This window comes from Pantherophis guttatus, chromosome 5 (genome assembly GCF_059756535.1).
Source record: "Pantherophis guttatus breed Tessera chromosome 5, ASM5975653v1, whole genome shotgun sequence".
NCBI classification, from domain to species: domain Eukaryota; kingdom Metazoa; phylum Chordata; class Lepidosauria; order Squamata; family Colubridae; genus Pantherophis; species Pantherophis guttatus.
Window position 1 is genome coordinate 68,623,742 of NC_142067.1, and position 144,179 is coordinate 68,767,920.

At 40.2% G+C, this 144,179-nt stretch overlaps 2 protein-coding genes across 8 annotated transcripts; both read right to left on the reverse strand.

Annotated features, from left to right (window-relative positions):
- Nucleotides 1-12,886: 12,886 nt before the first annotated feature.
- GK (glycerol kinase) lies at nucleotides 12,887-120,382 on the reverse strand. Of its 7 annotated transcripts, none has more exons than XR_015728238.1 (21): nucleotides 119,894-120,382; nucleotides 105,555-105,628; nucleotides 92,525-92,631; nucleotides 92,015-92,092; nucleotides 77,464-77,543; nucleotides 76,984-77,121; nucleotides 72,526-72,635; nucleotides 70,981-71,047; nucleotides 64,990-65,007; nucleotides 63,107-63,142; nucleotides 49,345-49,412; nucleotides 48,360-48,402; nucleotides 47,529-47,609; nucleotides 38,734-38,812; nucleotides 38,048-38,144; nucleotides 27,340-27,424; nucleotides 26,917-27,037; nucleotides 23,484-23,627; nucleotides 23,076-23,156; nucleotides 18,213-18,363; nucleotides 12,887-15,099 (listed from the first exon to the last, which is right to left on the reverse strand). XR_015728238.1 is itself a non-coding variant. In XM_034423783.2 (21 exons), exons 1-21 carry the CDS (start codon nucleotides 119,975-119,977, stop codon nucleotides 15,086-15,088), a joined length of 1,692 nt encoding a protein of 563 aa, XP_034279674.1. In that variant the 5' UTR covers nucleotides 119,978-120,382; the 3' UTR covers nucleotides 12,887-15,085. The 7 variants fall into 7 exon arrangements, 5 of the variants coding, with proteins under 5 accessions (XP_034279674.1, XP_034279675.1, XP_034279680.1 ...); XM_034423783.2 differs by having other exon boundaries at nucleotides 18,213-18,299; XR_015728239.1 differs by lacking the exon at nucleotides 64,990-65,007.
- A 4,583-nt stretch (nucleotides 120,383-124,965) lies between these two features.
- On the reverse strand, nucleotides 124,966-125,739 carry LOC148113441 (uncharacterized). The gene has a single exon (XM_087871556.1). It carries the CDS (start codon nucleotides 125,737-125,739, stop codon nucleotides 124,966-124,968), a length of 774 nt encoding a protein of 257 aa, XP_087727682.1.
- Between the last annotated feature and the right edge of the window lie 18,440 nt (nucleotides 125,740-144,179).

Sequence of the window (144,179 nt, forward strand, 5' to 3'; positions counted from 1 at the left end):
TAATCCAGTCTAATTCAGACTGGAAATATAACAAAGGAAAATATTTTCCCCCACTCTTTGCTTTGTTCTATTTTCCCCATTGGAAAAGGCTATTTGCAACACACAAAGAGGGGATACTTTCCTAAGAGCTCACAATTCAAGAATACCAGCGTTAACTTGGATTGCCAACAAAGTCCTGTCTGACAAAATGGAACACAACATTGCTTTCTCCTTTGAGCCCAAGTCTCAATGGATCCAGGATTCACTGCATGAACTGGGGCATCTCTAACCAAGTTGCCTTTCCCTCCCTCCCTCCCTCCCTTCCTTCTCATTCCCATCTCCTTCCTTCCTCTGTGCTCAGGAAGGGGTGAGAGGAGAGGGAGACACTGCCAGTGCTGCCAGTGGCCGTGCTGCCGCTGGTTGTGGATTTCCCATGCAGGGGCGGTCCTGGTGAAAGGGAAGCCTTGCAGGCTGTGAGGCCAGATCGTTGAGTGGGGCATGGAGGCTTGGATGTGGGTCTGATCTGTTCTACAAACTGGTAGTGGACATCTGGGCCAGAATGTGGCCCATCTGGGTCAGCCTTAGATCTGACTCGCAGGGCCACCCAGGAGCCAGCAAGAGGCCGCCTCCTGGGCATGCACTTAGTATGCATGCTGCAGCTGACATCCTAGGTGAAAGGGTGGTCAGAATGCGGTCAGCCTCCAGGGTGCCCCTGTGGATCTAAGGCTGACCATGTTCCAGCCCAGATGTCCATCACCAGGTTGTAGAATAGATGAGACCGCACCCGCACCCGAGCCTCCATACCCCACTCACTGATCTGGCCTTGCAGCCTACAAGGCTTCCCTTTCACCAGGACCATCCCTGTCCCCATGTGGGAAAGCCATGGCCACCAGTGGCATGGCCATTGGCGCTGCAATCTCTCCACTGGCCTGCGGGACTGTCCTGGAAACAGCAATGGACTGGCCTGTGGCGCCTTGGCCTGGCACAGGGCGGTCAGGCACTATCTACAACCTGGTGGTGGCCATCTGGGACTGAACACGTCAGCCTTAGATCTGACCTGTGGGGCTACCCTGGAGCCAGCAAGGGGCCACCCCTGTCACTTCGGCCCTGTCCCCTGGGTGTGTGCACAGAAGGCAGCGAGCACTGGCTCCTGGGTAAAAGGGAAGTGCTCAAAATGCAGTCAGCCTGCTGGGCAAGATAGTCCTCAGGGACGCCAGGCCGCGTACGCTCGCTGCCTCCTGTGCACACACCCAGGGGGTGGGGGTGGGGGTGGTCCCTTGCTGGCTTCAGGGCAGCCCTGCAGATCTAAGGTGACCATGTTCCAGCACAGATGGCCGCAACCAAGTTGTAGATCAGCACCCAACCAACCTGGGCCAGGCCGAGGTGCTGCAGGCCAGTCCTTGGCTGTTTCCAGGGTGGTCCTGCAGGCCACATCTAACCACATCACAGGCCGGATCTGGCCCACAGGACTTTTAGTCTGAGTTAGACTATAGCAATTACTTTCAAACTACTTCAAACTATCTTGTGAATTATATTTGAAAAACAAAATATATTGTACAATATATTTGAAAAAGAACATACTGTAAATATGAAGTAGCAAAGTGTATGAGGTGTAGGTAGGACACAGAATGGCTCATGATGGTCCAACTGTATGGTATAGATGACCTCTACTCTGACACCATTTAGAAAACTAGCTTAATTGCAGCTATTCCAGCAATGTTTGGCCTTTTGGAGTTCCAGAATTTCCTTCCCTTCAACAGTTTTTTAAAGCACCTCCAGCTTGTAAATCATTTGTTCCCAAGAATCATGATGTGTTTTCCTGGTAGTTCAAGGTGGATTATTGGGGAAAGATTTATTAATATGATTAAGACAATATATTATAAACAAACTGCAAAGGTGATGGTAAATGGAGATATGACTGAAAAGTTAGCATTAAGAAAGGTACAAGACAAGGATGCCCCTTGTCTCCTCTATTATTTATATTAAATAGAAATATTAGACAAGACACAGAGATAAAAGGCATGGAGATAAAAAAGAAAAAGTATAAACTACAGGAGTTTGCAGACGATTTAGTTTTTATCTTGGAAGATCCACAAGAAACAGGGCCTAAACTAATAAAAAAAAATAGAAGAATATGGTGATTATTTTCAGGTCTGAAAATAAATAAAGAGAAAACTAAGATTTTAATGAAAAATCTTATAAACAGAAAAAAGAGTTAATGAAGAGAATAGATATTCAGATTACTAAAAAAGTAAAATACTTAGGGATACAGCTGACAGCAAGATGTGTAACAATTAAGGAAGATAATTATTATAAATTGTTGCAACAAATTAAAACAGATCTGGAAAAATGGAAAACTCTGCAACTATCTTTGATAGGAATTATAGCTACAATCAAAATGAATATATTGCCGAGATTATTGTACTTATTTCAAACAATTCCAATAAAATTGGAAAAAAATACTTTGAGGAACTTAACAAAACAATATTAAAATATATTTGGCAAGGGAAAAAAGCAAGAATTATCTTTAAAATGTTTCAAGATTCAAGAAGTAGAGGAGGTTTTGGATTACCAAATCAGGAATTGTATTACCAGGCCGCAGTATTAACATGGATGAAAGAATGGATTGTATTGAGGCATACAAGATTATTGACTTTGGAAGGACATGACTTGCAACTGGCATGCTTTTTTGTGGTATGGGAAAAATAAGATACATGGTTACTTTCAAAGACATTATATAAGAAATGCATTAATGTTAGTATGGGAGAAAATTAAAGAGCAACATTATTTGAGGATAGCAGTTTGGCTCTCAACAATGGAAGTATTGATTCATTTAAATGTTATTAACATGGGAAATATCATTAGATATAAAGATATTTCAACAATAGAAGCATTGACACATCCAAATATGATTAATATGGATAATATTATAAGATACAAAGACATTTTAACAGAGAAGGGAGAACTAAAACAGAAACAAGATTTAGAAAAACAAGAGATTGAGACTGATTGGTACACATGGCTGCAGATACAATCAAGATATGATAAAGATTTGAAACAATATGGTTTTAATTTCGGGGAATCAGAGTTGGATCAGATAATGACTGGAAAGGATGAAAAAATGATTAAAAGATTGTATAATTACTTGTTGCAAATCAGATTAGAAGATGAAGAAGTAAAAGAGACAATGATAACATGGGTAAAAAACTTTGGTTGTACAATAGAATTAGAAAAATGGCAACAACTATGGGAAAGAAATTACAAATTGACAATGGCAACTGCATATAAGAAAATTTATATAAAATGTTTTATAGATGACATATGCCACCAGAAAGCCTAGCAAAAATGTTTAAGGATAAATCAGCCAAATGTTGGAAATGCTCACATTTGCCGGGATCATATTATCACATATTATCATATGTGGTGGTCATGTACATAAGCTAAAACTATTGGTTTAGAATACAGACATGGTTTAGAGGAAATGTTACATAAACGTATAGAATTAAAACCAGATTTTTTTGGGGGGGGGTATTTTGCCAGAGAAATATAGCAAAGAAGACATGTATCTAATCATACATATAATAACAGCAGCAAGAATTGTATTTGCGCAAAATTGGAAGACAGAGAAAATCCCGTCAGAAGGTGAAGTAATAAAAAATATTTTAGACTGTGCGGAAATGAATAGATTAACTCTAAGAATAAAAGATAAAGAGGAATCGGTGTATTTCAAGACATGGGAAAGATTCTATGAATGATTAGAAAAGAAATATGAACAAAAGATAATAGATAAATAAATTAGATAAGAGAAAGATAAATGAGGGAGAAGACAAAAAGAAATAGAAACTCAGATGACACCAGAGTAAAGGGAAATGGGGGATGGGGGGGAGAAAAGAATGTTATAATATAAATGTACAATTATGATGCTAGAAGTGATAGACTGAGTAAAATTGAAAAGAAATTGAAAAGAAAGTATATATTAATAGAAAATTGGGGATGCTCGGTTACCAAATAGGGGAAATATTGGACAACAAAGGAGAAAGAAAGGAGAGAGAAGTAGAAGGTAAGATAGAAGAGGAGAGGGAGAGAGAGGAATGGAAGAAAGGGGAAAGGAGAGAAAGAAAGGATAGGGGGAAAGAGGGGAGGAAAGGAAGGGGAAATACGGAAGAGGAAGGAGAGAAGGAAGAAAGTAGGAGAGGAGAGGAGGTAGGGAAGGGAAAAAAAGAAGGAGAAGGTTTGTTGTAAAATGAGGGAAAAGAAAGGATAGAAGAGCAACCCCTGAATGTAATCAAAATGCCTTATCTTTATGCTTTCTTTAGAAAAAATATGTATATGTATGATCAATTATGAATAATAGAATGTACATTTACAATATGTGTATAAGAAATAAAACTAAAAACTTTTTTTTAAAAAATGGAAGTACTGATTCACCCAAATTTTATTAACATGGGAAATATCATTAGATATAAAGATACAGTTGCAAGAAAAAGTATGTGAACCCCTTGGGATTACGTGGAGTTTTGCATGAATTGGTCATAAAATGTGCTCTGAACTTCATCTAAGTCACAACAATAGAAAAACACAGTCTGCTTAAAATAATACTACACAAACATTAGATGTTGCCATGGTTTAATTGAACATAACATGTAAACATTCACAGTGCAGGGAGGAAAAAGTATGTGAGCCCCTAGCCTAATGACTTCTCCAAGAGCTAATTGGAGCCAGGAGTGAGCCGACCTTGACTCCAATCAGTGTGATGATATTGGATGTGTTGCTGACAGCTGTCCTGCTCTTTAAAAACACACACCTGTTTTGGGTTTACTGGTTTCAAGAAGCACTGTCTGATGTGAACCATGCCTCGCAGAAAAGAGCTCTCAGAAGACCTACGATCAAGAATTGTTGACTTGCATGAAGCTGGAAGGAGATACTTACAAAAGTATCTCCAAAAGCCTTGATGTTCATGTGTCCACGGTAAGACAGACTGTCTACAAATGGAGAAAGGTTAGCACTGTTGCTACTCTCCCTAGGAGTGGTCGTCCTGTAAAAATGACTGCAAGAGCACAGCGCAGAATGCTTCATGAGGTAAAGAAGAATCCTAGAGTGTCAGCTAAAGACCTACAGAAATCTCTGGCACATGCTAACATTTTTGTTGACACATCTACAATAAGGAAAACATTAAACAAGAATGGAGTACATGGGAGGACACCACGGAGGAAGCCATTGCTGTCCAAAAAAAATATTGCAGCACGTTTGAAGTTTGCAAAAGAGCACCTGGATGTTCCACAGCGCTACTGGCAAAATATACTGTGGACAGATGAAACCAAAATTGAGTTGTTTGGGAAGAACACACCACACTATGTGTGGAGAAAAAAAGGCACAGCACACCAACATCAAAACCTCATCCCCACTGTAAAACATGGCGGAGGGAGTATCATGGTTTGGGGCTGCTTTGCTGCCTCAGGGCCTGGACGGATTGTTGTCATTGATGGGAAAATGAATTCTAGAGTTTATCAAGACATTTTGCAGGAAAACGTACGACCATCTGTCCGCCAACTGAAGCTCCGCAGAGGATGGGTGATGCAACAGGACAATGACCCAAAGCATACAAGTAATTCAACAAAAAATGGCTTCAACAGCACAGAATACGCCTTCTGGAGTGGCCCAGTCAGAGTCCTGACCTCAACCCTATTGAAATGCTGTGGCATGACCTTAAGAGAGCGATTCACACCAGACATCCCAAGAATATTGCTATACTGAAACAGTTTTGTGAAGAGGAGTGGTCCAAAATTACTCCAGATCGTTGTGCAGGTCTGATCTGCAACTACAGGAAACGTTTGGTTGAGGTTATTGCTGCCAAAGGAGGGTCAACCAGTTATTAAGTCCAAAGGTTCACATACTTTTTCCTCCCTGCACTGTGAATGTTTACATGTTATGTTCAATTAAACCATGGCAACATCTAATGTTTGTGTAGTATTATTTTAAGCAGACTGTGTTTTTCTATTGTTGTGACTTAGATGAAGTTCAGAGCACATTTTATGACCAATTCATGCAAAACTCCACGTAATCCCAAGGGGTTCACATACTTTTTCTTGCAACTGTATTTTGAATGAAAAGGGAACTCAAAACTAAACAAGAACTGAGTGATCAAGGGATCAATATGGCATGGTATTCATAAGTGCAGATACATTCTAGGTATGGGAAAGATGCTCAATTATATGGTTTCTATAAAGAATTAACAGAATTAGATAAGATATTAACAGGAACAGAAGAAAGATAGATAAAGAAATTATACAGTTATTTATGGGGCATAAAACTGGAAGATGAACAAGTGAAGGAGACAATGATATCATGGGCAAAAAAATTTGGTCATACAATAGAATTAGATAAATGGCAGAATCTGTGGGGTAGGAATTACAAATTAACGATATCAACTGCATATAAAGAAAATCTGTATAAGATGTTTTATAGATGGCACTTTGCACCACTGAGGTTGGCAAAGATATTTAAAGATAAATCAACCAAATGTTGGAAGTGCCACAAGATACTTGGGTCTTCTTATCATATGTGGTGGACATGTGTAGAAGCAGAAAAATACTGGACAAAAATACATACATGGCTGGAAAAGATGATAAAACAGCACATTGATTTAAAACCAGAAATATTTTTATTGGGGATTTTACCTGAAATTTATAGTAAAGAGAACACATATTTAATTATCCATGTATTAACTGCAGCTTTTAACTGTGCACGGCAGGAGAGAAAGTTAAACACCTTTCATATGTGCTGTCTCTGACGAATTCTTGGCATCACTTGGCAGGACAAAGTTCCAAATAGCGCAGTCTTGGAACGTGCTGGAATTTCTAGCAGGTATACACTATTGAAACAGTGACGTCTACGCTGGCTGGGGCATGTCGTGAGAATGGCTGATGGTCGGATTCCGAAAGATCTCCTGTATGGAGAATTAGTGCAGAGAAAGCGCCTCAGAGGGAGATCACAGCTGCGATATAAGAATATCTGCAAGAGGGACCTAAAGACCCTGGGAATGGACATTAACAACTGGGAAACCTTGACCTCCGATCATTCAGCTTGAAGGCTAAAGACACAGCATGGCCTTCTCCAATTCGAAGAGACACTTGTTCGGCAGGCTGAGGCAAATAGGCAGTCCTGGAACCAGCGAAATCTGGGGGCTGGACAGGGGACAGAATGTATCTGCCCTCAGTGTGGAAGGGATTGCCACTCTCGAATTGGCCTTTTTAGTCACACTAGATGCTGATTTAGGACCTCTTTCCAGAGCACGACATCATAGTCTCTTGAGACTGAAGGATACCATCTGCAACTGCAGCTAGAATCGTATTTGAGAATGTGATTAGGAAAATATTACATTGTGCAGAAATGAACAGATTAACGCTTGTAATTAAGGGGAAAGAACAAACTGAATACTTTATGATATGGGAATCATTTTATCAATGGTTAGAGAATAAAAATGGAAGTTGGAAATAAAAGGAGATTAAAGGAAAGTAGAAAATATGTTGAGATGTAAACAATATAATTGTTATAATTATTAGGATTTTTATGCTTAATATTATATTCTTATTAGAAGATATGTTAAGAGGGAAAAATGAATAAGTTTACTATGTTGAATTATTCAATATACTACAATTGTAAGATCAGAGAATTAATATCAACATAATGAATGATGTCGTAAATTTTGATGGTTATTGCAGATGGTTATTTGTACCCAGACAGTTAAAGGGAAGATGGAATGTTTATATTTTTTAAAAATTAAAACTTTATTTAAAAAAAAGGTGGATTATTGTAATTGATAGATTAAAACTCCAAATCTTTGGTATATGCAAATAATATTACAAAGATACAACATTCTGAGATCTTTCTGGACTTGATTACATCCATAAATCATTTCATACTCCTGAAAACTACCAGACTATTTTCAGAATGTCTGTGCAGCATGGGATAGATGAAGAATGGAACATTACAGAATCTTGAAATATATTCTGCCTCTAAAGGGCCCGAGTCTCCGGCTGATGTTGTGTAATGCCAGGTCCGTAGTAAATAAAGCCCCCCTCATTTGTGATCTTATTCAGGAGTGGGGAGCGGACCTGGCAGGTATTACGGAGACCTGGTTGGGCCATGAGGGGGGGTTCCCCTCGTGGAGATGTGCCCATCAGGCTTCCGTGCATTTCATCAGCCGAGAGCTCAGGGCAGGGGTGGGGGGGTGGCGGTTATTATAAGAGAGGGTCTTGATCCAAGGGAGACCACTGTGCCTCAGATAGCCGGATGTGAGTCCCTTTTCGTGAAGTGGGGTCGTGGGGTGCAGATGGGTCTGTTGATCACGTACCTGGCTCCCTGCCACGTGGCGACGACCCTGCCCGAACTCCTCAATGTTATAGCTGAGGTGGCGGCTGATACCCCCAGACTTGTGGTCATGGGGGATTTCAACTTGCCATCCATTGGTGAAACTTCTGAGGTAGCTCGGGAGTTCATGGCTTCCATGATGGCCATGGACCTGACCCAAGTAATTCATGGCCCTACTCACATGGGGGGACACACTCTGGACTTAGTTTTTGTCTCTGGTCAGTGGTTGAGTGGCCTTGATATAGGGGATATAGTCATCGAACCCTTGTCATGGTCTGACCACTCGCTCCTTCGACTTGACTTTCTGACCGCCGCACCCCGTCGCAGGGAGGCGGAGCCGACCAGGTGGTTCCGCCCCAGGCGCCTGATAGATCCTGATAGGTTTCAGATGGAGCTTGGGCCATTTCCTGAAACTCTAGCTCACGACTCGGCTGATGACCTGGTGGCCCCCTGGGATAGTGCTGCTGCCGGGGCTTTGGACCGGGTCGTGCCTTTGCGGCTTCTGACCCAGCACCGAACTCACTTAGCTCCTTGGTTCTCCGAGGAGCTGAGAGAGATGAAGCGCCGGAAAAGACGCCTAGAGAGCGGTTGGAGGGCCAGCCGTTCCGAATCCGACTTGACACTGGTAAGGTCTCATATTAAGACCTACCTAGTGGCGATAAAAGCGGCGAAATCTAGCTATTTTGCCGCTCTTATCACGTCATTAGATAACCGCCCAGCCGCCCTGTTCAGGGTGACCCGCTCCCTTCTCCATCTGGGAGCGCAGGAGGACCCCTTGCAGGGCCGAGCTGAGGATTTTGTACAGTATCTGGATGATAAAATAACTCAGATTCGGGAAGACTTGGCCGCTGACTGGGTTAGTTCAGAAGAGATGACTGAGGCAGGCCTTGAGAATGTTATCTGGAAGGAGTTCGATCCTGTGGCTCCCGAGGACATGGACAGGATCTTGGGACGGCTGAACGCCACCACATGTTTATTGGACCCATGTCCCTCCTGGTTGGTGCTGGCTTCCCGGGAGGTTACACGAGGCTGGCTCCAGGGAATTATCAACGCTTCTTTGAGTGAGGGTGTCCTGCCAGCTGCCTTGAAAGAGGTGGTGGTGAGGCCTCTCCTCAAGAAGCCATCCCTGGATCCGGCTGTTTTGGCTAACTATCGTCCAGTCTCCAACCTTCGCTTTATTGCGAAGGTTGTTGAGAGTGTGGTGGCGCAACAGCTTCCACAGTACCTGGATGAAACTGTCTATTTGGATCCGCTCCAGTCCAGCTTCAGACCTGGGTACAGCACGGAAACGGCATTGGTCGCATTGGTGGATGATCTCTGGAGGGCTCGGGATAGGGGTTATTCCTCTATCCTGGTCCTGTTAGACCTCTCAGCGGCTTTTGATACCATCGACCATGGTATCATGTTGCGCCGGCTGGAGGGACTGGGAGTGGGGGGCACCGTTTTGCGGTGGTTCTCCTCCTATCTCTCTGATCGGTCGCAATCCGTGTTGACAAGGGGGCAGCGGTCGACCCCAAGGCGCCTTGATTGTGGGGTGCCACAAGGGTCGGTCCTCTCGCCCCTCCTGTTCAACATTTATGTGAAGCCGCTGGGTTAGATCATCCATGGTTTTGGGGTGGAGTTCCATCAGTACGCTGATGATACTCAGCTGTACATCTCCACCCCAGACCATCCCAACGATGCCTTGGAAGTGATGTCCCAGTGCCTGGAGGCCGTGCAGGTCTGGATGGGGAGAAACAGGCTTCGACTCAACCCTTCCAAGACCGAGTGGCTGTGGCTGCCGGTGTCCCGGTATAGCCAGCTGACGCCATCGCTGGTTATTGGGGGCGAATCACGGAAAGAGCGCGCAACTTGGGCGTCCTCCTGGATGCACGGCTGTCTTTAGAAGGGCATATGACGGCCGTGGCCAGGGGGGCTTTTTATCAGGTTCGCCTGATACGCCAGTTGCGCCCCTTTCTGGATCGGGACTCCCTACGCACAGTCACTCAAGCACTCATCACCTCTCGTCTGGACTATTGTAACGCTCTCTACATGGGGCTCCCCTTGGGGTAAACCCGGAGGCTCCAACTGGTGCAGAATGCGGTCGCGCGGGGGATTATGGGAGCGACTGGGCGCTCCCATGTGGCTCCTCTCCTGCACGAGCTGCATTGGCTTCCGGTGGACTTCCGGGTGCGCTTCAAGGTGTTGATGATCACCTTTAAAGCGCTCCATGGCTTAGGGCCAGGGTACTTACGGGACCGCCTTCTGCCACCAATAGCCTCCCACCGGCCAGTTCGCTCCCACAGAGAGGGCCTCCTCAGGGTGCCGTCGGCTAGACAATGCCGGCTGGCGACCCCCAGGAGGAGAGCCTTCTCTGTGGTGGCACCTACCCTTTGGAACAATCTTCCCCCAGAGATACGAGTGATCTCCGACCTCCGGACTTTTCGTCGGGCCATAAAAACTCATCTCTTTCAGTTCGGTCTCTCTTGATTTTATGATTTTATGGTTGGTTTTAAATTTTGATATGGATTTTAAATTGATAAATTTTAAACTATGGGCCAAATTTAATTATTTTAAATCTATTTTTAATCGTACTTTATGTATAAATGTTTTTATTTTGGCTGTTCACCGCCCTGAGTCCGAAAGGAGAAGGGCGGTATAGAAATTCGAATAATAAAGAAAGAAAGAAAGAAAGAAAGAAAGAAAGAAAGAAAGAAAGAAAGAAAGAAAGAAAGAAAGGTTTGCACACACCTATTAAAAGTTATTCAAGCCTGCAAGCTGAGCATCTTTTCTTTTTGCATATTACAATTGAAATATTAACACTTCTTAATATTATAAACAGCAACTGGGTTGAAGTAAGTGGAATACTAAAAGCAATACTATCCAAAAATATGTGAATTATGCTTTTTCCAAACTTTCCAAGATGATGTGAATTAATATTGACAGAATCCTTTAAATGCCCTGGCATTTGAGAAACTGTCGAAAGAAGAGTTCCCAATACCAGGAATCACAAATACAAAAAATATATAATTTTTAAAAAATGACAGTATAAAAAAAGCCAATATGGTTCCACAATAAAGCATTGTGAATTTTGGAAACCACACGCACATATATGAATTGAAAAGAGGGCACATCATCAAGAAAGGATATGAATAAATAGCCTGGAATTGTAGAGAGGATATTAAAAAAGCAGTGTGCCCTGCAGAACATCCTCCAAGGAAATAAGATTGGCCCCAAATATGTTTTCCAAGGCTCAGAAGACATGCTTGTGTTGATTGCCTTGTGAGTTGTATTGTCTGTTGGAGCTTGTGAATTAGTTCCATTAAAATATATTGAATTGTATTTGTACTGATGGTTTTTTGTTTTATCATGGCTGCCAATTGTCTATTTTGTATTTTTGTTGAGTTATTGGTTAACTGCTCAGGGCCACTAGTTGGAGTTGGCCAGCCATATAAATTGAATGAATGAAACAAGTAAATAATGAATAAATTGGCCTTTTTGTTATAATCACGTCATGATTTAATTATACTTTTAAAGTATTTTAAAATAAAAAAAGCATATTTTATACCATTATATTCTTTTAATTTTCTTAACTGAGCTAGTTTTTAATTAAAATGTTGGACGTTTCATCTCAATTGCCTTAAAACTTATTTGATAATCTGATAAAGATATGCACCATTACACGCTTTTAAGTGCTGGGATTCATAAATTATTGACATATACTTTGGGCAGATGCTCTCTCTCTCTCTGAAAATATTGTAAAAAAGCAAAGGTAGAATATCTTGCATAGAACTGAAATTGACATGAGAAGCAAGTGAATGCTTAACTAGACTGCTACCTAGTGTACAAATGCCGACATTACTTTGATCTATGGTACTTGCTTGATTCCCAAGTAATATATTAATGATGTATTCAAAAAGTACAGTAGGTACAGTGTAGGTCCTAGGTAAAACAGCAAATAGGAATAGAGTTTATTCGTGTATATAAATACTACAATTTGGTATAAACATGTGGAGTAATAAGTCTGGATCCTGATATTGGATATCCATGGTCTAACCTTTTAGTTTGGTTTACTTAAAAATGACTTTAGTCTTTCCATTCTTCAACTAGAAAAAATGTGCATTGGAGTGTACTTCTGTAGAAGTACACACAAACTTGTTTCAAAAATGTTATCCATTAATAATCTAATGCATGCCTATTGTTAATTCCAGTGGAGTTCAGTTTCAGTGATCTACCATTGGTTGGCTGGTATTCAGTTTGACTTTAAAATGTAAACTTTATTTTAAGGCCCAAAAAATATATTCAAGATTGTGATTCTTAAAGTTGATATTACATTATTTATCACAACAAGCTTCAGTAAAAAATTTCAAGAAGTGAAGATTTCATTAGCATTTTATTTATGAGTTCCATCACGAGCATAATTGAGAACAAGATTAAAGACATTTTAAATCACATATATTTCTAAAAGTGCAATATTGACAATTTTTCTATTTCACATTTTCAGTGTATCGATTTAATAATTCAAATTAAATAGAAAAAAAATTCCATTCACAAAAAGTGAGCAGTTCCAACAATTAATTTAATTTTGTTTTATAGAAAAGTGGTAGTACATTGTGCAAAATTCCAACTATAATTATAATCTTATCAATTTAATTTAATATCCTATATACTTCCATGAATCATATCTGAAGCTGCCAATCCCAATACAGTATACAAAGCAGGAAACCTAAGCAGGGAGCATAATAAAATAAGCCATTTTTCAGTAACTTCAAGGTCTATAAAATAGAACTTTAAAAAATTATATTTTCAGCCACAGTATAATGGTATAATTCCTATGTAAGATATTGTGAACAAGTATGGCTATAAACCCATCTTTTATCATTTATTTATCATTTATCATTTATTCTTTCCTCTGAACTCTAAATTTATTGGGGGGGGGAGAGGAAAGTCTTTTACATTGTCAGAAGCAGGGAAAATGTTGGCTTGCCAAATATGGCTTAAAATATATAAAGCCTATCTAGAAGTACAGTTAGGGAATTGACATTTGGAAGCTTACATTCATTTATGGTGACATATACCAATAAATTGTGATAAAGAAAGAACAAGTAGTCTCAGATTCAGTTTATGAAAAAGCTGAAGTACTGATTATCAAGACTAGTTTTCAGTTACTGTAAAATGTTCAACAATTGCTATAAGTATTCTACTTTTCAAATCAAGGCAAAAATCATTTTTACAATTATGAAAAAGCATTAGTTTAACATTATTTGAATTTTCAATTCTTATTTCCTTACTGATGACATATACATTCTATAAAAATGTAGGAAATGAGACCCAGAAACCGTTTTACCATGCACATATTCTTTAGCTGCCAGTGTGTTTACATTAAAATATTGCTACTTTCAATATGTTTACACACTGTATTTTGAATCAGGTGAGTTTTATAAAAAAAACTTTTATTCTTTTATAACTTTTAATTATACTCATATATTTTTTTATGCAGGGAAGAAGCTATGTTAATCTCCACAGACATTTTATCATTATACTAGAATAGTTTTGAAGTATCTCCAAATAGTAGCAGCCTAGATTCACAGTATTTTCAACTCCATCTCATTCCAGTAGTAGGCAAAGCAAATCCTGAGTCCTATCCTAGAGAAGTCTTAACTATGAAAAGAAGGATAGTGTGCATTGAAGATAAATTTCAAGCAACATGGAACTTTCTATGGGCTGTTTGACAAAATTTTACCAGATATTTCCTCAGTTTGAAAGAAAAGAGGGGAACAATCTGGGAACCACCAATGTCTGATTTTGTTTTAATTCTTAATAAAAGTATGAATATTATAAAGTATTGTTCTGACATACATTAGTGTTAAACTTTGGGACCTCTAAAAGTTATTTTATTCTTTAGATATATAAAATATTATATCCAGAAATCATGATTGCCACTGCTTATAATGTATCCCACTGAGAAGCAAATTTTGGTCCAGACTTTTAAGTAAAATGAAAGATTGCAAAATGTTTGTGGTTTTCAACTACAGCCCACAAATATTATAATTATTTACTAGAATAAGTGTTATCTGAACTTTTAAAGCTCATATTTAATCTTCATATTCTCCATACACTTGGCAATTTGATTTATAGTACAGTATTTCAAACATGTCGCTTTCTTGCTATACATACGCAGTATATTTTAAATATTAATTTTAATTTTAAATAAGTTTTCTGAAGTCTACCAGTTTTACTTAGTAGCTTAGAATCCTTAATATAACCAATGATAACCAATGCATATGAAAAGGAGGAATAACTAACTGTTCTTTCCTTGTTACAAAATATATTATTGAATTTTCAATTCTCAGTGAGGTTATCTAATCAGTGGATAAGAAAGATGATTTTGGAAAGTATTGCTATGAGTAATTTCTAAAAAGAAATCACCACAACTTTATGTAAGTGTATAAAATGAAGTTCTTGAAGTGTACCATTTGGATTTTTTTTTAAAAAAGTTAACTTTTTTTATTTCATGTTTCATTTCAAAGTGGACAAAACAAGTGATGGCAGTTACAGAAGTTAACCAAGAGTTTTTTCCACTTTACTTTTAAAGCAGATCAGTAGTAGCAACTATAATTTGCTCATTCCTGATTAAATCTTTTTCCTAAATAGTTATTTTGACAATGAACTGTGTCAAAATAATGCCATTAAAATTGTTAAGAAAGCACCACATTCTTTTGAGATGTTAAAGTCTCCTGAAATCCATTAAAATGCCTCATTTGAATTTACCTGAAAGGGAAAAAAAGGATCAGTAATCAAATAATTTTTGTTAAGAGAATAAATATAACACAATGCTTATAATATCTTCTGGGGAAATCATTAACTGAAACTAAATCACCTATCAAATTCTAACAGTGCCAACCTGAGGCATGGATTATATTATCTAACCTATAGAAGCATGAAATTGCATTGTAGAAAACATATGCAATGGCAATTGCTTTATTGAGTAACAATAGCACTAGAGGATTTTAAAGTGCTTCTCTAATTGCCTTTTTCTCCATTCCCCATTTCAGTGTAACAAGTTCTCTGTCTACTGGAATAGGAACAGAAGAGGAAAAACTTTATAAATATATAAGGTTAAGTGCTGAAATGATATATATTTTTTTTACTAACAGAACAGTTTGCATCTCAACTCTATAAAGCACCATTCATTCAAAAATGGTTTACAGCTTCACAAAACACCATTGCATGTGACTTAAAAGCAAAAAATAAAAAAATAAACTAGTTTTCTATCCAGAGGCTATATCTACCCAGAAAATATGTCTAAATATATATGTCCAGAGAACATATGTTCACTAAATAACATTACACCTGCTCTAAATTTAACACAATGCTTAAATGTTTGTGAATTCTTTTGAATTTTCAACATTTCTGCAGAAATATGACTTAAAATATGAACTTCTTTCACAGAATCCTAAAATTTGATAAAAAGAACACAATGAAAACAAATGAATAAAATACACTGTACTTGATCATTGATTTATTGGGGGAAATTATTCAGAACTTAGGTCATACTTATATAGAAATACTTAAATTCAAAAGGTTTCACAAACTTTTGAGCACCACTGTATTTTCATACAGTATATGAACTGCAAAGGAGCATATGTAGCAGCAGTATTCAAGAAAGCTGCATACAAAACTGCTTTCAAAATTTAAGCAAGAGACATCAAGTCAGAAATTGGTTTTTTTACAATATTTTTTTAAAAGAATAAATGTTAAAAATGGAGTAATTTCAATGTCAAATGTTATTTATGCATTCAATCCAAAATAACATGGAATTATATATGCTTATCAAAGGAAGCTGTCCTTCGATAAGAATAAAATACTCTGAATTTCCCACTTTATAGTAGAAAGACTTCTATATTCAGCAGATCACCTCTGTGGCTCATAAAACATTTCTTTTTCTACATTCAAATGTTCTATTCAAAATGTAATTCAGTTGCAGTCTTACATTACTACATCAAGCTATGGTCTCAGCAGAACTTTCCTGAAACCAAGAAGTCTAGTTCTGAATAAGAGTTTCCAGAAAACTCCGTCTTGAATATTATGCCACCTTGAATATTATGATGAAAAAGTGTAAAATAATAATGTAATTATATGCAGAAAGTGACTCCTCCTGTAAGTTACTGTAGAATCATACAGGGGCTTCCAGAGAAGCAGCTTGTAAAAGATTCTTATTATGAGATTTTGGGGATGCAACATTTGAGGAGGGAGAGCATGACACAGCAAGCTCAAATTTAGGAAGCATCTTACTGGTAGATTTTTATATAGAGACCTGCTTTGGAGCATATATAATGTTTCACACATTCCTTCCTTTTGTATACAGGTAATCCTGACTTTCAACAGTTCATTTAGTGGCCATTCAAAGTTACATCATCACTGAAAAATATGATTTATGACCGTTTTGACCTTTGCAGCATTCCCATGATCATGTGATCAAAATTCAGATGCTTGGCAACTGGTTCATACTTATGACCATTGCTGTGTCCCAAGGTCATGTGATCTCCTTTTGCAACCTTCTGACAAGCAAAGTTAATGGGGAAGCCAGATTCACTTAACAACCATGTTATAACTTATCAACTGCAGTGATTCACTTAACAACTATGGCAAGAAAGGTCGTAAAATGGGACACAACTAAATAACAATGTCTCACTTAACACTTAGAAATTTTGGACTCAATTGTGGTCATAAGAAGAGGATTACCTATATTCATTAAATAAGTACTATACCTTACATGATATGTATCTAGTATTTTTGGAGTTTAAACAAGTTTTAAAAATTCATATTTAAATCTGAATTGTGCTAATTAATAAATATAGCATTTTATAATCCAGTTAAAGTCTAGTATAAGTAACCATCTCATTATTTAAGTCTTTTACATAATTCTTTCTCCAACTTTGAATTGTCTTTCATATGTGTATTTTATATGAATGATTTCTGCCTAAAAAAAAAGAATCTGTAGTAGATGACTGATCTACAAATTAACTATTTTTTAAGTTTATTAAAGAATGAAAATAAAATTCTCTTTTATATGTAACAACCCATTTGTACAGAGCTGGAGGAAAAAGTTCATTACTTCTGGTAAATATCACCGGAATAAATGCTTCTTGAAATTCCTCTGCCAATAGTATTTGTATTATCTGTCCATGTACAAGATTAATTTATATTTTCTCTATATGTTTTAAGCTATGAAGAGAACCTTCATTTTGCTAAGCATAGTTTTCAATTGTGACTAAGTCAATTTAGCTATTCACATTTCTCAACAGTTGAATAGGAAAAGGAACTCAAATATTAACTATCATTTTTTAAAATAGAAAAATTATGAAACTTATTATTTTTAAATCAAAATAAACAATGTTTTAGGGAGGCTAATTTTGCTTTAAGTTATGAGTTTGTGGTATCTAAAGGAAACTAATTTGAAAGGGATAACAATCAATTCATATGTAAGATTTTACAATATATTTTTCTAATCTAGAAAATTTTAAAAAATTTACTTATTAAATCACAAATTCTGATTATTATTTTTTGCAGATATGTGTTTTTTTTCAGCAGTTATAAAACCTCAAAAAAGAAATAACTAGGATGTGTACCTCAAGATTTATTCAGGCACCCTTCCCCACTTTTTAAAATTGATTTGAAATAATAGAAAAAAATAATGGCAGATTTTAAAATATTTTCTGCATTTCCTATATGAACTTTTAAATTAAAATGGTTAAGAGCCAGTATCATTAAATATTTCTTCATATACAACAATACTAAACACTTTTTTCAAACTGAAAGTATTTAAATCATCTAGCAGTGATTATCTTGTAAAAACAAGACATTTCAAAATATAAACTAACCTGAGATATATTTTGCTCCGATTAATATTAACAGGCTACTCATTATAAAAAAGCCCAAAGGCAGACTACAGAAGATACTAGTTTCACCTGATGTCATCCAGAAGAGAGGTTCCAGTCAAACAAATCAAGAGAGAGATACGTGTAAATTGCACTATTTAAGAATTACATGAAGAAAATTAGAAGAGAGAGAAATTTTGCAAAATGCTACAGATAGTTCAGCATGTAATAATTAGAAATAGGACAAACACTGATGCTTAGATATATTTCAGTCTTGCGTCCAGTGTCAATATTTAAGATTATTTAGGCAGAAACAATTAGCTACTAATAAAGTAGATAGTACAGAATTTCAAATAAAGCTGATATTAAGGGTTACAAATATTGCAAGGAGAAAGAATGCACCATGGAAGGTAGAAGAGTGAATTAATGTGTGTCCGATTATACACATACAAACTATTTCAAACTATCTTTGTTTTTCAAAAATATTGACTGTGTATGAAGTATCATGCAATGTGGGTATTGCATATCTCTTAAGTCCAATCATGCATTGTGCCTGCTCCATCATACACATTATACTATCAGCAAGTGAAATATACATGTACCAACTGTCTCCAGACTTGAATTGAAAGCATAAAATTGCTATTGTTAATTATAAATGTATAATTATATACATTTGTACATTATACAATTATAAATCATAAATTTAGTAGAGTACTAAAGCCATTTATGACAGTCATACCAAAAAGAAAGCTCTATAGATTGCAAAGCTGCAATGTTATATCATTTACCAAAGACCAAGGTTCACTGAATTCATTACCAGTCATTTCTGAGCAGCTGTATATAGTGTTCTGCAGCAAGCAGCACAATACTTTCAAGTAGCAACAAGCATTTAAACTGCCCTCCCTCAGGAAAATGTACTGCATCTAATTAAAAGGTTCTCACGTTTTTACATATTAATTCTCTTTACAGTAATTTTACAGAAATTGTAAATAAGGCTTCTCTCCTTTTCATCTTTCTGACCCGACTTATAGTCATGCTTGCTGAATTTAAAAACTTATTTTTTCATAAACAGAACATTTTTAAGCTAAACATAAATTTTGTTTGAAACAAAAAAATATAATTGCATTTCTTGTGCTCTTCATACAGAATATGTGATATTATTCACAAATTTGTTCCTGCCTGGATTGCATTTCCAGTGTTTGACTAAGCACAATGTTGTTAGAGCTCTGATAAACCATTGCTAAGATAAGTATTAATTGTATTGTATTTTACTGATTATCATGTAATGTCTAAGTAAAATTGCCAAGACAATTATTATTGGGTGCTATTAATGTCACCATTATAAAAAATAGCATTTTTACTTGACATTATATCATTGCATGCAAAAGAGGAATTCCAGTAGTTTCTTGAAACCAGTGAAGCTGTAATTTTGGCTCAGTCAACAAGTCAACTAGATAACAATCAGGACTTATAAAACTAAACATTGTATATCATTGTCCTTTAGTAACCTGCCCATATCTTTCCAACAACACAGAAACTACTATTTTGTATAAAGAAAAATATTGTTATGGACTTTTTGTTCTATTATTGGACTTTCTAACTTATATTGCTCAATCTATTATTAAAAAACAATAAATTCTTCCTCTCCCTTTTTTTCTTTCTGCAGTTATTAGAACTTTTTTAAAAAGCCATAAGTGTCTAATAAGATCTTGATTTTTTTTTTATTTGATTTATATGCCGCCCTTCTCCGGAGACTCAGGACGGCTTACAATGTGTTAAACAATAGCCTTCATACGTTTGTATATTTATACAAAGTCAGCTTATTGCCCCCACAATCTGGGTCCTCATTTCACCTACCTTAGAAAGGATGGAAGGCTGAGTCAACCTTGAGCCTGGTGAGATTTGAACTTACAGTAATTGCAGACAGCTGGTGTTAATCACAATGCTTTTTGTCTGCTGAGCCACCAGGTCCTTGTTCTTCTACCCGAAACCAGAATCTATTGCTGCATCCAAGAACCTTTGGTCTACAGTTGCAAGAAAAAGTATGTGAACCCCTTGGGATTACGTGGAGTTTTGCATGAATTGGTCATAAAATGTGCTCTGAACTTCATCTAAGTCACAACAATAGAAAAACACAGTCTGCTTAAAATAATACTACACAAACATTAGATGTTGCCATGGTTTAATTGAACATAACATGTAAACATTCACAGTGCAGGGAGGAAAAAGTATGTGAACCTTTGGACTTAATAACTGGTTGACCCTCCTTTGGCAGCAATAACCTCAACCAAACGTTTCCTGTAGTTGCAGATCAGACCTGCACAACGATCTGGAGTAATTTTGGACCACTCCTCTTCACAAAACTGTTTCAGTATAGCAATATTCTTGGGATGTCTGGTGTGAATCGCTCTCTTAAGGTCATGCCACAGCATTTCAATAGGGTTGAGGTCAGGACTCTGACTGGGCCACTCCAGAAGGCGTATTCTGTGCTGTTGAAGCCATTTTTTGTTGAATTACTTGTATGCTTTGGGTCATTGTCCTGTTGCATCACCCATCCTCTGCGGAGCTTCAGTTGGCGGACAGATGGTCGTACGTTTTCCTGCAAAATGTCTTGATAAACTCTAGAATTCATTTTCCCATCAATGACAACAATCCGTCCAGGCCCTGAGGCAGCAAAGCAGCCCCAAACCATGATGCTCCCTCCGCCATGTTTTACAGTGGGGATGAGGTTTGATGTTGGTGTGCTGTGCCTTTTTTTCTCCACACATAGTGTGGTGTGTTCTTCCCAAACAACTCAATTTTGGTTTCATCTGTCCACAGTATATTTTGCCAGTAGCGCTGTGGAACATCCAGGTGCTCTTTTGCAAACTTCAAACGTGCTGCAATATTTTTTTTGGACAGCAATGGCTTCCTCCTTGGTGTCCTCCCATGTACTCCATTCTTGTTTAATGTTTTCCTTATTGTAGATGTGTCAACAAAAATGTTAGCATGTGCCAGAGATTTCTGTAGGTCTTTAGCTGACACTCTAGGATTCTTCTTTACCACATGAAGCATTCTGCGCTGTGCTCTTGCAGTCATTTTTACAGGACGACCACTCCTAGGGAGAGTAGTAACAGTGCTAACCTTTCTCCATTTGTAGACAGTCTGTCTTACCGTGGACACATGAACATCAAGGCTTTTGGAGATGCTTTTGTAACCCCTTCCAGCTTCATGCAAGTCAACAATTCTTGATTGTAGGTCTTCTGAGAGCTCTTTTCTGCGAGGCATGGTTCACATCAGACAGTGCTTCTTGAAACCAGTAAACCCAAAACAGGTGTGTGTTTTTAAAGAACAGGACAGCTGTCAGCAACACATCCAATATCATCACACTGATTGGAGTCAAGGTTGGCTCACTCCTGGCTCCAATTAGCTCTTGGAGAAGTCATTAGGCTAGGGGCTCACATACTTTTTCCTCCCTGCACTGTGAATGTTTACATGTTATGTTCAATTAAACCATGGCAACATCTAATGTTTGTGTGGTATTATTTTCAGCAGACTGTGTTTTTCTATTGTTGTGACTTAGATGAAGTTCAGAGCACATTTTATGACCGATTCATGCAAAACTCCACGTAATCCCAAGGGGTTCATATACTTTTTCTTGCAACTGTAACTGATGCATCTTCATCCTCCTGGTTGGAGGAGTTAATATTTTACAGTTATTTTCAATTTTTTGAATTACAGTGAATTTACACTTTAAACTTTCTGACTGTACTTAATTATATTGAAAAATAATCTTAATCAAATCAAACCTACAGAGCTACAGTTTAAACATGCTTAGAAGGACAATAGTCTAACTGAATTTATTAGAATATATTTCTAAATAGAAATACTTAGGTTCTCACTGAAAATCACAAAATAGCATTAATGAATTAAAATAAATATATTTGATATGAGTTCAGATATATTCTTAATTGCACTTTAATAAAATGTAGCTATCAAGGCAAATAAATTTTGTTACCTTGTTTTTTTCTATTTTTAGTATGACAGCTGTCAATAATGAGGGATTGAATATTTATTTAGCTAGTTCATGTAGTACATAAAACAATTTACATTCAGAATTAATCTTTATGGATAATAGATTCCATGGATTAATTTAAAAATCAATAAATGCTTCATTTTCATGTGAAAATGAAGGCTTATACAATCTGTATTTCAGTCGTTTGAGACAAAACTGAAATAGCTTTTTATTACAACTTTTGTCTGGAGGCACTTTCAAAACTTCAAAAATTGCTTAAGAATACAATTTTTAAGCATTCTTAAGCAAGATTGATATGCAATTGTCTTAAGCGCTTGATGTAATTTATAAAGCCTTTCAACTGTTTCTGTTTACTGGTTAGATCTGTATTTTGTTTTCAGACCAATCACTGTGATTGGCTTTGAGAAGAAAACTAAGGTCAGGATAAATCAAATTCATGTGACTATATGAATTTATATATTTAGTATGATTAATTTCTGTATTTACAAACAATTTACAAACTGTTTTGTAACTTTAAAATTAAATTAAAACTTAAAACCTGGTGGCAGGATTTGAGTATACTTCTAGATGTACTCAAGACTTTATAAATTTTCATACAACTCAGTGACAAGTTGTAAATGCCAGTAGAAATGTATTCCTCAAATAATTTGAGAGTATATTTCTATCTTGCTACTATTATCTGCTTGTGCATCTTAGCATAAATAATTCAAAAGTAAGTCTACACATTGTTCCATATTTTCAATTTCTAGGCACTTACTAAAACATGGTTGGATTATAACTACTACCACTATCAATACTGTCTACGGAAAAGCAATTTGACTTTTACAAGTAATGCATGAATAATAACTCACTGTTTCCTTGAGGTTCTGACATTTCCCAACCCATTGATTTCTTAACAGCTTTCTTCCATCTGGTATAACGATATTCACTTTCTGAAACCATAAGCAACATCTTTATCAAAAATTCAAACAATTATATTTATTTAATGTACAAGCACTTTATAATATATGGAAAAGTCTTCTAAAATGCATAGGAATTTCATTAACTGTCTGAAAACTTCAAAATTTAAGTATAAATATGGAAAGTTTCAACCTCCCCCCCCCAATATAATTTTCCTAAGATAGTTCACCATTCACAGAGGTAGCACAACTATCCTGATAGAACAAACTATGCCAATTTTATAACAGTATGAATAAACTAGATTTGCATAGGCTGAGCAAGCTTAGAAAGCAGAGATCAGAACTTAAAACCCTTCTTACCCTCTGGATTGATCTGTGGCTCAAAACGTTCACATGTTACTGCTGTGAAATCATCAGGATGTAGGCTCCACACTCCCACCCCTTCTGCAGCTCCAGCTGCCATTGCTGCTCCAAGTGCTGTTGTTTCAGGCATGGATGGCTTTACTAATAAGACAGGAAATAAAGGTAGCATTTTTACCTAGTCCTTGATAGAACAAAACGTATATAGACAAAATGTGAACATTTTAAGTATTGAAACAAGTATTTATTTTTTTCCACTGTCATAGCCTTCTTTATTTTACTTTTCATTCAACTGACTGAAAAGTATTAATAGACAATGAATTAAGGACAAATATGCTTTTACGAGTAAGGATTATTTAATGAAAACCAGTTCACTAATCAGCTGGAAAAAGGGAACTACTGTAATAACCAATGCAAACGTATCTTAGTTGCTATCACAAAGAAACATCACCCTATATATTCAAAATGAGCTGTAGATTATTCCTTTAAACAAGTAATTAAAAAAGGCAGTATTCTTTGACAAAAAAAACCCAAAATAAAAAACCTGACTATTTACATAGTCAGAGGCAAAATTTTTCAAATTTTAACTGCTGCCAAATGTGGTTAATTACTTCCACCATGTATTTTATCCATTACTGCTTTTGTGTTGTGAATCCATATACAGAAGGCACCAAACCAAAACTGCATTACAGTGAAACTGCATCTGACATATTGACAGGTGTTCTTGCAGGTATATCTATGTTTGTATAGGAATCATTAAAAGTTCATTTAGTTAATATTAAGTGCATATCTTGTCTTTCCTCAAAAGAATAAAGTGATGCAAAAGCGGTTTCCCTACTATTTTATTTTCATAAACCAAACTATCTAATGGATTGGTAAGGATACTCGCTGCCCATTTAATTTTGCAATTCAATAGAATTTGAGTTTCTTAAATCATATTTCAAGCTAATATAAGCCCTACTCCAAAAATAAGCCTTAGTGAAGATCGTCATCAGCCCAGGGGGGAGGCGTGGCCAGCATTGGAGGCAATGAGAGTGTGGGGGCTGTGTCTGGCAGCAGCCACAGCCTGTGTAGTACAGTTGAGTTGATTGATTACCTGTCCAAGCAGCAGGTGGAAGCAGAGGTGGGGAGGAAGGATGCACCACATGGGCTGCAGGAAAGCCGAGAGTCGGTGGGCCGGAGCAAGCGGCCAGCCGTGAGATGCTTGTCTTCATGCGGTGGCACCAGTAGCAAATGGAGGCAAATGGAGGCCTCTCATCTGTGGAGTGCCACAGGGATCGGTCCTCTCACCCCTTCTGTTCAACATTTATGTAAAGCCACTGGGTGAGATCATCCGTGGCTTCAGGGTGGAGTTCCATCAGTACGCTGATGACACCCAGCTGTACATCTCCACCCCAGGCCACCCCAACGATGCCCTTGAAGTGATGTCCCAGTGCCTGGAGGCTGTGCGGATCTGGATGGGGAGGAACAGGCTCAAGCTCAACCCTTCCAAGACTGAGTGGCTGTGGCTCCCGGCATCCCGATATAGTCAGTTGATTCCATCACTGACTATTGGGGGCGAGTCTTTGGCCCCCACAGAAAGGGCTCGCAATCTGGGAGTCCTCCTGGATATGCAGCTGTCCTTGGAGGAACATCTGACAGCTGTAGGGGGGGACCTTTTGTCAGGTTCGCCTGATCTGCCAGTTGCGGCCCTTTCTTGATCGGGATTCCCTGTGCACAGTCACTCATGCCCTCGTCACCTCTCGCCTTGACTACTGCAACGCTCTCTACATGGGGCTCCCCTTGAAGAGCACCCGGAGGCTCCAACTGGTCCAGAATGCAGCAGCGCGGGTAGTGACGGGAGCAGCATGGTGCTCCCATGCAACACCGCTCCTGCGCGAGCTGCACTGGCTCCCAGTGGTCTTCCGGGTGCGCTTCAAGGTGCTGGTTATCACCTTTAAAGCGCTCCATGGCATCGGGCCTAGCTATCTTCGAGACCGCCTGCTGCTACCAACGACCTCCCATCGTCCCGTGGGCTCCCACAGAGAGGGCCTCCTCAGGGTGCCATCAGCCAATCAATGTAGGCTGGTGACCCCCAGGGGGAGGGCCTTCTCTGTGGGGGCACCTACCCTCTGGAATCAGTTGCCCCCAGAGATAAGGAGAATCCAAGACCTTAGTGCCTTCCGCCGTGCCCTTAAAACCCACTTTTTCCAGCAAGCCGGGCTGGCTTAAGAAGAAATTTTAAATGTTTTAATTGGTTTGTATTTTTAATTTTGGGCCAAATTTATATATATTTTAATTGTTTTTTAATATTTGTATTTTATGTTTTTTAATTCTGGCTGTACACCGCCCTGAGTCCTCAGGGAGAAGGGTGGTATATAAATTAAAAAAAAAAAAAAGGTGCAGGGGGGAAGGCAGCCGATCCTGATGCTCTCCACGGGCCACAGGCAAGCCAAGAGATGCAAAGACGAGCCTTCCACGGCTCGCCCACTATCTCTCGGCTTATCTGTGGCCTGTACAGCGCATCCAGATTGCGTGCCTCCCTCCCCATGCTTCTGTCTCTGTCTGCTGCCAGTGTTGCAGCGGGAAGATGAGCCTCCCATGGCCGGCCGTCTGCTGCTTGGACAGGTAATCAACTCACCTCTGCTGCACAGGCTGCGCAGCCCCAGAGTGTGCTGACCAAGGGCCCAGTGGGCTGCAGCTGCTGCCAGATGTCGGCCCCTACACGCTCACCACCTTTTGTGCATGGGAGGTGAGGCACCCAGCAGGGCTGATCGCCCTGAAATCATGTTTCCCAAAAATAAGTCCTAGTGCTTATTTTGGACCCAAAAGAATATAAGACTGGGTCTTATTTTCAGGGAAACGTGGTATATGACATGCCTATATCCTTCCTTCCCTCCTATGACAGTATTGCTCAAATGCTCTTTCTTAAATTTTTAGAAGGTTTTCTAGAACTCAGTCAGCAGTAAACTTCCTTACCCCCTAATCCCATTGCAGCATTTTTAAGGAAGATGCAAGCAGAGAATTGTCTTTCCATGACTACACTTTCAGTGACAGGAAGAGCAATATAAATATTCTTTAAATAAACAAGACAAGATGATGTTTTCAATATTTTTTTTATCCAAATAGAAATGATGAAATAATTATTCCTAAAAGAGGGTTCCTTTTATATGTAGTTACTGAATAACTATTTAACTAAATAACAATTACTCAAAATAAAGCAGGAAGACTAAATTGGCAAAAAGAAAACAAAAATTATGAACTGCAGTTTCCTTATATCCTTTACAAAGAAGGATCTAAAAAGCCTACACTGGCAAGGTTGAAAATCTTGGTATATATGTAATTCCAGAAATATATTTTAATGTAAATAAATTGATTTTTTTTTTTTTCAAAAGTCATAGTGGGTCTTATACATAGCAATCCAAAATAAAATGCAAGGAGACTTTTATCTTACCTACTGGAATACAAAGAATATCAGCTTGGAGTTGCATAAGGATCTTGTTGTTGGTCATTCCTCCATCAACTTGTAACTGACTAAGCGGTATCCCACAGTCTTTATTCATTGCATCCAATATCTAAAACAAAAAAAATCTATTAATTTTTCCAATAAAAACTGAAATATTTTATAAATTACATAGCGAAAAATAATTAGTTGAAATATTTGGCTTTGTGGCATTATAAAAAATAAACAAACAAAACATAAAGGAGGAGAAAAATTTAGTTGAAAGTTTTATTTTAGATTTTGAACAAATTTATCATAAGGTGAAATTAGCTACAATTTAAACACATTTAGACATGGCTGCCTATAGAAATAAAAACTACAGCAACATAAAAAAAAACTAACTCAAAAATCCTAATAATACAGTATAATCTATACCTCCCGTGTTTGAAAGCAGACGGCTTCTAGTGCAGCAAAGGCAATATGGTTTTTATTTGTAAACTGAGTAAGGCCGCAGATGATTCTACAAAAGAAGGCAAACAATACTACAGTTAGGAATAAAAGTAGTATTAAAATAAAATATACTGTCTCACTATGATCATGCAAGTACCTGCCTGGAAGGGTATATTGGCAATATCTATAGCAGGGGTGTGTCAAAGATGACATATGTGTAGCCATTTTTTATTTTCTATTCTTTTCTTAGTTTTTAGGTTCGCTAGTAAAGGAATTCAGACTCGCCACTCTCTAACTGTTGAAAGGGTGGTAATAGAGATAAAGGGGGAATTTTATGTCTAGATGGCATTCTTTCCTGTAGGAACAGAGAAGATGCCTGCAGCTGGAGGAAGGTGGTGTTTGGAGACAACAGACTGATGGCCTGAGAAAATGATTGGAGATTGTGACTCAGGGGAGAAGCTTGACAGGGTGTCAAACTCATGTTGTTACAGCAGCATCACATGACGCATCGGGACTTTTTCCCCTTCACTAAAGCGGGCATGGCCAGCACGTGATGCACCTGGCCCAGGGGGCCGTGAGTCTGACAGCCCCGATCTATAGAATCCAACTAAGGATCAACAGTATGGCATTACATATGCCTAAGGATGGATCTAAACCAACCAGATCAATGGAATGAGATGTTAAAATTGGATATAACCCGCCCCCCCAGGTTTGGGCATTTAATTTTTGTTCATACGTGCTGCTGCTTCTGAGATAATTTTCAGCAAATTCCCTGATCTGTTGCGAGACTTTTAATCGTTTGGGGATTTTTAAATTGATTAATTTTAGTATTGCATTGTTGTATTGTTTTTATCTTGTGAGCTGCCCCGAGTCCTACGGGAGAAGGGCGGCATATAAATTTTGAAAAAAAATAAAATAATAATTTGTACTGTGGCCTTGTCAAGGAAAGTGATATTTGGGGAAAGAATGCAATAAATCATAGTCAGGTTAGCACCCTTAATTCAGAAAAAACATTCACACTTTAAAATTATTTTTGCCCTGAGACATCCGGCGGTGACGTCAGCATGCTTGGAGCGAGAGAACGGGGCTCCATTCTTGTAGCTCCAATATTCTCAGCCAGGAAGCCGAATTAGGCACTATTAATCTCAGAGAGATTGATAGAAAAAAGAGGAATTTTCAAGGACCTCGGGGGGAAAAGCAATTGTCCCGAAGGTTCAGGAGAAACATCTTAATTCCGGTGGGGAACAAAACAGCCATTTTGGCTGGCCCGAAGTGTTGACAGCGGAGGAGTAGGAACCGAAAATTGAATCAACAGATCGCAATGGTACGAGAAGAGTCTTTAAAAAAAAAGTGAGGTACAACTATATCATGGAAGGGAAGAGCAGAGAGATCGAGGCTCCAAAATCAGCGGCAGATTTGCAGCAGATAAACGTGGCAACGAAAAGGGAGAGGAGCGGAAGAAGGAACTTTTGATAGGTAGTGACTGCGCGAAAGGCGAGAGAGCGGGTGAGAGGAGGAAGAAAACTCCAACAGATATATTTTGAGGCTTGAGAGAGGTGTTGACTATAAAATAAACAGATTTTCTAGAAGACAGTGCATTGGACTAGGACTGAGATTGACGGAAGGCTTTAAAGATTGGAAAAGAGATAACAAGTGGCGGAACTGGAGTGGTGATCGGAGAAGTGGTTCTAACGGAAATATAGATGGAGCAGAGTTGGAAAATAATGAAAATAACGAAGGTATCAGCCCCTCTGGAACCACATGTGCTTCGCCAGGCAAAATACCACATACGCACAAGGAAATAAAACCAGAACCCAGTTTAATCGTAGCTTACTCGGCAGTTTACAGTAGGTGCTGAAGCCGTATATAGAGCAAAGTCAGAGACGTCTGCATATTCTGCTCGTGGGGTTTTATAGGGTGTATGTAAGAGCGTTTTTCAATCAGCATGTATCCTTCACAGCTGCCTAGCATTGAATCTGCTGCTTGTTTCCTTTATTGCAGCCGCGCGAGCTTATGATGTCATCCTCAGTGCCAAATCTGCTGCTCGGGTTGTTTTCATCGGACGCGGATTTATGACGTCATACTCAGCTCATAGATTGGATCCCTAACCGCCGGATCACTAACCCCCCTTTCCGTATACCGTCCGCCACCTGATATCACCATGTAGGATAATTCTAGTCGCAACACACCCCCTCCACCATGCTCTGTTGTTGTCAATTCGTTCCGTTCATTTGTTGCCAGTCCAGTCCCCTCGCTATGGGTCCAGTCCCCTTGCTATGGGTTTTCTGCTGGCGTGGTGGCGCTGTGTCGAGGGGTACTTGACACTTGTAACTTTTTATCTAAAATTGTTGAAATTGGATATTTGGACATTTTTGGAGAGTGGCAGTAAAAACTATATTTGAAGAGAGTCGAAGTGGAGGCTAAGTGGCAGACAAAGGAGGAAAAAAAAGGACTGAACAGAGGACCGAGTAGAGAATGATTCAAGAGTGAGAGAGGACTGTATGGAAGAAGAACATCAAAATATATATACATAGACAAGTGATTAATGATATTTGACTATTCTAATTAGAATTAATTATTAGTAATTGTTGATTATTAATTGGTAATTAGTGGTTAATGATTGAGATAAGATGGATTATTGATGCTGAATATTAACCTTAAGTAACTGCTAATGATATCTATCTTCATATTTGATTACATACATAGAACCAACTATACTGTTAACAAATTAATGCATTTTTAGAGTTTTTTTAAAAAATTCCCCTCATTTTCCTTCTCTTTCATAAACATATATACTGTATGTGTTAAAATTTATAGAGTCCTAAATAAGTACATAGAGGGACATAGAATATATATAGTAAAATATATAGCCTTGTAGAATGATAAATGTATTTATCCAGCTATAGTCATAATATTATAAATATATATTGACATTTAAGGAATTGCACTATTTAGGTTAAATTTAAAAACTATTTAAGTGACTCTTATAGGTAACAAATTTAAGGATATTAAAAATAAATCATTGCATGAAAATTTGGAAGAACTTGCAGCAAATAGTAAAAATGACAAGCACAGGCACAACGACGATAACCAAAATAAATAAAAAAACAACTTCAAATCAGGCATCTCTTACAGCGTCCCCAGCACAGCAAAGGTTGATAGAAAGCATGCTGGGAGCAGATAAAAAAAAGACAGGCTCCATTTCCAGTATACAAAATATTCAATCAGTGTTGGCAATGATCCAGGAGGCAATGAACAAGACACAAGAATCCATTGTGAATAATCACAAGGAAACAAAAAGAAATCATGAGGACCTTAAATCTGAAGTGGGAGAAATAAAAGACAATATTAAAAAAATGGACGATAAAATAGAAAAAATCCAATAGAACATCTCTAGGAATGAGCAAAGGATCCAAAAAGTAGAATCAAAAATGGAACAAACAGATAAGAAAATAGAGACATTGGAGGCTTGGACTCTGATTGGGTAGATTCGGATGGGGTGACGGAGGTGGGTCTTGAGAATGTTATCTGGGGGGGGGGAGTTTGACCTTGTGACTCCCGAGGACACGTTTACTGGATGCTGCCACATGTTTATTGGACCCGTGTCCCTCCTGGTTGGTGCTGGCCTCCTGGGAGGTTACACGAGGCTGGCTCCAGGGGATTATTAATGCTTCTTTGAGTGAGGGTCTCTTCCCCCCCTCTTTAAAAGAGGCGGTGGTGAGGCCTCTCCTCAAGAAGCCTTCCCTGGACCCGGCTTATTAGCAAATGATCATCCAGTCTCCAACCTTAGCTTCGTTGCAAAGGTTGTTGAGAGTGTGATGGCGCGACAACTTCCCCAATACCTGGATGAAGCCGATTATCTAGATCCGTTCCAGCTGGGCTTCAGGCCTGGGTACAGTACAGAAACAGCATTGGTCGCATTGGTTGATGATCTCTGGAGGGCTCGGGACAGGGGTTGTTCCTCTGTCCTGGTCCTATTACATCTCTCAGTGGCTTTTGATACCATTGATCATGGTATCATGCTGAGACGATTGGAGGGGCTGGGACTGGGGGGCACCGTGTTACGGTGGTTCTCCTCCTTCCTCTCCGATCGTACGCAGTTTGTGTTGGCAGGGGGACAGAGGTTGACTTCAAGGCGCCTTGTTTGTGGGGTGCCACAAGGATCAGTCCTCTCACCCCTTTTGTTCAACATTTATGTAAAGCCGCTGGGCGAGATCATCCGTGGTTTCGGGGTGAGGTTTCATCAGTATGCTGATGATACTCAGCTGTACATCTCCACCCCTGACCACCCCAATGATGCCCTTGATGTGATGTCCCAATGTCTGGAGGCTGTGCAGATCTGAATGGGGAGGAACAAGCTCAGACTCAACCCCTCCAAGACCGAGTGGCTGTGGTTTCTGGAGTCCCGGTATAGTCAACTGGCTCCATCGCTGATTATTGGGGGTGAGATCTTGTCCCCCTCAGAGATGGTTCGCAACTTGGGTGTTCTCCTGGATGCACAGCTGTCCTTGGAAGATCATATGACGCCCGTGGCCAGGGGAGCTTTTTATCAGGTTCTCCTGATACACCAGTTGCGTCCCTTTCTGGACCGGGATGCCCTGTGCACGGTCACTCATGCCCTCGTCATGTCCCGTCTGGACTACTGTAACACTCTCTACATGGGGCTCCCCTTGAAGAGAGCTTGGAGGCTCCAGCTGGTCCAGAATGCGGCCACGCGGGTGGTTATGGGGGCGACTCGGCGCACCCACGTAACACCCCTTCTGCGTGAGCTGCACTGGCTCCTGGTGGTCTTCCGAGTGCGATTTAAGGTGTTGGTCACCACCTTTAAAGCGCTCCATGGCTTAGTACCGGAGTATATATGAGACCGCCTGCTGCCAGCAACAGCCTCCCACCGGCCAATATGCTCCCACAGAGAGGGGCTCCTCAGGGTGCCGTCGGCCAGACAATGCCGACTGGCAACACCCAGAGGGAGAGCCTTCTCTGTGGAGGCGCCAGCCCTCTGGAATGAGCTGCCCCTTGAGATTCATCTCATCCCCGACCTGCGTACCTTTCGCCGTGCTTTGAAGACCCTCTTGTTCCAACAAGCCGGCCTGGCCTAATACAAATTTTAGAATGGGTCTATGTGTGTTTTAATCTATGGGCCAAATTTTTATATATTCAATTTTAAATTGTTTTAAATTTTGTAAATTTATATGTGTTTTAATATGGCTGTACACCGCCCTGAGTCCTTCGGGAGAAGAGTGGTATAGAAATCTAATAAACATAACATAACATAACATAACATAACATAACATAACATAACATAACATAACAAAAACAGTTGTTAACCAGTAGGGAACTAGAAGAATCGATTGTGCATCTGGAAATGGAGAAGGCATCATTTAATCTTAGGTTCCAGAATATTACGGAAAATAAGGATGAAGACCTAGGAGATAATGGCGGAAATCCTGGCAGAAACAACACAAAGAAATAAGGAGGATATATGAAGGGACATTGATGAGGTCTATAGAGTGCACACAAAATATGCACATAGGCACAAATTGCCAAAGAAAGTGCATGTTAGATTTACTAAAAAAACAATAAAGGAAGAAATCTATAAAAAAATGAGAGATGAGGCAATATTGTATAAAGGAAAGGAGATAATAACACTCAAACAAATTCCAAGACGAGTAAGAGACCAGAGGAAAAAAATCACAATTTTCTCATATCACAATTAAACAAATATAAAGTCATGTTTCGATGGCTGATACTGGAGGGCATCCTAATCTCTTGGCAAGAGAAGAAATTTAAGATAGATACCTTGGAAAAGGCCCAGGAATTTTTTGAACATCATTTTGCCTTGGAGGAAGATCAAGAAAGCAGGGAGGAATCAGAGAGTAAAAGCCAGGAAAAATATGTTACGGAAGAAACTGAAGGTGAACAAGAGGAAAAGAGAAGATTGGAAAGAGAACGAATAGAGAGAGAGGGAGCGAGGGAAAAAACACAAATAGTAATAAGAAATACAAGAAGACTAAGGACAACAAACAAATAAGAACGAAGATGGAGGAAGAAATAAAAATGATTTCAGTAAACATAAACGGTTTAAATGCACCAGCCAAAAGAATGCAAACATTTACAAAGTTACAAAGATTGGAGATGGATATCATAAATTTACAGGAAGTACACATTAAGAAACAACACAGAAAGATGCTAGAGAACCCAAGGCTAGGAAATCTATATACTTCATTAGCAGAACAAAAAAAGCGAGGAATAGCAGTTTATATCAAAAAACATTTGAAAACAAAACAAATATACACAGATGAGGATGGAAGGATCTTAATGACTGAAATACAGACAGAACAAAAAACAATATTATTGATTTCAACTTATGCACCAAATAATAACCAAAATGAATTCTATAAAAAGATACATGACAAAGTAAAAGAATTAGAATACGAAAACATCTGCATAATAGGTGACTTCAACTCAATTACGGACATGAAAAAAGACTACCAGAGTAATAAGAACAAGAAAACCAAGAAAAAGACACTTCCAGATACGTTTAAAGAGACGATACAGGAACTATGTCTTCATGATACATGGAGGGAGATAAATAAAGAGAAAAAACAATACACATTCTATTCTAGTCCACACTAATCATGGTCTAGAATAGACATGGCATGTATGACGACAGAGCTTAGATAAGATGTAGAACAAGTGGAAATAATGACATATATGTGGGCAGATCATAATCCAGTAAAAGTAATATCTTTTCTAAGGTAGGTTAAATGAGGACCCAGATTGTGGGGGCAATAAGCTGACTTTGTATAAATATACAAAAGTATGAAGGCTATTGCTTAACGCATTGTAAGCCGCCCTGAGTCTCTGGAGAAGGGCGGCATATAAATCAAATTAAAAAAAAAATATGGAAAGGACAACGGACAAGAAAAAGATGGATGATGAATAAAGAAATATTAAAAGACAAAGAATACATTCAGATGATTGAAAAAGAAATGAACATATTCTTCAGGATAAACACAAAAGAGGAAACTTCTCTTCAAAATGTATGGGACATGACAAAAGCATACATAAGAGGTCTAACAACTGCATATATGGCGAAGAAAAATAAAAACAAACAACAAGAACGAGACAACCTGTTAAAAGAGTTTAAAGAATGTGAATCTGACCTATAGAAGGATCCTCAAAATAAAATGACCAAAGGAAAAATAAATTTGATAAAAGATAAAATTAGAGATAGCACGGAAAATTAAGTCAGTAAAACAAAACCATTTTGAATGTGCGAATAAAATGGGACGCTGGTTGGCATATAAATTGAAAAAAGAAAAAGAGACAAGAACGATACACCAATTACAAGATGAGAAAGGAGAGATGCATTATAGAAAGGAGGAAAAAATATATAGCAAATTGTTTTTTTTCAAAAGCTGTATGAGCAAGAGGAGATATTCGAAGAAGACATTAAACAATATTTAAATAAATCAGATTAAATAAATCAGATTTAAAGGAAATAGAAGGGAAATATTGAATAGGCCAATTAGTATGATTGAATTAATAGAGGCAAGGAAAAAACAGAAAAATAATAAAACTCCAGGTCCAGATGGCATCCCAGCAGAATTTTATAAGTGTTGTCAACAACCACTAGATGAAATTATACTCGAAACATTTAATGATGCACTTTTGAAGGCCAAAATACCCAATTCTTGGATGGAAGCCATTATCACCCTTATTCCAAAAGAGGAGACAGACCAATCACAAATCAAAAATTAGAGACCAATATCGTTACTAAATGTAGATTACAAATTATTCACATTGATTATTGCGGAAAGACTAAAAAAAGTAATAAACGAATATATCCATTCTGATCAGAACGCCTTTCTGCCAAAAAGACAAATAAAAAATAATATAAGAATAATAATTGATGTATTGGAATACTATGAAGCAAATCCAGATAAACAAATGGCAGTAATATTCTTGGATACACAAAAAGCCTTCGACAATTTAAATTGGAAATTTCTTACTTTACAATTGAAAAATATGAAATTTGGCGATAAATTTGTAAATATGATAAAGAAAATATACTCATCTCAAACAGCAAAAATAACAATAAACAGAAACATGACTGAACAATTTATAATAACAAAAGGAGTGAGACAGGGATGCCCTTTAATCCCTTTATTGTTCATACTATCTTTAGAGATACTGTTAAATGAAATTAGAAGAGACAAGGAAATAAAAGGACTGAAAGTTAAAAAAGAGGAATATAAACTTCAAGCCTTCACCAACGACTTGGTCTTCATAATAGAGCAGCCAATATCGACAGGACCCAAATTGTTATCACGAATAGAAGAATATGGGAAAGCAGCAGGACTTAAAATTAACAGGCAAAAAACAAAGGCATTAACGAAGAATCTCACAAAACAAAAAGAGAAAGAACTAGAAGACAGAATGGGTATACAAATGACAAAAAAGTAAAATATTTAGGAATATGGCTAACAAATAAAAGATCATCGATTAGAGAAGACAACTACAACAAATTAGCAAGACAGATAAAGAAAGATCTAGAAATCTGGAGCAAACTAGAGTTATCATCTTGGGAAGATAGCCTCAATCAAAATGAATGTGCTACCAAGAATGTTATTTTTATTCCAAGTGATTCCGATAAAATTGGGGAAGAATTTTTTTAAAGATTTTAACAAACTTACAGCGAATTACATTTGGCAGGGGAAGAAAGCAAGGATCAAAATAAAAGATTTACAAGATATGAGAGAGAGAGGAGGATTAGCACTCCCAGACTGGGAAACATATTACAAAGCAACTTCATTGATATGGATTAAAGATTGGATGGAACTAAAAAACAAAAGAATATTGTCATTAGAGGGGTATGATCTACAAAGAGGATGGCATGCTTTCTTGTGGGAGGGAAAAAGTAGACAGCACGGATATTTTCAAAGACATTTGATCAGGGAAGCATTGCTACAGACATGGCAGGGGATAAAAAAGAAACATTATGACAAAATTCCGGAATGGCTATCTACTATGGAGGCACAAATCTACCCAAATGCTCTAGATATTGGCAAAATGAAAACTTACAAAGATTTGCTGAATAATCAAGAGGAATTAAGAACAAGACAGGAATTGAAAGAATTGGGTACAGACATTGACTGGTGGCCCTATATGCAATAAAATCTAGATACAGGACAGATTTGGCACAATTTGGATTTCAAAAGAGAACATATGAATTAGATAAAATTCTTCAGGGAACAGAGGATAAATTGATAAAAAAAACCTATAATTATTTATTAAGATACAAATTGGAAGAAGAGGTAGTTAAAGAAAATATGATAATTTGGGCAAAAAATTTTGGGTACAATATTGAATTAGATAAATGGGAGAAATTATGCAATATAAACTACAAACTAACAATGTCTGTACCCTATAAAGAAAATATGCATAAAATGTTTTATAGGTGGAATCTCCCACCTGCCAGATTGGCAAAGATGTTTCCAAATACTTCCCCGTTTTGCTGGAAATGTAAACATCAAAAAGGAACTTATTATCACATGTGGTGGTCTTGCCAGAAGGCAAAACAATTTTGGCAAACAATTAAAATACAAATAGAAGAAATTATAAATCAACAAATAGAAATGAGGCCAGAAACTTTCTTACTGGGAATAATTACTGGGCCATATGAAAAAGAAATAAAATACTTAATTATTCACATATTGACTGCAGCACGAATAGTTTTCGCCCAAAACTGGAAAAACAATGACATACCATCAGAAGCCAGGGTGATTAGAAAAATTATGGAGTGTGTGGAAATGGATAGCTCACAAAGGAGATACAAGAAAAAGATGAAACAAAATACTACTTAGACTGGGAGAAATGGTATAAATGGTTGGAGGAGAAAGGGGGGGAAAAGGGGTGGGCAAAAGAAAACTAAACAATGGTTTAATTAGGTGGAGAAATATGGGAACAAATGGAAGATATAAATTGTGGAAAGGAAACTAGGTACCTGTTTATGTTAAATGTAAATAAAATATTTAGATTAAGAGAATATATATATATATATGATATACAAGAAATATATGTATAAAAGATAGATTAAAATAAGAAAAAGAAAATGTATAAATATAGATTACTGATGTGAAGTTGTTAAAAAGAAGAAGATGTAAATATCTGTTTTTGTTTGGGGTTTTTTTTTGTTTGCTTGTTTGAAAAAAATGTTCAATAAAAATTATTTTTTTAAAAATATATTTTTGCCCTACTGTTTGTATGATTTTGGTAGATCTGCATTTGAACAATATATTGTCATCTATAGTTTGGAACAAAGGTCAGCAAGAAAATAACTGCCGTAAGGAGTTTTGCCATTCCTCAAATAAATGTGGACAAGAAGGTATTCTCGGAAATAAAGATGCTTTTGAAGCATCTTTATTTATGTCAGTTAGAACTACTAGGTTGGCTTCTTTTACATCTGGTTTAATATAAATATTTTTTAAAGGAAAACTGGGCACAGGGCTGGGGAATATCAAATGAAGTGAATATAGATATCAGCAATGATACTTTCCTTTGGCATAAAGCAGAATACTGTATACACTCAGTCTTTCATAAGGATCTTGTTGTTGGTCATTCATAAGTCCTGTTTTATTAGCAGAACACAAGAAAAATACTATTTAACATTCAATCAGATAATATTTACCCTCTTGCACTGGGTTCCCAGTATGGTGCATATAATCCTGAAAATGCAGGAACAAAATAGCAGCCGTAAGATGTGCCTACTTCAGCAGCAAGTTTCTCTAAAATCAATACAAAATAGAAAACTTATCTCTGCAAAGAAATAGTCATTTGAAAGCTAAGAATTGCAAAACAAAATGTAAGTAATTTCTAGAATAAATGACTGTTGAGGGCATTAATCTATATAACAAACATAGAGCCAGGAAGCAGAAGTATAAATTTTATATATGGTATAATCTTCAACAAGTTGGTACTTTCTGGATATGCTGAACTACAATATACCTCTCAGAGATCATTTATATCCACAAATAAAAGCTTATGGTATGATTTGAATAGAAATAAATCCTACTGAGCTTTCTTTTTTTTCAGGAAAATGGTGTAGAATTGCAGTTTTAATTAATTATAATAATTGAAACTCTGTATGATTATTATTCCTATTCCTACTAGTAATATTCACCATATAAATATTTCAGTATTACATTTTCAGAAGGGTCCCTAAGCCTAAAAATTAGGTACCTAGGGTTAAAAATGGCATAGACCTTGAGTGCACAAATAAAATTCTTATCTAAGTGAACATGTTTGAATGAAACACAGAACCCCTGAGTCCTTGTATACTTACAGATTTACAATAAATTAGAAAGTTATACTCACCTACTTCTTCTGAAGATTTTGCAATACCAAGATTGTCCCTCAACCAACGAACAACAGCTCCTGCAATAGCAACAGAGCCCTAAAACAAAAAGGCAAACTAAAAATGTTTCATTTATTACTTCATGATTGTTCTTACTATATAGCATCCAAATATGTATTAAAATTGATGTCTATTTATTTATTTTATTAAATGTATATGCAGCGAGAGAAGAGAAAGTAAAAGCCTTTTTTTTTTTTTGATTGAGAAAAGAAAAGTTGGGGAATTTTTTAAAAAATAAGAAATTGGGACTAATGAATTAATGAAATTATGAAGACTGAATCCCATTCTATTGAAATGTGGAATAGTGGTAATTGACAAGAGGAAACTTTGAATATTTTACTGAAGAGTTTAAAGGCTTGAAAGTATTGTGCTCTATTGAAAGCTAGTCTCCAGTGCCATCTGGTGGCAGAAGGGAAAAAGATTTTGACTTGAAAGAAATTTTGACTACAGCTGACCTTGACATTTGGCTGAGTGATAAATAAAACAGATGTGCAAGCGAGAAGACTGGGTTTTGAACTTTCCTTTTGGCTTTTAATCTTTTATTATTATTACCTTTTTTGGGGGGGGGTGATTAGCTTTCTTATTTACTCACTTGTGAATGCTTTGAAGTACTTTGTTTTTGAGTTTTGCTGGTGGATAAGTGAAAGGCATTCTATTTCGTGTTTTGTATTTTCTATTTCTTTTATGGGATTTTTTTTGTCTAATATGCCTTTTTGTTATTTGACCAAAAACAACTAGATTGACAAGAATTTGGATTAAGACTGGAAGAGTCAGAAGAAAAATTTTTCCTTTTGGCCGTTTGGATTTTTATCTTTTATTTTTTAATTTTTGATATTAATTTTTTCTTTTTCTTTCTCTGGGGGGTATTTGGAATTTTGATTTTTGAGGGAGGTGGTTGATTGGAATTTTTGTTCTTTAATTTTTATACCTTATTTTTATTTTTGCTAATCCAACCATCAGGGAGGATTAGACACTTGGATTATAAATATATCATAAATGGATTATAAATTTATTTCAAAAAAAAAGTGGAAATAAAGAAATGTACACGTTATCACAGATGTAGATGTAATCACATCTACATCCACACATATGTAATCTCAGATGCAGATGTAATCACATCTACATCCAACAGCAAGTCCCTCATCGACAGAAATACAGAAAACCTCGGAGATGATGGTGTTAAAAAATTTCATGCAATCGCTTCATGATGATTTGAAACAGGAGTTAAAAGAAATGAAAGCTATGATTGGGAAAAATGAAGAGAGAATCCAGAAAGTAGAAGAAAAAGCAGAAATGACAGAAAAGAAAGTTGAGGAATTAGAAGAAAAACTTGTATCAACTGACAAATTGCAAGAAAAAACAATTATCCTGTTGGAGATGGAGCGTTCTGATTTTTATTTAAGATTCCAAAATATAGAGAAAGAAAAAGGAGAAAATTTACCCGAGGTGATTGCTGACATATTGACAGAAGTTTTGGAACAACCCAAGGAAAAGATCTTAAATGAGATTGACAAAGCTTTTAGAGTATACACAAGATATGCAATGAGAAATAAATTACCAAGAGAAGTACATGTAAGATTTACAAAGAAGGCAGTGAAAACAGAGATACTGCAAGCAGCAAGAGATACAGCACTGAAACATAAAGACAAAGATATTGTGGTATTGAGGCAAATACCCAGAAGAGTTAGAGATCTGAGGAGAGAATATCAATTCCTAACAAAATTTTTAATATCTAAAGGAGTGAGTTTTAGATGGTTAATACCTGAAAGAATTTTGGTGACATGGCAAGAACAAAGACATAGGCTTGACACTATTGGAAAAGCAAAACTATTTTATGAATGATTCTGTGGACCACTAGAAGAGGACTTGGGAGCAATAGGAGAGACAAAGCCAAAAGATGAAGAGAAAGAGAAAGAAGAGTAGAAAAAACATTAAGAGAAGGAGCAAGAGCAAAGGATCCAATGGAACAAAGAGAGACAAGGGCGATGAAGTCAAAAACTAGCCACAAGTAAAACATGGAAGAAAAAATAAAAGCAATATCAATAAATGTAAATGGATTGAATGCGGCGATAAAAAGAAACAGAACTTTGAATAAATTAAAAACTTTGAAGATGGATATTATATGTTTACAAGAAGTACATATTAGAAAGCAACATATAAAATTACTAGAATACCCAAAATTAGGAGTCTTATTTACCTCATTGATACAACAAAGCAAAAGAGGAGTAGCTTTATATATTAAAGAAAAATTAGAACCTAAATTACTTTTTGAAGACAAAGAAGGCAGGATTCTGATGGTGGAAATAAGAATGAATAATAAACAAATACTCTTGATAGTGGTATATGCACCAAATGAAAAACAAGAAGAATTTTATGGGAGATTACACAGGAAAATTTTAGAATTGGACTATTTATTTTTATTTATTTTTATTTTATCTCAAATGTATATACCGCACCTTCTCCTGAGGACTCAGGGCGGTGTACAGCCAGATAAAAACATACAATATAAACATTAAAAAACAATTAAAAGGATATATATTCATTTGGCCCCAATTTAAGATAACAAACCAATTAAAAATTAAAAAATATTAAAAAAAATATGTTAAGCCAGCCCGGCTTGCTGAAAAAAGAAAGTTTTAAGGGCACGGCGGAAGGCACCGAGATCTTGGATCCTCCTTATCTCAGGGGGCAGCTGATTCCAGAGGGTAGGTGCCCCCACAGAGAAGGCCCTCCCCCTGGGGGTCGCCAGCCTACATTGTTTGGCTGATGGCACCCCGAGGAGGCCCTCTCTGTGGGAGCGCACAGGTCAGTGGGAGGTCGTCGGTAGCAGCAGGCGGTCTCAAAGATAACTAGGTTCTATGCCATGGAGCGCTTTAAAGGTGGTAACCAACACCTTGAAGCGCACCCGGAAGACCACTGGGAGTCAGTGCAGCTCACATAGGAGTGGTGTTATGTGGGAGTGCCAAGCGGCTCCCGTAATTACCCGCGCGGCTGCATTCTGGACCAGTTGGAGCCTCCGGGTGCTCCTCAAGGAGAGCCCCATGTAGAGAGCGTTGCAGTAGTCCAGGCGCGAGGTGACGAGGGCATGAGTGACTGTGCACAGGGAATCCTATGAATACCTATGTATAATGAGTGATTTTAATGCAGTAATAGATGTGGATCTGGACTATAAAACAAGGAAGACAAATAAAAAGTCTAGAAAAATATTGCTGAAATCCTTTTTCACAATGATAGAAGAATTGAGTATTCAAGATATTTGGAGACAAAAACATTTAAAAGAAAAACAATATTACTTTTTATTCAAATAGACATTTATCGTGGTTAAGGATAGATATGATATGGATGTCAACAGAACTTATAAATAATATACCAGAAGTAAATATTGGTTCAAACATTTGGGCGGATCATAACTCAATGAAAATAATATGAAAAGAACAAAAGAGAAAGACCAAGATGGACTCTGAATGCAACAATATTAAATAAAAAGGACTTTCAACAGTTTATGGAAAAAGAATTAAGAGTTTTTCTTTAAAATAAATAAAAATGGAGATACATCACTCCAGAATGTATGGGATATGATGAAAGCCTATATTAGGTGGCTGGCAATAACATACTTGGAGAAAAAGAATAAAAGGAAGAGACAAAAGCAGAAAAAATTGGAAGAGGACTATAAAAGTTTAGAGAAAGAACTCCAAAAAGATATTCAAAACAAAAAAATTAAGAAGCGACTGGAACTGAAAAAGCATGAAATAAATTTAAATGAACAAGAATATTGTCTATCCAATTGATATGACAAAATGGGAAGAAATCTGGCTTAAACATATGAAATTCCTGTGGGCAACATCATACAAAGAAAATGTGTACAAGATGCTGTATAGATGATCCCTTCCACCTGCTCGTCTTTCTAAAATGTATTCCAATCTCTCACCAAACTGTTGGAAGTGTGGGGAGATTGGCACCTATTTCCACATGTGGTGGATCTGTTCCAGGACGACTGAATTCTGGAAAATTATACAGGCATGGATCATGGAAATCACAGGTTATAACCTAATTCTGAAACCAGAGTACTATCTAATGAACATTAGGCCAGACAACATAGGCACAAATATATGGTGTCTGTGTGTATTTATCACCACGTCAGCAAGAATATGTTTCGCCCAACATTGGAAGGGGAAAGACCTGCCGGCTGAAGATTTGATTTTGGAGAAAATTTTGGATTATGCGGAAGCCGATAGACTGACTAAAGCATTGAGAGATCAAAAGAACTCCGTATATTTCCAATGTTGAGACAAATGGTACGTTTGGTTGAACAACAGATGTCCAAAAAGTCAAGTATAACCAGGATTATGTTTAATATATGTTAAATCTGACTGAAGCCTACATACCGTAGAAAGTGTAAATATCATGTAAAGTTCCTGTCGCGATCATTTGTTTGACTATTTCTTTTTTTTTTGATGTATTGTTTTAAATAAATAAAAAAAATTTTTTAAAAAAGCGACTGGAACTGAAAAAGCATGAAATAAATTTAAATGAACAAGAATTTTTAGCAAATAAATTAAGAGCATCTAAACAGAATTTCTTTGAAAATGCAAACAAACTAGGAAGATGGTTAGCATATAAAATAAAAAAGAGAAGGAGAAGAAAACAATAAAACATTTACAAGATGAAGAGGGGAAATTACATTACAGAAACGAAGAAAAGAAGATAATAATTCAAAAATACTATTATTATAAATATTATTTATTATCAAGAGAAAGTTTCGGAGGAAGAGATAATAAAATATCTAAAAAACTCAGATTTACCTAAAATAATTGAACAATACAAGGGAATGTTAGAAGAAAGAATAACAATGATGGAACTAACAGAAGCAATTAAAAGACAAAAAAATGGGAAAGCACCAGGACCGGATGATCTACCAGTGGAACTATACAAAACATTATAAGAAGTGATGAATAATGTAATGCTGGAACTATTTAATGAACTTCTAATGAAGGCAAGAATGCCAGACTCACGGAGGGAGGCCTATGTAACACTTATACCTAAAGAAGATGCTGATTTACAATTGATAAAAAATTATAGACCGATTTCGTTATTAAATGTGGATTATAAGATTTTTGCTTTTATTTATTCATATGGACCAAAATGGTTTTTTACCTAAGAGACAAATCAGAGACAATATGAGGATAATTTTAAATACGTTGGAATATTATGAGACACACTCAGAAAAACAAATGGCGATGATGTTTTTAGATGCCCAAAAAGCTTTTGACAACATAAACTGGCAATTCATGATAGAACAATTGCAGAAAATGTTTTTGGGGGAGAGATTTGTAAATACCATAAAAACAATCTATGATAGACAATCCGCTAAAATAATGATAAATGGAGAAATGACAGAAAATATTACTATTATGAAGGATACAAGACAAGGATGTCCCTTATCCCCGTTGTTTATTTTGACCTTAGAAGTTCTAAATAGAAATATTTTTATTTATTTATTTTATTTATTTGTTTTAATTTGTATACCGCCCTTCTCCAGCAGGACTCAGGGCACTGAACAGCCAAAATAAAACAGAACATACAAAATTTAAAAACAGTTTAAAAATAATTAAATATTTTTGGCCGCAATTTAAAACAACCCAATTAAAATCATTTAAATTTAACCAAAACAGTGGGATCAAGCCAGCCCGGCTAGGTGAAATAAATAAGTTTTCAGGGCCCGACGAAAAGTCCGGAGGTCTGGTATTGTACGTATCTCTGGGGGGAGGTTGTTCCAGAGGGCGGGTGCCGCCACAGAGAAGGCTCTCCCCCTGGGGGTCGCCAGCCGACACTGTCTGGCGGACGGCACCCTGAGGAGGCCCTCTCTATGCGAGCGTACTGGCCGGTGGGAGGCTATTGGTGGCAGAACGCGGTCTCGTAAATACCCCGGCCCTAAGCCATGGAGCGCTTTAAAGGTGGTCATATTAGGCGAAATAGGGATGAAAATTAAAAAAGAAGAGTACAAATTGCAAGCCTTTGCTGATGATTTAGTATTTATCTTAGAAGAACCTCAAACAACAGGCCCATAACTATTAGAATAAATAGAGAGTTATGGGAAGGTCTTTGACTTAAAAATAAACAAAGAAAAAATGAAAATTTTGGTGAAAAATACTACAGAAAAACAAAAATGAAAGATAAAAGAGAAATTAGATATACAAGTTGTGAAAAAAGTTAAATATTTGGGAGTATACTTAATGTCAAGATGTACAATAATAAAAAAGGATAATTACTATAAACTAAAAGAACAAACTGAGAAAGACTTGGAGAAATGGAAAAATCCTCAATTGTCATTTATGGAAAGGGTTGCAATAATGAAGATGAACATATTACCAAGACTATTATTTTTATTCCAGACAGTTCCGATAAAAATTGAAAAGACTTATTTCCAACATCTTAATAAGATAACAAGAAAATTTATATGGCAAGGGAAAAAGCAAGAATAAGTATAACATTGTTACAGGACACGAGACTACGTGGAGGATTTAGACTGCCAAATTGGGAATTATATTACCAGGCAGCAGCATTGATTTGGATGAAGGAATGGGTTAAATTAAGAAATATAAGACTACTAACATTGGAAGGTCACGATTTACAATTGGGATGGCATGCATTCCTATGGTATGGTAGAAGATACACACGTACTTTCATAGACATTATATTTATTTATTTATTTATTGGTTCGATTTATATGCCGCCCTTCTCGGGAGACTCAGGGCGGCTTACAATGTGTTAAGCAATAGCCTTCATACTTTCGTATATACCTGCCTAGTAGGGCTTTCGGCCCTCCCAAGCGGTGTTCTTTTTTATACAAAGTTAGCTTATTGCCCCCACAATCCGGGTCCTCATTTTACCTACCTCGAAAGGATGGAAGGCTGAGTCAACCTTGAGCCTGGTGAGATTTGAACTTGCAGTAATTGTAGGCAGCTGGTGCTACTTAACAGCACTTTAGTCTGCTGCACCACCAAGGCTCTTATATAAGGAACACATTGTTCCTTATATAAAGTTAGAGATGAATACTATGTGAAAATACCAATATGGTTATCAACAATGGAAGCTTTAATACACCTAAATATTTTTAATTTTAGAAATATTGTTAGATACAAGGAGTTATTAACAGATAAGGGGGAGTTGAAGGGGAAACGAGAATAGGAAGAACAAGGGAATGAGATGGATTGGTATACATACAAGCAAATACAAACAAGATATGAAAAAGATGTTAAACAATATGGTTTTTACTTAGAAAAGACAGGATAGGATACTATCCTGACAAGAACAGAGGATAAATTAATTTTAAAAAATTATATTTTTTTACTTGGCATTGAGCTAGAGGAAGAACAAGTAAAAGAAACAATGATAGCTTGGGCAAAGAATTTTGGACACTCAATTAATTAATTAATTAATTAATTAATTAATTTTGTCGCATTTCTATGCTGCCCAACTTCCAAGGGACCTTGGGTGGCTTACAACAAAGAATAAAACAATGCGAACAATCCCATAAAAAATGTTAAAAAGAAAAACATTAAAACATTAAAAACTTTAAAAACGTTAAAACACATGCACTCCAATTCATGGCCAGGTCTCGCAAGATCATTATAACAAGATCAATGGCCCCAGGCCTGCTGGGAGAGCCAGGTCTTCACCGCTTTGCGGAAGGCCAATAGGGTGGGGGCAGTCCGGACCCCAGGAGGTAATTGGTTTCAGAGAGCTGGGGCAGCCACAGAGAAGGCCCTCCCCCATGGGCCCGTCAGCCGACATTGTTTAGCTGATGGGACCTGGAGGAGACCGACTCTGTGGGATCTTACCGGTCGCTAGGAGCTATGTGGTAGAAGGCGATCTCGAAGATAGCCTGGCCCTGAGCCATTTAGACAAATGGCAACAGTTATGGGAAAGGAATTACAAACTAACAATGTCCACTGCATATAAAGAGAATCAATATAAAATGTTTTACAGATGGCATATGCCCTCTGAGAAACTGGCAAAAATGTTTAAAATAAATCAGCTAAATGTTGGAAATGTCACCAGTTACCAGGATCTTATTATCATATGTGGTGGACATGTCCAGAAGCTAAAAACTATTGGAATAAAATTAAGACATGGTTGGAAGAAATGATACAACAACGTATTGATTTGAAACCAGAGCTGTTCCTATTGGGTATCCTTCCAGAGAAAACTAGAAATAAGAAAATACTAATTTGATTATACATGTAATAACAGCTGCAAGGATTGTTTTTGCACAAAATTGGAAAGTAGAGAAAATACCTCTGGAAGGAGAAGTGATTAAAAAAATTCTAGATTGTGCTGAAATGAATAGATTAACTTTGATGATTAAAGAAAGAGAGGATTCAGAATATTTTAAGATATGGGATCATTTTACCATTGGTTAGAAAAGAGATATAGATAAGTAACTTAATAGCTGTGTAAAAAATGGTATAATTAGAATATTGTATTTTTGGAGAAAGGTGAAAATGAAGACAGAAGAAACAACAAAAAAAGATGAAGTCATGGAGAAAACCCCGAGATGTCGCACGGAAGAGATGACTGATGTATTAAAAATGTTTATGTACAAAATAAAAAACTTTTTCAAAAAAAATGATGCTGACATCAAACATACTATAGCAACATGAATTATAGTGTTTACCTATAAATAAGTAGTGGCTGCGTGGCACCCACTGTAAACTGAAATACTAAAATGCCTGCAATGAACAATTTGACTTACTTCTAATGCATAACATACAGCCTTGTCTCTGCCCAATTTGTAAGCCACAGTGGTTAAGAGGCCATGCTCAGAGAGTGCGGGCTGAGAAAAACAGAAAAAGGAAATATTACTTATTACTTATTCTTGCTTTATAGAAAAAGTCACTGTATAATAGTCATGTACTATTTTAAAATTGCCAAAATACTAAAATAATTATTTTTCAGTTGTCTTAAACACTGGCTAATGTATTAGTTTTCTAATATGGGTATCACTTTAATGGTTTCATACCAGGGGTGAAATCCAGCAGGTTCTGGCAGGTTCTGGAGAACCAGTAGTGGAAATTTTGAGCAGCTCAGAGAACTGGCAAATACCACCTCTGGCTGGCCCCAGAGTGGGGTGGGAATGGAGATTTTGCAATATCCTTCCCCCAGGAGTGGGGAGGGAATGGGGATTTTGCAGTATCCTTCCCCTGGAGTGGGATGGAAATGGAGATTTTGCAGTATCCTTCCCTTGCCATGCCCACCAAGCCACACCACACCCACCAAGCCACGCCCACAGAACTGGAAGTAAAAAAATTTGGATTTCACCACTGTTTCATACTAATCAATTTCTCAAAAATATTATGAAGCTAAAGCCTGAACCAGGAGTCCTATTGCAATGTGATTCCGACTTGCCTTTTGTGAGATGAATGACTACATGAATTTGAAATTATTTAAAAATTATATAGAAGACATTAAAGACAAAGGAAACATACCTGAACTATGTTTTTTTAAAAAATATACAATTAAGTCTATTGTGCATTAAGGTCTATTTATTTGAAAAACAGCAAATTGTTTCACTCATAGCACCAACCTTCTGGCCCGTATTACAGAGTAAGAAGCAGCCTGTTCCATACCTACAGTGGAAAAAAAAACCCAAATTATTAAGTACATCTGAAAAACAGAATGTAATTCTTCAGCTAAATTGCTGAAGAAGAACCTGCAGCAGATACATATAAAAAAAACTTGGAATAAAAAAATCACTCTAAAGCTATTCATCCACATTTCCTATTCCTATACTCCCTATACAGGAGGGATTGTGCACATTAGGCAAATGAGTATTTTGACCCTATCATCATTTTTATGTGGCTTAAGGAGATCAAAACCCTATATCAAAGTGTGCATAATTATCAGGCAGCTTCTTTTCCTCAAGCAAAATGGAGATTTAACTGACAAAAAAGAGATTTAACTGAACTCTGAAAAGTCAAAAATTATAAAAAGTCTTTCAGAGGGATATAGCACTCTTGAAATTGCTAAGATATTGGGGCATGATCACAGAACCATTAAACGTTTTGTTGCAAAGTCAACAGGGTCGCAAGAAACGTGTTGAGCCAAAAAAGATGCATATTAACTGCTAAAGATTTGAGAAGAATCAAATGTGAGGCTACCAAGAACTCATTATCCTCCAGTGCTATCATATTCCAGAACTGCAACCTACCTGGAGTGCCCAGAAGTACAAGGTGTTCAGTGCTCAGAGACATGGCCAAGGTAAGGAGGACCACCATTGAACAAGACGCATAACTTGAAATGGCAAGACTGGACCAACAGTGTAATTTTGGTTGTTAAAAGACTGATGTCCATTTTTTACATGCGCAATAAATGCATCAGCACTTTTATTCCTATGGATATTTTATTAAAAATCCAAAATTTTGTTCCCCTGAAACTAATTCAACAAAAGGAAAAAAAAAAAAGCTTTATCACATCTCTAAGAGGTACTGGATTGTTTTAAATCAGCTAAAATTGTATTGATTTTCCTTCCTGTAATAAGTCTATAATACAATATTTCATATTAATCTTACGTATTTTTTGCTTGGCCATCCTTGAAGCACATTTGTCCTACTAATGCAGCAGACTGATCACCTAAACACTGGAAAAACAAATAATTCCATAATATTTAACCAAAAATGTTTATGCATTTATTTATTTAAGTAATCAATTTAGATTCTTTTTAGAGGAATAATTTTGGCTGTTTTTCTTTACATATAGTCAAGAAACATTTACAACTTTTTCAAGAGGCAACTGGACTTTCTGGTTTTTCTTTGAAGACATTTCGCTTCTCATCCAAGAAGCTTCTTCAGCTCTGACTAGAAGGTGGGGAATGAAAGGATTTATACTCCTTGCAGACAGATGGTCATTTGCATTCTTTAAGCAAGTCGTTAAGATCACCTAGGACAACGGTTCTCAACCTGGGGGTCGCGACCCCTTTGGGGGTCGAACGGCCATTTCACAGGGGTCGCCAAAGCCTTCTCTCGCCCCACCCATGCCTTCACTCACCCTCACCCTCTGCCTCTGTTGGATCGCCGGTCATCGGTCGCTTACCCCGCCCACTCCCAATCTATTGCTGCCTCCGGAGTCCCAGCTGATGGCTAGAGGGAAAAAAACTTTAAATTCTTGCCGCGGGGCTTCAAAGAGCTGCCCTACAGCTGATCAGTATTAAAAGAAAACAAATGAATAGACCGGTGCCTGCACACCCTTGTCACCTCACGCCTGGATTATTGTAATGCTCTCTACATGGGGCTCCCCTTGAGAAGCACCCGAAGGCTCCAACTGGTCCAGAATGCGGCTGCGCGGGTGGTAATGGGAGCAATGTGGCGCTCTCATGTAACCCCCTCCTGCGCAAGCTGCACTGGCTCCCAGTGGTCTTCCGGGTGTGCTTCAAGGTTTTGGTTACTATCTTTAGAGCGCTCCATGGCTCAGGACCAGGGTACTTACGAGACCGCCTCCTGCCACCAATAGCCTCTCACCGACCAGTTCGCTCCCATAGAGAGGGACTCCTCAGGGTGCCGTCGGCCAAACAATGTCGACTGACGGCCCCCAGGGGGAGAGCCTTTTCTGTGGGGGCACCTACCATCTGGAACGGGCTTCCCCCGGAGTTACGAAACATCCAAGACTTACGCATATTCCGCCGTGCCCTGAAAACATTTCTATTCCAACAAGCTGGTCTGGCCTAACTCTCCCTTTTTAATTGGCTTTTAAACTGGCTTTTAAATTGGGTTTTAAACCTCTTTAGATAAATTTGGATGTTTTTTAATCTTTGAGCCTAAATTACTTAATCTGTTTCTAAATAGTTTTTAACTTCTATATGTATTTGTATTTATTATGGCTGTTCACCGCCCTGAGACCTTCGGGAATAGGGCGGTATACAAATATGAAAAATAAAATAAAAAATAATAAAATAAAAATAGAAAAAACAGCCCCTTTCAGCTTCAGCATAGGTTAATTACCATAAGTTGATTTGATCAGCCTCCAGACTCTCAGCTGATTTGCTCTCAGCTGTTTTGTGGAGGGCTCTGTTGCTAGCAAAGAGGTAAATTCCTGGAGCAGATTTTTTTTCCCCTAGCTATGCTGAAAAAGCAAAATTGAAAGTAAAGCAGGGTCTTTGCTGCAATGTGACAAAATGAGGCAGAGAGATTTCTTTTTCTTTTTCCTCACCAAAAAAGGTAGGTGCAAAACTGCAAACAATGGGAAATTTAGGGCAAAAGAGGAGGTTCAAAATTTTAAAACACAAAAGAAAAAAAGCTCTATTTAACTAGGGAATTGTAATAATTGAGATACTATTAATTGTATATTGTGTTGAAAGCAGAAATGGTTAAGTTGTGGTTTGGAGGAATATATGGGGGAAATTATTTGGTTTATTATTATTGGTAAATATAATTAATTGATTTGTAAGAAATTGGATTGCATGGAAATAATTGGAATATTCATGTTCATATTAATATACAAAAAAGATAGTTATATAACTAATTGATTTATATTAAAATGTTGAATTTGTATTAAACAACTGTATTACATAATTACATAATTAACCAATGTGAGGATGGATATAAAAATAGATGACAATGCTAAGGGGTATAATATAGAAGGGAAAAATTGAATTTGATTTAGAGATGAGGATGAAGGGTAATATTGGTTTTTTAAAAAAATAGATGAGGAATAAATATGGCAAAAAGGAAATATAGAAATTGTAAATTTAATTGAAATGACTAAACACTGTGTTGGAAGAAATATCCTTCTGGATTCTGCTCCAAGTGGGGAAAAAGACACTGGAAACATGGAGACTGCTTGGAAAGATGGTTTAATGGTGGACAGGATCACATGGCTTGAGTTCCTGAACAGAAAAGGGGCAGATACAGTAAATCCTCGGGTTTTTATGCTCTCTCTGGCTTTGCATTTCTTGGGGCCCCGAAAGAGTATCCTGATTGGTTGTCAGACTCCCAGGGGGTGGGGGTCTTAGCTAGCCCTGCTGGTTGATGGTCACATGTGCTTCCCAGGTCACATGCTTCCCAGGTCACATGTGGTGAGTTTCGGTTGCTAGATGGAGCCCATTGTGTTAGTTTCTGTTGCTATTGTGTTGCAAATGTCCTTTGACAAAAGTCAATCCTTTGTCATTGGGGGGCAGGAAGGTGGGAGCTGCTTTGTCTGTAAAATATGCTTCTCCATTTCTCATCCAGGGAAATATAATATTCTGCCTTTTTAATATTTCCCAAAATATTTCATTCTTCTAGGAAAGGGGTGGGTGCTAACCTCCTACAACTGTTTAAATTTGTGAACCGGCCAAATACTCTGTTCAAAGAAAATACGTTGTATGTTTGTATGTGTGTTTCTAATTATTGCTATTTATTCCTATTTGTTCTCTTTTATTCTTTAAAGTTTAACAATTCATTCTTTATCTTAATATCTGTATATTTGTTTGGGGTTGGCTTTCTTCCCTTTCATCTTTTTTTATTGTACAGCAATCTTTCTCCTCAAACCTACCACCTCTGTCTTTTCTTTCCTTCTTACTTTCTCTTCCCCCCTCTTCTTCTTCTCCCTACTTCCTCTTCCTTTCTCCTTCTCCTCCTCTTCCTCCCTCTCTTACCCTCACTCCTACTCTAATTTCCCTTCCCTTCCTTCATCCCTCTCTATTGCTGTATCCTTTTATGCATATGGACTACTTAGAGGGCTGAAAAAGTTATTTTTGACTGGTCCTCGCACTTTTGACCAGTCCTCGAACTTACGACTGTCCTCACAATTTAAGTTTTTGCCCTATCTTGTCACCATGGTGAAGAGAAGTTGTTGTGAAATGAGTGACACGGTTGTTAAGAATGCTATAATGGGCATAAATGATGACCAATCATAACTGCGAAGACCGGTCAAAAGTGCGAGGACCTGTCAGAAATCACTTTTTTCAGCCCTCTGGGTAGTCCTTTTGTGCACAGGGACTACTCAGAGGGCTGAAAAAATTATTTTTGACTGGTCCTCACACTTTTGACCAGTGTTCGAATTTACGACTGTCCTCACATTTTACGTTTTTTGCCCTATCTTATCACCATGTTGAAGAGAAGCAGTTGTGAAATGAGTGACATGGTTGTTAAGAATGCTGCACAGGCATAAATGTGAGGATGGTCATAAGTGTGAGGACCAGTCAAAAGTCCGAGGACCTGTTAGAAATGACTTTTTTCAGCCCTCCGAGTAGTCCCTATACACATAGCCATGGCCACCTGGTCACATGACCAGCTAGCCACGCCCACCCACTCACATGACCTCCAAGCCACGCACACAAAATAAGCCACGCACACAGAACCGGTAGTAAAAAAATTTAGAACCCACCCCTGGTTGGGGGTCACCACAACATGAGGAACTGTATTAAAGGGTCGCAGCATTAGGAAGGTTGAGAACCACTGACTTAGGAGAAGGGAAACTCTGATTACAAACCTCCGCTGCGTTGTGGCTATATCTACTACTGGAAAAGGCTTCAGGAGTCAACCTCGAGGCAAAATCTGGAGCCGGAGTCCCGGAAGCAGTTTGTGACTGAGTTACGTTCTGGTAACTCCTGCAACACAGCTGGAACTAATTGTATTGGCTTTGCCATTTCATTGGATTATTTCAGCAAAGTGGAGATGGGGGATCTGCTGCTTGGGTAACAGTCTATCCTCTATATTAATCTATCCAGGCCTCGTGCTCTGGAGAGGACACTCCAGCTTTGCATACAGCATTGAAACAACATGGGAAGTGACAGTTACCGGTTATAAGTCTTTGTTTGATTGGCGTAGAGCGTGACACCGGGGGCCATTTTCTTTAAAGGGAGAGATCATTGTACCTCATTGGGCAGCTATCGCCCGCCTTAAGCTGGGCAGCCCCCAGCCAGTAAGGTGCTGCCCCGCCAAGGTCTGTTAACCTCACAGGGTGCGTGGGGTTTAGGGTCAAAGCCGACAAGCAGATCGATAACTTTGCACCATGCAACAAACATAAGAGAACTTTAGCCCTAAAGTTGGGCACCTGGAATGTTCGGACAATGAGCCCTGGCCTTTCTGACGATTTACAAGAGATAGATGATGTACATAAGACAGCTGCCATTGACATGGAGTTGAGCAGACTGCAGATGGACATTATTGCCCTTCAAGAGACAACACTGTTAGACTTGAGATCTGTTAAGGAGAGAAACTTCTCGTTCTTCTGGCAGGGGAAACCATCAAATGAGTCTAGGGAATATGAGGTTGGCTTCACGGTCAGAAACACCCTACTAGGACCCATTACTCCACCTACTGCAGGAAGTGAAAGAATTCTGTCCTTGCAGCTCCACTCATCAGCAGGGCTGGTTACTCTTATTAGCGCATATGCTCCAACATTATCATCTTCAGTAGAATCCAAAGACAAATTCTATGATGATCTGGCTGCTACTATCAAGAAAATCCCTGAGAAAGACCCATTGTTTATCCTTGGCAATTTTAATGCCAGAGTTAAAGCTGATTATAGTTCTTGGCCCACTTGTTTAGGTCAGTTCGGCATCAGGAAGATGAACGAAAATGGCCAACACCTGCTGGAGTTTTGCTGCTACTATGGTTTTTGCGTTATCAAAACATACTTTAAAACAAAGCCTCAACACAGTCTCTTGGAGACATCCAAAATCGAAGCATTGGCACCAGCTCGACTTGATCCTTACCAGGCACTCCAACCTCCCCAATATTACAATCACATGCAGCTATCAAGGTGCTGATTGCGATACAGACCACTCCTTGGTGTGCAGCAGAATAAAACTGAAAACAAAGAGATTGCATCACTCAAAGAAGGAAGGAAGACCACGACCTGCAAGGAATTTGCACAAGCACTCAATGAAACTCTCCCAAGCCCGGCTGAAGTAAATGCATCTGAATGATGGGAATATTTCAAGAATGCTGTTTATAACACCACCTTGTCAGTATTTGGTAAAGAGATCAGAAAGACAGCAGATTGGTTTGAAGCCCATTCGGAGGAGTTGATGCCAGCCATCGAGGAAAAAAGGAGAGCTCTAATTGCATATAAAGCCTGCTCCAGTGAGCGCAACCTACAGATTCTGCAAGCTGCTCGTAGCAAAGTCCAACAGACCGCCAGGAGATGTGCTAACAATTATTGGCTGCAGCTTTGCTCTCAGATCCAGATAGCAGCTGACACAGGCAACATCAAGGGGATGTATGATGGCATCAAGCAGGCCTTAGATCAAACACAGAAGAAATCTGCCCCTCTGAAGCCTGTTACAGATGAGGTTATCCAGGACCAAGCACAGCAGATGGCACGCTGGGTGCAGCACTACTCTGAGTTATATTCCACAGAAAATGTGGTAACTGAAGAAGCATTAAATAACATTTAGTTCTTTAGAAGAACTAAATGCAGCCCTGGACTCCCTTGCCTCTGGCAAGGCACCCGGGAAAGATAACATCCCTGCCGAAGTTCTGAAGTGCTGCAAAGAGAACATCTCCACTGAACTGCATGAAATCTTCTGTCTTTGTTGGAGGGAAGGTGGAGTACCACAGGACATGAAGGATGCAAATATCGTCATACTGTACAAGAACAAAGGTGACAGGGGTGACTGTAACAACTACCGTGGTATCTCTCTTCTTAGTGTTGTAGGGAAGCTACTTGCCCGTGTCATACTGAAGAGGCTCCAGGTCCTTGCAGAGAGTCTATCCAGAATCACAGTGTGGATTTTGAGCCAACTGGTCCATGGCTTAACATCAGATTCCTTTGATATTCAAAGTGGAGTGAAGCATGGCTGTGTCCTCGCACCAACTTTATTCAGGATCTTTTTTGCTGTCATGCTAAAACATGCTTTTGCAACCGTAACAGAGGGTATTTACCTCTGGACCAGATCAGACGGAAAACTCTTTAATCTCTCTAAATTGAGAACAAAGTCTAAAGTCCAGGGGTGAAATGCTCCCGGTTCAGACCGGATCACCCGATCCGGTAGCAATGGAGGCGGGTGGTTCGGAGAACCGGTAGCAAAAATCCCCGCCCCCCCCCATGCCCAGCTGAGCCACACAATCATCAGAGGCTTTTTCTTTTAATTTTTACAACCTCTTTGGCTGAAAAAATGCTTTTAAAAGTAAAAAAAAAAGCCGCTGATGATCGCGCGGCGAAGAGGTTGCAAAAAAATGCTTTCAAAAGGCTCTGACGATCCCAGCTGAATTGCCTGATCGGCAGAGGCTTTTTTTTTTTTTTTAAAATGCCTCTGACGATCCAAGCTGAGTTGCCTAATCGGCAGGTTTTTTTTTTCTTTTAAAAACCTCTGATGATCCAAGCTAAGTTGCCTGATTGGCAGAGGCTTTTAAAAGAAAAAAAGCCTCTCCCGATCAGGCAACTCAGCTGGGATCGTCAGAGCCTTTTGAAAGCATTGTTTTGCAACCTCTTCGCCGAAGAGGTTGTAGAAAAAATGGTTTTAAAAGAAAAAAAATTGACCACGCCCACCCAGTCACATTAACTCCCCCCACCAAGCCACGCCCACAGAACCGGTAGTAACAAATTTTAGATTTCACCACTGTTAAAGTCCAGCTGAAATGCTTACGGCATTTCCTCTTCGCTGATGATGCTGCCGTCACTCCTCACTCTGCTGAAGACCTTCAACAACTTATGGGCAGTTTTAGCAAGGCCTGCCAAGACTTTGGACTAACAATTAGCCTGTAAAAAACACAAGTCATGGGTCAGGACGTGGATTCACCTTCCTGTATTACAAGCTTCTGGAGGTTCTGAAGGCCCTGGCTGAATCCCCGCCTCTGGCATATCTTCTCCAGCCTCCTCATTGTCCGACTCGAGTGCCAGCTGCACAGGCTGCTGGTGCAGCACCACACCAGCCTCCTCACTGTCGGAATCAGCTACTAGCTGCACAGACCGCTGACAGCCACAACACTGCACAAGAACTGGAGGTCATTCATGACTTTGTGTACCTTGGCTCAACTATCTCTGACACTCTCTCTTTAAATACTGAGCTGAATAAACATATTGGTAAAGCGGCCACCACATTTTCCAGACTTACAAAGAGAGTATGGCTTAATAAGAAGCTGATGGAACATACAAAGATCCAGGTCTATAGAGGCTGCGTCCTGAGCACACTCTTGTACTGCAGTGAGTCTTGGACCCTTTATGCACAGCAGGAGAGAAAGTTGAACACCTTTCATATGCGCTGTCTCCTTAGCATCACTTGGCAGGACAAAGTTACAAATAGCGCAGTCTTGGAACGTGCTGGAATTTCTAGCATGTATACACTATTGAAACAGCGACGTCTACGCTGGCTTGGGCATGTCATGAGAATGGCTGATGGTTGGATTCCGAAACATCTCCTGTATGGAGAATTAGTGTAGGGAAAGTGCCTCAGAGGGAGACAACAGCTGCAATATAAGGATATCTGCAAGAAAATTTTAAGATATGGAATAAATTTTACTATTAGTTAGAAAAGAGATATAAATTTTAAAAGAGATTGAGGAAAAAATAATTGTTGTAATTAGAATACTATACTAATGGAAAACCTTTGTAATGGACTCGGTGAGAATGAAGATGAAAGAGATACAGAAGATAAGAAATCTTTGAAGATAACACCAAAATGTTACATGGAAGAAATGAATGATGTACTAAATATTTGTTTGTCTTAAAAAATAAAAAAAACTTTATTTAAAAAAAAAAGGATATCTGCAAGGGGGACCTAAAGGCCCTGGGAATCGACATTAACAACTGGGAAACCTTAACCTCCGATCATTCAGCTTGGAGGCTAAAGACGCAGCACGGCCTTCTCCAATTCAAAGAGACACTTGTTCAGCAGGCTGAGGCAAAAAGGCAGTCCCGGAACCAGCGAAATCTGGGGGCTGGGCAGGGGACAGAATGTATCTGCCCTCAATGTGGAAGGAATTGCCACTCTCAAATTGGCCTTTTTGTCACATTAGATGCAGTTTTAGGACCTCTTTACAGAGCACGATACCATAATCTTTTGAGACTGAAGGATGCCAATGATGAAGGCCACCTGGAGGTTTATCTGTCTCATCAGCATCACCTGAGTGTTGCAAATGGATGTGGAGCCTTCTTGGAACTGTCGTAGAACTGTGTTGTAGACTGGACATAGATTATGTCATATCCCTCCCCCTCTGTTGAGAGAGGCTGTTCAATTTTGACCCCTCTTTTTAAACCAGTGGACCAGGGGGAGGCGAAACGTCTTCAAAAAAAACCCCAGAATGTCCAGTTGCCTCTTGAAAAAGCACCTTTGGGACAACCATGACCTAGATAATTAGAAACTTGATAGACAAACGTTTAGAACATTATATTTTGTCAACTTGCAAACATAATTGTTTGTGGACATCCAATTTATATGACAAGATTTTGCATTATATTCTTAAGGAGTATAATTCCTTAAATTAGCTTTATAAATTTGTGAATATTTCTTATAAGAATCAAATAGTATGCATATAGATAATGAAACAGGACCCACAACTTCTAAACTGATAATAAAGGCCAGAAGATGACAAGGTAGAGAGCTTGTCGAAACGTTGCCAAATCTTTAAAGTGTTGGTTAGGATTTTAGCCAGAGTTTTAAAAGACCTTACAAAGTGTTTTGTTGGGATTTTGGAGGATTTTGAGCTGAGATCTTAGCCAGGATTTTAAGCATTTTAACTAACAGACTTTTAAATGATGCGGGAAAACACCCGAGATTTTAACATTATACACACACACACACACACACACACACACACACACACACACACACACATACACATATATGCAAAAAATTAAAATCTCAGGTGTTTTCCCGCGTCATTGTAAATAAGTTGGTTAAAATATTTAAAATCCTGGTTAAAATCCCACCTTAAAATCTTCTAAAAATCCTTACAGAGCACTCTGCAAGGTCCTTTAAAACCTCAGCTAAAATCCTACCAGTGACTTTAAAAGTTTTTCTTATAGCAACGTTTCGACAGGCTCACAACCCTGTCATCTTCAGGCTCTGTTTCATTTAGAAGCTATGGGTTCTCTGTTGCGAGGTCGGAGCTGTCGCTTATCTATATTTGCTGCTGCTGACGTATGCTGGCTAGCCTGCAACTCTGTGTCCTGATTGGAGGACAGCAGTTTTTCTTCCTGTTTCCTCCTCCTACCTGCGTGTTACAGGCCCAGCTTTCTCAGATTCTCTATTATTATCTGTCTGCTGCAGTGGGGAAAGGATTCTGGTAGGCATCACAGTACCCTTGATTGTTAGTTGAGATCTCAGCCTGTCTTCTGGCTCAATCCTCTCTCTCTTCTTATTGCTAGCCACCCTCTGCAGAGCGGGAAGAATTCTGGCAGGCCTTGCAACACCACTGGTTGCTTGTTGGAATCTCTGCCTCTCTTCTGATGTTAACACTCGAGTTTCTCTCAGTGCAGGTCCCCAAATACTTGATAACCTAGAGGCGTCGTCTCGTCTGTTCATATTCTGCGGCCTCTTTTCAATTTCGATAGCCTCTCTGATTATTCTTTTGTTGAGATGTTCCTCTTTTGCCACTGTTCTGGTTTTATTAAAATCAATATTGTGTCCCGTGGCTTTCATGTGTTGTACCAAATAAGAAGTTTGCTCTTCTTTCCTCACTGCATTTTTATGTTCTTCTAAATGCACACTTATTCATCTATTTGTCTGTCCAATATAAGATGACTGACAGGAGGCACATGGCACTTCGTATATCTCCTGGTTTTCCAACTCAATTTTATCCTTAGGGTTTCTCACCATCATCAATATTTTTCTATCTGTACGGAACAGAGTTTTTATTTTTTGTTTCCGTAATATCTTACTAATTTTATTGGTGGTCCCTTTTATATAGGGCAGGTTGGCAGTTCCCATATTCTGTTCTTCTTCTTGGGTCTGTCGTACTGTCCCTTGCTGGATTATAGTTCTAATTCTATTTTCGTGGAACCCATTTTCCATTAATACTTCTGTGAGGGTCTTAAGCTCTATTTGTACATGTGCCTCATCCAAGCAGCTAGGATGAGGAAGCAGGAAGAAAAACTGCTGTCCTCCAATCAGGACACAGAGTTGCAGGCTAGCCAGCATACGTCAGCAGCAGCAAATATAGATAAGCGACAGCTCCAACCTCGCAACAGATAACCCATAGCTTCTAAATGAAACAGAGCCTGAAGATGACATGGTTGTGAGCCTGTCGAAACGTGCTATAAGAAAAACTTTTAAAGTCACTGGTAGGATTTTAGCTGAGGTTTTAAAGGACCTTGCAGAGTGCTCTGTAAGGATTTTTAGAAGATTTTAAGGTGGGATTTTAACCAGGATTTTAAATATTTTAACCAACTTATTTACAATGACGCGGGAAAACACCCGAGATTTTAATTTTTTGCATATGCACACCTGCGAAAACTTAAGAAGACAAATACACACATATATATAAAAACACACACACACACACACACACACACACACACACACACACACATATATATAAATATAAAATCTCAAATTTATATTTTGCATGTTAGGCAGTTGAATTAACATTATGAGCCATGAGCCATGAACCTTCTTAACATGCAGGAAGCCCAAGTTTGAATCCGAGAAAGGGTATGGCTAGCTGATGAAAGCTAAAAAGCTTGAAATAGATCTATACTAGTCTGCCTTTATTTCTTTATCAGCAAAATATAAATTTGATATAAAATGGTTTGTCATTAATGCGACTGCTTGAGGGCTGCTGGATTGGAGCTGAAAGGCAAAAGGGAGCAGAATGCCCCCTCCCACATGTTGGGCTAGACCAGGTGTCACGACAGAAAAACACTTTATATATATACAGTATATATATATGTGTGTGTGTGTGTGTGTGTGTGTGTGTGTGTGTGTATACGTATATATATATGTATATACACATACATACATACATATATACACATACATACATATATGTATATGTATATGTATATATATATATATTTCTCTTTAGCCAGGTTCTTCCTACGTAAACCAAGATTTTTATGCAGCCCTAGTTCAGTGAAATCCCAATCCACTAGTTTCTAGGCTTTTTTTCTTCAGGCAGCAGCAAGCACCCTGCTGCCCATTGGGAGACTAAGAAAAAAAGCCTAGAAACTAGTGGATTGGGATTTCACTGAACTAGGGCTGCATAAAAATCTTGGTTTACGTAGGAAGAACCTGGCTAAAGAGAAATACACATAAAGGCCTACGAAAAGAAAAGAAAACATATATATATATATATATATATATATATATATATATATATATATATGTATATGTATATGTATATGTATATGTATATGTATATGTATATGTATATGTATATGTATATGTATATGTATATGTATATGTATATGTATATATGTATATATGTAGGTCTTTCGTTATTCGGGGTTTTCCCGCGTAAAATTGGAAGTGTCTTGGCGACGTTTCGACGAAGTCTCATTCGTCATCTTCAGGCTGGTGTTTTCGGCTTCCTGCTTCTAGGAGCAATGTGTGATCACAGCTGTTTCTTCCTTTTAACTGCTAGTGGGGGTGTGAACTGATTGGGTGGGAGCTTGGCTGTGTTCTGATTGGGTGGAGGTGTGTTCTGATTGGGTAGGGGCTTGGCTGTGCTCTGATTGGATGGAGGGTTGGCTGTGCTCTGATTGGATGGGGGTGTATTCTGTTTGGGTGGGTGCTTGGTTGTGCTCGGGTTAGTCTGAGTTGCAGGGGGATTTGAGCTGGTGAGCTGCTCAAAACCTCAGAAAACAAATACACACACACACACACACACACATATGTGTGTGTGTGTGTGTGTGTCATTTTTTATGAATTCATGTGTTCCACATCTATACCTGGAAATATGGCCGATCGCAATCTGTGTTGACAGGGGGGCAGTGGTCGACCCCGAGGCACCTTGCTTGTGGGGTGCCACAAGGGTCGGTCCTCTCGCCCCTTCTGTTCAACATTTATGTAAAGCCGCTGGGTGAGATCATCCGTGGCTTCGGGGTGGAGTTCCATCAGTACGCTGATGACACCCAGCTGTACATCTCCACCCCAGGCCACCCCAACGATGCCCTTGAAGTGATGTCCCAGTGCCTGGAGGCCGTGCGGGCCTGGATGGGGAGAAACAGGCTTCGACTCAACCCCTCCAAGACCGAGTGGCTGTGGCTTCCGGCGTCCCAATATAGCCAGCTGACGCCATCGCTGGCTATTGGGGGCGAATCACTCGCCCCCACAGAGAGGGCTCGTAACTTGGGCGTCCTCCTGGACACACGGCTGTCTTTAGAAGATCATTTGACGGCCGTGGCCAGGGGGGCTTTTTATCAGGTTCGCCTGATACGCCAGTTACGCCTCTTTCTAGATCAATACTCCCTACGCACAGTCACTCAGGCACTCGTCACTTCCTGCCTGGACTACTGCAACGCTCTCTACATGGGGCTCCCCCTGGGGTGCACCCGGAGGCTCCAGCTGGCCCAGAACGCGGCCGCGCGGGAGATTATGGGGCGACGGGGCACTCCCATGTGACACCTCTCCTGCGCAAGCTGCACTGGCTCCCAGTGGTCTTCCGGGTGCGCTTCAAGGTGTTGGTGACCACCTTCAAAGCGCTCCATGGCTTAGGGCTGGGGTATTTACGAGACCGCCTTCTGCCACCAATAGCCTCCCACCGGCCAGTACGCTCGCACAGAGTGGGCCTCCTCAGGGTGCCGTCTGCCAGACAATGTCAGCTGGTAACCCCCAGGGGGAGAGCCTTCTCTGTGGCTGCGCCCACCCTCTGGAACAACCTCCCCCCAGAGATACGTACAATAACAGATCTCCGGATTTTTCGTCGGGCCCTGAAAACTTATTTATTTCAACTAGCTGGGCTGGCTTGAGTTAAATTTTAAACTAATTTTAAATTGGGTTGTTTTTAAATTACGGCCAAAAATATTTAATCATTTTAAACTGTTTTTTTTTAATTTTGTATGTTCTGTTTTTTACTCTGGCTGTTCACCACCCTGAGTCCTATTGGAGAAGGGCGGTATAGAAATGGAAACAAACAAATAAATAAATAAATAAATATAACATAAATAATTACTATATTTTTTGTCACACTCTAAGGATGCACATGTTACTTTTTTATTTTCTTATTAAATTAACTTTTAATAAAATAAGTTATATCAAATACCCTGTTTCTCCCAAAATTAGACATCCCCTGATAATAAGCCCAATTGGGCTTTTGAGCGCATGGCAATAAGGCCAAGTGCTTATTTCAGGGTTAAAAAAAAATATAAGACAGGGTCTTATTTTCGGGGAAACACAGTAGATATGGTTGAAGATTCTAATACTTGGCAAAAATTATATTAAAATATCATAGCTTTATTTAGGAAACTCACCCCAGAAATTGGCACACCAGTCAAAGCTCCAGAACTCTGCCAAAAGAGTAATTTAAAAAAAATATTATGCTGTTTTCAACTAGTTTACAAATAAGGAAAATAATGTACAATTAGAATATGATTGCTTATAGCTCATAAGCAAATTAAAATAAAAAATGTAAAATTGTTAGCAGAAATGCAAATAAAAATAATAGGGGAAACAGAGAAAATTGTCATCTGGCAGACATATTAGGTTCTCCACTACATTGGAGATGTCCTGAGAATCCCACATATGTGGCACAACGATGAGGGACACATCTATCTTCCTTCAAATGTTGCTGAAGTATAGTTCCCTGTAGCTTCATTAAGCATGATAAACTTATGCTTAAGGAATGGTGGGAAAAAACTGAATCCTGGATTTAGCCCTTGCCTAATGATTGGTCACTTAATGATCACTCAAATTGACAGCTTGGGAAAGAATGCTTTTGCACACCCATGGGTGTTTGGCAAATTGTTAGCACTTGCAACCAGTTGCCAAGTACTCCCGATCATTGATCACCAACTGTAATATTCTCTGCTATCTTTCCTAGAAAGTCAATGGGGAAACCAGCAGAGAATGTTGCAAGTGAAGGTTTCAGTTCCCTTTCTCAGCCTGCCAAAAGATTTCCCATGTGCAGGGAGGAAAGAGAAAACCCTTTGGAGCTGCAGAAATGGAGCTAAAATCCTGAACATCACCAGTAAAAACAAAGGCAAAATTTGGGTTCTGGGGAGCAAACTTACAGCTATTCTCATTCTTACACTACTCCTAGAAATGAAAACAGCTTCACATTAAGGTAAAGGTAAAGGTTCCCCTCGTACATATGTGCTAGTCGTTCCTGACTCTAGGGGGCGGTGCCCATCTCCATTTCAAAGCCAAAGAGTCAGCACTGTCCAAAAACGTCTCCGTAGTCATGTGGCTGGCATGACTAAACACCGAAGGCGCACGGAATGCTGTTACCTTCCCACCAAAGGTGGTCCCTATTTTTCTACTTGAATTTTTTACGTGCTTTCGAACTGCTAGGTTGGCAGAAGCTGGGACAAGTAACGGGAGCTTACCCCATTACGCAGCACTAGGTATTCGAACTGCTGAATTGCCGACCTTTCGATTGACAAGCTCAGTGTCTTAGCCACTGAGCCACCGTGTTTACATCATGATAAAAGATTTTTGCCATTAAATCTTAGTGGCATGTTCTCAAGATACTGGAAATCCACAAATGGCATCTAGGAAGCAGCCTGGAGCCTACCCAATTCAAAAGCAGACATCATTTGAATTCAAGTAATCTTTGAGGCTACAGTAAAAAAAGGTAAATACCATGCTTCACAAATAGAGATCAGTGCCTATTATTATACAGAAGTGGAAGAATAGGTCTTATATTCAACGGTCATGCTCTGAAACTATTATCCAGGAACTTGGAGAGTAATACTATTATGTTCTTGAAAACAGGCAAAAGTATAGACATTTAGCAAATAGCTACATCACTGAGACAAAAATAGCTTTTCTTTTCAAATATTATATGTGCACATGCACTCTCAACAGCAGTGATCAGCTTAGTGAGCCATGCATAAAATGTAGCCAGTGCATTTCCATTCAGGGATATCTTTATTTTTTAAGCTACCACTGGTTTAAAAAAAAAAAACTTTCTCTGCTCTAAATACATTTCTAGCCAGAAACTATATAATCGTTACTCTCATTTTTCTAATCTTTTAAACTGGTGCAAAGTGGTCAACTGAACTTCAATTGTAATTAAACTTTGAGGAGAAGATTTCATTATGACAAAGAAGAACTTTCCCTGAAGAAATGCACTATATCTAAGCAAGATGAATGAAGATGTAAACTGGCTGTATCCTAACAAAATTCTACTCACCAGGATAGGAGAGATTTTCTATTGCCAGCAAAATAGGTAATGAGAAAGATGAAGAGACATAAACAAGTTCATAATTTTAAAACCTGCTAGTTTAATTACCATTAACTGTACAATGGTGCTGAACAAAATATAATATAGCCTTTATTGCCATTGTACATCATGTATACAACGAAATTGTATTGGTTTCTTGTGCCAAATTGATCACTCTCTGTAGTGCCTTACTGTCCGCAGCAGTTAAACCAGCGTACCATACCGTAATGCAGTATGTGAGGATACTTTCTATCATGGACTGATAGAAAGGTCATCAGCCATTTTTTTTCACAGGACTCTAAGGAAATCAAGTCTCTGTTGGGCCTTGCCAATCACCAGGGACATGTTGTTTTTCCATGTGAGACCTTGACTAATCCCCTCATTGGCCCCACCCACGCTCGGCCAGTCACCGCTCACCTCTTCCGGCCACTCGATATTCCACAGAATTCAATGTTAAATGCAGCAAAGAGAATGCTAACTTTTCTCCCTCCATTCAGAACGGAGCTGCTGCAGTCTGTCCCTTTAAGATAGTCACCAGGAGGGAGGGGGCCGGAAGGGAACCATAAAGGGAGCAGCAGCTCCATTCTGAATGGAGGGAGAAAAGTTAGCATTCTCTCTGCCACAGAATTCAATGTTAAATGCAGCAGAGAGAATGCTAACTTTTCTCCCTCCATTCACAAGGGAGCTGCTGCAGCCTGTCCCTGTTCAAATTTATTAGGATGAAGAATGAATTAATATGAAAGTTAAAAGAGAATATATATATGATTAACAATGGAGAAATTAGAATTTGAGGGTAGAAGATGATGTTGTTTATACAATAAGCATAGAAGTATTAAGATAAGATAAAAAAGTAGGGAAAAATATTTTGGCAGAAACTGTAACTATGTAAAATGTATTTGGATATGACAAGTTGTATAAGATAAGATATGGTCAATACTCTGTTCATAAAATATGTGGGTGGGTATGAAAGAAAAAAATCAATAAAACTTGATTAAAAAAAAGGTAGTCCCCAGGAGGGAGGGGGCTGGGAGAGAACCATAAAGGGAGCAGCAGCTCCGTTCTGAATGGAGGGAGAAAAGTTAGCATTCTCTCTGCCACAGAATTCAACGTTAAATGCAGCAGAGAAAATCCTAACTTTTCTCCCTCCATTCACAAAGGAGCTGCTGCAGCCTGTCCTTTTAAAGTAGTCCTCAAGAGGGAGGGGGACAGGGGGAGCAGTTGGAATGGAGCCGTTTTCATGAAAGGCAGGAAAATGGGGAAGGGGATTTTCCTGCCTGTCATCCATTCCTCAATCTCAGCACAGACTGAGGGAAGGTTGGTAGGCAGGAATATTCCCCTCCCCATTTTTCTGCCATTCGCAACACGGGAGGGGAGGGGCTGGTGAGGAGCCCCTTGATGTGAGTGATGTCAAGTTGGCCATGCCCACCCAGTCACATGACCTTCCCCCAACAAGCCATGCCCACAGAACCGGTAGGGGAAATTTTTACACACACACACACACACACACACACACACATTCCAATGATATTGAAGCATCCCGGTAGTCACATGATCAAAATTTGAGTGCTTGGCAGCCCACCTGCATTTATGACAGCCGTGTTTCAATTGCTGAACTTCCCAACAATCTCTGAGTTTGGCTATTTTGCACTCTGCCACTGCTGTTTACCCCTACTGTACCCAGCTAAACTTCACTGTTTCTTCCTCTGACTGTTGATGAGGCATACCTGCAGTGGTGGCAGCAGGGGTAAGTAGCAGCAGTAGAGATGTGATAGAAAGATGGGGGAGCTAAGTGGGATGCTTATTTAAGTAAGACATCATCAGATATTTTTCAATGCTAGGGATCCTATTTGATTAGAATGGATGTATATGTGTTGTGTGTGTATGCATAACATTTTAAATATTAAGAACCCCATTTGACATTTTTAAAGGCACTAAAGACAAAATAGATGGACCTACTGTATGTGTGGCTGGGGTAAGGTTTTAGAGGGAGTTATTTTAATTTTTTAAAAAACTGTTACAAATATATTTTATTGTTTACACTATAATATTCATGTATCTCTCTACTATCAAATACTGAAAACTTGACTTTCAGTTTTCAGCAGTTATGGTCAAAAGAGGATGGTCATAGTAGAGACTGTGTTTTTCCAATTCCTATAACTCTATGAATAAGATGTGCATTCAATAATTCCTCCTGTAGCAAAACATTAAGTTTTGGAAGTTTTAATATGAAAGTTTTAGCTACTTTGTACAACAATTTGTATTAAAGGGATTTTTTTAAAAGTATCTGCTGTTCCTTTAAAAGCTGAAAACATTATCAAGCAATCACTACTTTTGCTCAGCATTTCAGTTTTGCAAAATTATTTTTGCCATCTTCCCCCAAAGATCTTGCAATGAAATATATGAGATAAGAATAGCCTAAACATTACTTAAGTCACTGACTATATACCCAAACTCTTTACACATAGCAATTTGAATGCTTTAAATAGTTAAAAATAACTGTCAAAGAAATAGGCAAATGTCCAACATTTGCATATTAATACAGCCAAGAAGCTGTACTCAACAAAAATAAAGTTAACATTCATCTTTAAGTAAAGCAAACATTGCTTAATCAAGTAAATGTTATTAGTTTATTGTTATTGGGTCATTCCATGTCAAGTGGTCAGATTTCAGTAAAGTGCCCAGGGTGACCATCACAGATTTTGATGAAATTTGGTATGAACATGCACACACGTCCCCAATGAACATTGGTAAAGTGTTATGTTTGCCGATGCAATATTTATGGAGATATAGTCATTGGTATGATCCCATACCACAGCCTTCGACAGTATGACTCTGAGATTTCAGCAACTTTGAGACATAATATCTCCGGCAATATTTTGTTGAGCGAAACAAAACATGGCCATCTTGTACAACTTGTTGTGCTCTATTAAACAAAATAATAAAAACATTCTCATGAGTGATCGCCATCTAGATAATTGGGAGCAAAGTTGGCCAAAAATGACTGTGGCGCGAAAAAAGGGTAAAGTTTGGCTTCTTATATCTCTGGAAGAAAAGGTATGAGAATTGTGAAACTTTGTGTGTGATAACCTAGCAACACAAGGTTGTCGAATATAAAATTTCATTCTCCTACTGCTTTCCAATACTTCACAAATTGAGTGTAAAGTTGACTATTTTTGTAAAAATGCCAAAAATAGTGTATTTTCAGTCCGTTTTTACAAAAAAGGACTTTCTAGAAACTCTGTTAAATCATTCTCATTAGAAAGAGCATGTTTCAACCCCCCCTAAAAAAGTAGAGTTGGTGTTTCATCACTGACGTATAAAGCCCTAAAAATAGAGACAATTTGGAGGACGTTTCGTGAATGTTATTGTTGCAAGAGTTGAATAGATCTGTCGGCGTCAGTATTTGGTTGGTTGATGGTCGCTGGAGGCTGGCTTGAGCAGCCAAACATTTAGTCGTGCTGCCAACTCCATCACATGGTGATTTGGTGAAACAAAATCACATGGTGAAACATTCACGGACTTAAATATATATACGTTCCGAAAGAAGAAATCGAAGAAAGCAGGATGCTGCAAGAAGAAAGATGGAAAGTTAGCAGCACAATAGCTGGCACAAGAGATCATCACCAGTTTGTGCCAGTTGATTCAAATTCAATTTTTGTCAGCAAAGTTTCAAATGACACGATTAACTTTGTGGCCAAAATGTCCAATACTGTCGATCCAAATTTAAAATTGGCCGACTGATTTCCCGGTTGTTATGTTGCCTGCATTTATGACAAAAAATGGTGGGTAGGCAAAGTCATGGAAATTTTGATTGAATAAAATGATGCATTGGTAACATTTATGCATCCGCAAGCCCCTGCTCATTCATTTTATTGGATGAAAGACAAGATGTTTGTTGGGTTCCAGAACCACATCTTATTTGTGTGCTTCCAGCACCGTCAGTTACATCGTCAGGTCAACAGTATCAATTCCCATAAGTGATGCTAAAGAACGTGGCGCATAAATTCAATAATAAATAAGTGATCGTTGGAATTTGGCAGTTCATACGAACAGTATGGGCTTCAGCTTGGAAACCATATAAGATACCCACTTTAGGCTTGGGAACCTAGGATAAGCTACTCAATTGGCAGCTTGGGAACTGGACAGATACCCAGACAAGGCTTTGGAACATGAACCAAGAAACCCACCCGTGGCTGGTATTGCATGGCTATCAGGTGTGCTCCCTATGGTGACGGGGTTGCTGGGTCAAGTGCCTGAACTGGTAGTGATAATGTCACCATGGACCAATATAATAGTAGTAATGATGTCTATATAAATCAAGACAAAACAATAGAATGCATGTGACGCTGCCATAGCAACGTCCTCCACTTTGTCCCTATTTTTAGGGCTTTATACGTCAGTGATGAAACACCAACTCTACTTTTTTAGGAGTTTTGAAACATGCTCTTTCTAATGAGAATGATTTAACAGAGTTTCCTGAAGGTCCTTTTTTGTAAAAGCGGGCTGAAAATACCCTATTTTTGGCATTTTTACAAAAACAGTCAACTTTACACTCAATTTGTGAAATATTGGAAAGCAGTAGGAGAATGAAATGTTATATTCAACAACCTTATGTTGCTAGGTTATTACGCACAAGGTTTCACGATTCTCATACCTTTTCTTCCAGAGATATAAGATGCCAAACTTTACCCTTTTTTTGTGCCACAGTCATTTTCGGCCAACTTTGCTCCCAATTATCTAGATGGCGATCGCTCATGAGAATGTTTTTATTCTTTTGTTTAATAGAGCACAACAAGTTGTATAAGATGGCCATGTTTTATTTTGCTCAACAAAATATTGCTGGAGATATTATGTCTCAAAGTTGCTGAAATCTCAGAGTCATACTGTCGAAGGCTATGGCATGGGATCATACCAATGACTATATCTCCGCAAGTATTGCATCGGCAAACATAACACTTTACCAATGTTCATTGGGGACGTGTGTGCATGTTCACACCAAATTTAATCAAAATCAGTGATGGTCGATCTGGGAGCCCCAGACCACTTGACATGGAATGACCCTATTTCACTTAAAATGTAAGTTCAAAAATAAGAACCCATGACATGTAAGTTTCAAATAGCTGTAATGATTAATAAAACAAGATCATGCTACTGGAAACATGCCAACTCAATTTTGTTATGAGCTTCCCAGACTCATTTGACAAAATAGATTTTCATTGTGTCATATACTTTTCTGGATTTAACTAGTGACACACTATTTATTCATATGAGAGTCTCACATTTACACTGAGATATTAGAGGTGATATAGCAAACATTGGAACTGAAAACCTTATACCTAGGCAACTCACACAATCCTTACAGTGTTTATCAGTATATATACTGTATATATAGGTCCTTTGGAATTGATTTAAGTAAACAACAATAGCACACCTAATTTTTTATCTTTTTTTAAAAAAATGAATACATATATACAATTCACAGAAAGCAGTAACTTCATAAGACAAAAAAAAAAACTTTCATAAGACAGAAAAGCAAAAACGTTATTTAAGTCCTCTAAACTTATTCTTGAGGATTTTTATAATAATAATAATTTACTGAACTTGTATGATACCCAACTCTCAATGACTCTGGGAGGCTCACAATAGATTGGAAAACCTGGCTTTGATGTATTATTGTTTGTGTAGGGTTCCTGTCTATGTGGTATGTAAGATTATTTCAGTCTAGGCTATCTGATTGATTTAATGTTTTTATTTGTTTTTATGGTTTGTCCAGTTTTGTCCAGAGTCCATTGGAGTTCAGCAGCTTATAAATTCAAATAAATAAATAATGGTAATAATATTCTCCCTGTTAGATAAAACTTGTTTCATAAAATATATTTCAACTTACATGAGCTACCAAGTAGAAATCATACATGCAATATCAATTAAGTAAAACTATTTGCTTAACATTTACATACATACCAGTAATCCATAGATTTCTGAGGAACTTCTCACTTTGGGAAGCATTTCCATGGGAATTTCAAAAAAACTAAAAGTATTTTTAAAACGTTAGTGTGAATTCTTCCTTGCTGGTAAAAATAAAAAGTTTTCACTTCTTTTCATTTTTTGTAATATTTCTGATACATTTGGAAACATTTCAGATTAAATCAAATCATTTATTATTTGAAATTCTATATTTATAGAAAACAGCAATACAAAATTTACCTTGGTATACACACACACACACACACACACACACACACACACACACACACACCCATATAAAAGATAAAAATGTAGAAGAAATCTTTATTTGGTCATAGACCAGCAATAAAACAGAAGAGTCATTTAAGATAAAAGGAAAAATATAGTTATTCTAAAATATATAAAAAAAGGCTAGAGTTAATACTATGATGCATTATGCAGACTATAGCACAGTACTTGGCTGTGGTCAAGGAAATAAAATCAGATTTATCTTGAAAAAAAACAAATTGTAATGGGCATATGTTTTGTAAAGAGTGGAAATAATAATTCCTGGCGAGCACTTGCATAGAGAGGCAATACAATAATCTATTGATTCAATTATTCCTCCACCATATGGACATAGACTCTGCTTCAAAGGGATATTTTGCTATCTTCCTTCAGTAATGGCTGTTGAGAGGACATTGAATCTGGCTAAGGAAAAGGTCCTTCTGAATTTTGGGATTGTTATGCTACTGAGATATCCAGCTGGCTATATATGCAAAAAAGCTAAACAAGTGTTTCTGGGTAAAGCTGGAAAGTCCGCTTGCAGCTCTAAATCAATGGTCTGCTGTTTGAGATCAGCTAGTGCACATTCATAGCCCATCAAGGTGTTGGGTAGCCATGAAAAGATATAAAATTGCAATTTAGCATGTATTGCCTGGCTCCAGGAACATTGGACTGTTAATAATAATCAAAGGGGCCAGAATCAATGTCTTTAGCTAGAAGGCAAATAGAACAAAGAAAGGGATAGAACTAGGCAAACTGAAAGGATATAGCAGATAGCAGTGTAGAAATTGTGCTCTCTACCTGGAGATTTTTCCAGGTGACACTGATAAACATAATCTGAGTGTCCTTCTAAAGCATGGGTGTCAAACTTGTGGCGTCACACTGCCGTTACATGACGTTTCACAATGTTCTTCCCCTTTGCAGAGCTGGGGTGGGCGTGACCTACGCATGATGCACACAGCCTGCAGGCCGCCAGTTTGACACCCTTGTTCTAAAGGCAACAATAAAAGAGCAGATGGCTCAGTGACTCTAGTGAGCCATCTTTGCAATGGTTCTCTCCAAGAAAGTTCTGAGGGCAATAAGCTGTTAATTTTAACAGTTGTTAAAATTAATTATTCTGCTGTAAAAATTCTTATTTTCAAGAAAACCAGATTAAGGTTTTAATCTAACATGTTAAACAATTGTCAAATTTATATGGCCGCCAATCTCATACAAAGTGACTCTGGGAGGCATACAATAAAACCTGTTATTTCAAATATGTAGAAATAAGTTACTTACTTGCAGAGCTCATCATCCCACTCTAATGAATGAATGTTAAACAACATTGTCCTACTGGCATTGGTTACATCAGTGCAATGAATACCTCCATTTTTTCCACCAGTCAAACACTTAAATGAATGAATAAACAATTTTGATCATTACTGCATAACTGGAAAATTAACAGAAGAATATGCAAACTCTACATTTGTTAATTATTTACAAAAATTAACTATAAGGAAATAATCTATCAGGTACAATTTTAACCTAGTATGTTCAGTGTATGTGTGTGAGGGAGGGGTGGGGGAACCAACAAGATAGATGCCATATAGGTTAGGACTACTTTTACTGTAATAGATATAGTAGTAGAACCTTGCAAGTCTGAATGTACTTCCCATTTTATTTTATCTTTATGTGACACTAAGGAGTGGCTTATCTTAGATGTTTTCTCCAAAAAAATTCTTGGCACAAGTTCCTCTTTTCCGACCCTGTTAACTGTATGTGAAAATGACCTTGGGAGATGGGAGAGAAAAATATGCTGGATAGGAAATGATCAGATAAGAGAGGGCATAGCCTTCAGAATGCATAATGGGCAGAGAAATAAACTCAGAAAGCAACCTCCATCTCCTCAGAAAAGAGGCACCAGATTTGTACTATCAGATTTTCAAGATTATGTTAACGTATCCTTATCATTAAGTAGAATTAGCTCATCTGGTTGTGTTTCCTATCTGATCTACCTGGAGTGCTAATAGACTGGTGCCTTAGTAGCAGCTATTCCCTTGTCCTTTAAGGCCATTACAGTGGCCTTGATTACAGGCCTGCTACAGTGTGCGTATGAGAGAGAGAGAGAAAAAAGAGACAGAGACACAGAGATAGAGATAGAGACAGAATTACTCTGTTAATCTGTAATTATGTAGCTGACTTCAGTTCTTAAAACATCAGTTCTTAAAGACCTTAACATTTTAAAGTTCCACTGCATTTGCTATGAAATTCTATTATTAAACACAGATGGTATTAGAGATATAAATGCCTAAAAGAAGGCAAACATGCCAGAGCATAACAGAGCATTTTGCAAGCATAACCTGCTAGGAGCTTTAGCGTATAAGAGAAACTATTTTTCTCATTCTTTCATCATATATTTTACTCAATGTATAGGATAAATGGATATCTATATCTAAATCAGAATTTCCCAAATCTAGGTAAATTATCTAAAATTTGTAAAACTTGTTTTTTGGGGGGATGAAACATGAACCTATTATACAATAACAACAGGGGCATTTAAATTAACTGAAAGTGTTTTACCTATATTGAGAAAAAGGACCTTTGATAAGCAGTTTTGGGTAATGAAGGAAAAAGCACTAATTTAGAATATTACTAAACCCAACTTTAGTGCTTTATGATCAATACTGAATGAATGTGAGAATATATTTGTCCATCAAGGATAATTTGCATTCATTACCAATTTATTCTGCTAATAATGTTCTAGACAGTCTATAAATGAATACTAATGTTCCTGAGCATATGACAAAGGAAATTTAAATTTAATATGACAAAGGAAATCTAAGGGGTCAAAAGAATTGACCCCCTAGATGAAGAAGACAGATGGAAACATGTCACTCATAGAAAAAAACACAAACCTAGTATAAAACCCCTGTCCAACCCAACCCACTTTGATGCAGCCCCACTGGTGCTAAGCAATCGATTTCATGGACTCTCCCTGGAAGAAAATATGCATAGAAAAGAAATATAATTAAATATCCCTAAAAAGGTAGCACCATCAAATGCTTCTATGATAGATAGAAAAATACCTCAAACCTCCCTAGGAAAAAAAAGGTGAGTGTTGGTGATAGGAAATTCAATTCTCAAGGGAACAGAACCAGCCGTCTGTAGACCAAACAGTCAATCCAGAGAGGTATGCTGCCTCCCTGGAACTAAAATCAAAGATGTGGCTTAGAACCTAACCAAAATAATAAAACCCACAGATTACTACCCTTTTCTACTACTACATGTAGGAACGAATGACACAAAAAAGGACTTGAAAACAACATTGAGTGATTACGAGCAGCTAGGCAAGAAAGTCAAGGACTTAGGTGTACAAGTAGTTTGTCCATCTGCACTGCCAACGAAAAGACAACATTCAGTAAGAGAACAAAGAATTCAAGAAGTGAACCACTGACTAAAGGGTTGGTATCGCAAAATAAAATGGACTTCTGGGTCATGGTCTGTAATATCTCCATGATGAGCTGCACTCACAAAGACTGGGGAGAATGTTTCTGAAAAACGACTGGCTCAATGTTTCAGGAGGGCTTTAAACTAAAATTGAGGGGGGAGGGTGACCAATCTTTAGGATCTCTAGGACCTAATTCAAGCAAAAACCCCTAGAAAGCAAGTCAAATAATGAAGTAAGGAGGGATGGGAAGGAAGATAAACACAAATACCATATAGGAGACATAGGAGGCATACCCAGAGTCAGACATAAAGATCTCAAGTGCCTATATACAAATGCACAAAGTCTGGGGAACAAACAGGGTAAACTTGAACTATTAATACATGAAGGTAGATATGATATAGTTGGAATAACAGAAACTTGGTGGGATGAAACCCATGACTGGAACATACTGATAGAAGGATACAAACTGTTCAAAAGAACCAGGCCCCATAAAAGAGGAGGTGGAGTTGCACTGTATGTAAAGGTTCACTATATTGCTACAAAAATGCATGAAACCAGACGAAAACCTTCTAGAATGCATATGGGTCAATATAAAAGAAAAAAAGAATGACATGGTCATAGATGTATATTATAGGTCACCCAATCAAGCAAAAAAAAAAAAGGTATCCTTTTTGCTAACCAACTAAAAAATATATGTAGGAAACACACTACAATAGTAATGGGGGACTTCAATTATCCTGACATCAGTTGGAAGACTAATTCTGCACCAACTGAGAAATCAAATAGGTTCCTAACCAACCTAGCTGATAACTTTGTTGTCCAAAAGGTAGAGGAGGGAACTAGAGGGACAGCCATACTGGACTTAATTCTTACAAACAGAGAAGAAGTGATTGAGGGAGTTAAAACTGCAGGAACCTTGGGTGAGAGTGACCGTGTCATACTACTAGAATTCAATATAATGCAAACACAAGCAATAGAACATAATGATACCAGAGTCTTAGATTTTAAAAGAGCTGATTTTAATGAATTCAGAGAGAACTTGGGAAAGATTCCTTGGATGAAAATCCAAAAGGGAAAATAACTAAAGAAGCTTGGAAAACTCTGAAAAATATGATCATAAAAGCCCAGATAGCATCACCACCAGATGGATTCGTAACTGGCTGACAAACCGTACTCAACAAGTAGTCCTTAATGGGTCTACATCTACATGGAGGGAAGTAAGCAGTGGGGTACAACAAGGTTCCATCTTAGGCCCAATGCTCTTCAATATCTTCATAAATGACTTAGATGAGGGAATAGAAGGGGTACTTACCAAATTTGCAGATGATACTAAGCTGGCAGGAATAGCTAACACCCTAGAAGATAGGCTCAAGATCCAGATGGATTTTGGCAGACTTGAACACTTGGTCCTATCTAACAAAATTAAATTCAATGTAGAGTAAAGTCAAGTCTTATACTTGGGCAAGAAAAACCAAAAGTACACATATAGACTGGGTGAAACTAGGTTTAATAGCAGTGACTGTGAGAGAGATCTTGGTGTCTTAGTGGACAACCAGCTAAATATGAGCCAGCAGTATGCAGCAGCAACCAAAAAAGCCAATGCAATCCTAAACTGTATTAACAGAGGGATACAATCAAGATAAAGTGAGGTATTAATACCACTCTATAAAGCCTTAGTAAGACCACACCTAGAGTACTGCATCCAGTTTTGGTCACCACACTATAAAAAAAAGATGTTGAGACTCTAGAAAAAGTGCAGAGGAGAGCAACCAGGATGATTAGGGGACTAGAAACTAAAACATATGAAGAATGGTTACAGGAACTGGGCATGGTTAGTCTAATGAAGAGAAGGACCAGAGGAGACATGATAGCTGTGATCCAATGTTTGAGGGGCTGCCACAGAGAGCAATGGGTCAAGTTGTTTTCCAAGGCACCTGAAGGCCACACAAGGAATAATAGATGGAAGCTGATCAAGAAGAGATTCAACCTAGAAATAAAGGGAAATTTTCTAACATTGAGAATAATCAACCAATGGAACAGCTTACTTTTGGAAGATGTGGGAACTTCATCACTGGAGGCTTTCAAGAAGAGATTGGACTGCCATTTATCAGAAATGATGTAGGGTCTCCTGCGTGGGGGGTTGGACTAGATGACCTACAAGGTTCCTTCCAACTCTGTTAATTTGTAATCTGTAATCTATAAAATTGACTTTTTCTTGAATAATTTTTAAGGATGTTAAAAACAAGCTGAGGAAGTATAGAAACTAAAGAAATTGTTTTAATTATTGTATATTGTATATTGATACATACCCATATTAACCATGAATCAACAGTACCAAAAAGAGCTCTCCCTTCAAGAACTGCTTGCCTGATCTCTTTCACATTGTCCAAAAGCCAGCGTAGCTTCACAGCACTGAAATATGTGCTAAGAGGGAGACCAGTCCTACTCTGCAAGGTTGAAAGTTAATCAATCATAATGTGTAAACAGTATAACAAATCTACTAATCCACTTTGTTTTTTTCTTTAATTATTATTATTTTGGTAGCTTTGACTCAGTCTGCATTCCTGTCCAAGTCAGTCTTCCGGATGTTTTTGGAAGTCTTTCTACAGACTGACTCAAAGAAACCCAGTCGGCTTCACACAGATCTTACAATCTCCGAGTTTCTTTAGTGCCTTTAACCACTACACTAAATTAGTTTTCCTTTTTTCATTAGCATGAGCATAAAAAAAGAATAATTTGCACTGTGTAATTACCAAACATACTCTAATTATTCTAAGGTCAGCTTTTACCTTAAAAAAGGATTTATTCTTTCCTGGAATCCTTTTAAGAAGTCTTTCAACAGTAGATTGAGTCCTTAGGTCAAGCCATACTAGAATCCAAAGACAAGCATTAATATTAGTAGAAGTAAATATTTAAGGAATACATTGATTGAATAGAATCAGGTTCTGAATCTCTGAATAGGTCTCCATTGATAAACTTTTCAAAACCATCTAATATCGTTTATATAATTTGTATGTCATTCTGAATGATAGGAACCTTATTCAGGAAAGGAGAATTAAGATTAGATTTTAAAATGTAAACCATGCTTCTTCTGATTAAGATAATGTAATTTCAGTTCCAAATAACAAATTATTTACCTAACAAAAATATTTAAAGTTCAATGAGTAAGCCTACATCACTGAGTAATTTATCTAACCGAATGCTTTTTAAATAAAAACTAAGATTCACAAACCATAAAATAAAAAATTGAGAGTAGACATTTTAAAAACAGAAAAGAATAAAACCACAAGTTAAGTTTAGATATGAACAATTCAGACTTCTGAATCTAAATTACAAGGTCATACCAGAATAGATTTCTTCATTTCGACTTCCGGTTGGCAATTCATGGCAAGACGGTGGAAGGAGAGCGATCTGCTCTTCAACCCCGGATTTCTTCGTGCTTTGGGGACCCTTAGGGGTGCAAGAGCCTGGAGGGCATTGAGAACCAGAGAGGGAGTCTGGAGAGCGGTAAAGCGTGGGGCGAGCGCTTGCCGCTCGAATGGACGCCTCTGTTAACCCAGCACGAATGTGTCTGTCATTTTGAAATGGCAAACTCGAGGCTGTGATAAGCTGACAAATAGCCGGGGAGCAAAGAAGATCGGAGTGGACAGTGTTAGAAGTGGAGTTTTGCCAGAACACCGTAAAGGTACAGAAACTTGGAGAAGTGAGATCAGTCCTGTCAGAATGGCTATCAGTTGGATGGCTGTCAGTGACAGCCATCCAACTAAAGCAAGATCTGAATACCCTTAGGCAAAGCAGTAGGATTAAAGTGGTAGAGACCCTCCCTTTAAATCAGAATGCAGATTTTAACCAATACACAAGTGTGAAGATGTTTTCTTTACTATTTCCTATGAGAACCCGAACAAACATGCATTCCCACCATTTACTTTAAAGTGAGATAACCCACATGGCTATCATAAAAATTCCTGCAGGTAAAGGAGATCTCAGGGCTCTTTGGCGCCAGGATATAGGTTGTAAAATATCTGTTGACACAGGCCATGCTAGTAAATCAAATCCAAGTGTCCCCCCTCCTCCAACTGAATGGCAAGTATCACTTTTAGGGATCTGACATGCTACCCTCCTTAGAAAGCAAAAGGGTCCAACTGAAAAAAAAACAAACAAAATATACACAAGATTTCATGATAGTATATTAACAAGGTTTGTTAGGATATTGGGAGTGAAATTTTCTCAGTAAGATTGGAGCCCTAACGTGGTGTTTAGCAACCCATTCATTGTGTGCTGATGGTAAATGTTTCCAAGCAACTAAGTATTGGATTTTCCCTCTGTGGATCCTACAATCAAGGATTTCCTTGATTTCAAAGTGTTGTTCACCTTCAATCATGATGGGAACGGGTGGTGTAGATGCAGGTGGTCTGAGGGATGAGATTACTTCTCGCTTGAGTAAACTAATAGTTCAACTGCTACTGGATTGAGGATTCTAGTGATGGGGGAAGGTCCAATGAACTTTGGCCCTAGTTTTTTCAATTTTTCAGTTTTTTGTAATGATTTCAGGAATTTTGTAGATAAGTATACTCTGTCTCCAACATGAAAAGGTTTGGGTACCATCCTTTTCTTGTCAGCTTGAATTTTAAAAGCTTCTCTAGCTTCCTTTAAAGCTAGTCTAACCACTGGCCACATGTTTTGCAAATTATCCAGCCACTCCTTAAGTGAGGGGATGGTGGGTTCTTCTGTGGGTAGTTCAGGCATGGGGCTGAAATCCTGGCCTGTTGCTACTCTAAAAGGAGTAAAACTAGTGCTTGAATGGACAGCATTATTAAACGCAACTTCAGCAAAAGGCAAAAGTTCGGTCCAGTTATTCTGTTAAAAATTAATGAAACATCTTAAATATTGTTCTAACACCGAGTTTCAGAATTACCATTAGTACAAGGATGAAAGGATGTGCTCAACCCCTGGCCAGTACCAAGTAAGCCCAAAAACGCCCTCCAAAAGTTGGAGGTGAATTGAGCCCCTCTGTCGGAGATGATCCTTTGTGGAGCCCCATGAAGTCGATAAATGTGTATTAGGAATAATTTGGCTAAACTTTTAGCAGTTGGGATCTTTTGGCAGGGTATAAAATGTGCCTGTTTTGAAAATAGGTCTGTCACAACCCAAATAACAGTATTTCCCTCACTGTTTGGCAATTCCATGATGAAATAAATCCATAGCGATCTCTCTCCAAGGCGCTGAAAGTTCAGCTACCTTCTGCAATAGACCTGGGGATTTCCCCTGGCGTCTTTTTGCTGCTGCACAAATGGGGCAGCTAGTTACATAGCTTTCTATGTCCATTTTTAGTGATGGCCACCAAAATTGTCTTTTAATCAGGTGTAAAGTTTTCACAAACCCAAAATGTCCAGCTAATTTGGAGTCGTGGCACCTTACCATTAAGCATAGTCTTTGGCTGGCAGAAACATACAACTTCCCTCCCACCCAAGCCAAGTCTTCTTTCATCAGACAGCTGGATTTGTTGTTCAAAAACCATTCATCAGTGGCCAATGCTTGTTTAAAATTTTGGGTGGTGTCATTGCCTGTCAATGTCTCTTGTTTTGCCTGGGATCTGGTGACTATTTTGGCAGCTAATTGATTGTTTTGTACTATGGGTTTGATTACGTCTGGCTTTGCACTATTGTATTGCGGTTTTCTGGATAGCGCATCCGCCAGAAAGTTTTTTTCCCCCGGGAGATATTTTAGAGTAAAATCAAACCGTTTAAAGTACGGAGCCCATCGTACTTGTTTTGGGGAGAGTTTCCTTGGGGTCTTTAGGGCTTCTAGATTTTTATGATCAGTCCAGACTTCAAAAGGAGTCTTACTACCTTCTAGGAAGGTGCCTCCAGGTTAACAACGCCCAAGGAACTGCATAAGCCTCTTTCTCCCAAATGGCCCACCTTTGCACAGTCTCATTCAACTTTTTGGATGTGTAAGCGCAGGGTTGTAGTTGGTCTTGCTCATTCTTCTGAAGCAGGATCGCTCCTATTGCCACATCGCTGGCATCTGCTTGTATGACAAGTGGTTTCTCCGTGTCTGGGTGTTTTAGAATTGGTTCTGCCGAGAACAGCCGTTTAAGTTTTTCAAATGCCGCCTGGTATTCCATTGTCCAGTTCAATGGCTGCTTCCATTTAGGGTTGTCCTCCCCCCTTGTTTTTAAGAGCTTGGTGATGGGGAGGGCAATCTGAGCAAAAGCAGGGATAAACTGGCAGTAAAAGTTGGCAAAACCCAGGAAGCTCTGTAACTGTTTACGCGTACGTGGAGGGTTCCAATCAAGTGCAGCCTGCACTTTTAGAGGATCCATCTCAATTCCCTGGTGTGAAATGCGGTATCCCAAATAGTCAATCTTGGTGGAATTCACATTTGGAAAGTTTAGCATAAAGTTTGGCAGAGCAGAGTTTGTTTAAAACCACCCTGACTAGTTTTACATGTTCTGCTTTGGTCTCGGTATAGATTAAAATGTCATCCAAGTAGACCAGGACCCCCTTATATAAATGCTGATGCAGAACTTAACTGCATAAACACTGCAGGGGCTCCTTGTAATCCAAAGGGGAGCATCTTGAATTGGTAGCAGCCAAGGGAGGTGTTAAATGCCGTTTTCCACTCATCCCCCTCCTTAATTCTGACACGATACTAAGCCTCCCTTAAGTCCAGCTTTGAAAATTTTTTCCCTTTAACGAGGTGTGTAAGCATATCTTTCATAACGGGGAGGGGATACATGTTCTTCACACTGATTGTATTCAGATTTCTAAAATCAATACATAGGCGTTTTGAGCCATCTTTTTTCTCTCTAATAGCACTGGAGCTATGATTTTTCGTCGGGCTGGCTCAATAAAAACCTCCGCTAAATCCTTATATATATATATGTATATGTATATGTATATGTATATGTATGTGTGTATATATATACATACATACATACATACATACATACATACATACATACATACATACATACATACATACATACATATATATATATATATATATATATATATATATATATATTTGCTTTAATTTATATGCCGCCCTTCTCCAGAGACTCAGGGCGGCTTACAATGCGTTAAGCAACAACCTTCATACTTTTGTATATTTATACAAAGTCAGCTTATTGCCCCCACAATCTGGGTCCTCATTTCACCTACCTTTGAAAGGATGGAAGGCTGAATCAACCTTGAGTCTGGTGGGATTTGAACTTGCAGTAATTGCAGGCAGCAGATGTTAATAACAGTGCATTAATCCACTGTGCTACCAAGGCTCTTCTATGGGTATGCCCTCACTTGGTATGGTGTGACCAGGCATGGCTGTTTCTTGATTCTCTGCCCCCTCAGTTCCTTTATGTGGATTCTCAGCAAAAGTCACATTCCTCTGGAAATTTATGATGCCTTGTTTCCAATTGATTTTTGGATTCCATTTTTTCAGCCATGCAAGGCCCAGAACTAATGGCCATTCCATGCCAGGTGCCACTATAAATGTAAGCCTTTCCTCGTGGCTTCCAATGCCACGAGGCTCAGTGGCAAAAGAAGCTGGCTCCCCTCCTGCTATTGACCCATCTAGTTGGCAGAAAGCAATAGGGGTTTTCAGCTTTCTTACGTTAATCCCTAACTTCCCTACTAAGGTTGGGCTGATCAAACAACGGGTGCACCCTGAATCCACTAGGGTGGGGATACTTATCTCCCTGTCCTGGTTTGGGATAAATAGTTTTAAGGGGAGGGTAAGTGGTTTAATTGGTTTGCTTACCAATGGTTCATCATCTGGTCCACTTCCAAATGAGTGTGATTCCTCCTGATGAGATGCCAGGGTTTCCTCCCCAAAGAGGGGAGGGGATGGGACTTCTACAGTCTCCCTGCTCCTCAGAGCAGTCTCCTTCCCACACCGACCCGGTTTTGCAGGGCCCTCCCCTGGTGGGTGGTTCCGGGCGGGTGTTTGCGAACGACACTCTGCAGCTCGGTGCTCCTCTTTCCACACTTGAAACAGGCTGAAGATCTTGGAGAGAATGCGGTTTGTGGTTTGGGGGGCTCTTGCTTCCATTGGGGTGAGGATTTCTTCCATGTTCGCCCTCTCGATACTGGTTTCTGGCCATATCGATCTCAGCTTGTTCGGCAGTGACATACCATTCATGTAGGTGATTCGGTGCATCTTGGCCACGCAGGCATTGTATAGATCATCACTCAGCCAGTCCTTGAAACAGCTCACCAAAATATCTTCCGGCCAGTGCACACGACACGCGAGGTCCCGGAATTCTTCAGTATACTCTGCTACTGGCCGTCGTCCCTGCTTCACCACCTTAATGCGGTCACGTGCTTTGCGATCTGCCAGTGGGTCTTCGAACCGACATCGCAGAGCCATCATGAAGAGGTCAAAATCCCGCAGTTCTGGTGCATTGGCATTATGTAGGGTCACCATCCATCTGGCTGCAGCACCCTCTAGGGCTACGGTCACAACTCGTACTCGGGATCCTTGGGTTTGGAAATCCCGCCCATACTCTTGCATGTAGGTTAGCACATGTACCACAAAGAATCCTAATTGTTGCGGATTCCCATCAAACTTCACCCAAAGTTTATCTTTCCAGTTGTGGAACCCAGGGCTGATTGGGAATGGGCGCCTGTATGCGTGCTACCTAGGGGGGGGAGGGTTTGCTGGGTCTTCTCCCACTGCTGCTGCGCCCTCTGCTCGATAGGCAGGCTCCAGAAGTGGGGTGCCTCCCATGGCCTCATCCACGACAGCTGCCCTTTCTGCGCCCTTTGGTTGTTGTCCTGGCTCCCTTCGAATGTTGAGGTTTTCCAAAGTTTCCATCACCAATTGGGTTATATGCCTCTTCAGATAGTCCTCCCTCAAGGGTGCTTCGATCAGTCCCCCCTGGTCAGTAAGGGCTTCTAGTTCCATTTTCCACCCCGGTTTTCAGTTGCCACGACTGAGGGTAGCTCCTCTGGATCTCTCATCCCAGCTATCTTTCTTCCCGATGCCAATTGACCAGCGGGGCTTTTCAGGATTCTCCAGGGTTATCTCATCCTCTCCGATGGGGTGCATGAAACAGGCATCCGACTGGGTGGCGGTTGCTGTCTCTCCCCAGCAATCGGTTTCTCCCAGCTCTTTGCTTCATTCAGACATGATTTGCAAGGTCCCCTCAGTAGAGCGAAGACTGCTTCTCTGAGTTGACCGTTTTGCAGATCTTGCTTTCTATAAGGATCGCCTCTCCTTCCAACTTAAGAAAGCACGAACTCTTGAAATGTGGTTATTCAAAAGGATTCTTTTATTAAGCAGAAGTGACAGCCATCCAACTAAAGCAAGATCTGAATACCCTTAGGCAAAGCAGTAGGATTAAAGTGGTAGAGACCCCTCCCTTTAAGTCAGAATGCAGATTTTAACCAATACACAAGTGTGAAGATGTTTTCTTTACTATTTCCTATGAGAACCCAAACAAACATGCATTCCCACCATTTACTTTAAAGTGAGATAACCCACATGGCTATCATAAAAATTCCTGCAGGTAAAGGAGATCTCAGGGCTCTTTGGCGCCAGGATATAGGTTGTAAAATATCTGTTGACACAGGCAATGCTAGGGAATCGAATCCAAGTGTCCCCCCCTCCTCCAACTGAATGGCAGTATCACTTTTAGGGATCTGACAATAGAGGACTCACGGAAAGAGATTGAGCGGCGACTGGATGGATGGAGGATGAATCAGCAGAATAAGCTTAACTGACAGGATGACACTGGAGAGAAACAACGGTTTTAGTACAGCAGAGGCACGGAGAGGAAGAGTTGGTGGAATCCATGAGTAAATAACAAAGAGGAAGGAGCGTTGGCATCGTGGAGAGATAGAAGGGGACAAGGAAAGAAAGGAAACAGGAAGAGCCGCCATTGTAAATTACAAATAGAGGAAGAAGGGTGATTAATAGAATTGTGAAAGAAAGAAAGGACTATTATAAGATAACCGGACTCATAATCGGACTAATTTTTGGAACGGAACCCAAGAGGATAAAGTGGTGACAGAAAGACATTGAAAATAATATAACTTAAAAAGACTGTAGAAATTTGAAGAATAATAGTTGGAACAATATAAGAAATTGAAATTATGTAAAAAGGCTATTATATGAACATTGGAAAATAACAACAACAAAAACAACTTTAATATAAGAAAGTGAAATAACTCTTGAACAGTGTCTTGTAATATACCTATTAAGATAAATTACTCTCCCTTCACTCTTTTATTATCTTGCCATCCCGTCTTCCTGCTTCTATACTATCTGTTGAGTGCTTAATTAAGTTGTATATATTTGAGAAATAAGTTAATTGTTAATTAATAACTAAGTAGAATTTATTAAATAACGATTGTATATTTTATTAGGATATTAATTGAATATTAATTGCAATACAGATTTTAATATTAATTTACTCTTTATATGTTTAAATATAGATTTTATTTGATAGAGATTTAAGATTATTGTTAAGATTACCTCAATTAATTTAATTTTGAATATATGTCTTTTTAGGATAAATAAAATATAAGAAATAGAAGAAATAAGAAAATTTAAGGTATAGAATTAATAGTATAAGCTTCTTTTGGTTAAAATACTGGAAGATCTTTTTAGTGGGATATTATAGACCAATATAAGTAAAGATAAGGAAAACAAGAATAAGACAAATAGATAACAATAGTGGATGATAGTTTGGAAAAATATAGATAGGATTGTGAGAGATTAAAGAAGGATACTGAAAGAAATGACAAGTCTCTGTACAACAGTGTTAAAAACCGGAAAGAAAACTACATCAAACCCAACAATTACTATGGTATCCCCCTCAACTCAACAATCAACAGAAGGATTGTCAAAGACGGAAAAATCCATGGTAATTCCAACGATGCAGGCCATGCAAACCACCTTAACACTGATACAGGAGACAATGATGAAGATGCAGGAGAAAATGTCCAGTAACCATAATGAACTGAAAATAGATATCCAGTCTTTAGACGGCAAAGTGAATGACATTTAAGACTCAATCCACAAAAACGAACAAAAAATAAAGAACGTAGAAACTAAAGTGGAACAAAATGAAAGGAAACTGGAACTGGTAGACCAAAAACTGATGGCACAAAACAGAGAACTTGAAGATTCCATTATTCAGCTGGAAATGGACCGGGCAGCATTTTACCTGAGATTCCAGAATGTAACTGAAGGGAAAGAGGAAGATCTGGGACAGGTAATGGCGGAAATGATTGCAGAGGCCCTTCAGAGGGACAAGCAAGAAATAATAACAGAATTGGACGAGGTATACCGGGTTCAGACAAATTATGCTAGAAGACACAAGTTGCCAAGAGAGGTCCATATTAGATTTGCTAGAAAAAAAGTCAGTGACATCTTGTACAATACAACTAGAGAAGAACCAATGATATACAGGGGGAAGGAGGTCATAACATTGAAACAAGTCCCCAGGAGAGTAAGGGAGCTACGAAGAGATTACCGCTTCCTTGCTATGCAATTAAACAAAAGAAACATCTTATTTAGATGGACATTGCCAGAAGGAATGTTAATTACGTGGCAAAGGAAAAAAATAAAGATAGACAGTCTAGTAACAGCACAAGATTTCCTAGACCAACTGATAGGAATGGAAGAAGAACAGAGTAGCAAGGAAGAAACTGAGACGACAACCCAGGAAGAGGAAACTCCCTACCAACGAGATCTTAAAGAAGGACCTTTGGAGAAAAAGGACACAGAAGAAAAAGAGGAGAAAGAACAAAAGGAAAGAAACCAAGAGCACAAAGGGTCACAAGGGCAAATATATACTAATTCCTCTTAGGAAAATCAAAAAATGGAAGATTGGAAATTATTATCGATTAATGTAAATGGATTGAACGAGATTAAAAAGAGGAGACAGATATTCACTAAATTAGCTAAACAAAACATTGACATAATATGTCTCCAGGAAGTTCACATACGGAAACAAGATGAAAAGTACCTAGAATATAGTAAATTAGGGAAAACATTTATATCGCTCGTGGAAAAAAAAAAGAGGGGGGTAGCAATATATATTAAGGGAGGGATTGTCGCTGAACAAAAATATGCAGATCCCAAAGGAAGAACATTAATGATAGAAATAAAGAGAGGAAATTTACCAATATTACTAGTAGCCATCTATGCCCCTAATAAAAACCAGGAAGAATATTATAAAAAACTACATGAACGAATATGTAAAATGGAATACAGAAATATTTGTATAGTGGGCGACTTTAACGGGATAATAGACATAGAAAAAGATTACAAGCGTGGCAAAGATAATAATAAAAAAAGGGACAAACTACCTAAAACCTTTTTCAATTTGATAGAAGAATTAAATTTAATAGATATTTGGAGGACCCTACACCCAAATGAGAGAAAGTACACTTTCTACTCAAATCCCCAAATAATGTATCATGGTCCAGAATAGATATGGTCTGGGTAAATAAAGAATTAGGATTGGAAATAGAAACAGCAGAAATTAATCCCAACATATGGGTAGATCACAACCCCCTGGAAGTAAAATGGAGTATCCCAAAAAGAAAGAAGTTCTGGAGATGGAGATTAAATTTACAAGTTTTAAGAGAGAAGGAATATATAGAAAAGACAATGGGAGAACTGAAATTATTTTTTAAAGAAAATGAAAAGCAACATACATCCCGAACTAATCTATGGGATACAATGAAAGCTTACTTAAGGGGGATAACAATAACATATAATGCACATAAAAATAAAGAAAAATGGAAGGCACACAACATCCTTCAGGAAGAAATTGGAAACATGGAAAAGAAACTCCAACTAAGCCCAGGAGACAAAGTGGTTAAAGAGAAATTGACAGTACTGAGGCATAAAATCTGAGGTCTGAGAGAGAGGTTCCCTGGGCTTAGGCTGGTTTATTTTAATGCCAGGTCCATGGTTAACAAAGCTCAACTCATCAGTGAACTGATCAAGGAGGTAAATGCGGACCTGGTTTGCATTACGGAAACCTGGCTGGGCTTGGAGGGCGGTGTTCATCTGAACAAGCGCTCCATGGCTTAGGGCCAGGTTATTTGCGAGACCGCCTGCTGCTACCGATAACCTCCCACCGGCCAATACGCTCTCACAGAGAGGGCCTCCTCGGGGTGCCGTCGGTCAGGCAATGTCGGCTGGCGGCCCCCAGGGGGCGAGCCTTCTCTGTGGGGGCACCCACCCTGTGGAATGAGCCTCCTGGAATACGATTGATCCCGGACCTCCGGACCTTCCGTAAAGCCCTGAAGACGTTTTTATTTCATCAAGCCGGCCTAGCCTAAATGGTTTTTTAATTGGGATTTTAAATTTTATGGATTTGGGGTTTTAAATTTGGGTAGCCAATGATTTAATTCTTTTAATTATCTTAACTTTTGCATTTGTATGTTTTTTAATTTTGGCTGTTCACCGCCCTGAGTCCCTTCTGGGAGAAAGGCGGTATACAAATTAAATAAATAAATAAATAAATAAATAAATAAATAAATAAATAAATAAATAAATAAATAAATAAACAAACTCTGCCCGCCGGGTTTTCAGGTGCTACACCAGCCGAGGTCCCAGGGGAGAGGTGGGGGGGTGGCGGTTGTTATTAGGGAGGCCCATGGTCCACGGGAGGTCACTGCTCCTCAGATAGACGGATGTGAGTCCCTCCTCATGAGATGGGGACCACAAGGTCAGTTGGCCCTGTTGATTACGTACCTATCTCCCAGCTGCGTATCAATGGCCCTGCCCGGGCTGCTAGACGCCATATCGGGCCTGGTGGTTGAGTTTCCCAGACTTATTGTGCTGGGGGACTTTAACCTACTCTCCCTGGTGGGGGACGTCGGGAGCGGCCCGGGAGTTCATGACTTCCATGGCAGCCATGGACCTGACCCAGATAATACAGGCCCCGACTCATCAGGGGGGGACACACGCCCGATCTAGTTTTTATCTCGGAGCAGTGGCGAACTGAGTTTGGTGGGGGTGAGCCAGCTATTCAACCCGTCATGGACCAATCACTATCTCCTTAGGCTGGGCTTCCATTATGCCGCCCCCCGCCGCTGGGAGGCGGAATCAACCACCTGGTTCCACCCCAGGCGCCTGATGGACCCTGAGTGGTTCCAAACGAAGTTTGGGATTATACCTGTCTCTCTTTCCCACGCCCCGGTCGAGACTCTGGTGGATGCCTGGGAAAAGGCGGCTGCTGGGGCTCTCGACCAGGTCGTGCCTTTGCAATCTCTGACCTGACACAGATCCCGGTTGGCCCCTTGGTTTACTGAGGAGCTCCGGGAGATGAAGCGTCAGAGGAGAGGCCTGGAGAGCTGTTGGAGATCCAGCCGTTCCAAGTTTGACCGAGCACAGTTGAGATCTTTCACTCGATCTTATGTGGTGTTGATGGAGGCGGCGAAGCGTGTTTATTTCTCCGCCCTCATTGCGTCCACAGATAATTGCCCGGCTGCCCATTTTAGGGTGTCGTGCTCCCCTTTGAATCAGGGAGTGGGAGATGACCCTATGCGGGGGCGGGCAGAGGAGTATAGTCATCATCTGCAGAACAAGATCGCTCAGATTCGGGATGGGCTGGACTCCAACTGGTTCGGGCGGGGAGGTGATGACGGGACTGGTGATTTGGGATGAGTTTGATCCTGTTACTCCTGAGGAGGTGGACAGGATCATGGGGAAGCTCAGTACCTTCATGTGTTTGCTGGACCTGTGTCCCTCCTGGCTCGTTTATTCGGCCTGGGAGGTTACACGCGGCTGGATCCAGGCAGTTATTACGGCTTCCTTGGGTGAGGGGAGTTTCCTGGCCGTCTTGAAGGAGGCGGTGGTGAGACCCCTCCTCAAGAAACCTGCCTTGGATCCAGCTATTTTGAATAACTTTTGTCCTGTCTCCAACCTTCGCTTTATTGCGAAGGTTGTTGAGAGTGTGGTGGCACATCAGCTCCCATTGGCCCTGGATGAAACATTATATCTGGACCCGTACCAGTCGGGTTTCAGGTCCGGGTACAGCACGGAGACGGCATTGGTCGCACTGGTGGATGATCTCTGGAGGGCTCGGGACAAGGGACATTCCTCTGTCCTGGTCCTATTAGATCTCTCGGCGGCTCTCCAGATTATGGAGGCACCATATTACGGTGGTTCTCATCCTACCTCTCTGACAGTTGCAGTCAGTGTTGACAAGTGGACAGAGATCGACCTCGAGGCCCCTTACTTGCGGGGTGCCACAGGGGTCGGTCCTCTCGCCTCTCCTGCTCAACATTTATGTGAAGCCGTTGGGGGAGATCATCCGTGGTTTTGGGGTGCAATGTCATCTGTACGCTGATGACACTCAGCTGTACATCTCCACCACAAACCACCCCAATAATGCCCTTGAAGTGATGTCCCGGTGCCTTGAGGCCGTACGGTCTGGATGGGGAGAAACAGGCTTCGACTCCACCCTTCCAAGACTGAGTGGCTGTGGCTGCGGCATCCCAGTACAGCCAGTTAGTCCCATCATTAACTATTGGGGACGAGTCATTGACCCCCGCAGAGAAAGCTCGCAATTTAGGCATCCTCCTGGATGCACGACTGTCTTTAGAAGGTCATATAACAGCCGTGGCCAGAGGAGCTTTCTATCAGGTTCGCCTGATTCACCAATTGCGTCCCTTTCTAGACCGGGACTCATTACGCACAGTCACTCAAGCCCTCGTCATTTCCCGACTTGACTACTGCAATGCTTTCTACATGGGGCTCCCCTTGAAGTGCACCCGGAAGCTCCAACTGGTCCAGAATGCGGCCGCGCGAGTAATTATGGGAGCAATATGACGCTCACATGTAACACCTCTTCTACACGAGCTACACTGGCTTCCGGTGGCCTTCCGAGTGCGCTTCAAGGTGTTGGTTCTTACCTTTAAAGTGCTCCATGGTTTAGGACCTGAGTACTTACGAGACCACCTGCTGCAATCGATAACCTCCCACCAATCAATACGCTCTCACAGAGTAGGCCTACTCATAGTATCATCATTAAAACAATGTCGTCTAGTAGTTCCAAGGGAGAGAGCCTTCTCTGTGGGGGCACCTACTCTTTGGAACAAAATACCCACTGGAATACAAATAATCCCAGATCTACGCACTTTCCGACATGCCCTGAAGACCTTTCTGTTTCAACAAGCAGAGCTAGCTTAAACATCTAAATTCTATGCCAAGGTCTTAGCAGATACACCAAGTTGACTCAATTTATTATTTACTGTTTATAAAAAAAAAAAAAATTATTATATGTATATGAAATCTTAATCTGTTCACCGCCCTGAGTCCTTCGGGAGAAGGGCGGTATAGAAATTCAATAAATAAATAAATAAATAAATAAATTGGAAAAGAAAGGATATACCACTAGAGGAACATATTATTCAGAAAGTTCTAGAATGTGCCGAAATGAACAAATTGCTAGAATTAAACGAGAAAGAAGACTCAGAGTATTATACGGTGTGCGATGATTGGTACAGGTGGATTGATAACCAAATAAGGAATAGATAAAAGTTAATACAAATTTTAAGATGCATATAGGAATGTGGAACGATGAAATGTAAAGGTAGAATCAATCTAATCTGTGTATAAAAATAACACTGTCTGACTGATTGTACTGTATTGTAATATAATAAATTTCAATAAAAAATTTTTAAAAAAAGATTTCTTCATTTCTTAGGTCTATTCTTAACCCATATTCTTTTAGAGGGGCTTTATTCATTCGGAGAGCATCTCCTGGGATCTAACCCATAAAAATTGGATGTGCCCACAGCAATTCTATTAATGTATTTTCCATGCATATTAGCATTTAGAAAAGTTCTGTCAATGCTTGCAGCTTGTTCAAAATGTGCAATTTAGCGATTTACTCATATATAATGTAAAATTTATTTTGTATTACTATGGACATTTTGTACAGGCAACTAAATGAAAGAACACCAAATTAAAGAATTATGCTGGAATGAAATAATAAAATGTTTTTTTTTCTGTCCTTATGATTGCTTCTCATGTCTTGATTCAACAATCATTAAAAAATCTTGACATGATGAATTAATAAATTATGCTTCAACTAATCCATTCAATGTAGAACTTGATTAGTTTAATAGAACAAAAACAGCAGGAACAAATCCTTCCAAAGAAGAGAGCAAAACTGAGAATTTTTAGAGCTGCTTTGAAATGCAAAGAATTCTTTGGACATCTTTAAACATAAAGATAAAAAACAAAGACTAATATCTGGTGCAACATATTGTTATTGATGTTCATAGAACATATAAAATATATGTGGATATGACAAGAACTATATTAATTAAAAAGTATTTGCAACAGTTCAATAGACTTACTTACCAATAGCATTATACAGAGGTTCTCCAGTTTCTTTGTTCCAAACTACAGTTGTCTCTCTCTGATTGCTAACTCCAACAGCTTTTAAGAACAAAATAAACATTCTATCATTTTCTAGATAATTACAGATTTTGGATCACCAAAACCTCAGCAAAACTCTCTTTTCAATGAAATCCTTTCTGATTGCTCTTCTGCTATAAGCTCTTTGTACTTATCACAAGCCACTTCTGAGAGTAAAGAGATCATCCAGATTGAAGTACAATGTGGCAGAGAGGACAACATTGAGAGATAGGTATTAACAGAATTCAGCACACATATTTGCCCAAGCAAGTGCCTTCTGGCTCACTTAAAAAAAGTTTTTGATTGGTTATAATTCTAAAATATTTTTAGAATTTTAGTTTCCTTTAAAGTAACATCATTTATTCTCCATTCATCTCTGTAAGTTATATATATATATCACTTTCTCCTCTTGATTTGGAAGGATATTCATGATTATTATAGAATTAAAAATACCTTTTATGTTGGAAATGTCTATATTCAGCTGGTTCAATTTCTCACATGTTCTTTCAACACATTCATAGACAGACTGTAGTATTTCCTTTGGGTCTTGTTCTACCCACCTTGAAAACATCAAGGCCCACATTAGAAGTCTGACAATTGATATGATAGAGTCAACAAACCACAATGGCTCGTTCGCTTCATTGCCTTAAAACGGGTGTCAAACTCGATTTCATTGAGGGCCGTATCAGGGTTGTGTTTCACCTTGGAGGGCTATGGTGGGCGTGGCCAGGGATGGTCATGGCCATGGTGAGCATGACACAGGACTTGTGTCGGGCGGGAGGGCACCTGTGGTGGCCAAGTGCTAAGGCAGGACTTCCCTCAGACTCTCCTCACTCTCATTATACTCTCCTTCCTTCCTTCCTTCCTTCCTTCCTTCCTTCCTTCCTTCCTTCCTTCCTTCCTTCCTTCCTTCCTTCCTCTCTTCCCTTCCCTTCCCTCTTCATTCTAATTTCTTCTTCCTTCCCCTCGTTCCTTATTTTACCTTCTTTGCTCTTTTCCCATCTTTTCTTCTTTTTCTTTGTCATTCCTCTTTCCCTTTCTCCTTTCCTACCCTCCTTCTTGCATGCTCAAATGCAAAAGGGGAAACATTTCTCCTTTTGTTTTGTTTTTAGTTTGTCCACTGCCAGCCAAAACGGGGCGTGGGGAGTGGTGTTGATGCTAGTCGATTTGAAAAGAATGAAACCATCAAGAAAAGCCAGCTTGCTCACGGTTTGGCTCTTTCCTCAAGAAAAGAGTTAGTAGAAGTCAACTCCATTGATGAGCAGGGAAATAGAAAGCAGGTGTGGCAATTTGATTTTAGTTGAATTATGTGTGTAAAAGCTGGGGATGGAAGATAATGAAGTAATATGACAAACAGCTTCAAGGATGAGGGTGCAAGTAGTCAAAAAGACCTCAAGGGAAAAAAATTCAAGGCCTGCTTGGGTTGACATTAGTTGAAAAAGCAGATTTGGACCACCAAACACACAAAGAGAGACACAGAGAGAGAGAAAGAGAGAGAGAAAGAGAGGCAGAATCCAAGTCAACATAGGACTCCAGAAACCTCAGCCAAGCCACCAGTCCCTTTTCTGTGACAAGTAGAATATGTTAAAAAGGACATGTTTAATTACCTCTCTGCAGAATATAAACCAGAAAGGGGGTAGGGGTGGGAATATGATTTTCTGAATAATCTCAGAAAGAAGAGAAAAAGTGAGTTGAGAAGCAAGTAAAGAAAAACTGACTGTGGAACAACAAGGCAAATTGCAAGGGCTTCTTGAGCAAAAGTCACAGCAGGAGGATGCAGAGGGAACCCCAGGGGAAGAAAGAAAAGGAGACTCAGCCCACAAAAGGCAGTCAAGGGAATTGCCCAAGCAAGGAAAGAAACCTTTCTGGCTATAGGGAAAAAATGACAGGTGCAAATTAGAAAGTGCAGTGAAAAGTTGGAGTTAGAAAAAGGCTGAATGAGAGAAAGGAAAGAAATGCTGCTAAGGAGAAGATCATCTTGCCTTGATCATCTTGCAAAATTCTGATAGACTAAAGCTGCCTAAAGTTGAGTCTGCATAGCCTCAAGGATCCCTTCTGTTGTCTTCTCTGCCACCAAATCAGAAGTCTTGCAGTCCAATGTTTAAAGATAAATCATCCAAATGCTGGAAATGTCACCAGTTGCCAGGTTCATATTACCATATGTGGTGAACATGTTCAGAAGCTAAAAACTATTGGAATAAAATTAAGATATGGCTGGAAGAAATGATACAGCAACGTACTGATTTAAAACCAGAGCTGTTCCTACTGGGTATCCTCCCAGAAAAAATTAGTAAAGAAAATATCTATTTGATTATACAAGTAATAACAGCTGCAAGGATTGTTTATGCACAAAATTGGAAAGCAGAGAAAATACCTTTGGAAGGAGAAGTAATTTAAAAAAAATTAGACTCTGCAGAAATGAATAGATTGACTTTGATGATTAAAGAAAAAAGATTCAGAATAGTTTAAGATATGGAATCAATTTTACCATTGGTTGGAAAAGAGATACAAATAAGTAAATTAATAGTCATGTATAAAAAATGCTACAATTAGAATATTGTGTTAGTGATGAACTGTTGTAATGGACTTGGTGAGAATGAAGATAGAAGAAACAACAAAAAGAAGAATTTTTGGAGACAACACCGAGATGTCACATAGAAGGAATGACTGATTCATTAAATGTTTGTCTAAAAAATAAAAAAAAAACTTTTTTTAAAAAAAAGAAGTCTTGCAGTCCTCTCAACGAGTGTCAGTGAAGCAAAATTAGGGATCAAAATTTCCCAATTCAGAAACCTCTTGAACCTGCCAGTGCAAAGAATTATATCATGTGCCCAATTTCACTGCCTTAAGAAATTGACCCTGAAAGAGGGATTTCCTTTCAACTTTATTTCAAACTTCCTGTTATCCAGTCCAGTTTGTTTTTTTAAACTCCTTTTCTCATTCCTATGCCTTCCATATTTCTTCTGTGACAGTGTGTCTCCCTGCACCTTATATTTGGACTCTGCTCTCTTTGGCCACCTCCTTTTTTGAAAAAATGCTTTCCTGACCAATTCTTTTTCTTCTGATTGCTGCCTGTGTTCCCAACTATTTTCTTTCCCAACTATTTTCCTGCAGCACTCTGGAAGCCAAAATGCAGAGGTCACCCGTGACCCCCCCCCATGCCTGTTTTGGGCCTGAACGGTATCTTGCACCACTCTTGCAGCCAAAACAGGGCACATGGAGGCCACCCGCATCCCTGTGCCCCATTTTGGGCCTGGACGGCCTCCTGCACCACCATGGCAGCCAAAACAGGGCATGGGGGCTCACTTTGGTTAGCAGAAGCACCATGAACTGGTCCTTTGCTATTTTCAGGTCGGCCCTGTGGGCCAGATGTATGCACCCCATGGGCCCCATGGGCCTTGAGTTTGACACCCCTGCCTTAGAAGGAGATGACCATTTACCAACAATAGTTTCATTGACTATTAACCAGTTTCCTAAAAGCAGAATGACTGTACCTTTTTTCAGTTAATTCTTCCTACAAAAACCTGCAAGAATGTTTTATTCAGACAGAATATAAGCTTATATTGCCAGGTAACATAGCATAAGTAAGCCTTAGTGAATAAAAACCAAACATTATCTTTCACTGTTGGTTTTAGAATAAGAAAGACATATCAGAAAATAAAATCCAGTCAAAGACATCTAAAATATAAAAAGTGTGTTGTAAAGTCAAAAGGTGTGTCTCTTATATATCATGATTCCCTAAAAATAAAACCTGGGCTTATTTTCTTTTGGGCCCCAAAATAAACACTAGGGCTTATTTTCAGGGGGTGTCTTATTTTTTTCACATAGGTAGCTGTGCAGCATGTCTGGCAGGCTGGAGCCGCCGCCACTAGCCAAGGCACAAGGTGGGGCTGGGCTACCTGCCTCCTGTGTGAAAAAGTAAGACAAAGTGAAAGACAAAGTGTAGGAAAAGGTCTGTCCAAGAAAAAGAAAATGGAATGGCAGAAAGAGCCAGGTGAAAAATCATACCCTTCTGCCCACCAGGTCGCTTCACCGGAGTTTCAATCCCGCTTCTGGGGTGGAGGGCAGAGCGAGGCACACAGGCAGTCCGTCTCCTGTGGAGACCTTTCCATCCTTCCTTCAGCCACAGCCCCCCTCCAGCCCGCAATGCCGCCCATCTCTCTGTGGGCCCTGTCCAGATGGGTGGCAAAGAATACTGTTGGGGTGGCGGGGCCTGCAGAGCCCTGATGCTGATGGGGTGAGGAGGCTGCAGCACAAGTACCAGCCAGGGCAACCAGTGGTAGAATGAGAGTGGTGGCAGGAGACGCACCATTGGCCACCGCTGTGTGAGACAGGGAAGGGGCTGCAGGCTGGCTGATGAATGGACTGAGCAAGGCAGAAGGTGGGGCAGGGGTTGCGCCATGCCATGGCCCCCGTGCATTCTACCCTGGTTGCCCTGTGTTCTCCTCCAGCTCCATCCCTGCCTCATGCCTCATCTGGTCCATTCGGTGGCAGTGCTGAAGAACCTCATCAACAGCTGGGTGAGATGGAGAAGGGGCTGCTCTGGCTGCTGCCGCCACCGCCTCACCCCACCAGCATCAGGGCTCTGCAGGTCAGATGATGAACGGACCAGGCGAGGCAGGAGCTGGAGCAGGCACCATGCCGCAGACCCTGCACGCTCCGCCCCTGCCATTCTAAGTCCTTCTCCAGATTCTCCCCCGCCCCATCAACAGCCAAGTGAGATGGTGAAGGGGCTGCTCTGTCTGTTCAAGATCCAGGTGTCCGCCCGCTGCTTCCCTTTCACTCCTCTCCTGAGCTGGACTGCCATGCTATGGAGAATGGGTGGGTGAGGTTCAGTCCCTTTACCCAATCCCCCTTCGCTGTTTCAGAGATGGGGTGTGTGTGAAGGCGAAAGTCCTCTGCCGCTGCTGCACAACATTCCGAGTCTGCTGCTGGAGGGGCTGTCTTCTGTCCCCACCATCCCGCCCCATAGATCACCTTCCAGCAGCGGCTGCTGCCTCCTCCTCCACCTGCCGCTTTGGTCCTATGGCACTGACTCACACTGCCTGGTCCGTTTGCGGTTTTGAAGGTAGCAGCTCTGCCGCCGCATTTCAGTAGATGCTGGCTGTCAGACTCAGGATGTTTGCTTGCTTTTGGCTGCCATTGTAATGGGAGGGGGGGAGGCATTGCTGGTATTTGGGGGGGGGGAAGTGAGCTGGTGGAGATGTCTCGGAAAAGGGAGGAAAATTCTCACTGTCTTCATAGCAGCTGCAGAGAGCGCTGATAGCTGTCAAGGTCAACCATTCCAGCATACTAGATAGATGGGGGCCATCTGAAGAAGTACCTCACGACACCTTGGGGAGATGTGGATTGGACACTCAACTGGGTCCTTGAGGGGGGAGGGATTTGGGGATACTTTCAATATGCCTCAGACTTTGCTTTTCTTACGCTGCATTCAGTTCATACTCTGTAAAAGTAACTTTCTCTACAAAAACATGGAATTGGGGGTTTTCCTTTCTTGAGTTTTGAATGGAGGCACGCCTGTCATTAAGCAAAGTCTGTTTTACCAGCCATCCTGGAGAAAACTCTACTGTGGGGGCTGAGCCAAGAATGTCTGACCAAGACAGTGACAAAGAGGACATGGGAGCCACTGGGTCTACCCCTCCCTTGTCCAGGCGAGATGGGGAGGTTTCGGACTGGATGTCAGAATTACAGCTTGAAGAAAAGCCAGTCAGAGCTAAGTGGTCACTGGGCATGGAGAGGATGGAACCTCCAGAAGAAATCCCCTCAGGGGTGACAGTTACCAGACGCCGGCATGGAGAGGGGGCTTGGCAGGAAGGGGACAGAGAAGCCCTCCTGCTGACTCAAGCCATGCAACTCTTGAAAGAAGCCTTTGAGAGTTGTAAAGCCCGCAAAAGGTATGCATTGCTGGCTCGGAGGGAGGCTGAACACCCAGGGAGGGAAGCAGAGGCTTCAGTGAGTGCAGAAGAGATTCCTAGGGTTCAGCCAGAGACAGAGCAAGCTGCTGGGGCTCAAGTTGTGGCTGCAGCCCAGCCCCCCCCCCTTGTGAGGGGGGCAGGGACCCAGAGATGTCAAATTCCAAAGGTTCCTCCGCTTACAATAAAATATGGAGGAGACCCCAAGGCTTTAGGATTCTTCCTAACCCAAGTGTGGAATCACATGGAGGAATATGGAGAGGATTCCCATTGGAAGCCACCCGTGTGAGATGCGACACTATGGCCCTGGAGGGAATATCTGCTGTCTGGTGGGTGGGCCTCCATGATAAGAATTCTCCCCTGCTGAGGAATTATGACCAGTTTATGGTGACACTCGGAGTGCGTTCTGAGGACTCCCTAGCTGAGCGGAAGGCCAGAATCAGGATGAATAAATCAGGGGCAGAGATCGGTGGCTGAATACACCCAGGAGTTTTGCAAGCTGGTGCGCCACATGAGGGGGTGGTCCCAAGAGGCCCTGATGGAATGCTATAAAGATGGCCTTAATGAGGACGTCTACAAGGCTTGCTGCTCCCAGGGGGCCCCTCGAGACCTGCAACACTGGTATGTGATGGCAGCCAATGTGGAAATTGACCTGACCAGGGATCGCTACTGTGGGGGCCAAGTTTGGAACAAGCCTTCCCTTGCTCCACAGAAAGAAGGCCCCAGAGTGTCCGGGGGTGTGTGTCAGCATCGAAGTTTAAATCCACAGCGTGCTTCCAATGTGGGAAGGAGGGCCACTGGGCTGCTGATTGTTTCTCCAAACTTGGCTCCAAGCTGACCCCTGCTGGTGAGAAGAAAGCTGACAAGCCTCCAGCAAAGAATTGTGAGACAGCCCTGAATGGGGTGGAAGTCATTGAGTTCGCTTCCCCAGGCCTGGGGGAGTTGGGAGTTCCGACCATCGCAGAAGACAGCGAAACCAAAACCGACTCCAACAATGACCCCCTGGTAAGTCAGCGTGGGCCCCCCATGACCATTCCAGTAGAACTACACACACACACACACACACACACACACACACACACACACACACACACATACATATATATATTGCAGTTTGTCAGCAGAAAAAAGGCCCAGAAACTTATATATATATATATATATATATATATATATATATATATATATATATATATATATATATATATATATTTACATTATTAGAAATATATATATATATACACACATACATACATATACATATATCAATATAGGAGTAAATAGCATATATACAGAAAAGGTATGAGATTGTATCTGATTTATATTTTTACTGTTAATAAATAAAGTCTATTGTCCAGCTGTTGTGGGGTAACCTCCTTTAGGATCACTATTTATAGTCAATAGAGTCCACTGATATTGAAAATAGTTGACAGGTTCTTTGTCTATTGGCATTATTATTGCATAATAATAATACTGTCACTGCATTTTTGTATTTGTCAGCTGGGCTCCCATTCTGAGACTTATGGTAGACTGATTTGACTCTTATCTCAGAAGCCACTGAGCATGTCCACATTCTTTCACTTCCTTCTAACTTTCTTTGTTCATCTGCCAGAACTTCTGCCGACAAGGCAGGAATGCTGCCAAGACGTAATTAATTCCTGATGTTTATTATATACCAACAGCAAATAGTAATTTGCTCAGTCAGAGTCACTTGTCTAGAGCATTAAAGTTCCAGGTTCACCACCTTGAAAAAGCAAGTTACATAGTTAAAAATGGAGATATTGTTGCTGAAACCATGTTAATTGGTGGTGTTTATTACTTAAAGCCAAAGCCTAAATCGCAAACACAGGCAAGTATACCAAAAGAGGAGAGCACAGGCCCAGAGAGAGATGCTCCAGAGAGAGATCCTGTTGCTACTCCAAAGGCTCCTAAAGCCAACAAAAAGAAAATAAGGAAACAGGTTGCTCAGCAAGCCTGAGGTTCCTCATAAAACTGTTAATTGAGTGGCGTAGGAGGCTAATGCCTCCTAAGGCAGCATTTAACATCCAGCTGCCTGCAATTACTGCGAGTTCAATTCTCACCAGGCTCAAGGTCGACTCAGCCTTCCATCCTTTCTAAAGTGGGTAAATTGAGGACCCAGTTTGTGGGGGCAATAAGCTGACTTTGTATAAATATACAAAAGTATGAAGGCTATTGCTTAATGCATTGTAAACCGCCCTGAGTCTCCGTAGAAGGGCGGCATATAAATCAAATAAAAAAAAAATGTTGAGAATTCACTAACTGGTAAACCTTTGCATTCCAGGTGTATCCATAAATGGCATAGAAGATTGGGGCATGCCATAGTTTCCGTGTTCTTAGGAAGATGCCGGAGTTCGCAAAAGGTTTGGATCTAAAGGGGTGTAAGGTGTTTTTGGATTGTGCTGTATGCAAAAAGGCCAAATCCAAAGCAGTAGCAATTCCCAAACGCGCTACACATCTGTCAACACACATTTTTGATTTGGTACACACTGACATAGTTGGTCCTTTTCCGCCAACACTTGGTGGTAGAAAATATTTTCTAACAATTGTTGATAATTACTCTAGATATGGATATGTATATCCTATGAAAGAAAAATCTGAGACCTTTCAGATCTTTAAAGACTTTGCAGCTCTTGTTTCTACCCAACACCAAGTTCGCATCGCCAGAATCCAGAGTGATCGTGGTGCTGAATTCATATCTCAGCGTTTCCAAGACTGGATGCGTAAGAATGGAATTCTTCATCAGACATCGGCTCCTTACACACCGGCTCATAACGGAGTCGCAGAGAGACGACAAGGGATACTGCAAACCATGATGCGTTGTCTCCTAGAAGACGCCAACCTTAGTAACCCATACTGGGGTGAAGCTATCAAATATGCAAATTACATTGTCAACCGTACTTGGAGCAGTGTAATAAATCAGACTCCTTTCTTCATGTTGTATGGGTACAAGCCCAATCTCAAAAAAATCCATATTTTTGGTTCATATACTATGGTGAACATTCCCTTAGCTCAAAGAAGAAAAGGAGGTCCAGCAGCAAAGAGACTGAGATTTATGGGCATTGATGATAATTCAAAATGGAGTAAATTTATTGACTCTAAACATGTAATTGTGATTTCCGAATCTGCTAATTTTGAGGAAGATGCTGACTGCTCCAAGATTCATTCCAATGATCCTGGAGTTTATTTTCCTAGAGAGGATACTGCTGATGCCGCGCAGATCGATAATCAAGATTCCACTAGTTCTTCTCAACCTGATGTTCCGTCTTTGCAAGCCGCGGATGCTGACGCTAGCAACGAATGTGAGGACGAGGATGAAGCAGAAGAAGAATGGACCATTGTTCCAAGATGTTCCAAGAGGGCCACAAAAGGAATCCCTCTGCAACGATATTCGTGGCAACTGACAAAAACACCCTTGCCTTTGATTTGCAATGTTACACTTCCACCTGATACGTTCACACAAATCAAACATCTTCCTGATTCAGAGCAAGAGAAGTGGTATGAGGCAATGCAGGCTGAAATGGACAGTCTAAAGAAACTTAAGGTGTTTACACCTGCAAAACCTCCAGCAAACAAAAGGGTCATTGGCTCTCGATGGATCTACAGAATCAAAAAGAAGCCAAATGGTGAGTCATTGTACAAGGCCAGACTTGTAGCTCAGGGTTTCGCTCAATGTTATCCTGAGGACTACACAAATACTTATTCACCGACAGTCCGAACTGAGTGTGTAAAAATTGCTTTAGCAACTGCAACTATTCTTGGTTTAGAAGTTTTCCAGTTCGATGCTGACACGGCTTATTTACATGCTGACCTAGACAAAGAGATCTACGTGAGAGATCCTCCAGGGTTCCGACAGCAAGAAGGGGATACCTGGTTTCTAAACAAAAGTCTTTATGGTCTGAAACAGTCTGGTTTAATGTGGTACTTATGTCTTATTGACAAGCTAAATTCAATGGGCTTTATTAAGTCCGAAACTGATTAGTGAGTGTTCACAAAAAGATCTAACAATACATATGAGATAGTTCTTGTTTATGTTGATGATATTGTTTATATTGGTCCAAATAAGAAAATGAGTGAAATTTTTGCCAAAGCTTTGCAGAGATATTTCACATTGAAATCTTTAGGTCATATTAGCATTTATTTAGGTGTTCAGATTGACAAAACACAGAAGGGGTTTAGTCTTTCACAAGAGGATAAAATTGAACAAATTTTGCATCATTGCAACATGAAGGATGCTAACACAACAAAGACACCCATGCAAACAGATTTTCACAACTTGACACATGAACCAAGTCCTGAGTTCGAGGATCAAACATTTTATCGTTCAGTTATTGGGTCACTGTTGTACATTAGTAGTTGGACCAGATCCGACATTGCACTTAGTGTTAATCTCTTGTCTCGACACGTACGTAAGGCAAAACAGTTTCATTGGACATGTGTTAAGAAATTATTGAAATAACCTAAAACACACTAAACATATGAAGTTATTATTAGAACCAACACATACTGATTATGCAAAATTAAGTTGTTATGCAGATTCTGATTGGGCGAGTGATAAGAAATCACGTAAAAGTACTTCAGGTTATATGATGTTCTTAAATGGATGTCCTGTTTATTGGCAAGTGAGTAAACAGAATTTTGTTTCTTGTTCATCTACTGAAGCTGAATATGCTTGTGTTTCAGATGCATGTAATTCTCTAACTTGGTTTGATGCTTTGGTCACAGATATCTGGACACGTCCGATCCGACTGATCACCGTGATGGAAGACAATGAATCGGTGGTTTATATTTCTGAATCACATTTCACAGGTTCTAGGTCCAGACACATTGACATCCGTTATCAAAAACATAAAACAATTAGTGAAACAAGGTTTTGTTAAATTGCAGTATGTATCTACACATGATCAAACTGCTGATATGCTCAACAAACCGCTTCCAGCAGCTCAACATGAGTATTTGCATAAGAAGATGTGCCTTATTTGATGATGTACTGATGTCTGCTCAACTGGCAAAGAAGGGGATTGTCACTGCGTTTTTGTATTTGTCAGCTGGGCTCCCATTCTGAGACTTACGGTAGACTGATTTGACTCTTATCTCAGAAGCCACTGCGCATGTCCACATTCTTTCACTTCCTTTTAACTTTCTTTGTTCGTCTGTCAGAACTTCTGCCGACAAGGCAGGAACGCTGCCAAGATGTAATTAATTAGCTAATAAGATTTTTTTTACTTCTTTATAATAAAATGTGTTTATTAGAATATATCTCGAGTTTATTTTCTTAAAGTATGCTGCAAGGAAAAAGCCACGATCCATTCTCTAATCTAGGTGCAATTACCCAAAAGCAGAATGGGATTAATTGCCACCCTGACACAGCTGCTCTTCGTCCCTTTATTTCTAAGATGTCACCTTCCTCCTATTTAGCACAGTCAGCATCTCTTCACCACCTTGCAGTCACTATCAAAAGAAGCTTCCCTTAGAGTTTCTCTTTCAAAAGCTTCGTCACAATCCCAGTCCAAATCCAAATACTTAGTCTATCTTTAAGATTTTCAAAAAAACACCAACTCAAACCTACAGTCACTCCTTCCTCTTGATCTGACAGTAATGGTATCCGTCTTCCCAGGCCTCCGCTCCCACTGCTAAGTCACCACTTTTCCCGCCTTGGAGACTCACTTGTTAGCAAATGAAGTTCGTAGGTCTCAATATCCAACTCAATTTTTTCAATCTCCGCCGATACTTCTCGCTGCTTCCCTCTCTTCTCTTCCTATTCCATTCAATCAGGCCATCACGCCTCTGGATCCGCCATAAAGGCCGATCTCTTTCGCACCGAATTCAAGGGATTCCTCTTGCTGTAACGGGAGATTGCGCTTCTCCCAGTTACCTCTAGAGCTTCCCCTCTGAATCGCTGGTCCCTCCAGGATCCAACTTTGCCCCTACAGGCCTCCAAATGTGAAAAATTGAGCAAATGAAACAGAGCCCCGTTTCTTTGCACCGCACCACCGTGACGTCACCACCAGAAGTCCTAATTGAACTTTGTAAACGGCGAACAGAGACCAGGCAGTGCAAGGCAGTGCTGGAGGACCGAAGCAGCAGGTGAAGGAGGTAGCAGCCATTGCTGGGCAAGTAATCTGCAGGGCGGGGGGACAGAAGAAAGCCCCTCTAGTTGCAGACATTGCTGATGCGTAGCGGTGGCAGGGGCCTTTTGCCATCACTCCCCCCTCACTCCAAAACATTGGAGGGGGACCAAGTAAGGGAACCAATCTCACCCGCCCATCCTCCATAGCATGGTAGTCTGCCTCGGGAGGGTAGTGAAAGGGAAGAGGTGGGCAGGCAGCCAGATCACTGAATGGGTGGGAGGTGGTCACCGAGGAGGGAGTGGCCTGGATGTGGGGGCCCTGAGGTGGCACAGGTACGAGATGCCTGTGGCAGCTCCTACCACCTGTCTCGCCTCACCTGATGGTGGTGCCGTGCACTCTCCTGCCCTGTTGCAACTGCGAGCTGGGATTGAGTGGGCGGGGCTTAACTAGGGCTTATTTTGGGGTAGGTCTTATTATTAGATACAGGCATGAAAGTCTGGCTGGGGCTTATTTTCAGGGTAGGTCGTATTTTCAGGGAAACATGGTATTTCTGTGAAATGTAGGAACAAGAAGGATGGGATTTGATCACGATGCATGTTTTGTCATTTGTTACCATTCTATGATACCTATAAAATCATATTTAAAATATGTAGTCTTTCTGTCACAATGTTCTTATTAAGAATCTAGTTTAAAATGCAAAGTTTAAATTGCTGGGATTTAAAGATAAACCACAAGCATGAAAACTTACATATTTTACTTCTTATGCATTGAGGCATGTATCAGAATTATTACTCATAGCAGGTTTTATATACCTGATATAGGTTCATCATAGTAGCATTTCTATGATGGGTGAAATATACATATTATTGAATAGCATGTTCAAGTGTAACTGCTTACTGTTTTCCTAGTAAACCATACAAGAGTTATCTTGGTGATATAAACTAAATACCACCAAACTTCTAAAATTACTGTGCAAGTCTAAAGGATATTAGGAGGGATCCTACTGCAAGAATATCCAATTTATGATGTTAATCTTAAAAACCATCTATTGCAATGTAAACTTTTAGGTCTGAATTGAAACAATTAAAAAAAAAACTAACTCTATACAATGAAACTATATAAAAAGTACATTATATATAACATGGCTATAACACAGAGCCCGAAGAAGAGGCAAATTTGAACACATGAACTGCCTTTCTATTCATGTTGGACATATTTAAATTCTAAGATCCAAGAAAAACAATTCCCTGGGTTGAATTTTCTCAGTTGTCCACAATGCAACTTCTACCACACTCTAAAAATATGAATTCGGGTGTTTGCTAACAGAGCAGATTTCAATAACATAATAAAGGAAAGAAATAAAAAAGCCATACCATTTGTCCTACGGTATGGAACAATTCCATCAGTTAAAAAAACTTAGGTTTTTTACATAGAATTTAATAACATAATATCAAATATTCAAATATAAAGGAGAAGCAATACCCTTCTTTGGGGAATTTCTGCTGGATTTCCACTTGGTGATGACTCAATAATTCAGCTGTGTTTGCATTGAAAACCTGTAAGCAGTAAATCTATAGTTACCAAACCAGTTTGTACATCCATAGTCAAAAGGGTAGAGTACATAAGGAAGCTCATCACTAACATTTTATCAGGAAACAGTATACTAATTTCTTCATATACAACAGGAAATGGTCAAATAACAGAATTGTAGCATAATGCTTAACCCTAGAAACACATAGCAAATAACATGCTATTTTAAAATAACTTATTTAAAAGAAAGTACAAGCCCTTCTGGATCCCAAGTTACAGCTTTTCAACTATAATTTTGCAATGATATGAAAACTCAATATATGAAATTAGATGATATATGAAGAATATGTTAATTGGAAAACTTAGGTTTAGGAGGCTTATATAGAAAAATAAAGGCAAAGAATATTTGTTACACAATATGGGCCACTATCAAAAGGGAAAATAGAGAAAAAATGGATCTTTGAAATAAAAAGCAATTTTCCATGGCGATGCTACGCAATTCATCTATGGGATTCTATCATTCTTCAGATATAGGGACTGAGGGAGTACTGTGCCTTTAAATCTTTCTTGTGGCCACTCCCCTCTGCTCTGTTATCACCTCAGTTATTTCTCTCAGTCTTCGTGTAGGGACATGAGTTTAGTTTTCTCCTCATTCTGAGGTGATTTCTTTTCTTTTTTCTAGCTAGCGCCTTAGCGTTTTGTAGATAGTGTATATAGTGTTTTTGTATATAGTATAAAAAATTTTTCGAGTAGGCAAGGGAGCGTTTTATAAAAAAAAAAAAAAAAATTCCAAACGGCGTGCGGCTGCCGCGGAGGCGGCTGGCCATCGGCTGCGGGCGTGGACGTCGCTGGGTAAGCCATCCGGACTGTCCATTGCCCCCTTTAACAGCGGGCGGCCTTTCCTTGCGTTGGAGAGGCCACACAGCCTTAGAGCCGTAAATTCCAGGCCGCCGGCGAGCGGAGTGGAGTTGCTGGTCCGCTGGCTATTCCCTCGCCGCCTTCTTCGCTCCCTGTTTAGTGGCGGTTGCAGAGTACCTGCTCGGGGACCCGAGTTCAAACTCTGCCTTCTCTATAATTTCCTCGCGGCGCTCTAGGGATCTTCCATTCTCCTGCGCCCTCTCTGCCACCTCATTTTAGGCCGTTTGCATCAAAAGAGAGCCGTTTGCAATTTCGTGCCATTTTTCGGCCGCCATTTTCTGGCTCCTTCAGCGAGGCAGCGCTTTCAGGGGACGGTCACTCCCTAGCGCTTATCCACCTGGCCCACCTGTGAAGCTGCCTACTTGTGAGTAGGAAGGATCACCGCTGTCTTCTGGATTGTGAGTATTGCCATTATTCAGGACTTTGGGCCTTAAAACTGCAATTGGGAACTGGCAGCCATTTTGAGGAAATTTTTTCTCTACTGTGGGCCTGGTTTCCTGACAAAGGGTTCCCTTTTCTCTCCTCTAGTACTCTGCTGCCACCTGGTCTCCAATAACACTATGGCTGACCAGGAGTTTTCCTCAGACCCTGAGCAGGCTCCAATTATTCCAAGGCCCAAGAAAGCCTCCAAGAAGAGGTCTACGGCCCATTCTGCTGGCAATGCATCTCATTCAGCCCAGTCTTCGATTGCCTCATCTACCAGAGGCAGGGAAGAACAAAGGAGGCACAAAGCCCTTGAGAGACAGTTTACCAAAGCTCAAAAGCAGGCTCAAGCCAGGGGTGAAGTGATTGTGGATATCCCTTCTGTTCAGCAACCTGGGGGCGATCATGACTCTGATTTTCCTCCTCATGTTGTTCCTGCTGCAGATCCGGTTCAAGGGGGGGACAGGCCTGCTGACTCTCGAGAAACCATTTCTCCTGGTAGACCGGGGCCTTCGGCTACCTTTACGCCCACAGCAGCTGGCTTACGTCCGCAGGAAGGGATGGGTTGGCCTCCTCATCTTGACTTTCAGTCTCTCTTTACAGATGCCTTAGCCAAAGCTATCTCCTCCGGCCTACAACAAGGGATACCGCCTTGGCAGATGCCTTTGCCCCAGACGGTGGTTCAGCCTCCCTTGCCACCTCAGCTGCCACCGTCTGTTGTCATTCCAGCCCCGCTACCTCCGGCGTCCTTGGAGGTTTCTCCTAGTGAGGAGGCAGAATCAGGTGACGGGGATCAGCCAGACCCCGAGTTTTCGGATGATGATGAGGTAATCCCTGATAGGCCAGCCTTTACCACCCTGTTTAGACCGGCTGTATTCAAGACCTTACTTAGGAAGGCAAAGGCGGCAACAAATATGGGCAGGATAGTTAATCCAAATGATCCAGGTCCATCGGCCGTCCAGCCACATGGCAATCTGTTCGCTGTTCCGGCTCCTGACCAAGATTTCATTCCATGCCCTGAACTGTTCCAGGATGTCATTAAGAGACAATGGGAGACCCCAGGTGTTCCATCTGCCCCAAGTGGCCATGACAAAAAAACTTTATTGTGCTGACCCAGTCCTGGAAAATTTGCTTGGCTTACCTTCTGTAGACCCCCCAGTGGTTTCTCTCTCGTCCTCTGCGGTGTTGTCCTCGGACGCCGTGGAAATCTTAAAATCTGACGAACGTAAAGCGGAGGTCTCCTTCAGGAAGACACATCAGGCAGCTGCCTGGGCTGTGAAGGCCGCGACATCTGCATCATTCTTTAATAGGGCTATGTTAATTTGGCTTCGCCAGTTGCAAGATCGATTACCCCCAGGGGACACCAGGATTAATCAGGACTTTAGTAAACTGGTGGCCGCAACAGAGTACTCAGCTGACGCCTCCCTAGATGCAGCTAGATTTGCGGCCAGAGCAATGGCGTCTTCTGTCTCATCACGCAGGCTCCTTTGGCTCAAACCCTGGAAGGCGGACACTAAATCAAAGTGGAAGCTTGCTTCCGCCCCTTACCAAGGCTCCTCTCTTTTTGGGGCAGCTCTGGACCCTATTTTGGTAGAGGGGAAAGATAAGCGGAAGGTCTTGCCGGTCACATACAATAGACAGGAACGTAGATATGTCCCTTATGCCCAGCGACAGCCCTTTCGGACTGAGCCGGGCCCCAGGGGGCCCTACTACTTCCTCAGACCCTTTTCCCAGGGATACGACCATTTCCCTAGCAGACAGGGTAACAGTGACAGGGGGCGTTTCCAGCCATCTTCCAGACGTCCCTACAGGGGTTCGTCCTCCCGCTCAGCTAGGAGGGGCAAATGACTCTCTCCCCCCTGTTCCCATAGGGGGGCGGCTTCTTCATTTCCTATCCCAGTGGGAGGCCACCACGTCCGATCCCTGGGTCCATCGCACGGTGGGCCTAGGCCTGTCATTGGAGTTTCAAACTCTTCCCAAAAATTTTTTCATTCAATCCCCAATACCCACCAACAAGGTCAGGAGGGACAACCTCGGGGTGGAAATTCAGCATCTATTAACCATAGGGGCTATAGAGCCGGTACCACCTTCTCATCAAGGGAAAGGGGTATATTCAATTTTGTTTCTGGTCCCCAAGTCCTCGGGGGACTGGAGAGCTATCTTGAATCTCAAGTACCTCAACAAATTTATCAGGTACAAGAGATTCAAGATGCAATCTCTCAAAACCATCCTGAATTGTGTCCGGAAGGAGGATGTTATGACATCAATCGATCTTCAGGAGGCTTACCTCCATGTCCCGATCCACCCCCGACACCGCAAGTTTCTTCGCTTCGCTTTTGCCGGACGGCATTATCAGTACCGGGCAATGCCGTTCGGTCTCTTGTCGGCCCCGAGGGTCTTCACCAAACTGTTGGCGGCCGTGGCGGCCTCCATTCGTTTGATCCCTATCCGCATTTTGTGTTACCTAGACGACATTTTGATTTTGTCCAGTTCCCACACCCAAGCGCAGCAGGACATGTTGACAGTGTGCCGGATCATGGAGCTCCACGGCTTTTCTATCAACCGTCGGAAGAGCCATCTTCTTCCTGCCACGTCCATCATCCACCTTGGAGCTCGAATCGACTCACTGAACCTGAAGGTCTTCCTTTCGGAGGAGCGTCAACAGAACATCAAAGACCTGGTTCTTCATGTCTTGGACTTGAGGCGAGTGTCTCTCATAACCTTGTCTCGGTTGCTTGGCAAATTTATCTCTTGTTTAGGAATTGTTCCGTGGGCACGGCGTCACTCAAGACCACTCCAGTGGTTCCTCCTGCCGTTTCAGAGACTGGGCCAGGGGTCATCCAGAACCACAGTATCGCTTCCACTGCAGGTACGTGTATCCCTCCGGTGGTGGGTGTCGGGGACCCTGGCACTGGGTTGCCAATTTCACGAGCCATCCAGGATAGTCCTCACCACAGACGCGAGTCTTTCTGGTTGGGGGGGTCACCTAGAGTCACAGGTGATCCAGGGTCTTTGGACTCAAGTTGGACTCTCGGGACAATATCAATGTACTGGAATTGAGAGCGGTGCGACTGGCCCTAGCCCACTTTCTACAGCGGGTGCACCACCGGCATGTTTTGGTCCTCACGGACAACATGTCGGCAAAAGCCCACATAAATCGGGAAGGGGGCACCCAATCTCAGGCTCTTATGCGGGAGTCGGAGACTTTGTTGGACTGGGCGGAACTTCACCTATTGTCCCTGAGGGCGGAACATATCTCCGGGTCCGCAAATGTAACAGCGGACTGGCTCAGCAGAAAACAGCTAGATCCTTCAGAGTGGAAATTGGATCCGGACCTGTTTCGGCAGCTGACTCGCCAATTCGGACTTCCGCTGGTGGACCTGTTCGCCCATCGGGACAACGCACAGCTTCCCAGGTTCGTGACTCGTTTTCCTTGTCCGGGAGCCGAGAACGTCAATGCCCTTCGGTGCCCGTGGCCCCAGGGGCTCCTTTATGCCTTTCCCATCCCTCTGATTCCGGGGGTGATCCGCAAATTGCTTTGGGAACGCGCAGAGATCCTTCTGGTGGCTCCACACTGGCCCCGACGCGCCTGGTTCGCGGACCTCGTGAACCTTTCCGTTCAACCTCCATGGCGTATTCCTCAGGACACGGTTTCGCTCAGCCAAGGGACTGTACTCCATCCAAATCCCCAGTGGCTACAATTAGCCGTGTGGCGCTTGAGCGGGTCCGCCTGAGGAAGGACAATATATCAGGGGAAGCCATCCAAATAATCCAGGCGGCTAGGCGCCCATCAACCACAAGGATTTACGATGCCTCTTGGAAAGCATTCTGTCAGTGGTGTGCCGCTCATCACGTTGACCCTACTTCTGCAACAGTGCCAGAGGTTATAGACTTCCTTCAAGCAGGGTTTGCTAAAGGGCTAGCCCCCTCCACTCTTAGGCGTCAGGTAGCTGCATTAGCGACAGTCCTGGGATCGGGTGACGCTAGGTCCCTGACCCTCGATCCACGCATTAGGGGTTTTTTACGGGGGGCTACTAATCTCCGTCCCCCTCCCATTCATAGATATCCATCATGGGACTTGCCCCTAGTCTTGAAAGCCCTCACGGCTGCCCCCTTTGAGCCTCTGGCTTCTGTCAGCCTTAGATTTTTGTCCCTGAAAGTGGCATTTCTTCTTGCCATTACATCGGCACGAAGGGTGTCTGAACTTGCTGCCCTTTCCATCCGTAGTGACCTTTGTATATTTAAGCCCAACGTAGTTGTTCTTAGGCTTGACCCTTCCTTTGTGCCCAAAGTTAATTCCGTTTTCCATAGACAACAAGAGATTGTTTTACCTGATTTTTGCCCCTTACCTCGTCATCCCCTGGAGACCCAGTGGCACACACTAGATGTCAGAAGGGCCCTGCGTCGCTACATTGCCAGAACTTCATGCTTTCGCAAAACTGAAGCGCTTTTCGTTTCATTCCACCCGGCATCCATGGGACAGAAGGTCTCTTCTCAAACTGTAGCTAGATGGATTAAGGCTTGCATCGCCTCTGCTTATAGCTCACAAGGCAGATCTTCTCCGGGAAGGATCTTGGCTCACTCAACCCGCAGCGCGGCCACGTCGGCCGCCTGGTCAACTCAGGCATCCATTCTGGACATTTGTCGCGCTGCTACGTGGACGTCATTTTCCCCATTCGTCCGCCATTACAGGATCGACTCTCTGGCTTCAGCTGAAGCTTCCTTTGGCCGACGGGTTCTGCAGTCTGTCCACTCCCCTGGGGTCCACGAGCCCAGCCAGCCTCCCTCCCAGTAGTTGGGTGCTTGGGCATATCCCATAGATGAATTGCGTAGCATTGCCATGGAAAAAGAACGTTGGCTTACCTGAACGTTCATTTTCTTGGCGATGCGCAGCAATTCATCCCACCTCTCAGGCTGTCTGGGATGGGGAGGTGGTCTCTGGTGTCTTCCTCTCTTTTCAGGTTAGGTATCACGTGGAATTCCTTCGAGAAATAACTGAGGTGATAACAGAGCAGAGGGGAGTGGCCACAAGAAAGATTTAAAGGCACAGTACTCCCTCAGTCCCTATATCTGAAGAATGATAGAATCCCATAGATGAATTGCTGCGCATCGCCAAGAAAATGAACGTTCAGGTAAGCCAACGTTCTTTTCCTATAGTTTTATATCCAAAGGTCAATATGCATAATAAATTATTTTCAACTTCATAACTAAATAAATCAAGTCTTATTTCTTAATCCGCTTTTACAATATTTTTAAAAAGGCTGCCATTTCACTTAATGCTCCTGAATAATTTTTTATAAACACTAAGAAATATTCTAATATTCATAGAAATATAATTACAGTTCTAAATTCTGAATATCTAAACTTTGAATAGTATGAACTTATCTGATCTATAAAAATGAGGCTAAATATGAGTTTTCCTTGCTTATCAGAAATACATAAACCAAGGTTACATCTACCTTTTTCTAGAGGTTAGTACTCAGAATCAGCAATCATTCTATCAAACCGATTTTACAAAAAAAACCCTTCTCATTATAGTATCCTTCTGATTATAGTAGTGAGTACATCCAGATTTCAATATTTCCATTGTCCTGACTAATTTATATAATGCACATACACTCTCTTATTCTGTTGCATATTAGAAACATGATAATTAAGTAGAACAAGGACATGGTGCCCTTCAGATATTGTGAAGCAACTCCTATTAGCTTTAGCAATGGTTAGTTATACAGAATAATAATGCAAAATTGGGAGCTCCTGACTGAACACGTGTTTACTAGTAATGGATAGCAGCAAGAAATAAGAAAGAATATATCCTTGCCCTTTTAAAATGAAGCAATATGTAACAACAACTGCATTCAGTGATACTTTTGTCCATGCAACTAATTTGTTTTATTGGGGGCGGGAATTAGTTTTAGAATGTAACCAGAAAATATATTCCATACAAATTAAGATAGCCAGTTTGATCTAGCGATTAAGGTAAAAGGCTAGAAAGTAGAAGATCATAAGTTCTAGTCCCACCTTAGCCAGGAAAGTTAGCCTGGTGGACCAGTCACTCTCTCAACCCAACTCACCTCAAAGAGTTACTATTGTAGGGAAAATAGGAGGAGGAAGTTGTACTGGATACGTTCACTGCCTTGAGTGACTTGTAAAAATATTGAAGGCAGGATACAAATAAATAAATAAAACCTTATGAAAGTAAAAATGTACCATTGAATCAAATTATATTTGTGTGAGAATAATCAATATAACTAATTTTCAATTACATGACATAAACAACCAAGCAATTCTCACATAAATCTAAGAAAGAATTAATTTTGTAAAATAATTGTACAAGGCATGTTAGCTAAGATATATATATGTATCTATATAAATCTGCACAACTCTTAAAACATGTTTGCATAATTATGTCATATGAAATATTTGGGAAACATTTCCTGTGTTTTATGTGCCTGCATCAAGCAGATTGCTTTTTTATTTCTAAATTATATTTACTGTTTTTCAGTTAATATATCTTAAATGTATTTAATTCCAAAGTTCAAATATAACAGATACAACCAAATCATACTGATGAAAGGTAGATGATTGTAAGAAAGAGTAACAATTGTTAATCATTACCTACCAAGTTATTCAACTTATCTAACTTGTTTATCTTTGACTCAGATGAGCAAGTATCTACTTATAAGTCAAGACCATCACTTAGTTTTATTTATTTGATGCCAGTTCCTGAGTAGTCATTGTCTAGTTTGATCAATAGTACAAGACTCCCCCCCCACACACACACACAATTTTCTAGAAGAAAATTATTCAAATGAACTAGGTTGGAGACATTTCTTTATTAAGCTGAGATTTTGTACTGTATATTTGAACATAGGCTTTATTTTTTTTTCCTCTTTCCGGAGACAACTTGTTTACGTTTGCACCACAGAGCAGATTTAAAGGAAAGACAATCTGAAGAAAAATGTGACATCTAAATAGAAAACAAATGAAAGTTTTAAGCATAAACCCACTATTTTTCTTTATTCCATTTGACAAATATAATTAATCTATTATAATCTGTCACCAAGATCAAGCACTAGAGCTAGCCACTGTGTACTTCAGAAATTTTAAAAAAAATTAGTGGTCAACTTATGTTGTAAAGTAGATCAGACTTAACTTATCTATGAAGATGACAATTAAATTTGAACTGAATTACATTCTTCTTCTATTTGAATTCAAAAATTTTGATTAAAAAAAGATCCTGCATATATATGTGTGTGTATGTGTATATACATTTCCATATTGTCAGTTCTTCCACATTTCTATTTTCTCTACAACTTCATTTCAGTAAGATGAAAGACCTTAAATATCAGTACAATAAAAATATATGGGTTTCCAGGCTATTAGCAATTTACCAACAGACCACACTGTTTTATAGGAAACGAGAACTATTCGACAGACCACTTGCCCCCCATAGTATCTCCTCAGCCAATCTGATTTTGCAAGGTTGGTGCTGTTTAGGTTCCTTTGATTAAACAATGTTATCTAAAGGACCTAGGAAGCATGTCTTCTCTCTAGCACTGCTGCCATGGAATAAGATTACCCATAGATCAGGCTGGCCCCCACTCTAGTTGTTTAGAAGGCCATGAAGGTCTTTGGTGAAGGAGAGCCAGGCCTTTTCCTTCACTCCCATCCAGTTCGCTGTTCCTGTCATAGGTTTTTTTTTCTTCCTTTTGTTTTATTGCAATTCTATTTTGATTGTTATGAGCTGCCCATTGTCATTAGGTATTGAGGGGAATCTGTTTAATAAATAAATAAATATGTACAATTACACAGCTTGGACACTGTTTATTTGGCAATTCAAGTCATTGTATCAATAATCAATATTATCAGAATTCAAATATTGGAATACTTGAATCATTTTCATCAAGGTGGCTAAAGGAAGGCATAACAAATAATAGGATATTTTTTTAAAATATTAATAATTGCTATTACTCTGGAACTTCTTTAGGGTGGTCATGGTCAAGATCTACAGTTGGAATATGACAGCCAATTTTCTTGTCTACTAATGCAAGTCAACTACAATCATGTGAAAAGAAAGTACGCTCTCTTTGAGTTCTATAGTTTTATGTATCAGGACATAGTAAAAATTATCTGGTCCTTAGCAGTTCTTAAAACTGTCAACAACAGATAACATACGTATTACACCATGTCATCATTTATTTATAAAAAGAAAGCCAAAATGCAGAAGCCATGTATAAAAATACACCTTACTGCTTCCATAGGGATGAAGAGGCTAAGTAGCAGCCAGATGCTGCTAATCAAGTGATCAATTGATTATCAGTGTGACTACCTCTATAAAAGCCAAAGTTTTAAGAATTTTCTGGTTTCCAGCAATAAGCTATGTGTTAACACAAAGCCAAAGAATAAAGATATCAGCAATGATTTTAGTGAAGAAATTCCCATCAATCTGGGAAGAGTTATAAGGTCATTTCTAAACAATTTAAAGTCCATCATTTTATAGTAAGGAAGATTATTCACAAGTGGAAAACTTCAACAATTCCCAGGAGTGGACATCCCAGCAAATTCACCCCAAGGTCAGACCATGCAATGCTCAGAAAAATTGAAAAATAAATCTAAGACTTACAGTACATCTCAGACTTTACAGGCCTCAATTAGCACCTTAAATGTTTAATTTCATGACAGTACAATTAGAAAAAAGACTGAAGAAGTATGGTTTGTTTAGAAGAGAGAAGCAATGCTTTAATGCTTTAAGCAATGAAGCAATGCTTCAGAATGCTTTAAAGTATATAATCAGTATATAAGTCTAAGTACTATTGCTGTTCTACAAGTTATTGAATCTTAAGGTGTACTTAGTTTTTCACACATGGCTTCTCCATTTTGGCTTTCTTTTTGTAAAATAAATAATGACATAGTGTAATATGTCATGTGCTGTTGTTCATCTGAGATTGTATTTACCTATTTTTAAGAACTGCTAAGGACTAGATAGTTTTTATTATGTCCTGATACGTAAAACCATAGAAATCAAAAAGTATGTACTTTCTTTGGGTCTAGGACCTTTAGGCTCCCACTCTTGGCTGCACCTCCTTCACCTCCAGCCACCCGCCTCAGCCCATTCAGCGCCAGCTTTTCTCCTCCGCTGGCCCTCTCCTGGACATTCTCCCTGGCCGATGGGCCACTGGCCTTTCGTCTCTCGTCCTGGTCCATTCACCGAGACACCATTTGTCCTGGGTGCTTTGCTCCATGGGACAAGAAGCTGCGGTCCAATCAGGTGGCAGGCAGCAACAATGGCACTGGGAAGGGTGATCGAGGGGGCCGGGATGCGATTGGTAACAGGTTATAGAAGAGAGCAAGAGAACAAGAACTGTTGGGGGAGGCTGAGGGGTTATCAAGCAAATGCTGCCTGTGCACAGCTCCTGGTGGTAGGGTGGCAGGGCATCAGCAGTAACCACGGCTGCTGCTAGTGTGGGGTGGTGGTCAAACAGTGTGGTGCGCAATGGGAGGTAAGCCAAACTGCCTGTTTGATGTTAGGCTTGGATCCAGACACAGAGGCAATGGAAGTAAGAAGTCAAATTGAGAAGTCCCTGCCCACTGCTGCCAGACAGTTGCCCACAGCAGCTTCCCATTTTCACCACCACCACCACCTCCGCACCTGGACTCCGGCCTGATGCCCAACGGGTAGTTTGGCTGCCCTCCCATTGAGTGGCACACCATTTGCCACCCCCACCAACACACTAGTAGCAGCCGTGCTTACCGTTGATGCCCTGCTGCCTCCCCAGCTCTCAGGAGCTGCACGCAAGTAGCATTTGCCTGATACCACCTCAGACCCCTCAGGAGCTGCGCGCAGGCAATGTTTGCCTGATATACTGCCAGGAGCTGGACACAAACAGCATTTGCCTGATACCCCCCCACCAGCCCCACCAGGAGCTGCATGCAGATCTTGCTCTTCTATAACCTGTCACCAATCACATCCCCCTCCCAGCCCCCTCAGTCACTCTTCCCAGCACCATCATTGCTGCCTGCCATCTGATTGGCCTGCGGCTTCTTGTCCCATGGAACGAAACACCCAGGACAAACTGTCTCGGCAAATGGGCCAGGGCGAGGGGCGAGGAGCAGAAGGCCAGAGGCCCATCAGCCAGGGAGAATGGCTGGGGGAGGGCCAGCAGAGGAGAAAAGCTGGCTATGGATGGGCTGAGTGAGTGGTTGGAGGCAAAGGTGGCGCAGCCAAGGGTGGGAGCCTAAAGGTCCCATTCTGACTTTCTTTTTCACAACTGTATGTACTTAATGTATTAATCAAGTCTCTTGAACTTTTTAAATGAGCTCATTTATCAAATAACCATCTCCTCTGCAGACAGATACTTAGAAAAGACCATACTAAATGCCCTATATGCCATTAACAGGCCATTTTTTGAGATAAAAAATGTCAAATGGAGTTGGATGGTATCCAAATTAAATTAAATAAACATTTCTTTTGTCCTAAAAGAAACTTATCCTCTGTTTTATCTAAACTCCTAGCAACTCTTTCAGTTAGGAAGATTCACCTGTTTAAGCTGTACCTGTCTACCTGTAGGCATTCTGTCTGCATCAACTCTTGAAGAGTTTAACAAAACATCCCTTTCATTCCAAGCTACACAGGGTCAAAGTTCATTAACAAGACGACAATATCACTGACAGTGTTGATAATATAGTTATTAATTTCTTACTCCATTCTTCAAAGATCTTGTGTAATGTTTTGGTTTTAATGTTTTTTGTCATTTTGTAAATTGTAGTATTAACTGTTATCAACAAAAGATTTGTATTTTTTTCCTTCTGCTTAGAAATTTTTGTCCCTTCTAGTTCTAGTTTATAAAATCATCACTTATCTTCTGTTATGATTTGCAAGAGCCAGGATAGCCAAAATAGGTTTGATTCCCACAAGAAGCTGATTATATTTTAAACTTAATTCCAAAGTCATATAGTAAAAATATTCCAAATTTATCTGGATCATTAATCTATTTATAACTTTCTTAGCTCAAAATTTTATTTAGCTATTTGCTGTTTATTTCAAATTCTTTAACTTCTTAAGATCATATTCTTTTCATACTTGTAATTTAAAGGTTTCTAATAATTTTAAGATGGTTAATAGTCAATTTTCAAAAGTAATTTGAAAATGAGGTTTGTGAACTTAGTAACGTTAGTAACAGGAGTTACTAACTCCTGTTAAACTGGACAGTTTAGAAACATGAAATATAAATAAATCAAATCTTTTTAAAAGGCTTGCAAGTAAGATGGCTGATTCCATTGTCTCCTGGAGCTCAAACATGGAAGACTGCTGTCCAGCAGTCTCATGGGGGGACATATGGACTCCTTATGGGGAACAGAACATGGACCACATATGAGTGATCTCCCTCTCCTTATCCAGAGAGGTTTATAAGAACCAGTCCACTAAGTGGTTCCTTAGTCTTTGTGGCTGTCTTTGGCACCTCTTTTATAGTCATTGTCAGTTTATAATTCCTTCTGAGGGACTCTAATTCCATTTGTAACTTTTAATACATATGGTACACAAAACTGGATTTAGTATCATTATTAATAAAAATGTTTCTTGCTTAGGTTCTTCTGAAAATTGACAAATATATGCTAAGTTCAAAGCAGATTGCAAGAGTTTACCATTTAAACTTTGTGTACAGTTAATATATTTTTTCTTGGTACATTCCCAGACTAAAATTGTTTTAATATAAATATTCCTATTTCTGTGATGGCATTTTACTTCAACAAAGGCAGGTACTTTAGCCTGTCAATGATTTTCATCTACCACTCTCATAACTCAAGAACAAGTTCATGAATTCTAGTCAATTCTCCAAGTAACTTTTGCCAAAAGACAAAAAAGAAAAAGAAAGGAAGAAAGAAGTGACTCATATTTAGAGTGAAAAAAATATTAAGAAATGTCATTAGTGAAATTCACAGGATTTTTTTTACCAAACTCTTAACACCACTTAAATTACAGAAACTCTTTCCTTTATGATACTAGTCACTAAAACTTCCACCTAATGGAAGTTATGAACAGAAGTTAATCTGACAAATATGAAAACAAAACTTCATTTTATATATTTTATAGATGATTCAAATAAACATGCCCAAGATAATTACATAACTTGCACTAAAAATACCTAAATGCCATTAAAAAAACTTTCACTGCCTTCATCCAATACCTCTGGATTTAAACATTATGTAATGAACTGAATAAATCCAGCCTTGGAGGGTAATACCAGAACCATTCCATACACAGGATATGTATGAGGATTTCAAATGGAAGAGGATGAAAAGGATGAAACTGCTTTATAAAATCCTCATCTGAAAGCATCCTCAATTTAAGACAATTGAGCCCCAAATTTCCAATGCTCAGTAAGGCAGTGGTTAAATGAGTTTTGTCCCATTTTATGACTTTTTTGCCACAATTGTTAAGCAAATCACTGCAACTGTTAATTAAATCATGCATTTGTTAAGTGAATATGGCTTCCCCCATTGACTTTACTTGTTGGAAGCTGCTAAGAATGACAAGATACATATTCTAGCTGCTAATGAAAGCTAAACCAATTGAAACTACCTTTCCCTCCAGCAAAGGATAAAATTGCAGTTACATTTAGGAACAACTAAAATATCCTCTACTCCAGAATTCTTTCATTTTATCTCGCAGTGGGCCAAAATAACGTCACACTATCGCTATTCAACTGTCCATTCATCTATTCTTCCTCTCGCTTCTATAGATGACCCTGAACACCTGTTAAGGGACATCTGGGAGCCTATCCCGCCCAGTCCCATCGAGCAAGTGGCTCCCCTTGCAGTCACATGCCCGCCGCCTCGCCCAGCCGGCGTCCTCCACATTCCCAAGGGCAATCGCCTTTCCTTTGTGGCTCGCTCGCCTTGCTCTCGAATGGAAACGGCGACCGCTCCTCGTGTTTATTTGCGCTTACCAAGAACCTTGTGGAGCTGGTCCCTTGGTCGATGGCTCCCACTAGGGGACCAATCGCTTCCCCCTGGGCCACAGCAGCGGCCATAGGGAGGCTCTGTCGGCGCGCCCCTGGCCCGTTTCCTAGGCGACCCTGCCCGAGCAAGAAGCGGCAGAGAATCCACAGGCTCTTGCACCGGAGCCCTCAAAGCCAAACGCGCGTGTCTTCTCAAAGGAGAGACTGAAGGCGGAGTAGAGGGCGCTGCCCAACATGCTGCCGCTCGGCCGCCAATCAGCAGGCGAACTGGAGTAGAAGGGGGCGGGGTTTTCCACCAAGCGCAGGAAATAGGCTAAAGGTTCTGGAGTGGGCAATTGCCTCTGAGACGACTGATCACATGCCTCTGACGTATCTGATGGGATTTCAGATTAATTTGAGATTTGCTGGCTGTCTCTGTCTCGGATTGCAAAACGTTGGGGAGAGAATCGTTGCCTCCCTTGCCAGGAATTTAGAACCATTTCCGCGTTCCTCTGCCTATTATGAAATAATCCGTCATTCCAGTCCGTCAAGAGGCAACGCTATCTCCCTTTCTCTCATGCTGAAAGTTGCAAATCTTAGCACGTTTACCTGGCAGTAATCGTTGCCATTAAAAATCTTTACGACTTTTTCTGGTGAGCAGGCAGGGAGCTCTACTTTAATTCCTGAAATGTCATCAAAGGTTGGGTAAAAGGTTTGAAGTTTATCCCATATCTATATTCTTGGATATAAGCATTTCTATAGCATGCGATCAAGAATCGTTAAACGGATCAGAATTTGGTGTTTAAAAACGAAACGTTTGACAGCATGTAGCGTTACTGAAGATAGTATTCTTTTTTTTTTATTGAAAAAGTTTTCAAATACAAATTTCCCCCCCCCCTTTTTTTTCCCCTCTCCCTCCCCCTCCCTAACCCCCCCTCCCCACCCATCCCCCCCTGTGACTTCTTCATAACAAAAAAAAAAACCTAATTCATAACAGATTACTTACTCCCTCCTCTAAATATTGACCTTTACTTACTAAAAATATTATTAATATTATAACATCCCCCTTTATCCATACATTTCAGAAAAGAGAAAAGAAAGGAAAAAAAAAAGACATTATACTATGACATTATAGAATAACTTCTCCACTTTAAAACTATACGATAAGTCCTACTTTAACATTTAATCTTCTATATATATTACTATAACATTTCAAAGCGGCCTTCCCCATAAAATCTAGTTTAACATTTATTCCACTCTGTCCATTTCCTCCACTCCCCTAAATATATCACTTAAAAATCCCTTTTCTTAGACTAATCAATCTACTAACTAGCTTATTCACCCACTATCATGCAAAATTACCATACACAACATTTCTTAATATCTTTGATTCACTGCCCACACTACTTAAAAATATGTCTATATTTTCCATTATATCTAAATAAAAAAAAAGAAAAGACAATGACTTTAAATTTATAATCCATATAGTATCTTCTTTGAGGTCTTTCCACTGGATTGGTAGAACCAGCATCCATAATCGGGTAACATAGCTTGCTGGTGCAACAGTTTATTCAGGATCTTCAATCATATCTGCCCCCATCAGTAGTAAATATCTTCTTATATGTATAAAAGTAAAAACAACCACCCGAGTGACATTATAATTATATTCCATATAGTAATAATTGTGGGTTTCATCAGGATTATTAATTCCCATCATCGTAGTGGGTAACAACCGGATCTTCTGCATGCCCCAGCATAATTCTCTTGCCTTGTGATTCAAGATAATATAATATGTTTATCAACACAAAAAGAAATTCCAAAGTGGATAATTCAAATCCATCAGTTTAAGGCTCATTTCACGTCCCCAAGTTACGGCCATGCAGAGATCTGCCACAATCCTCAGGATGATATTAACCAATACGTCGCCTCTTCTGTGTTTACACATAATCATTCATATTTTAAAGTCACTGGCTTCACTGTTGCCTGATTTAGAAATTTCTATTTTTATACCACCTATTTCTTTTTTTCTTTTCTTTTTGTGGGTTTGGTTTCCATCCTGGTTTTCTTTCTACAAATTGTGTATCATCTGGTCGGTTTTTATTCTGCTTTGTAGATTGGTCTTGTTGGTTTTGTTTTTGTATCTCATGTTTCTTTTTTATCCCTTGTATATCCCCTAATTGGTTTCCATGCTTATCCTTGCCTTGATAAGTCATCACATTAAGGTTAGATGCCACTTCTCTCAAATTTGTAGATAGTCTAGCTGGGGTATCCAATAAATCCAAAGGCAATTCATCTGGTACAGTCTCTGTAATTCGATATTTTACCTTTATTTCCAGCTCCTTCTGCTTATCCTGTATTATACCTGAAGATGTTAAGTTCATTTTCAACCTATTTTGATAAAATTCTTCCGCTCTTTCAACAGTATTTAGCTGATATCTTTCTCCTTGGTATTTAAATATAATACCAACTGGGGCGTCCCACCTGAATGGGATATTTCTCTTTTTTAACTCATTCACCAAAAAACCAAATTTCTTCCTTTCCATCAATATCTTAGGTGGGAGTTCCTTGTAAATCCAAATCTTTCTTCCATACAATTGCAAATTAGAATTGAAGGAATTTTGCACGATATTATTCCTAATTTCTTTATCTGTAAAATAAATCACCACATCTCTAGGCAATTGCCTTTGCTTGGCAATCCAGGAGTTTATTCGATAAACTCTGTCAATCCTACAAAACACTTCCTCAGGTTGAACCTTTAGAATCCCAGCTAGAATTTCAGAAGATATTTTCCTTAAATCATCTCTATTATTTTCCTGCAAACCTCTTAATCTTATCGCATATTCTGTGAAATTATATTGTACCATTAAAATCTCTTTTTCAATCTTCTGTTGCAGATTTTCTGCATTACCATGCTTTTGATCAGCATCCATTTTAGGTTTTTCTTCTAAGCTATTATCCTGAGTGTTTGTCAAATCATTTTCAATTTTTTGAATTCTATTGTCCAATTTATCTTGAATTTCTTCCATTTTAGACTCTAGTACATTAGTATTTGTGTCCAACTGTATCATAAATTCTGTAAAACCATTAGCCACTTTTGAGAATTTTTTCTCCAAAAAATCAAACTTAGATTTCACCAATTCTTTAATTTCCTGCTTAAATTTTTCAAGTTGCTGATTCACAATCTCCTCCCTTCTTTCAATCTCCTCTATAAAAAATTCTATTATATTAAAATCAGATTTCTGAGACTGAAGAGTTAAGACTTGTTCCTTTAAGTTGTTGGTGGGGGAATCTCCCCCCTTCTTGTTTATCTGACTTTATGTATTCTTAAACAGAAAGCAATTCTGTAACACCTGTACCCATTCAGCCACCTCTAAATCCTAGAGAAGATTTTGGCAAAGCTTTAGTATGAACCATTTCCCAACTAAAAGACATATTTTAGCAATGAAAGATGAGTTTAACTGGCTTTATTCCTAGAAAGGTGAGTTTAGGAGCTGCAAATTCAGGATGTGATCTTATAAGTGCCCTAAAAATTACACACATTTATAAGTTTGTACTATTTTATATATTAAGAAAACAGAATGGTAGAATTGTTAAGGAATAATTTGAGTCTCACTATGTGAAAAAGCATAGGCTATTCAACCAACCGATATGATTACAAGGTAACTAAACATACAGATACTATTAATGTGAATAAAATAGAGTCAGTTACATGATACAGAGTCAGCTATATGAACTCTAAAGGACCCTCTCTATTCACATTATTATAAGAGAGAAAAGTGCTTGTTTGGAGATTATATTAAAGTCAGCTAAACCCCATTAAGTGGTAATATATCTTCTGATGAGACCTAGATGTTACGGAAGGACAGCCATATGGAAAACATTTGAGGGGCTTCACTGTCAAAGACAAGGATATATAATTGTTGGAAGAAACATCCTTCTAGGTTCTGCTCCAAGTGGGGAAAAGACACTGGAAATATGGAGACTGCTTGGAAAGATGGTTTAATGGTGGACAGGATCACATGGCTTGAGTTCCTGAACAGAAAAGGGGCAGATACAGAAAATCCTTGGGTTTTTATGCTCTCTCTGGCTCTGCATTTCTTGGGGCCCCAAAAGAGTATCCTGATTGGTTGTCAGACTCCAAGGGGGTGGGGGTTTTAGCTAGCCTTGCCGGCTGATGCAATCTTCCCAGGTGCCATGTGGTGAGCCTCTGTCTAGATGGGTCCCATTGTGTTAGTTTCTGTTGCTATTGTGTTGCAAATGTCCTTTGACAAAGGATTGGGTTTCTGCCTCTGTCCCATTAACAAAGGGTGGGGGGCAGGAAGGTGGGAGCTGCTTTGTCTGTAAAATATGCTTCTCCCAGGGAAATATAATATTCTGCCTTTTTCATATTTCCTAAAATATTTCACTCTTCCAGGAAAGGGGTGGGTGCTAACTTCCTACATATGTTACAAAGAGTTACTTAATCCAATAAATTTACCTAAGGACAGCAATAAATCTCCCATTAGCAAACCACAGCACTTAAGGAAAAGTTGTGTAGCTAAGATAATCTTATAAACTAGCAAGTTATGGTTTAGTAATTAGGAAATGTGTCAATTATCATATAACAAGTGTATGTTAACCATATATGGAAAATGCATGAGCTCATGTTAACCATATATGGAAAACTGGATGAGCTCACCGAATCCTTTGTCTTAGAAATGTATAAAAACAGTTGTATCAAAGCTCTTTCCTTGTTCAAAGTTTCAGGTACAAATCTGGCTCTGAACCTTGCGCAATAAACTGACTCTGGCTGACCCAGGAATGTTGTTCAGTCTCAATTTTTCCACAACACTATTACAATATTCTATTGCACCAGTAGAGGCTAAACCAATTTCATTGTATACATGATGTATAATGACAAAGACATCATCATCATCATCATCATCATCATCATCATCATCATCATCATCATCATTATTATTATTATTATTATTATTATTATTATTATTATTATTATTATTATTATTACAGTATACACAGCAAACGAGATGACCATGCTGGATTTCATATCCCAAATCACTAGTTGAACACTTCCCTAGCATTTAGGACTGCGTGATGTATCGGCGGATTATGCGAGCAGATCCCAGTAAGGTGGCCTTCTGCAGCTGACCAATGGTGATCTTGTCAGCGCCAATTGTTTTTAAGTGCTTGCCTCGGTCTTTAGGCACAACACCCAGTGTGCCAAGTACCATTGGAACCACCTGCACTGGTTTATGCCAGAGTCTCTGTCTCAAGTCCTGATATCTAGTGACTTTTTCAAGATGTTTCTCATTGATTCTGCTGTCACCAGGTATGGCAATGTTGACGATCCACACTTTTTTCTTCTCCATAATCGTGATATCCAGGATATTGTGTTCCAAAACTTTGTCAGTCTGTATTCGGAAGTCCCACAGTAGTTTTACATGCTCATTTTCGACCACTTTTTCAGGCTTATGATCCCACCAGTTCTTTGCTACAGGCAGATGGTAGTTGTGACACAAGTTCCAGTGGACCATCTGAGCGACTGTGTTATGATGTTGTTTGTAGTCGGTCTGAGCTGTTGTCTTGCAACCGCTCAGTATATGATCAATGGTTTCATTCACTTCTTTGCAGAGTCTGCATTTGGGGTCATCATCAGATTTTTCTATTCTGGCTTCGATTACATTCGTTTTGATGGCTTGTTCCTGGGCTGCAAGAATCAAGTCTTCTGTCTCTTTCTTCAGTGTTCTGTTGGTCAGCCATAACCAGGTCTTTTCCTTATCTACTTTTCCCTGGATCTTCTCAAGGATCTGTCCATGCAGTGCTTTGTTACACCAGCTGTCAGCCCGAGTTTGCATCACAGTTTTCCTATATTGATTCTTGGTATGATGATGATGATGATGATGATGATGATGATGATGATGATTACATGTTGAGACTACCAGCTACTGTAGGGTTAATTTTGACTGATGTATATTGATAATCACAAAACCATAGCTTTCTATTGTAGGAAGTTAGCACCCACCCCTCTCCTGGAAGAGTGAAATATTTTGGGAAATATGAAAAAGGCAGAATATTATATTTCCCTGGGAGAAGCATGTTCCCTGGGAGAAGCAGCTCCCACCTTCCTGCCCCCCACCCTTTGTTAATGGGACAGAGGCAGAAACCCAATCCTTTGTCAAATTTTGTGTATTTATGTATTTTATTGTTGGCTGTTCACCGCCCTGAGTCCTTCGGGAGTAGGGCGGTATACAAATCAAATAAATAAATAAATAAATAAAATAAACACAATAGCAACAGAAACTAACACAATGGGACCCATCTAGACGAGGCTCACCACATGGCACCTGGGAAGATTGCATCAGCCAGCAAGACCCCCACCCCCTGGGAGTCTGACAACCAATCAGGATACTCTTTCGTGGCCCCAAGAAATGCAGAGCCAGAGAGAGCATAAAAACCCGAAGATTTACTGTACCAGCCCCTTTTCTGTTCAGGAACTCAAGCCATGTGATCCTGTCCACCATTAAACCATCTTTCCAAGCAGTCTCCATGTTTCCAGTGTCTGTTTTCCCCACTTGGAGCAGAACCTAGAAGGATGTTTCTTCCAACAATTAGCGACCACGAAGGGACTCCAAGCTAACCTAACCAATGGACCAGGCCCAGGTAAGCCTCCCTTGCTAGCAGCAGACCCATTGAGTCTGTGGGTATGCTTTCATGGACCTTGGCCATTTGGAACTAGGTTTTAAAGGAGTTTTGAGTTTGAGCTCAAAGGCTGCTTGGAAAGAAGGTGAGTACCTCTAAATTTTAATTTTAAAGCATGGGAAAAAAGCATGGGAAATGTGTGTATGCTTGCATGTGTGTGAGTGAAGGCCCTTCTCCCAAGTACAGCTGGATCTTGCTTCCTCTGTGCATTTCCTAGCCGCAGAAAGACTAACAGTCTGGAAAGCATGGGGGTTTTGCCAGAGCACAGGACCTTCTGTTAGGGAAGGAGGAAGTGTGTGTGTGGGATTCCACCTGGAAAACAGTCTGATTTCACCTCTTTGAGTGACCTCTAGCCGCACCTCTGCCTACTGCTAGCTCCACCGAGCCATGACCGGTAGAATAGAGAAAGCAAGGGGGGGTTGCCAAATGTGGAACTTTGTGTTTAAAAGGAATGGAAGCCGAGCGAAAGCCAAGTGTGTGAAGGAGGGAATAAATTGTGAAAGGGAAACCCGGTTTTGTCCAGCCCAGACACGGGGCGAGCGTGTGTGTGTGTAAGAGGAGGTGCCCACACCTGGCTGCAGGGGTCAGCAGGTCCTCATGGATCCCCTTTTTGGATCCGAAAAGTTGTGGTGATTCCCTGGAGGAAGGGGCCCATACTTCGCAAGGGAATCAAAGTCCTTCCCAGAGCTTTTTCCTCTGAAAACTGAGAGCGTGCCACCCGGCTAAGTCGAAGTGATCCTTCCGGAGAAAAGGAAAGGGTCATGGGTAGCGATAGTTCGCGGGTGGCGGGGACCCCAGTAGATGAAGTGCTCGCGGCCTGGGACGCCAGGCGGGTGCCCATATTGAGGGGCATGGATAAAAGGAAATTAGGAAAATTGTGTCAAAAATGGGCTTTGCTAAGAGATAACACCGGGAGACAAATTTGGCTAAATAAAGGTACTTAAAAGAAAAGGGAAATATATAAATAGGAATGTTGGGGTTTTTTGTTTGTTTGTTTGTCTCTCTGTCTTCTATGCAACCACGTGGTATGTTTCTTAAGATTTGTGCCTTCCCTAATTTAACTGAGATTTATGTGGGAATGATCAGTGTGTGTGAAATCTCAGAGTTCTGTTTTCTTCTCTTTGTCTTCTTTGTTTTATGTGTGTGTGTCTAAGTCTTTGTGCACCCTCGAGGTAATTGTAACTGTAAAATGTATCTGATCTCTAGAGACAAGAATTTTAAATTGTTAGAAAAGGGAAAAAAAAGGTTGAAGCAATGAAAATGGGGGAGAGAGAGAAAAAAGAAAGAAAGAGCCTTTGCCCTGTGTTTGTCTGGCCAACAAACACAGATTAAAGAGAGCATTTCATTTCATTTCTGTTTTTTTTTCTCCTTCTCTCTCTGTATCTTAAAGTAACAACTCAAGTTTATGAGGAAACGTTTTAAGTTCATTTACAAGAAAAAAATCAGTCTTGCATTTACTGTATGTGTTTAAATAGGTTTACCTGTTCATCTCTTTCCTGAGGCATGTGAATCCAGTTTTCTTATCTGTTGTGTCTCCATTTTGTTGAAACTGCATTATCTGTTTAGTAATTGCAATACTGTTGTGTTGTTTCTTTTCAAACTCTGCTTGCAAGCTATCTACACCCCCCCCATCTCTAATCCTGTTACATTGCCTTTCCTGGGAAGATTACCCACAAAACGGGGGAGGGGACCCTGTTCTCATGTCTTTCAGCCCTGCACAGATGACTCTGCAAGTGTGGAAGCAGAGCACATGGATCCAGATGCTGCCTCCAAAGGAGACCTTCCATCAGTTTGAACCAGAAATTGGGTTTGAATCCAGTCTCCACTGAAAGTCAGCACAGCAACCAAAGTGGAGCAGACCTTCCCAAGCCTGACTGACCAGCCTTACCACCAAGCATTTTACCAGCAGACATGAAAGAAAAGACCCTGAGATGTACAAGTAAAGACCAAAAGACTCTTTTCAATCCTCAGAAGACAGCTGGAAAGACTATGGGGGAGGGTGGAAATTCATTGTAAGGTTTTCTTTCTTGTCTCATTTATATTGTAATCAGTTTATTGTAAGAATTGTATTTGGGAGTGATTGCCACAGCAAGTTATGTACACTCTAGATTTCTGTCTAGTGGGGAGGAGAAATGTGTCCAAAATGTTTGTATTGCCTGTATTGTAAAAGTAGCTGCATACACATGCACACACAGAGAGACACACATTATTCAGAATTAGACTGAAACTATTCCCTTCACTTACCTCCACACAAAGCTTCTCCTAGGTTGATTTTTGCTCTGTGGCACTAAAAGCCCAAGGATGGGGAAGGAAGCAATACCCCTCAGGCAATTCCCTCACTTGAAGAGATAGCAGAAAAGTGATCTCCAAAACCCAAGCCCTGACTGTTACTCACAAATGATGCTGCCCAGTTGCCCAGTAAAGGAAGATATATTGCACTGGTGGTCTCATGAGTAGAAATCCCAGGGCTCATGTGTAACACCAAAAAAAAAAAAAAAAAGAATGGATATTGTACACTGGCTAACCTCAATTTGGACTCACAAATCCTGGATGCACTAAACTAAGAGCTAGGACAGGTTCAGTAACCAACCCTTGGAAATGGGCAGCCTGCAATTTAAAGGAAAATCATGGCTGTGAAAAATTTTGGGACATGTGTTTGCTTGAAACCTGACTGGAAGCTCACAGAAAGTAATATCTGAAGTCTGAAATTAATTGGCATGGAAAATTGGATACTGTAAAATTCTTACCAGAAATTTTTTCCTGGCTGCTAGACCTTCATGGTTGAAAGCTTTTTGGGAGCCACTGAAGGAATCCTTTTCTGTTGCCTCTATCAATGCCTTCCCCTTTGCATTAGAACAATTAAAAGCACCTATCAAGTCTCCCTGATCTGATCAATTTTAATTTTTTGCCAAGAACATGTTTCAAAATTCACGTTTTGAAAAAAAAAATTAGGGATTGTAGGAAGTTAGCACCCACCCCTTTCCTGGAAGAATGAAATATTTTAGGAAATATGAAAAAGGCAGAATATTATATTTCCCTGGGTGAGAAATGTGAGAGGCATGTTTTGCAGGCGGGGCGGCTCCCATCTTCCTGCCCCCATCCTTTGTCAATGGGCCATTAAGGCCTGGGCCAGTCTATTCTACATAACAAAGATCTACCTCCTTCAGGCAGAAACCATAGTAGGAATTGCCGAAGATCCAACAAAGATAGCCCTCTACACAATAGCAACAGAAACTAACACAATGGGACCCATCTAGCCGAGGCTCACCACATGGCACCTGGGAAGATTACATCAGCCAGCAAGACCCCCCACCCCCTGGGAGTCTGACAACCAATCAGGGTACTCTTTTGGGGCCCCAAGAAATGCAGAGCCAGAGAGAGCATAAAAACCCGAGGATTTTCTGTATCTCGCCCCTTTTCTGTTCAGGAACTCAAGCCATGTGATCCTGTCCACCATTAAACCATCTTTCCAAGCAGTCTCCATGTTTCCAGTGTCTGTTTTCCCCACTTGGAGCAGAACCTAGAAGGATGTTTCTTCCAACACTTTCTAAATCTTGAATGGGATGTTTGCCAACATCTCCTCCCTTTTTTTGGGGTGGGAATCAATACCGTAAATTATTCATTGTCATTAGTTATCGATTTGGATAACTAGCCTGAAAAGGGTTCTTCCTTTCTCAAAAAAAAAAAAGCCAGAGATGAAAGTCCCCCCCCTTTCTCCCTCTCATTTCACCAAGGCTGTTTCTTTATTCCTTCCCCCTCTAGCTGATTTGTTGGGCCCTAACTGTCCTAGGTATTGAAAAACCTAGGACGAAATCTCCTTCTGTGTATAGCATGTGGAGGGGAGGGAGTGGCCATGGGAGGGAGCCTGGGAGGGAGTGGCCGTGGCCATTGTGCCGGGGTGAAAGACTGGGAGGGGCAGTCAAGGAGAAAAGTTTGTGGCTAATAACCCAGAGGCGAAACAGGCAAGGAGAAGGAAGGAGAAAAAAAAATAGAAATGAAATGAAATGCTCTCTTTAATCTGTGTTTGTTGGCCAGACAAACACAGGGCAAAGGCTCTTTCTTTCTTTTTTCTCTCTCTCCCCCATATTCATTGCTTCAACCTTTTTTTTTTCCTTTTCTAACAATTTAAAATTCTTGTCTCTAGAGATCAGATACATTTTACAGTTACAATTACCTCGAGGGTGCACAAAGATTTAGACACACACACATAAAACAAGGAAGACAAAGAGAAGAAAACAGAACTCTGAGATTTCACACACACTGATCATTCCCACATAAATCTCAGTTAAATTAGGGAAGGCACAAATCTTAAACATACCACGTGGTTGCATACAAGACAGAGAGACAAACAAACAAACAAACAAAACAAACAAACAAAACAAACAAAATCCCCAACATTCCTATTTATATATTTCCCTTTTCTTTTAAGTACTTTTATTTAGCCAAATTTGTCTCCCGGTGTTGTCTCTTAGCAAAGCCCATTTTTGACACAATTTTCCTAATTTCCTTTTATCCATGCCCCTCAATATGGGCACCCGCCTGGCGTCCCAGGCCGCGAGCACTTCTTCCACAGGGGTCCCCGCCACCCGCGAACTATCGCTACCCATGACCCTTTCCTTTTCTCCGGAAGGATCACTTCGACTTAGCCGGGTGGCACGCCGTCAGTTTTCAGAGAAAAAGCTCTGGGAAGGACTTCGATTCCCTTACGAAGTATGGGCCCCTTCCTCTTAGGGAATCGCCGTAGTTTTTCGGATCCAAAAAGGGGATCCGGGAGGACCTGCTGACCCCAGCAGGTGGTACTGGCACCTCCTCTCACACACACACGCTCGCCCCGTGTCTGGGCTGGACAAAACCGGGTTTCCCTTTCACAATTTATTAATCCCCCCTTTTTCACACGCTTGGCTTTCGCTTGACTTCCATTCCTTTTAAACACAAAGTTCCACATTTGGTGACCCCCCCTTGCTTTCTCTATCCTACCGGTCATGGCTCGGTGGAGCTAGCAGTAGGCAGAGGTGCGGCTAGAGGTCACTCAAAGAGGTGAAATCAGACTGTTTTCCAGGTGGAATCCCACACACACACTTCCTCCTTCCCTAACAGAAGGTCCTGTGCTCTGGCAAAACCCCCATGCTCTCCAGACTGTTAGTCTTTCTGCGGCTAGGAAATGCACAGAGGAAGCAAGATCCAGCTGTACTTGGGAGAAGGGCCTTCACTCACACACATGCAGGCATACACAAATTTCCCATGCTTTTCCATACTTCAAAATTAAAATTTAGAGGTACTCACCTTCTTTCCAAGCAGCCTTTGAGCTCAAACTCAAAACCCCTTTAAAACCTAGTTCCAAATGGCCAAGGTCCAGGAAAACATACCCACAGACTCAATGGGTCTGCTGCTAGCAAGGGAGGCTTACCTGGGCCTGGTCCATTGGTTAGGTTAGCTTGGAGTCCCACTGGCTCGCCAATTGTTGGAAGAAACATCCTTCTAGGTTCTGCTCCAAGTGGGGAAAACAGACACTGGAAACATGGAGACTGCTTGGAAAGATGGTTTAATGGTGGACAGGATCACATGGCTTGAGTTCCTGAACAGAAAAGGGGCGAGATACAGAAAATCCTCGGGTTTTTATGCTCTCTCTGGCTCTGCATTTCTTGGGGCCCCAAAAGAGTATCCTGATTGGTTGTCAGACTCCCAGGGGGTGGGGGGTCTTGCTGGCTGATGCAATCTTCCCAGGTGCCATGTGGTGAGCCTCGGCTAGATGGGTCCCATTGTGTTAGTTTCTGTTGCTATTGTGTAGAGGGCTATCTTTGTTGGATCTTCGGCAATTCCTACTATGGTTTCTGCCTGAAGGAGGTAGATCTTTGTTATGTAGAATAGACTGGCCCAGGCCTTAATGGCCCATTGACAAAGGATGGGGGCAGGAAGATGGGAGCCGCCCCGCCTGCAAAACATGCCTCTCACATTTCTCACCCAGGGAAATATAATATTCTGCCTTTTTCATATTTCTAAAATATTTCATTCTTCCAGGAAAGGGGTGGGTGCTAACTTCCTACAAAAGGAAGAAAAGGAAATTGTAAAAGCGCTCCATTCCCACCCTGCCCGTTCCCCCAGTTCAAAGGGAAGCACTCCTGGGTTTTTTTATTTTTTATTTTTTGCAAGGGGAAGAGTTAGTTGCAATTAATTTCTTAACCAAAAGTAACAGATAGTAGCGCTTCGGTTTGTTTGTTTGTTCTTTTCCTTCCAAGATGTTTGTGCAGATTTCAGGAGGGGGTGGGGATGGTGTGTGTGTTACAACTTGGCATATCAACCATCTTCTAGTCCAATAAAAGATTTGTAAGAATCGGTGGGAATTCTTACACATTAAGAAAACCCATTAAGGCATAACCTTTCACTGCCCAGAGATGGATGGATTAATTAATCTTTCCTTCATTAAGATCTAAATCCTTTATAAATCCTTTTCCTTCCACCCCGTTTCCTCCAGGAATTGGCACGGAACTATCTCAAACTATCAGAGCAATCCACACACTTTTTGTGCTGTTAATAGGGGACCAAATGGGTGGCCAATTAGGAAGACAAAAGGAGAGAAAATATAACAAAAGATAAATACTGCCAAGAAAGGAATCTGTCTGTTGCAGGAAGATGTAAAATCTAAGGGTATATGATGGAGTTTTACAATGTAGTTAAATTATATGACTAGAGTAATTAGAATACTAAGAACTAAGACTTTAGTGGGTATAAGAAAGGATGCAGAATCATCTCATGCTTTGTAGAACTTGCACAAGGTGGGGTTGGCCAGTCTGGGGCTGGAGGTCCCCTGTTGTGGGGCCCCTGCCAGTTAGGGTTGAAGGGAGAAGCTAAGCACGTTGAATTTGCTCAGGAGCATACATGCACACACACAAACACACGCATGCACGCACACACACACTATTTGCTATAACCAAATCTTTGTTTTTTCCTACATGAATGAAAGATTTTACTTCTGTCCCAGTTGAAATTAATTGTGCTTGTTTCTGCCCATTTCCCCAATTTTTCAAGATGCTCTTGAATCTTGATATTGCCCTCTAAGGCATTTGCTATCTCTCATATATTAATTATCTACGAATATGATAATTACTTTTTTCTAACTTCTCATTTTAGACAGTTATAAATATTTTGAACAACACAGGATCTAACCTTGGTGATATGCCACTTGACACTTTCCCTCAACACAACACACAGCCATCCTTTGTGTCTATCAGATCTTTTTTTTTTGAAAAAGTTTTATTTTAGATTAAAAATAAAAAATAAAAATAAAAAAAACACAACAACAACATAAAAATATCATCTTTACAAAAATTATAGACAGCATCTCAATCGGTTGAAATCATTTCGTGCTTACAATTCTCCAGATCTCCTCATATAGCAATTATTCTTTACTTAAACTGAAGATAAATATTTAAACATTTCATATATGTTATCTCATCTCCATACTTTTTTGTCAAACCATTGATAAAATATCTCCCATATCAAATAATATTGTTTATCTTCCTGTTCTCTTATTTCAAATGTCAATCTACTCATTTCAGCACAGTCCAACATTTTCATAATAATTTCTTCATCGGTAATTATCTTCTCTCCTTTCCAGTTTTTGGCAAATACAATTCTAGCCACTGTTAAAATGTTCACAATTAAGTATTTTAATTCTTTATTAAATGTCTCTGGTAAAATTCCTAATAAAAATATTTCTGGTTTAAAGTCAATATGTCTCTTTGTCATTTTTTCTAACCACGTATGTATTTTAGTCCAAAATCTCCTTGCTTCCACACATGTCCACCACATATGGTAGTACGATCCTGGAGTTTGATGACACATCCAACATTTCTCTGATTTATTCTTAAACATCCTAGCTATTCTCGTTGGGGGTAAATGCCACCTGTAAAACATCTTATACAAATTCTCTTTATATGCTGTTGACATTGTCATTTTATAATTATGTGACCACAATTTTTGCCATTTCTCTAAATCAATACTATAACCAAAAATTTTTCCCCATGCTATCATTGATTCTTTAACTTGTTCTTCTTCCAGTTTTGCTTCAAGTAAATATCCATATAACTTTTTAATTATATGGTCATCTGAACCCATTAATATCTTGTCTAAACCAGTCGAAACACTATAAATACCTTCTTGTTTAAAGTCTTCTCGATATCTGGAAAGTATTTGCATGTATGAAAACCAATCTATCTTAATTCCCTGATCTTCTAAGTTTTGTTTCAATTTAAGTTCACCCTTTTCATCCAATAATTCATTATATCTAACAACTTGCTCCCCTTCAAATACCACTGGATAAGAAAAAGCTTCAATTGTAGATACCCAGACTGGAATCTTCAAATAATGGTATTTTTTGATCTTCTCCCATGTCAAAAACAAAGCTTCACGTATCTGGTGCCTTCTAAAATACCCCTGAATTTTAGTTCCTTTATACCATAAGAAAGCATGCCAACCCATCAGCAAATCATGTCCCTCCAAATTTAATAATCCAGTATTTTTCAATGTTACCCATTCTTTAATCCACATTAAACAAACCGCTTGATAGTATAATTCAAAATCCGGTAATCCAAAACCACCCCTCATTTTAGCATCTTGTAACAGTTTGAGTTTTATCCTTGCCTTCTTTCCCTGCCAAACATATTTCAAAACCATTTTATTTAAATCTGCAAAAAATTCCTTACCCAGCTTTACAGGAATTGTCTGAAAAAGATACAAGATTCTAGGTAAAATATTCATCTTAATAGTTGCAATTCTACCAATCAAAGATAACTGCAAGTTTCCCCATTTCACCAAATCCTGTCCTATCTGTTGCTTAAGCTTATTATAATTATTTTCTTTGAGAGAACTATATCTTGCTGTTAATTGAATCCCCAAGTATTTTACCTTATTTGTGACCTGCAGCTTAGAGATCTCCCTTAGTTCTTCTTTTTGTTTTTTAAACATATTTTTAGTCATTATCTTCGTCTTCTCTTTATTAATTTTCAAACCAGCAACCTCCCCAAATTCACCTATTTTTTCTATCAATTTATTTATTGATATTAATGGTTCTTCAACAATAAAGGGTCATCAGCAAAGGCTTGTAATTTATATTCTTCCTTTCTAATTTTCATTCCTTTTATCTCTTTTTCTTCTCTAACCTTTCTATTTAACACTTCCAACGTCAATATAAATAACAATGGGGATAAGGGACATCCTTGTCGAGTACCTTTTTCTATTTCAATAGCATCAGTCAATTCTCCATTAATCATTACCTTTGCTGTCTGTTTCGTATATATAGCTTCAATTGCCTGAATAAATTTCCTTCCAAAGCCCATCTCTTCCATTTGTAACATCATAAATCGCCAGTACACATTATCAAATGCTTTTTGTGCATCTAAGAATACCAAAGCCATTTGTTTTTCAGGGTGTGCTTCATAATATTCTAGAGTATTCAAAATTATTCTTATATTGTCTCTGATTTGTCTTTTTGGAAGAAATCCATTTTGATCTGAATGAATAAAGTTATTCAAGTATCTCTTAAGTCTTTCTGCCAGAATTGAAGCAAAGATTTTATAATCCGAATTTAGCAGGGATATAGGCCTATAGTTTTTAACTTGCTGTGAGTCTGTGTCTTCTTTATGAATCAGTGTGATATAAGCCTCAGTCCATGATTGGGGTATTGTTTTATTTGTCATTACTTCATTCATAACGTCCAAAAGTGGGAGGCATAAGGATTCTTGTAATGTCTTATAATATTCAACAGGCAAACTATCTGGTCCTGGTGTCTTTCCATTTTTTTGTTTCTTAATTGCTTCTGTTAGTTCCCTCATTGTTATATGCCCATTTAGCATTTCTTCAATGTTCTTAGGGATCACAGGTAGTTTTGCGGTCTGTAGGTATTTTTTAACTTTCCCCTCTTCAACCTGCTCTCTTTTATAAAGTTGCCTATAGTATTCTTGCATTATTTTTCCCATCTCTTTATTTCCAAATTTACTTTGTCCTTGGTCATCAATCAGTTGTGTTATTTTTTTTGATACCCTTTCTTTTTTCAATTTATATGCTAGCCACCTTCCCGGTTTATTTGCATTTTCAAAATAGGAAGTTGACGCCGCAGCGAGATGGACACGTGATTTTGGGGCTCCAGAATCGCCACCGATAGCCCCGCTGGCAGATGATCCAGTTAGGACCCCACAGTCTAGGTTTGACTGTGGTAGTGGAGGGCACCTCCTGTCGATCTCAGGGACATTGCAACGTCCCTGATTGATCCAGGAAAGCCCTTTTTCCGGCAGCGGGGAAGCAGCCATTTCGGCTGCCAAGGCTGGGGCAGCTTCGGAGGAAGAAAGAGGAATGACAGCTATCCGATCTGGTGAGAGAGCTTTATTTTGACTGACAAGTTCACCTTAAGAGATGAGTGAGTGGATGATTATCTAAAGGAAGTTAAGCAGCGAAATTATTTTGAATTAGACTATTTGAAACCCGATTGCTGATTGAAATGGCTTTTAAACTAATTGTTTTTTTTAAGACCGAGGCTGGACTGAATGAGAAGAGAAGGGAAGGCATTGATTTTTGGGACTGTGCTTTGTTTAAAAAAAAAAAGAAAGAATCTTGTCTGAATTGTGATTGATCCATTGTGAAGCCTTTTTTTCCCCTTTCTTATGATTTTTTTCCTCTTTTATAACTTTTCCTTTTTTAAAAAAAAATTAACTTTCAATAAAGATGATTTGGATTTTTAAAGTAGGAAAGCTAAGAGAGTGAAAGTGCTGCCATCTACTGGGGAAAAGAAAAAAAGAGAAGAAATTCAGTTGCAATGTATCCAGGCAGAAAGATCAAAGATATATTGTAGCCAAAATAATAACAAAGTGGCTCTGAGCTCCAATTTGTTTAGCATAAGTTTAGCGATGCTGGCGGCGTGGAAATGGCGGCTGCCGGGACAAGGAAGGAGTCACCGCAGTCGGTGTGTGGGAGCATCGGAGATGTTGGTGGCAGCTGCTCGCTTGCTGTGTTGGACCTCCTGGGTGATCGTGGGGCGTTGTTTGGCCCCTTAGTCATCCCAGAGACCTCCATGAGGATTTATGGAGGCTGGGCGAGGCGAGCAGCATGGCCATAAGGAAGATCTGGGAGGGGCTGGGGAGAGCTGGACCATGACTGAGGGGTTTTCCCCCTGTGGTGTTTGTTGCCTCTGCTCTCCTTTTTTACCTCCCATTTCCCTGAATGCCTGTTAAGGCTCTTTGAGGGACCAAGCCTATTGGCGATGCCACGCTGCTCATGCTTGCTGGACAATTATCTCCTGGTCTAGGTGTCATCTTGACTTCTCGGGAGTTATGACTGTTGTGATCTCTGCTTTGAGCCTGTTTTGGACTATGAGGACTGACCTGATCCCATTCTTTCCCTCTATTGAATGGAGGGTCACATCTGGGGTTACAAGTCTTGGTGGAGTGGGTCTACAGCTGCTGTCTCAATTCCAGCTTTTTGGATGATTGTGGTTAACCAGCCGCCGTGAGAGGGGGGCTGGGTCACCCCCTACCGGATTGAAACATCATTTTACTCCCGCCATTGCTGTGAGAGGGCAATGAGGTCCCATGTGTTCCATTGGAGCTCTATTGAAGTCCAGCATTTCACTCCTTCTGACTGTGATAACATTAAATTGTCCACTGGTTCATGGGTCATTACCTCCTCTTGATGTCCAGATGTATTCGGTGAACGAACTCCGTGCTCTGCGAGATTCCCCCCTCTCGCAGGTTTGGCCCTCTTCATTATCGAGGGCCTATCTTGATGACAGGCTTTGGAGCCCCGAGAGATGGCATGCGGCAAAGAAGAGTTTGAGGGTTTTTTTAAGTGGGTTTTTTAGTGGGTTTTCAACAAAAATTTTAAGGGGTTCGGCGGGGATTAGGGTGGGTTTGGGGGGAAATCCACCAGGTTCAAGACCAGCCTCTGCGGAGGGCTGCGACACCAGGGATGCAGAACCGGAGGTCGGGGAGGGGGTTGGAGTTCAACTTAGAGAGGGCTGTTCCATCAGTATATTGAGTGGGAGGGGCAGATATGGCGGAAGCCGGGGACCACATCATGTTCGGGGAATGTGCACTCGCTATCTTAAAGCAATTGCGCACTCCGGTCCCCAATGCTTTTCTCGTTCCCCAGGCTGTCCAGGTTCTCAGGGCCAGAGCCTTCGGCTGATGTTATGCAATGCCAGGTCCATTGTTAATAAAGCCCCCCTCATCCACGATCTTATTCAGGAGGGGGAAGCGGACCTAGCGGGCATTACGGAGACCTGGTTGGGCCAGGAGGGGGGAGTTCTCCTCATGGATATATGCCCACTAGGCTTCCATGCATTTCATCAGCTGAGGGCTCAGGGCAGGGGCGGGGGTGTGGCGGTTATTATAAAGGAAGGTCTGGATCCAAGGGAGACCACTGTTCCACAGATAGCTGGATGTGAGTCCCTTTTTGTGAAGTGGGGTCGTGGAGTACAGATGGGCTTGTTGATCACGTACCTGGCTCCCTGCCACATGGCAACGGCCCTGCCCGAGCTGCTCAACGTCATAGCCGAGATGGTGGTTGATACCCCCAGACTTGCAGTCATGGGGAATTTCAACCTGCCATCTATCGGTGAAACATCTGAGGTGGTTTGAGAGTTCATGGTTTCCATGATGGCCATGGACCTTACTCACTTAATTCATGACCCCACTCACACAGGCGGACACACTCTGGACTTAGTTTTTGTCTCTGGTCAGTGGTTGAGTGGCCTTGATATAGGGGATATAGTCATCGAACTCTTGTCATGGTCTGATCACTCGCTCCTTCGACTGGACTTTCTAACAGCTGCACCCTGCCACAGGGAGGCGGGACCGACCAGGTGGTTCCGCCCCAGGCGCCTGATGGATCCTGATAGGTTTCAGATGGAGCTTGGGCCATTCCCTGAGACTCTGGCTCATGACTCGGCTGAAGACCTGGTGGCCACCTAGGGTAGTGCGGCCACCGGGGCCTTGGACCATGTCGTGCCTTCGCGGCCTCTGACCCGGCACCAAACTCATCTAGCTCCTTGGTTCTCCGAGGAGCTGAGGGAGATGAAGCACCGGAAAAGACGTCTGGAGAGTAGTTGGAGGACCAGCTGCTCCGAATCCGACCGAACACTGGTGAGGTCTCATATTAAGACCTACCTAGTGGCGATAAAAGCGGCGAAATCTAGCTATTTTGCCACTCTTATCGCATCATCAGATAATCACCCAGCCGCCCTGTTTAGGTGACCTGCTCCCTCCTCCATCTGGAAGCGCAGGATGACCCCTTGCAGGGTCGAGCTGAGGATTTTGTGCAGTATCTATATGACAAGATCGCTCAGATTTGGGAAGGGCTGGCCTCTGACTGGGTATGTCCGGACGGGATGACTGAGGCAGGTCTTGAGAGCGTTATCTGGGAGGAGTTCGATCCTGTAGCTCCCAAGGACATGGACAGGAACCTGGGACGGCTGAATGCGACCACATGTTTATTGGACCCGTGTCCCTCCTGGTTGGTACTGTCTTCCCGGGAGGTTACACGAGGCTGGCTCCAGAGAATTGTTAATGCTTCTCTGAGTGAGGGGGTCCTGCCGGCCGCTTTGAAAGAAGCGGTGGTGAGGCCCCTCCTCAAGAAGCCCTCTCTGGATCCGGCTGTTTTGGCTAACTATCGTCCAGTCTCCAACCTTCGCTTTGTTGCGAAGGTTGTTGAGAGTGTGGTGGCGCAGCAGCTTCCCTGGTACCTGGATGAAGCTGTCTATCTAGACCCGCTCCAGTCTGGCTTCCGGCCTGGGCACAGCATGGAAACGGCATTGGTCGCATTGGTGGATGATCTCTGGAGGGCTCGGGATAGGGGTTGCTCCTCTATCCTGGTCCTATTAGATCTCTCAGCGGCTTTTGATACCATCGACCATGGTATCATGTTGCACCGGTTGGAGGGGCTGGGGGTGGGGGGCACCGTTCTGCGGTGGTTCTCCTCCTACCTCTCTGACCAGTCGCAATCTGTGTTGACAGGGGGGCAGCGGTCGACCCCGAGGCACCTTGCGTGTGGGGTGCCACAAGGGTCAGTCCTCTCGCCCCTTCTGTTCAACATTTATGTAAAGCCGCTGGGTGAGATCATCCGTGGCTTCGGGGTGGAGTTCCATCAGTACGCTGATGACACCCAGCTGTACATCTCCACCCCAGGCCCTTGAAGTGATGTCCCAGTGCCTGGAGGCTGTGCGGACCTGGATGGGGAGAAACAGGCTCCGACTGAACCCTTCCAAGACCGAGTGGCTGTGGCTTCCGGCGTCCCGATATAGCCAGCTGGTGCCATTGCTGGCTATTGGGGGTGAATCAGTCGCCCCCACGGAGAGGGCTCACAACTTGGGCGTCCTCCTGGATGCACTGCTGTCTTTAGAAGACCATTTGACGGCCGTGGCCAGGGGGGCTTTTTATCAGGTTCGCCTGATACACCAGTTGCGCTCCTTCCTGGATCGGGACTCCCTACGCACGGTCACTCAGGCACTTGTCACCTCCTGCCTGGACTACTGCAATGCTCCCTACATGGAGCTCCCCCTGGGGTGCACCCAGAGGCTCCAGCTGGTCCAGAATGCGGCCGCGTGGGGGATTATGGGAGTGACGGGGCACTCCCATGTGACACCTCTCCTGCGCGAGCTGCACTGGCTCCCAGTGGTCTTCCAGGTGTGCTTCAAGGTGTTGGTGACCACCTTTAAAAGCGCTCCATGGCTTAGGGCCGGGGTATTTACGAGACCGCCTTCTGCCACCAATAGCCTCTCACCGACCAGTACACTCGCACAGAGTGGGCCTCCTCAGGGTGCCATCTGCCAGACAGTGTCAGCTGGCGATCCCCAGGGGGAGAGCCTTCTCTGTGGTGGCACCCGCCCTCTAGAACAACCTCCCCCCAGAGATACGTACAATATCAGACCTCCGGATTTTTTGTCGGGCCCTGAAAACTTATTTATTTCAACTAGCCAGGCTGGCTTGATCCCACAGTTTTGGGTTAAGTTTTAATTGATTTTAAATTGGGTTTGTTTTAAATTGCGGCCAAAAATATTTAATTATTTTAAACTGTTTTTAAATTTTGTATGTCTTGTTTTTTATTTTGGCTGTTCACTGCCCTGAGTCCTATTGGAGAAGGGCGGTATACAAATTTAAATAAATAAATAAATAAATAAATAAATAAATAAATAAATAAATAAATAAATAAATAAGTGAAGAGAACATCTGAGACAGTATCTGTCTGCATTGTTGATTCAGGTGTTCTTGGTGACTTTGAAGTAGGATCCTTGGAAAAGTGTGAAGGGGAATTTTCCTCTCTATTATCATCACCCTTCGGGGCAGCTACTGTTATTCTCTCTTTTTGAGGCTTGTATGCGAGAGAACTCTCTGTACGCTTTCCGAATAAATATAAGGAAAGATCTTTTTTTCATTTTAAGGCTTTTTTAAGGATTGAAGGCATTCAAGAGCCTGAAGCTCTTTTCTTTTTCTTTTTCCTTTTCTTCTTCTTCTTTTTTTTTATTTCTTATGGTTTTTTTTACTCCCCCCCATATTGTTTCCTATTGTGGATTTTTGATTTTGGACCTCTAGATTTTTGTAATTTATCATTTTTTTCCTCTATCTCCTTGATATTTTGTTCATACATGAATTTTTGTTTCTTTCCCTCTCTCTCTCTTTTTTTCCCCTTTTTAATGGAATCTTAGTTGGATTAGGGTTTGGAAGAACCTGAAGAGCTGGCTTTTTTTTCCTTTTTTTCCTTTAGGAAAAGAGCCTGATTTAGGCATTCAAGAGCCTGAAGCTCTTTTCTTTTTCTTTTTCCTTTTCTTCTTCTTCTTTTTTTTATTTCTTATGGTTTTTTTTACTCCCCCCCATATTGTTTCCTATTGTGGATTTTTGATTTTGGACCTCTAGATTTTTGTAATTTATCATTTTTTTCCTCTATCTCCTTGATATTTTGTTCATACATGAATTTTTGTTTCTTTCCCTCTCTCTCTCTTTTTTTTTCCTTTTTAATGGAATCTTAGTTGGATTAGGGTTTGGAAGAACCTGAAGAGCTGGCTTTTTTCCCCTTTTTTTCCTTTTCCATATTTGATTTTTCGCCTTTTTGCCTCTCCTTTTCCTTTTTCCCTTTTTGGTTCCCTTTTTGCTTTTTGTTTTTTAATTTTTTATCTCCTCTCTTGGTCTCTACACCAGTGGATTATAATAAAATGAGTAAAAAAACAGTAACAGTGGGAGCCGCAACTACATCTTCTGCATCTCCATCTGGAGGACAACGTCCGATCCAGACCATGACACAACAAGAGAAAGAGAAAGAGAAAAAAGCGTCACTACAAGCAATTTTGAGTGCAGTTCAGAGGATGGAACAATAATTACTTAAGACAGATGAGAATGTCCAACTGATGGAACAACAATTAATAAAAACAGATGAAAAAGTGGTTAGCATACAACAGGCAATGTCAAAATTTGAATGAAGACTACAAGAGCTTGAGAAGAAGGATGAGCAAAAGGGGGAAAAAATGAAAGATTTTGACAATAGACTGAGAGAGGTGGAAAGCAAAAGAAGTGCAGTAGTGGAATTGGAAATGAATAGAGCAGAATTCTATCTTAGATTTCAAAATGTGGAGGAAGAGAAAGGAGAAAATCTTGCGAATGTCATGATTTCTATGCTTGCTGATGCTTTGGAGAATACCTAGGGAAGAGATGGCATATGGTGTGGATGAGATTTATCGAGTTCACACTAGATATGCTATGCGCAATAAATTACCAAGAGAAGTCCATATAAGATTTACTAAGAAATCGATCAAAGCACAAATTCTTCAAGTGGCAAGAGAAAAAACATTGAAATTCAAGGAGAAGGAAGTAGTAGTCTTGAAACAAATACCAAGGAAAGTGAGAGATGCGAGAAAAGAGTATAAATTTTTGACTAAGATACTAATTCAGAAGGGTGTTAATTTTAGATGGCTGATACCAGAAGGATTGATTTTAACATGGAAACTGCAAAGATACAGGCTAGATACAACTGATAAAGCGAGAGCCTTTTATGAAGATTTTTTAAAGGAAAAGGAAGTGGCAATGGAAACAGAAACACAAGCTACACTGATGTCAACAAAACCTACAGAAGAGGAAATGGTAATGATTGAATCAACGGAAGGCGCCATTGGTGGGACCGTGGAATTCAAAGAACAATGGGAAGTAAGATCAACTAGAGCAATAAAACCTACATATAAAATATGAATATGGATACAACGAAATTAATTTCAATAAATATAAATGGACTTAATTCGGCTGTGAAAAGAAGAAAGGTTTTTCATAAATTAGAGAAGCTAAATTTTGATATAATTTGTTTGCAAGAAGTTCACATTAAAAAGCAACACGAAAAATTATTGGCACAAACCAAACTTGGGAAAAAAATTTCATCATTATCGCAACACAAAAAGAGAGGCATTGTTTTATATATTAAAAATTCAATAAAAGCGGAACAAATATATGCAGATTCAGAGGGTAGAGTTTTGATAGTGGAGATAATTGATAATAACATGAAGATACTTCTAGTTGCAATATATGCACCAAATAACAATCAGAGTGATTTCTGTCAAAATTTACATATGAAA

Bases quoted from the DNA above. Each gene is read 5' to 3' on its own strand.
- GK (XM_034423783.2), bottom strand. From the start codon at position 119,977: ATGGCCGCTGCTGTGGCCCAGGGGGAAGCGATTGGTCCCCTAGTGGGA. The intron at 92,093-92,524 runs GTATTTTTAATT...TGTTCTTAAAAG, and splicing joins AGACATTTCCAACATAAAAG to CTGTTGGAGTTAGCAATCAG. The intron at 27,425-38,047 runs GTAAATATTATC...CTTCTTTTGTAG, and splicing joins TGGGAACCCAGTGCAAGAGG to AATCATCTGCGGCCTTACTC.
- LOC148113441 (XM_087871556.1), bottom strand. From the start codon at position 125,739: ATGCAAACTCGGGCTGACAGCTGGTGTAACAAAGCACTGCATGGACAG.